At 37.7% G+C, this 115,662-nt stretch overlaps 2 protein-coding genes across 5 annotated transcripts; one reads left to right on the top strand and one right to left on the bottom strand.

Moving 5' to 3' along the window:
• The first annotated feature begins 6,241 nt into the window (after positions 1 to 6,241).
• Positions 6,242 to 94,344, top strand: LOC117411202 (dynein axonemal heavy chain 8-like). The gene is made up of 106 exons (XM_034018494.3): positions 6,242 to 6,702; positions 7,294 to 7,436; positions 8,115 to 8,357; positions 8,534 to 8,685; positions 9,042 to 9,215; positions 9,682 to 9,886; positions 10,386 to 10,591; positions 10,825 to 11,024; positions 11,991 to 12,118; positions 12,265 to 12,382; positions 12,852 to 12,952; positions 13,213 to 13,381; positions 14,137 to 14,272; positions 14,568 to 14,705; positions 15,310 to 15,430; positions 15,788 to 15,880; positions 16,300 to 16,511; positions 16,746 to 16,830; positions 16,989 to 17,200; positions 17,979 to 18,096; positions 23,587 to 23,712; positions 23,958 to 24,123; positions 24,426 to 24,681; positions 25,364 to 25,584; positions 25,703 to 25,881; positions 26,605 to 26,718; positions 27,466 to 27,641; positions 27,890 to 27,980; positions 28,165 to 28,230; positions 28,664 to 28,776; positions 29,950 to 30,049; positions 30,294 to 30,407; positions 30,768 to 30,899; positions 31,475 to 31,584; positions 32,111 to 32,207; positions 32,568 to 32,831; positions 33,244 to 33,336; positions 33,538 to 33,737; positions 34,232 to 34,424; positions 34,806 to 34,919; positions 35,091 to 35,225; positions 35,736 to 35,960; positions 36,594 to 36,702; positions 37,116 to 37,243; positions 37,842 to 37,910; positions 38,054 to 38,152; positions 38,785 to 38,922; positions 39,344 to 39,564; positions 39,844 to 40,040; positions 40,530 to 40,678; positions 41,196 to 41,397; positions 41,591 to 41,853; positions 42,067 to 42,153; positions 42,489 to 42,596; positions 43,081 to 43,167; positions 43,630 to 43,694; positions 44,177 to 44,383; positions 45,353 to 45,503; positions 45,921 to 46,035; positions 46,140 to 46,238; positions 46,897 to 46,982; positions 47,281 to 47,430; positions 47,737 to 47,811; positions 47,904 to 48,074; positions 48,554 to 48,706; positions 49,136 to 49,246; positions 49,529 to 49,695; positions 50,106 to 50,292; positions 51,994 to 52,101; positions 52,489 to 52,628; positions 54,286 to 54,417; positions 54,813 to 55,014; positions 55,757 to 55,911; positions 57,222 to 57,388; positions 57,968 to 58,054; positions 59,162 to 59,307; positions 59,442 to 59,525; positions 62,431 to 62,602; positions 64,776 to 64,875; positions 65,192 to 65,319; positions 65,812 to 66,059; positions 66,153 to 66,242; positions 66,542 to 66,654; positions 67,343 to 67,468; positions 68,092 to 68,200; positions 69,766 to 69,948; positions 70,519 to 70,674; positions 72,024 to 72,233; positions 75,646 to 75,791; positions 76,385 to 76,570; positions 77,132 to 77,243; positions 77,676 to 77,843; positions 78,419 to 78,535; positions 78,800 to 78,924; positions 80,102 to 80,324; positions 80,746 to 80,931; positions 81,432 to 81,629; positions 82,510 to 82,608; positions 83,019 to 83,130; positions 84,536 to 84,666; positions 84,754 to 84,853; positions 84,963 to 85,114; positions 85,757 to 85,873; positions 86,698 to 86,907; positions 89,548 to 89,709; positions 93,275 to 94,344. The coding sequence occupies exons 1-106, from the start codon at positions 6,567 to 6,569 to the stop codon at positions 93,599 to 93,601; spliced, it is 15,696 nt and encodes a 5,231-aa protein (XP_033874385.3). The 5' UTR covers positions 6,242 to 6,566; the 3' UTR covers positions 93,602 to 94,344.
• On the bottom strand, positions 94,338 to 113,851 carry LOC117411167 (elongation of very long chain fatty acids protein 4-like). Of its 4 annotated transcripts, none has more exons than XM_059025640.1 (7): positions 113,391 to 113,851; positions 109,804 to 109,905; positions 107,723 to 107,910; positions 106,625 to 106,705; positions 99,628 to 99,799; positions 98,615 to 98,742; positions 94,338 to 98,081 (listed from the first exon to the last, which is right to left on the bottom strand). In XM_059025640.1, the coding sequence occupies exons 2-7, from the start codon at positions 109,868 to 109,870 to the stop codon at positions 97,794 to 97,796; spliced, it is 924 nt and encodes a 307-aa protein (XP_058881623.1). In that variant the 5' UTR covers positions 109,871 to 109,905; positions 113,391 to 113,851; the 3' UTR covers positions 94,338 to 97,793. The 4 variants fall into 4 exon arrangements, with proteins under 4 accessions (XP_058881623.1, XP_058881622.1, XP_058881624.1 ...); XM_059025639.1 differs by lacking the exon at positions 113,391 to 113,851 and adding an exon at positions 113,259 to 113,298; XM_059025641.1 differs by lacking the exon at positions 113,391 to 113,851 and adding an exon at positions 113,024 to 113,251.
• Between the last annotated feature and the right edge of the window lie 1,811 nt (positions 113,852 to 115,662).

Below are 115,662 nucleotides of genomic sequence, written 5' to 3'. Positions count from 1 at the left end.
GACTACCTGTATAAAAGAGGAGCTGGGAGACAGCACCCTAGTTAGTTAGATTTGGAAAGGACTGGGAGCAGCATTTTATCGGGAACTCAATTCCAAAACCTACTAGAGACTTCTGTACAATACATCAAAATTAACTAAATAATTATTTTTTCAGTTTGGCCTCTGCAACTCTGCATTTTAATGTTACAGTAGAGGTTTGTATTTATTTTTTACTGTAATTACTGTAGTTACATTTTTATATGTGCTTTGAGCGATCGACATAAAAAGCACTTTAAGTGAAAATATTTTGTTGTCTACTCCCAGCTCATGCTTTGCCTCATCTATGGGCAGCAGTGTGGAGTAGTGGTTAGGGCTCTGGACTCTTGACCAGAGAGTTGTGGTGTCACGAAATCTGCGTGTTCAGATTTCTTTACGTACTCTTTGTATTTGCTCAGCACACACTCTTATCTCAGGGGAGACGTTAGGAGGACAGAGATGTAATTACTCCTAGTGGGATATAGTTCGTGCTCTGGACCCGCAGTATATTCGGATGACCAATATAGTACCCAAGAAATTGACAGACTCATGTATCTAAAGTGCTTTTACGAATCAGAGTATGATCAGTACTCCTTCGGTTTATTAACAGTTAAATATTGGATTGAGTAGCTACAGGCTACTTCATATCCCCAGCTGACAGACGTTCTGGGCAGTCCAGTGTCTTAACAGATATTAACGTTAACACTTTAATACATCTTTATGTATTCGTGCAGCCGGCAGGCCTGGCCACGACCACGACACTAAATACACCCAGTAGCCTCTTTTCAGCACATTCAACAAATGTTCTCCTATCTTCTAAACATAGCGTGAGTCCCTTATAGCAATACATGCAATACATGTGAGATAAAATAATAATTGATTAATGCTTACCCTTTAATATAGATCGTAAAAGGATATGACTGTCTTCACCAGGCAAATTAAACTGAGTTAAATCAGTTCAATTGTGTTTTTGGTTTGCAGAAGATGGACCACCTTACCGTCTGGGATGAGTGTGGTACTCCATTGAAATTACTCTGGAGTTTTATAGGTTTTTCGTCTCATTGGAATACATGGGACGCCTCAATTAAATCCAATCATTAATCAGGTGGGACAGTTCTTATACATTTTACAAATAATAGTTTTCAAAAGATCCGGACTAACTTTTCAGAATTAATAGGTGTCATGGACTTCAATAAATTCAAAACTTCACATTTGTTTCAACTCTTATGATCTCATTTCTTTGCTTTCCTCCGAGCCCCTCCTTTATCTGAAACGTTAAGTAAACCAAGGTTCCCAGGATCTTGGTTTATAATATAATATAAAAACACTACTGCATGCAAAACACTAATTTTATATGTGTTATATATGAGAGATGTTCTTAATATGTGACATCATCTTCTAAGTGATTATATTATGCTAAATTAAAGGAATGTGTTTCTTTTAACTTCATATTGTTTCATCATTTTGTCAATGAGTCAGTTTTGATTCCATATACCATTGTCTAACAGAGTATTTGACAAAAGTTTGTCTCATACAATATTCAAGTCATTTAGTTTCACTAAGTTTAAGTGGTAATAGTTTTCATTACAATTATTTATCCATTAAGAGATGCACTGACCAGGCTCTGACCTGTACCTCTCTGGGAATATGTTACTGCTAGCAGTTTCCACAGTCTCTTGTTTTTTTCCAAGGTCAGAGTCTGTGCAAAGCACTTTATTAGATATATGACCTGTCCATTAAGCCATGATTTGTGCATATTATTTCAAGACATTTACTTATCAGTACTAAACCACTAACTCCATAAACCTTAACACTACATCTGTATGAGGCTTGCAGCTCTGCTGAAGTGGAACCCAAGGACATTCCTTCTTTCTAGATAAGAAGAGAGGCCCTGGTTTCACTGTAGCAGTTTCAAATCACCACATTATAAGGAATCCATCTAACATCATTAGACAATAGTATAGTGGATTAATAACAAGGTACATTATAGTATATTATTACAAACTTAAAACAAAAACATAACACAACACCTTTTAACTTCTATACTTCAATGGATATCATAATGTCTAGAAGTCTTATTGTTCAATAGAAAGAAGAATAAACTTGTACCATTTTCCCATTTAAGTAAATCAAATACTGCTCCAGGTTTTAATCTTCTTATCACTACAGCAAAGTCGTGAACAAGCAATAATACTTGTCAGTTTTAAACAATATGTTTTCTCATTATAGCAAATACTTAAAACATATTATTAATCTTATGAAATAACTGTTATGAACTATAAACAGTTTCAATTAGCACTGAACCTGTTTTATTATAAGATAATCTTTCAATTAATTTACCTCTGTTTATCAATTGCTATAATATTATTTTGGTGAATCCCTTTTAGAATTTAAATCCAAATATATGCCAGTATAACTGCATTCAACTAGGCGTGACCCTTTGTTCATACAAAATCCAGCCGAGACACGATTTTTTCTTAAGACCTCTGGATTGTTAGTTAATCTTTTGGTCATAAAGAGTCTCTTCTTATCTTGTGTTTTTCTTGACATAAATGTGTAGATTAACGTTCACTTTTAGCCGGAATGGTGCTTTTTATCAAGCGTCATGCTTTCTGAAGATATACTAGTGGTAAATCGTTCATTATATATATTTTCTTAGGGATTCTCAGACCACTAAGTACTTAATTGAATACATGTGTAATTCCAAACAAGAGAGGACTGACCTATTTCATGCAGCAAGAGAGCCACCTACTAGTGGTACAAGGATACTCTTTCTTTATCCTTCCTAATATCTTTGACACTTCATTTTATAATACATTCCATATTTGAAATTGCCTAGTACATATTCAGCATATCCATATGTTCTCAGCAGGATTCAGCTTCTGTACCAGGTTTCACTCTTAGTTGTTTCCACAAGAAGTCCCTTGATCCAATGTTTCTCCATCACAGGTGTGGATTTCCATGGCCTGACTTCATTCCTATAAGATACTTGGACACGTTTAGCTGTAAATATTATTTCTTTATATTTCTTTTTGTTCGCACAGTCACTTTGCGAGGTACGCCTTCCATCCAGAACACTGAAGGAGGCCAAAACTCACTGTTATTCATATTTTCTGGTATCCAATTACTGTTCTGCCTCACATCATCAGTTGGCAGACACAATACAACTGAATCTGAATCAATGATCTCTGTATAGTGTATAATTTTGTAACAATTGTAAGTCGCCCTGGATAAGGGCATCTCCTAAGAAATAAATAATAATAAGTCTTCCAATTCTCTGATTATCCACCAGTGTGTCATGACCCCCTAATACCACATCACACAATGGTCAAACCATGGATCTTTGCATCTAATCTCCACCACCCCCTTCCTTTACTCTGCAGCAAGATTTGGATTTCAGACCTTTCCTTTTTCATACATCTATTGAATTTTGTACCCTTTGTGCTTCAGCGTATCTACTACAAAGCTCTAGAATTCTCTATAGGAAGTTCCAGAAGGTTCAAAACTACACTTTCCTATTTGATAGAACATTGAGCTGCCTGCTGTAAATAATTGGGAGATCCTCAGCGAGTTCCTTCCCTGCATTGAGTCTGAGATGAGAAAAGCACAGTGATTCTTCTGATAAATTTAGTGTCACACAGTGCGTGCATTAAGGAATGGGTGGCCCGTCTCTATAGAGAAGCTGCCAAGATGAACTAATGCCTGTGAATGGTGTTTATTATGCATTGTGTCTTAAAACATTCAGCTGGGGCAAAAGATAGGAAACATTCCACATAAAGAAAATCAGCCTAAGCGTCTTTATATTACCAGCCCCATCCAGTGCAAAGAGCTGCATAGCCAGGAAAAACTTCAGTATGTTTGTGCTCATTAAACATGTGCCAAGTTTAAACGCAATATTCATTTATTTGTATTTTCACTATAATTGCTTATTCCAAAGACTACTGAGTCTTATCAAGCCTTGAATAGGCTACTTCATGTCTAAATCAACCATAATGTCTTACACCAACTACATTTTCATATATTTCTTTTTTTTTTCTATATCCTAGTATTTGTGTTTTGCATGTATCTTTATTGCCTTTTCTACTTAAATTATTATTTGTCTGGCTAAAAATGCTTCTGAAACCACATTTCTGAAGTTGGTTTTAGAAATAACCGCTAGGGGCGTGCAACTATAATGTCTGTCCCCTCTGAGACTATGGCAACTGTGAGTTACTAAATGGAAAATCAGAGGGGATAGAATTAAGCCACTGTAGTCAGGTGAAAAAATGGGTACAATTTACATAATGTTGGCGGAATAACTATGCAGTATTTAAATGAGAAACATGTAAATGTATATTCTGTATTACTGAAATAGTTGCATGTACCCGGTTATGGTTGATATTTTATGCCAAAATAAAAAATAAATGAAAAATAAATTAATACATAAATAAATATATATACATTTATTTATTTATTTATTTATTTTGCATGTTGGCTTAAAATATCCTCCATACCCAGTTGCACTTTCTGAAAATTAATAACATGTGCGTGTATAATAAGATATCATACAGTGAGTGATACTGGCAATGCATGACCCCTCAGTGTGCTTGACTCTAAATCCTCTTTAGGTTCATCACATAAATACAATATTGTAGCTTTATCCATTCAATATCTCCATACCACTTGCTCTTCTGTAAGGCTCTTTGACGATACACCTGTGGAGTATACTTTGGAAAACATGGAAACAAAGCTGAAATCCAAAGTCCCATCAGTGGTAATCCAAAAATACCATAATGTGTTATTTATGGTACCAGTTAGGGCCTTTAAGTGGTACATCATCAGAATGTGGTACGTGTACAAAAACGTGACCAGTGTAATGTCAGAAAGTGGTACACTGTCAGATTTTGGTACAGGCGCTATTAATTGCTATAGTTATACTGTTTGTAGCTAATGCTAATATTAGTTATACACCACCCACTCGGTATATCGCGGGTGTCTGGGTCCAATATAAATCTGCTACATATCGAGGGCTGCGATATAGCGTGAGACCCACAGAAAAACAAATAGGTTAATAAATACAACCACGCCCTGGTTTTATCGGGGGCGTCAGGGTCCAGTATAAATCCTCTGCGCCACTGGTTCAATTAAGGGTTCAATTAAATAATTGAGAGCTCGGTTGGAGCAAAAACTAGCAGGACAGTGGGTCCCCATGACCAGGGTTGAGAACCACTGCTCTACGCAACCTGCTTTTTCTCATTTTTTGTATAAAAAGCTGCACACCGTTTTAATTCGTACAGCGGAGGGTAATTTCTTCTCATCAACTTGAGTTCAATTAATTCCATGAGTCTTCCTCTCCTTTCTCAGTCGCACAAACCCGCTTCATTGAAAGAATCCATTCACAACATAGGAGGCTTGTGGCTAGGGAGCTGACGTCACTGTCTCATGACTTTAGCAAGTGCATTGCTGCCCACGTGAACACCTCGTTGGCTAAAATAAAAACACATTTCAGCAATTAGATTTTTTAATATGCTTTATGTTATTGTGCAATACGTGTGTCTATGATAACGGTACGATATTACTGCTTTGTATTTATTTGTTTTTGTTGTAAATTGTTGTTTGTGATGTGCAGTACGAAATATAACGAACAGTAATTCTAAGTGCCTATGTGTATATTGCAGCTAAGTCATACGCAGTTAGACAGTAAAAATGGGGGGTACTTGTTTTCAGCTCTTAAACAGTTCCAGATTTATAATATTTTATAAGTAACTTGAAATTTCAACTTTTTAGAAGCTGAAAACAATGAAAAAGGTCTAATTAAGCAAATGATTAGTTCAATTAAGGGTCTCGTTAAGTAACTGAGAGCTCAGTTGGAATGAAAACCAGCACGGGGTCCCCAGGACCAGGGTTAGGAATCACTGCGGTAAAGGGCAGCATAGCAGAAGCAGTGCAATACAGACTCTCATCAGCAGGGATATTTGTTTGTGTTGAATTCTGTTGAGCATGTTACCAAGAGTTTGGTTACCACATGCATTGATTCATTTCACTACAGTACTGTATACCATTTTACTGCTGCAGCTTTTACATTTTTTTTTTTTTCTTTAACGAACAGACCACCATGTTTGGTATTCTTAACCCCATACCCAAACTATATATATATATATATAGAGAGAGAGAGAGAGAGAGAGAGAGAGAGAGATATTTTCAGATTGTAACTGCTATAGTTCCAGAGCTGTTAAAATGTCATCAATTAACTGATACAAAAACGCACTAATTACATTTTATATCTTAGCACAATTGTTTGATAATGTATGATAACATTTACTGTACATATGGAGTCATTAAATGGGTAATGTGAACTGAATACCTGAACACAATAGCATGGTATAACTCTTGAGATAACAAGGGCAAGCACTCTCCACACAGCCCCCGTGAGTTAATGTTAGGAAGTTGTTGTTTACCGTTGGCCTTGACAACCACAAGCTGCTGCTCTGTAACATGGCTTAGCAGAACAAACAACCACATTGAATGGTTTTGATTCAACATTTAAATTATTTTAACATATTGTTGATGAAATGGACGAGAGACATTGGTGGATTGCGACTAAAGTGCAGGAAACTTTTCGAGTCGGAGGGAACGACAGCCTAACAGAACTGGAAGAGTTATTTTTACAAGCAGATAACCTGCAACTCATCGATACATTTCTCAAAGGTTAGTCTGTTAGCGGATTTCAGAATTAAAAACACAGTGTAACGTAACACAAAGATTGAAACATGGCTGGGAATTGGATGGAAAGTCTTTACATGTTCTAGGAGGTATTTATTGAGATTTTGCAAACCACATGATAACATACAATATCAGAGCAACATACATGCTCTGATATTGTATGTTATTATCTTTAAAAAAAAAAAAAGGTCTGCCATTAGTTATATCCCAAACAAGTGTGTTTGCATCTTCAGTTTACACATGCACTTTTTTTTTACACTGGTTTCGTTTTCGTCTGTTGTCTTATGCGATATTTACTATTTTATATTTTTTTCGGCGCGTAGTAATATATTTTTATACAGTATATTTAAAATGCATATCTTACACAGATAAAATGCATACTCTATTTAGCTCATGTGTATATGTTAACAGTATTACCATTTTTTTTTACAATTCCTTACAATACTTACCATGTCGTCCTACATTCTGCTTTGCTTTTACTGTTGTATACCATAATCAACCATAAAGATTCGTTTTTATTGGAGATGTAAATTGCAATTATTTAACGTGTCATTTTTACCTTCGTTTTTTATTTAGCTGAAGGGCTCGCCAAATTGTTTTTCTTTGCAAATACTGAAAGCCAGGAAGAACTGCAACCATGCGACCTAAACATTGGAGAAAACCTGGATAATGTAATTGATTCCAGAAACACAGCCATTCTGTATTTTCTTCGACACAAGGTAAGTTCCACAAAATGCATTTCTGCCCTTACAGAGTTTATTTTTAATTGCAAACTCTTTTCTGTAGGTGGTGGTAGATCTGTATATTTTTAGGCAGATGTTAGCAGCAGTAGGTTTTAACTTAATGGCAGTTGCTTTTGTTGCTGACAATGCACAAAACAAATTCTATGAGTCCAATAAAGTCCAATAGAATAATATGACTCTTTTTTCAGCCCTGATGTTTAAACCTACTCAAACCAGGCTTCTTTGGGTTTCTAATTTGTACAGGTAGTAAGAAACTCCTAAAAATCTTCTGAACAATTGCCTGTGTTTTACCATGTTATCGTTAGTTTTACAATACTTTTCTTTGCTGTAACCATGTTCTCTACAGTAAACATTTATAAGGGGAAGTTCTGCAAATTGCAGTACTGTAGTTTACTAGAAGTATAGCAAAGTTAATGGTGGACGGTTCAATCATGGTATTTTCTGGTATTAATAATAGCATATAATACTACACTACTGTATCAAAAAGCGGCAAAGCTGTTTTCAACGGAAGTTGGCATTTGAATCTTCTGGTGTTTACCTACAATGACAGCGGAATTTGCAGAGTGTGAGAACTGTTGTGCAACCAAAAAGCTACTATATACTATCAATATTAGAATTTATAACATTTCCATTTAATTTGTATTCATTTTTTAGACTGACAGAGATGTGGATCCTATTCGGATGGAACAAGATATTTTCTGTGGAGAAATTAAGCACAACCTTGTCGACAGTTTGATATCCCAGCTGTCCGAGATCTACATTCCTCTGTTTAGAGCTCAAGAGGATTGGGGCAGCTGCACTCAGGACGATGTCAGGCACTTTCTGTTAGGACTGGACCGATATGTGTCTGCCCTGCAGGATTCAGCTGGGGCTGCAGTCAGATCAGAAAAGCAACAGGTAACATTAAAGTTGTTGGCTGGAAATGATAAATGCAATGCCCATGCAGCCTTTTTAATGTTAAGCAAAAACAAAATAAAGCTGCTTATTATAAAATAAACGTAGTTTCTTATGATGAGGGAGATGTATTGTGTGTGTATATATATATATATATATTATCATTTTTTTTTTTGTAGATTTTGAAGAGACCAGCGCAAATAGTGAGCTCAGACATCATGCAGCAGCGGTCAGTCCCAGTTGATTCAGATGTTGTTAGTGAAAACGAGGCCCTTGTTTCTGATTGGATGAAAACCATCGAGCAGGTCCTTAATGAAGGAGGTGATGACAGGTCAGTTACAGAGGTTGTAGTGAGTGTTAGTAGGTCTTTGAACAGAAAGGAGGCCCTTTATACCGTGGAACCGGTTGTAAGACAGTATGCTCATGGCTTCCTTCAGCCCTCACATTCTCTTCATAAGGATACAAAAATAACATGGTCTCTTAACTACTATGGCTACTGCAGCTGATTGAGTTCTCTAAACAGGAAAGAGTTTCAGGGCTGATCACAGGTAAGAGGAACTGTGTTAAGGAGATGCTTTATACAATAGTTAAAACACATGTTTGGAGACTGGCAGGTGATTAGTAAAGCTATAGAAAAGCAATTGTGATGAATGAGGCCCATGTTTGTTTTTTTGTTCTGGGTTGCAGGGTTCTGGATATAAACACTACCCCCCTGACTGAGCTTGATCGCTGGCAGAGGAGACAGAGGAGCCTGGAATCCATCACAGAGCAGCTGAAAGGGAAGGAGTGTAGAAATGTCATTGGGCTGCTCATCTCCACCAAGTCACGCCTCCTGAAAAAGTGGAAAGCTGTGGATATAAGGTGACTTCTTTAGAAGTACTCAGAAATTACCCCAGTTCTGATGTTTGATTTGCATTGAATGTTGCTATTTTCCTTCTATATCCATCATCATTGACTGTATAATCCCATTGTGGTAAACTATAACGAACATTTCTGCTGAAGCCTATTTTCACTCAAGCACTAGGTGATCTGGTAGCCCTTGGTCTCTATCGAAACAGGCACGTATTGTAAGACTTGTATTATTCAATTGTTCTTCTTGAAAAGGTAATTTTACCATCTACAGATATAGCTCCATCTCGGGACATATTCTTATTCTTTCTATTAATACAGGATTAAATATTAAAGATATCAAGATCAAGTAGTGGGGTTCTGAAAATTATAGCGATATACGTCCCCACGTGTTGCTACAATTGTTTAAATAATGTACCTATAATTTTTCTTTTCATTGTTAATATCCTGACAACTTTTTACACTTAAAATGCTTTAGCATTACAGATGTTGCGAACGACACAAAGAGCCGAGTGAAGTATCTTGAAGCTCTTCATCGCCACTTTGATGCCCTGGCCAGTGAGAACAATCCAGTGAACCTGATGAACACAGTTCTACCTGGGATAGTTAACACCATTAAACAGATTGATGCAATGTCCCGTTTCTTCTCCCGGAATGCATATCTGGGTCTTCTGCTTACCAAGGTATCTCAACAGTTATTGTCCACGCTTCAAATAGCATTATCAGCCATTATTAAATTAGATTTTTCTTTCCTCATTGCTTTATATGATCGGTTTCATTTTAATAATATTTTAATTTCTTTTTGATTTCCTGTTTAATTATGTGTGTTCTGTATCATGCTATGGTGTTGTTTCTGCTTAGATCATTACATCCCAAGCTTACTAACCAATTCAGCAAATAATCCTCAAGGTCTAGCATGGAGAAGTGATTTTGTGCAGGCTTGAGAGTGCATTATTTACCTATGGGATTCAGTGCACAGTGCAATTCTAATATGCTTACCTATCTCACTTCCTCACAGCCTTTAAGTCTCTTTTCAGATGCAATTTTTTTGGAGGCTGGTCATAATTCTTGGGACGAGGGACAGCCTGCTAGATTAACCGCTACATTAAGTCTTTCTCCCCCATCACCTTTACTCTCTGGTGTAGATTGGAAGGACAACTTTTCCACTATTTTCTTCCACAGGTAGGTAACCAGCTGACTCTGGCCTGCCGAGAGTTTCTCAAGGAGGGGCTTGTGTTGGGTAACTCTGAGGACAGGCTGTGGGACAGGATAAGAGAAGAGATGGAGAGAGGGTATTTATTGCCACTGCAAGCTGTTTCACACCCCAAGAACAAGGGAAAGGAGAGGAAACCTGAGCAGACAATAAATACAAACACGCTGTATGACAGGTGACTCTTTTTATTGCCTTTTATTGAAGAGTGGGATATCTGACTGGGAGTACTAAATCATGAATCCACGGTATGATACCAAGTGGTATGAGTGGTGCTGTTTCTATAATTTATTTTATTTGAAACAAGTTACTCACTGGGATAGCCACATTGAGATGCACCGTCCTGTGTAGAAATGAATGCCGTGTGTCTTACCTGTGTTAGTCATTTCTGTTTGACTTCTGTCTTTCTAGAGTACAAGCTTGCTTGATGCTGCAGGCCTGTTTCTTGGACACTGTGCGTCAGCTGCGGGAGGCTCTGGGCGGCTCTCATGGGCTCCCTCTTTTTTCCTCCTCAAGCTCCCTGTCTACCATGCAAGGAAAACTGACGTCGTTTTCCACAGGGCGGGTGACCAAAGCCAGTCTCAGAAAGACATCCCTGACATCGAGCTGCTGTAAGCTGATACTAGTGTACATGTGTATTCTTTCCTTATGTAATATATTTCTATGTTTGTTAGAATGTGTATCATTTATTTGTATAAATAATTATATAAATAAACCAAATATATGGATCCCCAGTGGTTTGCCTACTAAAGGCACTTCCATTTGGAGTGCAGGGTGAGTCATTTAAACGTGGCTCAAATCCTGAGTTGGCCATCTTCGTTGGGGGCCCACAGGGAGCGCTGCATTGGCACTTTGCGTTTGGAAGGAAAACTAGCTTTAGCAATGCCTACTGGTCTGGCACCCCAGGCTGAGACTACTTAAAGGGTATTAAAGAACCTTTTTATTTTATTGTGTTACATATTCCCATGTGTTGCTTCAACTGTTTAAGTAAGGTGAGTGCATTGTTTTTGTTTTGTTTTTTTACATTTTGACCACTTTTTTTAAACTTTTAAATTGCATTCCACTGCCTCCAAGATGGCTTCACATGGACCACTCAAACTACATTTCCCATCATCTTCCTGCTCACATATGTAACTGAGATGGATTTACCAGTGAGCAGGAGGATGATGGGAAATGTAGTTCTGAGAAATACATGAGCAGCCATCTTGGAGCTATAATAGAAGCAGCCAGAGAGCACGGCAATTTAAAAGTGAAAAAAAGTGGTCAAGATGTAAAAGAAATAATAATTAAAACAATACACACACCTTACTTAAACAGTTGTAGCAGCACATGGGAACATGTAACACAATAAAATAAAAAAGGTCCTTATATACCCTTTAAAATATAAGTTAAACTCAAATACAATGGTTTATCTGTTTACTAAAATGTATTACCCCTTTGTAATTGACAAAGTTTAAGTTATTTGGTGTGTTTGACAGATCCAGTTTAAGCTAAATCATAGAATTAATTAGGACAACGTATTAGAAATATTTATATTTCACTGAATGCCCTAACAGATACAATTTTTACCCATGCAGTAGATCACAGTCATGATTATCAAGGCTTAGGTGTACCTCTCACAGATGAAGAGACCATTATGCACAACTTGGATCTTCTTTGCTGCAAACTAAGACAGTTTTCTAATGTCATTGTCGCCCTGCAACAGGTAAGCTAACAACCAATCCATTTTACTTTTGTTTGCCAAATGTCAAAGAGTCTTCAATTTTTCAGATTTATTTGTTTGTTTAACCTTTTTATTGCTTTTTAAACATAATTTAAAATGGTTTTGTCTTGTAATTTGTATTTCTGCAGTATAAAACATTATTGGATCAGACCAGAGGTTTACAGAAGCCAAGCTATGAGGATCTCAGTGTGAATGACTTGGGTGATGGAGAGAGTATCCATGAGCTGACAGTGGAGGACCATATAGGTAAACATCTTATGCACCTACCCCTATCTAATATTTTAACTAGTGTATGGCTATAGAGTGCAGCATTGTGAATGTCCACAAGAGTACTTGGTACAGAGGTTTGACTTTACCCTTAAAAGCAGTGCATTTCACAACACTGCCCTTTACACTTCTCCCCTGTTAACCTCGACTTGTTTGCTTGTGCAGTTATAGTTTTCAACCTGTATCACACTCAGCACTGACCATTGCACTAACCCTGGCCTTTAGGTTTGAAAGCAGGGCATGTACATGAGAACTTGGTAAGCAGTAATCGGACAGTGTAATTCTGTTATTAAAGAGGTGTTACAAAAAGGTAGACTAACAGGATAATTTCCTGAAAAAAGCTCTCAAGACCTGATTGAAGAAGATGGTAAAGATTATTACTTTTATTATTAACAAATGCAGTTTTCAGTGATTTTGTTCTGAAAGATTGTCAATGCTTTGATTGCAGACTCTTTAAGGGCTGAGATAAAGCTATACTCAACAGAGCCCTGCCGCACAGGATTGTCTGTAGCTCCGCTCCAAACACTAATAGAAGAGGATGAGGTCCAGGTGAGTTAATACTTCAGCAATATCTTATATATCTTATCTCTGAAATGAATTGTGTTTTATTTTATTTTCAGGCCATTAGTATTTCCTTTTATGGTTATTGCTGACAATTGCCTTTTATAAATGCCCTAGATTGATGATATTGGACAATGTTTATGTTAAAATGTTAAAAACAATACAAATATCTTCTTTGTTATCATTATCACGCCAGGTAATGGGCTGCTTCACAGTGTAAGTTATTCCCTGCTTTTGTGCTACCTCAGAGTGCAACTGGGCTGCCCATACTTGCTCTTCACCATCAGTCTGAGTCCAAAAGACTAGTGCCCCTGGAGGAAACCTCAGATCCTCAGCAGCTAAGGAGCGAAGAGGAAGAAGAGGAGGAAGAGGAGGAGGCAGTAAACACACTGTCTTATGAGGAAAAGCTGATGTTACGTGAGTACTGAACACATATTTGTTTACAGCAATGAACACTCAGAACTTCAGACAGTAAGAAGTCAATTGTACAGCTCATATTGACTCATATTGGGTATCCATATCACATATCTTGCATTACGTCATTACTTGGTGAATTGCACCTAAAGGGTGGTCCCTTAAAAGAAAAAAATGAGGACGTATACTGAAATGGTATTGAGACAAAGCTTACATTTTCATGTAAAATACTGTCGAAGAAAACATGTTTACTTCTGCCTTCAATGCTGTTAACATCCTGACAACTTGTTACACTTATAACTTAAAAGTCTTTTTCAAAGCTCTCTTCTGGGGTTTGAGATCTGTCCTCTAAATCTCTGCAGTAAGAACAATAAAAAATAAATTAAAAAAACATAACAAGTGCTCTGGCTTTTCTGTTCCGTACCACATCATGGATCGTCATTGCTGTTTGACAATGTGGGCAATAATCCTTACACTATCAGTACACTAGAGTGGCCATTTTGAAAAGAGCTTTGAAACATACTTTAAAGTTATAAGTGTAAAAAGTTAACAATGAAAAGACAAATTACAGGTATGTTATTTAAACAGTTGTAGCAACACGTGATGATGCTACATTTCATTTGAGGGATGTCCAGTTCACTTTCTAGAGAAGGAGAACTCTACTAAGTTGAAGAATTAGCCAGGCCACAGTTATATTAATCATTACAGTATTTGTATTTGGCTTAGCCAGGAATTGTTGAACATTGATTTTTTTTCAGGAAATCTCTATAACTGGAATGATCCAGAAGATGAAGGTTGCTCCCTCTCATCCATCATCAGCGACTACCTGAATAATATGATAAACACCATGGCATCAGCTGTCAGGACTGAGGTGCTCTTAGGTGTAGAGAAAAGGTAAGAGGTAAAACCAAGTCAGGTAGACAGACATTTTGGCTAATGCCTTTATCACACAAAAAAATTAATTCACATTATCCAATTCCATTTGGAAGTAAACTGTGTTTAACATGAATGGAGAGAATGGAGTGTATGTGTTTGTGTTAGTTGATCCAAGAAATAGGATATTTTCTCCAAAACATCTTTTCATATTAATGAAAGGATGCAGTAAGTACAATTTGTGTGTTTATGCCAACACAAAATCAATTTGCATGCTATAAGAATATTATCTTTACACTTTTTTGCATTTCCACAGGGATCTAGACACATTTGAAGATGTTTATTCTGAATTTCTTGTGATGAACCAGCAGCTGGAGAGATACCTCTCAATCTACATCCAGGCTCTGTTTCTGAGAAGGATGCATACTCAGGAAGCTCTCTCCATTCTCAAAAGGTGCCCTCCCTTTGCTATTCAGTCAATGTAAATATGGCTTCCTAAAAGCCAGTTTCCCATAAGGACAGGAATATCACACAGTTATTAGCATTGGCACTAATTAATTTTGTAACAGCTCGTAACTTAAATATAAAAGTTAGGGTTTACAACTTTAGATATATTATCCGCCTACCCTCCATTTGCTGTTGGTGCCCCGCTTGTTCAGTGTTAGGAGTAACCCTACAGTGCAGCCCTCTACACGTTAGTCCACAAATACATTACTAAGTCTACACCCATACTTTACTTTGCAGGACTTCCCTTTGCATTTATAATTCACTGAACACATGCTAACCTGTCCTGCTTTACTGAAACTGTGGGGCAGATGAAAGCTGCGGCATTACATCTGAAAAAAGGGACAAAGCTTTTATTTGATTAGACTGTCAAAATGTTCTGCAAATAATGACACCTTTTTATTTCATGCACTTGAACTTAAAGCACTCTAAAAGTAATTTTTTTTATTAGTTATTGTTATTTCGCTAAGGAAATTGACTTGTTGGTGGCAGAATAAAACAAACTGAGATGTTTTGCTCAGCTGCTCAGATGGTTTATGTATCCCTGTTAATAGGTTCTCAGTGGTTGGTCAACGTCAGGGTATTCAGCCTGTGATCAATGAATGCTACGTGGAAGCCTTGGAATGGTTCTATGAAGAAATTAAAGAGGTTCAGGAAACATATGAAGAACAGAAGGTGAGGCTGGTGTTGTGGCTAAGGTCATTCATTACTGCCTTACAGCTTGTTTTACTGCAACTCTGCCTAATCATTTGATCTTTCTTGCATCAAAGTTATTAGTGCAAAATGTTTGGAAAGTTGGGATACCATTACTATACTATCATATAACCCCGAAGGGGTTAGCAGAACCATTAAAAGTCCATATAAAAAAAATATTGCTCATAGCACTTTGGAACTGATGTTGTACATGGAACCATGTGGATTACTAGGGCATATTGCTAATTCCATTGTTATACAATTAGAATGTCAAAAAATGTATCTGTGTTAGGTTACAGGTATCTGTACACCATGTTGTTTTTCTTTCTTTGGCTGCAGGATGACCCGGTCTTGCCTAGGAACTTACCTCCAGCTGCTGGTGCTATCTACTGGTCCAGACAACTGCTGTCAAAAATAGAGGAACCAATGAAAGTATGTTTCCATTTACACAGACTGAATTTCAATGTGAGCTTTGAGCTTTAAGCTTTGACTTACATTCCTGCACAAAGGATTTATTCCAAAAGTTTTGATATAAATGTAAAGTACCTTGTGGGGGTGGAGGGATAGAGAAAGGACTGTAGGATGTGCCTTTGGTTAGAAAATGGTTTTGACTCCACCCTCTTTGATCCTTCCCCACCCCACCCCACCCCAATACTAACCTGGAATCCATGTGTTTTGCAATCAACAAAGATTTTTTTAACCAAACCAACAGTGACTTGTCTCGAATGTCTGAAGTTCTTAACCTGGTGGTCTATCTCATATCTAAACTATACACGTACAAAGTTTGATATAAAGTACCCTCTCTTGTAGGAAATGAAGACGTTAATTGCCACTGTATCTTTTCTTGTAAGATCTTCCGAGAAGTAAGAGTCATAACAACATCCAACAGCTATATTCAGACTGTGAGGTTGTACAACAGAATTGCTGCTGCGCTGGTGGCTTATGAAACCTTGTGGTACCAGGAGTGGAGGTCTCAAGCAGATAGATGTCTTGATGGGCTCAATGCCACACTGCTAATACGGGACCCCGATACACAGGAGCTGATGGTGAATTGTGATCCAAGGTAAAAAAATATATATATATATCATAATAGTCTTTTTTCTTTGGGTTTTCTATATTCTAACTTTGACAGGTGAAACCCATGTTGTTTGATGGAAGCCCTTCTCGCTGTTCACTTCCTGTGTTATTTATTTGTGTTCACCAATGACTCTCTTTATTTACCCTCTTGTATTCTCTTATCATTAATGCTGCAGTAAAACAACATAATACGTTTTTTTGTATTGTATTACACAAACAGAATAATCCAGCTTTTTGAAGAAACCAAATGGATGGTCAGATTTAAGCTGCAAGTTCCACAAGCAGTCATGTTGGCTTTAAAGCAGGTAATCACAAATGTCAGGGTTGAAGAAAAAACTTGCAAAATGTACATCTCCATTATATATGTATTGATGTATGATGCAAATAATACTGGGCACTGCTTTAGTAACACCAAGAGAACAAATGTTGAATCTGGAAAATGATAAATGAATGTTTATTACAGGAGAAGAAGTTCAAGATGTATAAGAGTCGCTTGCAGGGTATTCTGCAGGAGTACCAGTGTGTTAAGAAGACAGTTCCAGAGTGTCTGGCTGTGCAGTTTGCAGCCCAGTTGGAATATGTGAACCGTCACTTTCAGCCAGGTCTCTCCCTATTAGCCTGGAACAGTGTTGACATCGAGGCTTTCCTGCATCACGTCTACAAAGATATCACCAGGTTCGTTCTATGTTTCCAGTGTAGTTTTGTTCAATGTAACAGGCTGGGTGATGTCAGCCTGGCCTGACGCCTATGAGTTTACATAGAAAGTCCGGGCACTTATTGTGATTGTATAATGCTGCAGTCTTGCTGGGTCTCCTTGTCAATGAGATGTAGATGTCAATGGTTTCTTATCCTGATTAAATAATAAATAATTTCATTTCATTGAGTTGAGTTGTTGTGGGTAAAAACAGAAGTGGAGAACACTTTGATGGTCCAAAGCTTCAGACCATACAGCACATACTGTCGCCTAGTTCTAGACTTCACTTTTAAAAAGTAAAACCTCTGTGACGTTCACATTCATTGGGATTCCAAATTCTATTATCCTGCGATAAAACGATACAGTACTATTTGAATAAACAAACGTCATAAAGAGTCTGTTCACAGTATAGTAACAGCAGCCTGCTGCTGAGCATAATCACTGATTTGGTTGATGTCAAAGTCAGAGCAGAAGCAGAACTTAACTGAGCCTTTTAATTAAAAATCAGGAGCTAGAAACAAGGAAATACCACTGCACTTGTCATACAATTTCTAATACTTGAGGGTGTATTGAGTTTATTCCGTTTCCCTTGCCAGTATAACACCCTCAACTGTTATCGCTTTTGCAGACAACAAATAAAAAATATTAAGATTAAAATAGTAACTCATTACTGGTTAAACTCACAGTAATTTTAACTACTGTATATGCTTTGTGTTTATACTACAGTCCCTTTTATTGTTAATTTTCTTTTCTCCAAAGGCTGAGGGCTGTTGTTGAAAAAGCTGCACAAATTAAAGAAACAGTCATAGACAAAGCTCTTGAAGCTATCCAGAATCTGGAGCTGTTCAGTGCAGACAAGGTTCTTTCTGAATCAAGGGTAAGTGACCGCACAAAAGTGCTAAGGGTTAAGTGCTATATTCATGTTTTTAACAACTGTAAGGATCCTGTTTCCATTGTACTGCAAATCTTTAAGAGTTTTGTGTTACGGAAATGACATTATACTCAAGGAACAGCTGTCAGCACTGGCGACTCGTGGCTTGAAAAACTGGAGGGGCACAGCCCCTTCCCCCCCCCCCCCCCCCCCCAAAAAAAAAACTGTGCTCAAACCCGATGCCCGATTTTAACCATTTTTATGTAAACATTAAGCTATCTTTCATCACAAACAGTTCTACGCCAGATTGTCGCAATCAAGAGAGCTGCAAACAACACTTTACAGGCAAGGGTCTTTTATCGACAGACAGCTGCACCTGCACTAACCTGAGCGTTTGACATGGAAGTATCGTCACACTCTCGTGCTGTTAATAACATTCTGAACTACAGAACCGTCAGGTTCGGTTTCTATTGATGTCTCTGGTGTTGGTGGTTTAGCTTTTTTGTTGTAGAAAAACTCCAAACGTAGCTGTCTTTTTGCCATTTTAACAGGTCTCAAATTCACTCCGTTTTTAGCACATATTTTCGCTGACTGAAAGTGAAAGTCTCACACGAGAACAAATATAACAATGAAGGGTCTTAGACACTCTTTGTTTATGTTATTAAGTTTTGAAAGTTTGAAATAAACTGCGCACTTACATATTTTTAAATAATAAACCCTGGCAACAGTGGCGTAGCCAGGATTTTTTTTCTGGAGAGGGTGGAAATGGTAACTTTTTTAAGGTGAGTACCTGGTGCAATTGGCAACCTGATTTCTTATTCGTGCATTGACGTTTTATTTTCGAAAAATAAAGAACAATCTTTTTTAAAAAACAAAAAAGGAAATACAAATCAAAGGACTTGAACTTTTAACATGCGCATCAGATTTCAATTTCACATTATGATAATAAATAAAAATAACTATATATAATTTAATTTGTACTTATGGTTGTTCATTTTTGTTAACTAACATTTGGTGTTCAAAGCAAAGCAAACCATTTTATTTAATTTCACAAATCCTGACTAATTTAATTACCGTTTGACTGACACACGACTGCCAGTTCGGGGGAGGAGGGACTTGTGCACACAGTTGCATTAACTACATTGTATAACTACAGCATCTTAAAAAAGAAAAATGTACGAACAGCTGATCCAACAAAAAATGTGGTTGATTGACAGCAAATCCAGCCACTCATTTTTATGGTATCACACTGCACTGACATTTGCTAGCCTATCAGCCTTTGTTGAGCTGACAGACGCGCTGTAGCCTAAACAAATAATCAGAATAAAAACTAATATGTAACCGAACTCAGGAATTGAAACAGTTTTGCCGTTTCTCTCTCAGTAGCGTCCAGAACTGTTTTCATTCTGATTTATTTCTTTAGTTATTCAATTAACAAAGTCAGAAGGAGGGACTCAATCTCTTACAAAAGGTCATAAAAGACAACATTGCGCAGAGCTGAGCGCCTACGGAAACGCTACAAAAAGATGGAGCATGCGAGAACTAACTTTTATAAAGACCCATTCAAATTTGTAAAGAAGTTATTCACCAGTGAGAAGAATGGCACACTAAAAGCATCTAAGTTTGAGCTGGAGAGATATTTGGAGGAAACACATACAGATTCAAAAAGGCAGGAGTCAATTATGTCAGACATCCCACCTATCAATCCACCAGAATACCAAATGGAGGACTGTGCACCTAAGTGGAAAGAAGTAGAGCAAGCTGTGAAAAAAACAAGGGCTTCATCATCTCCAGGGCCTAATGGAGTTCCGTACAGAGTGTACAAGAGTGCTTCAGGAGTTCTACGAATTCTGTGGAAATTGATGAAAGTGGCATGGGAAAAACAGGTTGTACCAAGAGCATGGCGCCGAGCAGATGGAGTCTTTATACCTAAAGAAAAAGATTCTACAAGCATCAGTCAGTTTCGTCCTATTTCCCTATTAAGCGTAGAAGGCAAGATTTTCTTCAGCATTATTGCTCAGAGATTGTCAACTTACCTATTAAAGAACTGCTTCATTGACACTTCAATACAAAAAGCGGGGATTCCAGGTTTCCCAGGCTGCTTAGAACACATCAATGTGATCTGGCAACAAATTCAATCAGCTAAAAAGGAGAGGAAGGAGCTCCATGTGACATTCCTGGATTTGGCTAATGCATATGGTTCAGTACCACATGAACTTCTTTTTTCAGTGTACTGATGACAATAAGAAATTTAGTGAAAGCCTACTTTGGAGATTTGCAATTTAGTTTTTCAACTTCAGAATTCAGCATGACATGGCAATGCCTAGAGGTTGGAATAATGGCAGGATGCACCATTTCTCCACTGGCTTTTACCATGGCAATGGAAGTAATCATTAGGGCATCAAAATGGGTAGTGGGAGGAGAGCGCTTGGCTTCTGGAATGCGACTCCCACCAATTCAAGCATACATGGATGACATGACAACCATGACGACAACAGTAGCCTGCACTAATTGGTTATTGGGCAAATTAACCAATAACATTGAATGGGCACAAATGCAATTCAAGCCCACTAAATCAAGGAGCATCTCTATAATTAAAGGTAAAGTAGTAGATAAAACATTCTTCATTAATGGTGAGGCAATACCAACAGTGTCTGAGAAGCCAGTGAAGAGTCTTGGGAGATGGTACAACGGGGATCTAAAGGACACAGTTCGTGTGGGAGAAGTTAGACAACAAGCAGTGGAAGGGTTGAAGAGCATAGACAGCAGCGCTTTACCAGGCAAACTAAAACTCTGGTGCTTTCAGTTTGGTCTACTGCCGAGGTTGCTGTGGCCACTGACTGTGTACGAGGTTTCTTTGACAACAGTAGAGAAGCTGGAAACTTTAATCAGTTCATACATCAGGAAATGGTTGGGAGTTCCACGCTGCCTCAGTAGAGTGGGACTTTATGGTAAAGGAATACTGCAGCTACAAGTCTCTGCTCGAACAGAGGAGTTTAAGTGTGCCAAGCTCAGACTGGAAATGACATTAGTAGAGTCACGCGACAAATGCGTAAGGGAGGCAGCACCTGTGTTGAAAACTGGAAGAAAGTGGGCAGCAAAGAAAGCTGTGGAAGATGCAAAGGCTGTCCTTCGAATTGGTGATATCATGGGGCAAGTTCAGCATGGAAGAGGGGGTCTTGGTCTCAGTTCAGCTCCTGCTACATGGCACAAGGCAGCCCCAGCTCAAAGGAGGAAGCTAGTAGTCAACGAGGTGCAAAAGCAGGAGGAGAGGATGAGGTGTATAAAGGCCATTTCCCAGGCCAAGCAGGGAGAATGGATGAGATGGGAGAGTGTGGAACAATGCAAGATTGGCTGGCAAGACCTATGGTCAATGGAACAGAGCAGAATCAGTTTCCTCATCAGGTCAACATATGATGTTCTCCCATCACCACAGAACCTAAACCTCTGGGTAGGAGAGGATCCCTCATGTCCTTTGTGTTCATCACCTGCAACATTAAGGCACATTTTGACAGGATGTAAGGTGGCTCTTAGCCAAGGATGGTTTACTTGGCACCATGACCAGGTGCTGCGATGTTTGGCCTTAGCATTGGAAGACAAGCGTAACATGACCAATAAGTTGCCACCTGTTCCATCAAAACATTACACACAAAAGACAACATTCCTCCACCCAGGAGAGCAACCACCAAGAAAAGGTGTTAAAACCAATCCTCGCCTGTTAAAAGCTGCTAGAGACTGGAAAATGCTGGCAGATGTTGGTCAACGGCTTATTTTTCCACCTGAGATTGCCACCACTAACCTTCGACCAGATACTGTCTTGTGGTCTGGATCAGCACGCCTTGTTCACCTGGTAGAGTTAACAGTGCCATGGGAGGATGCTGTAGATGAGGCGTACGAGAGGAAGAAACTGCAGTATGCTCAACTAGCCACTGAAGCGGAACAGCGAGGATGGAGAGTCCGGGTTTACCCAGTGGAGGTGGGTTGTCGAGGATTTGTGGCACACTCTACAACCCGGTTTCTCAGAGACGTCGGATTCAGTGGCCAAGAGTTGCGTCGCACAGTGAAGAACTTATCTGAAGCAGCAGAGAGGAGCAGCAACTGGCTGTGGTTGAGACAGAAATATTCTGGCTGGGGATCTCAAGCACAATAGAAAGAAAGAAACGCTGATGTACAGGTAAGTAAGCTGGGCTGAGTTGAGTGGGGGACGGAGGGGGGTGATGCTGGGACGCCAGAATCACCGTCGAGTTCTCTTGAGGTGTCGTGGGCTAGTCGACGAAACACTGAGGATGGAAGGTGCCCACTTGAAGACCCCAGAGATGTACCCTACTTAGCTCATTCCAGACGGTTGTCATGCTGATGTGCTGGGGAGACCGCACTGTGGTTGATCCCTGGAGCCAGCATCGCAGCCATTGTGTGTGCTGATGCGCCAGGGAGGCAAAATAAGCTGATCCCTGGAGCCAGCATTACACTTCAGCAATTAACACCAGACAGAAGGATATCTACATTCTACGTAAATACATAGTGCATAGTGCATTCTACGTAAATACATAGGTTACTAATACATAGTAGATGTCCTCTACCCCATCTATGTGTGTAGTACCTAGGCTGTGTGTCGGGTTGAGCGAGTGCAGTCTGCTTATGTATTCTCATTGGTAAAAGGTTCGCTCCGTGAGCGATAAGAAAAATCAGCGCCGCCCGTGCCACGTCCGCCCCGCGTCCTGTGTGAACACACAGGTAGACTATAATTGGAAAATATAACAATATTGCAATTTCTTTATTTCTTGCATGTTTCAGTGTGAATGATCCTAACACAGTGGCTAAGCCACTGCCTGGCAGAAATCTGGGGGGGGGGGGGGGCACGTGACCAGGCGTGCCCCCCCTACGCGTTGCCTAATTATTTGATTAGACCTTTTTCACGCTTCCTGCCCTCTGGGGTCTCTGATGCTGCATTACATGAGTGAAATGTAGTTGGATTGACAAGTGCAACACATGCTTTCTTATCTCAGAAAGCTGTGGAACGGATTGAGAACTTGTTACAAGAACCAAGTCAGAGAGGATTTTCATTTCTTATTACAAAACAGTAGTATCACTAGATTTACAGAACCTATCTAAGAAAAACAATATATTATTGCACCATTTAAATACCTGCATAAATACTTTAAACATTAAATGTGTAGAGGCATGGTAAAATAAACAAAAATCTCCATCAGGTCATTTCCATGTAATTACACACTTATTCCTTCAGTTGTTATCATGAAATAGCTGAAACCATTGGTAGTTAACCAGACATCACCATGTTATCAACAGATAGTTAATGGCAGGCAATCTAAAGTGATTTAGTCGTTGTGCATTTCCTGTGTGGTGAGGCCTGTAAAACATATTACCAATATGCATAATGTATATCTAATGCTTAACAACTTATATAGTTTAGATTGTTGTGGGTTTTTTGCTAATGGATAGCATGACTGATGTTAATGTATTTTTTTTTTCTTTCAGAGTCCAACTGAATTTCTACAGCTGATAAGATCTTCTCTGCAGAAAAACCAGGCAGAATTGGAACAAATAGTGAAAACCATAAAGACAGCCATTTCTGATTTAAGGTTTTCCATAAAGAACGCAAAGGTAAGGAGCTAAATGATACAGCAATATTTTCACTACCATAAAAGGGAAGACAAGACCAGCAATTTAATGTAAAGGTGTTTAAAGTCTTTCCCATGTTTATTAAAAGTAGAAGAGTTAACAGGATAATGTTAGGTAATAAAATCATGCTGCTAGTCATTTAATGCTCTGCATTAAACCTCTACATGGCAGTTAACATTGTTATTATTTATATATGTGTTAACCATCACGCCAATTCTAATCACCAGGATGGTTCTTTAGGAGTCAGCCAGGACTCTGCCCCACTGAAGCCTTTGAACAAACACTCCCATTCCCGCCTGAGACAGGCTTTATCACAGGCAAGACAGCACGCATCTCTGTCTATAGCAGCTGGTGGCAGTAACAGTTATGAGGAGAGTGACAGTCAGGTTCTTGGTATGTATCTCTTCAGCGTGCTTGAACACCAGAGTCTCACAAGGGTCATTGGGTCAAAAGATACAGTAGCACAAGGGTCAGTAGGCTTGATACAGTTGCCCACCAGTGTTTGTATTTATAAGATGGTATCATAGCTATCCTTGTTCTGCCATTGTCCTTTTATACAAAACATTTGCATTATCATTATAGATCATTTTGTGAGGGAATCTCTAAGGGATTGATTGTGACTATAGTATACATTGCCCACCCCTCGCTAACTCTTGATCATGACCCATACAGTCTGTTTTTATCTTTCTCTTTAGAGTACTTCTGCAGTCAGACTGGTAAGGCTGTGTTTGCCTGTGTCTGTCGTTCTCTGTTGGTACTTGCACAAGTGACAGGTTGCGATATGGAGAGGATTATTGCAGAGGTGAGTCTGAATCACCAAGAGGAGGTTCACACTGGTTCCTCTGCTACAGCCAGTGACACTGGCACCAACACAGCGAGTGAAGTCAGTAGCTCCAGCATCATCAGATCCACCATTTCAGAAGTCATGATGGACCAAAAGAGCCACCTTAGGTCAGTAAGACACAATATAATTCAGCAGAAACAGTGGTCTTAAAGAGCATTTCATGTAATAAAAAATTGTTGGCTCCCTCTTGTGTACCTTTTAACTGCTCTATTGTAAAATATGTAATGTGAGTAAAGGTCTTCGTAGTAATTTTGTAGTAAGTGTGCTTTTACCAATCATCATGTGTTCAGCAAGCTTTATTGTGAATGTTTTTATATGCTATACCATACTTTTATATAATGTGGTTTCCTTTACTATGATTTGTTTGATTTTACCATGGTATATTGCATTAAACTTTAATAAGAGTTGATTGAAGGATATCTATATAGTATAAGGCATGGCCCCGAATCAAAGGGACAGTGAAAAACAAACTTTATTTACAGTAGAAATTACACCAGAACAATAAAACATTAAACACCATAAGATTCACCCACCACTTTATTTTGCTGTGCTTGCTTTGCTGATAGTAACTTCAACTTGAACTCTTATAATAAATTCCAAAAACAGAAGCCAAATGGAGAAAATGGAAGATATTTCAAGTATGGTATGGTACAGTATATGGTACCCTACTGGTATTGCGTGCACTGTATTAGCAGGGTGTATTGATTTATATGTGTTGGTTGTTTTTCTATGTTATATCCCTGAAGTGTCCCTGAAATTACTTGAAATATGTGTGTGATCTTCGCATAGGTGCAGCCTAAAACTGAGACTGACCATCCCCACCATTGTGATCGATCCCACATGTGAAGTTGCTCAAGATGCTGTAAATGAAGCTGCTTCAGCTGTGCTGGACCTCACTGACTGTGTGAACTGGGGGCCAGGAGAGACCCAGGAAGGGACTCTCATTTCAACTATAAGAGAAGACAAGACCATTCAACACATCCTCAGACACATCAACCATGTCATAATCAGTAAGTGGGGATTTAGAAAATGAAACATACTGACAGAGATCTTAATAGTTCAACATATATTAGTTTACTTCACCAAAAAAGACCAATATGATTTTTTGTCATTTGTTTCTCTGTTTAGGTCTGAAACCTACTATCGAAAAACACATTTTTCACTACAGCTACTACGACTTTCTGTGGAAAGATGACATGAATTGCCAGTACACCGAACTTACATCAGTCAATTGTGAGCTGCTTGTAATAAATAAAGTGGTTGAACGTATACACAAGATTGAACAGAAGATACAAGATTTCTCACCGGTATATACAGTGTTTTTTCTGGTTTATAAAAAAATTAAATATCCACCTGCCATAGCACTGTGAGTGGGTAGGACCGTCTTTGGCAGACAGAACGGCACTGTATTCAACATGATGAATGCAAGGTGGTTAAATTGTCCTCCATGGAGACTAGCTCTAATTCCTTTAAGGAAGTTAGGGATGGAAATATGCAACAAAGTCTTCTCCAGAGTGGCCCTGTAGTCTCCACTTTTTAGATTGTTCTTATCAAACTTGTGCAGTCTTTTATATGGAAGCACATGCCAACCAAGTAGTGGCAAGTAGGTTTAAATATAAATAAAAAACTGATTTTGAACAAATGCAACTAGACAAATGCTTCAGCATCACCGAAAAAGTATGTACAACATCTATTGCATTTGTTTGTAAGTTGTTCTGGTTTTTTTAAATCTTTGCATTTACCTGTATTGTGCAGTGTATTCTTGGAATGTATTGTACTGACTAACTTTCATTTATTTAGCTGATTATCCTTTCTCTGAAACAGAATCTGTGATCAACAAGAGAATACTTTTTATTGGCCATTTCTAGTTTGCTGTCAAATTAATTACTTAGTGTTCATTTCACAGCCATAATAATAATAAATAAAATAATATTTGCAAATATTGTTTTCTGCACAATTTTTTTTCTGTGTTCATTCTACATCCTTCAGTAATAACACATGTTATAAACAAATAATGTATGTTTATACAGGTGTTTCAGGTCGGATGCCTTTGGTTAGACTCCTCTGTCATTAGAGACACTCTGAAGGGGTTTGCTGGAGTGTGGAAGTTTAAGTATTCTTCAGTTCTGCACCAAGATGTCAAGGTAAGAAATCTCAGACATTTGGTTCAAAGTGATCAGCAGTCAATTGTTTTTAGTTAGATTACACTTACTGATGATTAAGGAGGCTAGATGGAGACCCTCATAAAATGTTCCCATAGTAGAAGCATAGCAAAGTGTAAATAGTGAAAGCATGGTGAAGCATAAGTAATCATTGTAAAGCCCAGGCATGTATGGTAAAGCATATTCAAATTATTTAGAATTTTAGTTGTTTTAAAGGGTACATAAGGACCTTTTTATTTTATTGTGTTACATGTTCCCACATGTTCCTACAACTGGTTACTTAAGGTGTGTTTTTTTTACATTTTGACCACTTTTTAAAACTTTTAAATTGTATTCCCTGCCTCAAGATGGCTTCCCATGTACCTGCATGGACCTCTCAGAACTACCTTTCCCGTCATCCTCCTGCTCACATATGTAACTGAGATGGATTTACCAGTGAGCAAGAGGATGATGGGAAATGTAGTTCTGCGAGGTCCATGCAGGTACATGGGAAGCCATCTTGAGGCAGGGAATGCAATTTAAAAGTTAAAACAAGTGCTCAAATGTAAAAAAAAATAAATAAATTAAAACAATACACACACCTTACGTAAACAGTTGTAGCAACACATGGGAATATGTAACACAGTAAAATAAAAAGGTCCTCATGTACCCTTTAAGATGGTGTCTAGTGTGCTAGTTATGGAAAGTGAAGGTGCATGCACAGATTACATTTTTCCTTTTTTATTCCAGAAAAGGCTGGATACAGTTGTTCAGTACAGGGATGCGTGTTACCAGCAGTTAACAATTCAAGTTCAGTCACTTGAGCAATTAAACAAAGCACTCTGCCTCCTGGAAGAGATAGAAGATATGGAGAATAAAATTCATGGGATCTACCAACCTATTGAGAGCACCTATACACAACTCAGGTGGGCGGAAATATGTTCCCTTTTAATTGTGGTTTTTAGATATTCAATATAAGCTTACAGAGAGTCCAATATGGCGAACAATGCCTAATCCAGGGTATAGACAGATGTAGTTATGTTGATGTATAACATAAAGTTTGATATTCATGACTGTTCTCAACTGACTTTTGTGTGTCACTTTAAGAATTAGATCATTTTCATGTGTACAAAACTGCCACTAATGCACATGATTACTAAAATGCATTTCGCAGATCATACCATCTAAGGATCCCAAGAGAAGAAGCAACAGAAGTAGATAATCTGTGGGAAAACTGGACAGAGCTAATTGTTTTGGCAGAAAATGTATGTTTTTTACAATATTGATTTTTGCTAAATTAAATGTTATGTACTGGTATGTAATATCCATGTTAATGACAAGCCTGATTTTGAGATTGCCTGAAAAATGGTAGATTTTGATTTATTTTCATTCTTGCAAAAGCAAATTAAGTCCCTTTAAAAAATAATTTAACATTTCTCGCACTGTTAGGTTAAGAGGCATTTATTGAAGGACAAGAAAGATGTGTTTGAACAGGAACTTGATAAGCAAGTAAAGGTAAGAGATATGTTTAAATACCATGACTACCACTGCTAAATAACTGATGCAACAAAAACTGATTTGCTACTCCAATATAAATGTGGAACCATATAAACAGTTAATGTATAATTCTAATATTAATATTACTATTTTTATCTCACATGCAGGATGATTACTTCTCCAGACAGATACTTTATAAAGGCTACCACACCTATTTGTATATCATGAGAACTATTCTTCCTAGTGTGGTAGAACTTGGTATAGGACAGGATTTTAAGGGTATTTAGGGTACAATTATTTATTTATACCTGTCAACTTGCATTTTCAACCTCTAACTCCTTGGCTGTAGAACCCCTCAAATAAGAAAAATACATTTTAGCATAGACATGTTACAATAAATTTTTCCACACGGGGGTACGTATGTAATCTGACACATGTTCACTATTGGCAGAGCTTCGGAGTGGATGTGATTCAGTTTAGAAACAGCTTTGACACTCAGGGCCCAGCAGCCCCGGGTCTCAAGCCAGAGGAAGCAGTGCATCAGCTACAGGAGTTCCAGGAGAAGTGAGTCTCTTTCATTCATTATTAAATCAGATCATACAATGTGCTTTATATAGGGTAGTTTAATTTTTTTTTAGATTTCAACAAACAAAATAGATTATTACATTTTGTTTTTAACTAACATATCTGGAATCAGTTTTAATGCTACATATTTAGCTACCTTTTCTTCCCGATGGATTTGAGTTTCGACCTCTACTGGCTTTGAGCCTTCATAATTAAAAATATATATATACTGCAGATCTATGTGCAGATTGTATTTCTGCCCACATATCTAAAATGCCAAACATGATAGGCTCATGGTTTAAATTACAATACATTATAGAAACATTCAACAGCAAATAGTGTAAATCTTACTTCAGCCCTGATTGGTTCAGGTTTTTAAATCTCTATAAAAAACTGCAAAGTTAGTGAGCAACACCGAGCAGAACTCTCCATAGAGGCAGAATCGCCAGATGCCTGCTTCACGCACCCTACTTTATATGGTGTGGATAATTAGCATTCAATTCAATTCAATTCAATTCAATTCAATTCAATTCAATTCAAAGGTGCTTTATTGGCATGACTAACATCGGCAGTATTGTCAAAGCATTTACAAAGTACAACAGTTAATAATAATAATAATAATAATAATAATAATAATAATACAGCATTTATAAACATTTTGAACATATTTAAATACAAATAGTAATAGAACAAGACAAAGACAGTGAATTAAACATTTAAACACTAAATACTAAATAACCCCCATCTCTCCCCCTGTGCAGAGTGCTCACTGTGTGTCCCTCAGGCTGTGACAGGTGGCTACATACAGGGCAGCCAGTGGGGCTATGTGTCCCTCTCCCAGTATGACTGCCAGTTTTTCTGGGTCCGTCATGTGTTTGAGATGTGGGAGAGGAGTAGTTATCTTTTTAAAGAATATGTCCCTTGTTTTGGCGTATTTATCGCAGTGTAGGAGAAAGTGCGTCTCGACCTCTCCTGTCTCACAGTGACCACAGAGCCTGTTCTCTCTGTATTCACTTCCTACAATATGATTTATGTGGTGTGGCTTTTGTTTAGGATATCTGTGTCAGCATGATTGAAAGTTGCCACTTGTGGGGTATGTAAATTAACTTCCACTATGTGAATTAAAATGAGGCTTGATTTAACTTTGTTTCTGAATTTTTTTCTTTTCTGCAGGTTCAAAGTTTACGATGCCAAAAAGAAGACTCTTAATTCCTTACAGAGACTGTTTGGTATCACTCCAAAAGCATTCCTAGAACTAGACAGAACTGGAAAGGTAATAAAAATGGTCATGGAAAATACACTAGAAGCCATACTATATTGATTAAGTCAGCTGTCTGAGTTTTACTTCCTTATTGAGTGCATCATGTATTTATAATTGAGATGTTAAGATGTTTTACAGAAAGATATTTTGATGCATTTAGACTGCATATGTATGTTTGTTTTTATTTTCATTTCATTCTCAGACATTATACAGGTTTCTCATAATCTTTTTTATTTTTTTTTATTTGCTTGGTCAGGATTTACAACTCCTTGGTACATTGTATGAGCTCTTCCAGAAGTTTCTCAGCTTTGACCAGCGCTTCCGAGATACCCTGTGGGCCGAAGTGAATTTAAAACAAAGCAATGCAGAGGTGGGACTTTTTGCCATAACTGTGATATTATGTTGACTGTTGACGCGTTAAAATGAATTAATGTGTTACGGTTACTGCTTCAGATAAACATGATAAAAAAAAAATTCTACATACACACTAATCAGATTCACTTCTGAACCTTTTTTTTTAATAAGCTGTCTAAGATGTACACAAGGAAAACAACCTACATGTTGCCTCTTGTATTGGTCTATTGCTATGCTATGCAAGCAAAGAACAGAGCAGCACTGGCCTGCTGTTTTGTTACATAGAAAATTTTTCAATAGCTGCAGTCAAACCCCAGAAGTATTTCCTGGAACAGAACCAAACTCCTCATTCATGATGTGTTCTTTTTAAATACAGGTCATGGATTATTGGTCTCAATGCCAGTCTTGGAATGACAGACTAACAAACTGGGATGCCTACGATAAAATGGCCTGGAATTTTAAGTTCTATGTCGACTGCTTTCCCATTTTACACAGCCTTGCTGCCAAGGTATGAACGGAAAGACACATTCTATAACTTTTTGGAATGTTTAAAGGTTTTTAAATCCACGTTCACACACAAACGCCAGATAAGTTCTCCTTATCAGTGTTTAGTTAACTTTTTATTTCTAATAAGTTATATTGACTTAGACACATCTCTATAGGGTTGTATCCCCACTTAAAATACAATTATAAACCTGACGAATTGTCTTAACAAATCAGATTCAGAGTAGAGAGGTCATTATCCTATGGGAGATGCCTTTTAAAACTAAGAAGACTTTAGACTCTTGAACTTCATTTTAAACAGCAACACATTTTTTAAGCAGCCACGTTGATCTACTGATTAAAAAAATGTCTACATACACAGAACATTGTATTGGTTTGTTGTCACATTACTATCTTCAGCAGATTGGGAACAAATACAGATATGCCTGCTTGGTTGAAATGATAAGTATGCCTTTTGAATGAATTAAAAAAAACATATTTTTTAAGAATAATTGTTTAAATTTATTGCTACCATTTTCATGATGCTATTGAAGTTTTGATGAAGGTTTTATCAAGGTGTTTTTATCTTGTTTTCCACAGGAAATCCGTAATCGCCACTGGCTTCAAGTGATGACAGTCACAGGCAGTTCATTTCCACTGGAAGCCACAGTTTTCAAGCTTCATCATCTTTTAGGGATTGAGTTATTAAAGTAGGTGCTTGTGGTTTATAAATTCATAGATCCATGTGTGTAGAACAAATTAAATGTAAAAAATGGCAGTTAAGCAGAAATGAATTAAAAACACTTTCATATGAGTAAACTTTGTCTGGAATTGTATTGTAAACTCTAACCCCTACATGTTCAGTTTTTATATTCTGTTATGTTGCATTTATGCTATAGCTTCATGAAAAGCTACTTTTAAGTATATTTGCTATTTTACTTATTTCCCGAATACAGCAACATAAGTTTCACTTGAACAGGTCATTTTAATTATTCTCATCAGTCTTGAAAAGTTCATTTTAATTCCTTTACAGAAAGCCACTACTATATATTGTGTATAAATGCAATATAAAAGGTATACATGTTAAATGTGGTCAATATAGCTGTATTAAAATAGGAAGACACACCACACCATCACTGGTCAGTTTTATTGGAAGCTTGGATTATTGTCATACAATGGCCAAGTGGCATACATGAAGTGTTTACCAGAAGCCTTTGTTTGTCTGTTTTTTTGCAGACACCAGAAGGAAATTAATTCTATAGCCACGGCGGCTAGCGAGGAGTTAAAGTTGGAGGTGAAGATGAGGACTATTGAGGAAGAATGGACAGAGCAGGTAGGCAACTAGATCAAGAATCCCTTTGTTGTATCATTTACTGTAGGTTTTGAACAGGGGTTGTAGGGGTTCCCCACTCCACAGATGTTTATGGTCCATAACCAGTATGGAAAGTTCTGAGGTGACCATATTCCTCTTCAAAAAGGAAAGACAATTGAACTCCATAAACTCCATTGCATTCCTACAACTTGTCGAAGTCTTCCCCGAAATACAATAAAGTGGGTTGGTCCACAAAGGAGCATGTTGGTTGTTACATAAAGGGGCATACATTACTTTTGTAAAGAGAACATTTCTGCTGAATCCTCTAGCCAGTGCCCAGTGTTGGTTATTCATTATGTGTGAAATTTCTGCCTTTTGAAGGTTCTCAGTTTTGAAGCGCACAGGAACCGGGGGCCTCTGCTCCTGGTGAAGGAGGACTCTGTGCACATGCTGGAGCAGGTCGAGGATGCCAGGCTGTTGTTGGCCCACATGTTGACTTCAAAGCACATTGGACCTCTGAGAGAGGAGGCAGCGTCCTGGTCTGAGAAGCTGAAGGAAGTAGGAGCCGTGTTGGAACTGTGGCTGGAAGTGCAGGATCTGTGGCAGAACCTAGAATCTGTATTTAGTGACCCAAACATTGCCAAGGTTAGACCTCCATTTTCTGTTCTTAAACTCTTAAAGCTCTTAAACTTTCTTTTCAACAATGGCTTTGGGCTGATAAATAATTAAACACAGTGGGCATTACCTGGTAGAAAATATCACTGATTGCTGCTGCAGGGGCAGAAAAGAGAGGCCGAAAGAAGGGGGCTTATCAAAGGATAAAGAAATTTAGCATTTATAGGGCATCTGCTGTAGGATAAGGATGGCTGCATTTGGAACCCAATTGGATGAGATCGTCCTATAATTTGTAATATTGATTAAAGACAGCTCTGGAGTACATGGATATATGTTTTAATTATTTAACTGAAGCTGGTGTCCTATTCAGGTCTGTAGCCTACTATAATATCCAGGAAGTCACTCAACTATACTAACATATCAATTGCTGTATATTGTCTAGGAACTGCCCCAGGATGCTAAGCGTTTTGCCAAAGTTGAGAGAAACTGGATTAAAATGATGCGCTCGGCCAATAACACCAAGAACGTATTGCAGGTATGTTCTAAATTTTGTATTCAGCTTTATTTAAAGTTCCAGGTCAATGCCTAAACATCAGCTTTGATTTATGTGATAATGACGCAGACAAAGGCGCTTTCATATTTGCACTTGTAACCAGAAACAGAGCAATGCATATTTATGAAAGGCTGCAGGAACTGCAGCAACACAGCAAATGATCAGCTTTGCTCCTCTCTATAGTGCTGCTGTGCGGAGGAGCTCCCCAAAGAAGTGGTTCTGAGGAACATGTATAAAGAGCTGGAGATCTGCTGCCAGTCTCTCACCTCATTCCTGGACAGGAGACGACAAGCCTTCCCTCGATTCTACTTCTTGCCAGACCTGGTTCTTCTTTCCTTTCTCAGCCATCCAACAGACATTGGTTCTCTTCAAAAGCATTTTGGGTAACTACTCATCTGTTTTTGCTGAAAATAGAATCCTGTTTGTTGAAACTGATACGTTTCACAGTTTATACAGTAGTACACTGATGGAGCTTCAGGTAACTTTTGAACTACAAAAATAAATTGAGTGTGAAAACACACCACGAAATAATACATTAACGTAGCATCCAAAGTAGCGCTATAGCATTAAAATGCTAAATACAAAAAAAGCCTGAGTTACAAGCTCTTGTAGTGTCTATATATATGAGTTGTAGCGTAACAACAGGAAAGCGTAATCAATCAGATTGCGGAGTCTGTATCATCTGATCATTCAAACCGGGGCATTGACTCGGCAGAATCCGATATATATATATATATATGTTTTTAGAATATACATGGAACGACTTCCAGGAACAGGGACTTAGGGTTCCCTCTAAGAAACTGTAACCGACACCTGAGAGGTAAAGCCTAAATAACAGAACTGAGTATGTCTTGTGGGATCTTTGCTTTGATTGCAGCCTGATATTCGGTGGTGTTCATAATGTGGAGCTGGAGAGGATGGACGGCTGGGAGGGTAGCAACAGCTGTGTGAGCGAGCTTGTGGAGACACTGCAGATTCCTGGAGTTACTGACAGACTGGGATCCTCAAGCCAGCAAAGTTTTACACACATGACCGACACAGACAGCATCTTGCCTAAATCCATCAGATCTGTAAGACACACCTCTTGTTATGGGCCTCACTTTAAGATTTAATCAAGTTATTACCTTTAGGTCTTAGTGGAAATGTATTTGAGTGTATTTGTTTGTTCTGAAAATCTTCTACTTAAAGCGCTCTAAACAAGCTTTCTGTCATTTGAGAGTATGTATACAGTTCAAATCACAGACTATAAATGCAGTGGCAAACCAAATGTTATTCATTTTTTGCAACTGTCAAGACCTGTACAACATTCAAGTTTTGTGGATTGGCCCCATAGACTGCTAACACATGTAAAATGAGAAATGTAGCTCCAAAAATTCTTGATGGCTAAAAACTAAAGTTTGTCTTGCTGAAACTGAATAGGTTTTTTCTTTCTTTCTGTATTTCTTTCTCAGGCTGGTGTTTCAATGGGAAGTCCTCTACCAGCTAGTGGCCGGGAGCCAAATAGAGCTATGCAAGCTGTGTCGGTGATCGCAGAAGATGGCGAACATCTTCAGTTAGATGAAGAGGTACAGTGAATTTAGTGGTGATTGACAGATATACAATTATATATAAAAAAGAAACATGTATGCACAGTACAGAGCCAAATGGGTACTGGCATTGATCTGTAATTAAATAAATAAAAACAAAATCATTTTAGGTTTTAGTTATCATTTTTATTTTGTTTTTCATTTGTTCAGGTTCCCATTTCTTTGGCAGTGGAGGAGTGGCTCACTGACTTGCAGTGTGCAATTTTCAGGACCCTGGAGAGCTGCATTAATAAGGCAGCCATGGACATCAGTCAGGGAGTTAGCATTGATGAGTGGACATACAGGGTAGGAACAGGAAGCGTGTGCATTTATTTTTATTCACTCCCATTATATTGATTAATCATTGTCCTATTAGATAATTTTTTTCTGGGCTGAACAATTTAAAATAAACTCATACAGTAATAAGTTCATTCAAAAAGGGAAGCAAAATGCCTGATAGTGATTTAATTTACAGAATTTACTAGTAAGAAATTATCACAAGAAGCAGACAGAGCACATATAGAGGGGTTGGAACAAAAATCAGAAACACCTGCCATGACATTGTGAATGGGATGTCGGGCCACGTAGACATCCTTTTATATATTATACAGGATAGCTTTACTTCATGAATTAACCAAATACGAGAATTCCCGTTTACACAAAAGTGTGTTCTACACATTGTGGGTGTTTCTAGTTTTATTGTTCAACCACTTGTATAATAAACAGGGTTGAAATGAAATCCCCTTCACAAAGAGCTGTGCAATGTTGCATCCTAGGGAAGTATTGTCTGTGATATTGCACAATTGTTCTTTCCAGAATCCCTTTCAAATAGCAAGACTGGGCTTGCTGTACTGCTGGACCAGGGACTGTGAGGCTGCTATTACTGATTTCAAGTCTGACCGCAAGGCTCTTCCAGGAGCTTTGAAGAAATACGCAGGAATGATTTTCAGGCTTTCTACCATCATCTCCAAGGGCACATGGAGACATAATGATGAATCTGTGACTTACAGCCAGAAACTAAAACTGGAAAACATGGTCATGGTATGTGGCATTAATTTTTAAACTCACTATTAGCCTAGATAACCCAGACTGGTAGAATGCATTACTTCAGCTCCAGCCTGTGAAAGGGTAGTGTCACGGCCAAGACTGGTTACTGGCAAGAAGTAAACCCAGAGACAGAAAGCTGCAGTTTTACGCACAAAGCACACTTTAATGAACACAGCACAAAGTAAACACATCACAGGGGCCAAAATAAAAGGTTCAAACTAAATAATAAGCACTGGTAGGCTGGGCATTCACCTTCACTACACATTTCAAAAGCACAGTACAAACACAATTCACAAACTCACCCTAAACTCCTCCATCAAACAAAGGATTTACCGTCTTTTATATACATGTGTCCACTCCCCAATTAGCACTCAATTACCTAATTAGGGAATGGCGACATTCCCCATGTGATTCAAAATAAATCACTCTTTTCTTAACTCCCCCCCCCACACGCACACATGCACACACACACGCACACACACACACACACACTGTTTAGCCATGCAGGGCTTCCATCCTGCCACACAGCCATTTAAAGAATTTAGCTCCAACCATTTAATAATGTCGTGCTTCTTTTCTGATTGGTGGAAAGATGTTTTCTAATTTTATTTGATTTTTTCCAAACAGTTTGCAGTTTATTTACGGGAGGTGATGGAAAGTCTAAATGCTCACAAAGTCCGGGAGGTCACAGATTTTGAATGGAGAAGAGCATTGCGGTTTTACTGGCATGAAACAGGTGAACAACATTTACCTTTAAATTGATCCTCCACCTCAGAGTCTTGCATTGTCATTTGTAAATTGCCTGTGTGTCCACACAATTCAGTAAAATAACACTTCTTAATGTTGTTTGGAAATTTGTCACAGCATATTACTGTTAGCAACAATATTACTGTAAACATTTTTTATAGTTTGCGTTGTTCTTTGCTGTGCTTGCCAATGCTTTACCATGCTTTCATTATGCTTCTGCCATGGTAAACCACAGTAAACCTTTATAAATGGACCTGTTATCAAGTAGCATGTAAAAAATCAGGCTGCCACATTCCCATTGCTGACCCTAATTGTTTTCACAAGGCCTCAATGAATATTTGACCACTTTGGTTTGACCCCTGTTTTGAGAACCATGCTAATTGTTCATGTTTGGTTTAACAGATGGAAGTAACAGCCACAATTTATGTATACATGATGCCCAGTATGAGTCTGGCCACGAGTTCTATGGTGCTGCAGTCCCTGTCACAATGAATCCAATAACCGAGAAGTCTTTTCTTTCTCTGTCCCATGTAAGCATGCAAACGTATCTGTCTCATTTAAGTCTACCATACATATGATTTTAGCAGCATAACTGAAGCCAACTCTTTAATCTAGTACCCCTACTCTTCTTTAGACCTCTTTCAAACAACAGTACCCAACACCAAATAAATTATCAACTTGCCGCAGTTATTGGTCAACTGGTCTGTTGAGGGTATTAGTGTGATTATATGTCTATAAAGATATGCAATGTTAATTGTTAATGTTTTTAATTTTGATGAATTTTTAGGTTTTGTATACTTGACTGGGGGAAAGTAGTTAAATAAAACAAAATACATTTGTCGTTTGTGCTTGCGAAGCATAGCGATGTTACTTTCAGCTTCAGGCGATGAGGCCTCAGAAAGGTTATAAATATTTACAGTTCAGATTTTAGCCTTTAGTGAGGCTTTAGTAATGTTAATAAGTGGTCAGTTTATAACTCTTCAAGGACAACACCAACATGAGCAAAGTGATTTTCATTTGTAACCGGATTACACAATTAATCACTGACATAGCTGCGATTCAGTACTATTATCCTCTCCCTCAGTTCCTAATATTGATGAAGGCATCCTTTCTCACCTTGTGTTTTAGATAATACAGAAAACAAGTGGTGCAGTTGTTCTAGGAGACCATGGGACTGGCAAGACTGAGACTGTTAAGGCAAGCAGGGATCATAAAACCTTCTGAATCCGCTTAAATCTGCTAAATATTTCTGTTGTCATTGCCTGAAATACAGCATTCTTACATTATGATGTTTCCATGTTTAGTCTCCTAGAAGCTGTAATCTGTTTGATTTTAAACAGGGTTTTGCCCATCTTTTGGGGAAGTTCCTTCTTCTGTTCAACTGCTCTTCATATACAGATCCAGCCACGATCACAGCGGTGCAACACGGGGCAGCAAGGGTAAGCACGCTATCATTTTAATATTAGATAAAAGTGTGTGGATACGGAGCTAACAGAATGCCATAAGGAATATGGTAGTCTGATTTTTCCAGAAAGGATTCATTTAAAAATATATTCAAAAGACCCTTCTCATGAAAAAGAGCTGTTTTTAAAGAGCAAATACATCTTGAGTTAAAGATCAATTTGGTTGTTTAGATTCACACTGTATCATTTTTTTGTTTTAGTTACATCCTGGCGACTTTTTAAAGCTCAGAAGTTTAAAGTATCCATGTGGCCTCAATATTGTTCACAGAATTATGCCTAACAAACCTTGCAACCATTAACCTGTCCCCCTGCAACACCAAAATGGATGTGTGAAATACCACATTTGTTCTATGTGGTATTTCTTACTGATGTGTTTCTTACATCCACTGGTGGCAGAATATTGCAAGGGGACAGATTAATGGTCACACACTGTACTTGGAAGTCAGGCCACACTAAAACCAGGATGTAATGAGTGAAACAGAATATAATACAAAACAAGAAGAATATATTAGTTAATTGTAACACTCAAATTGATTGCAGGGGAAAAGCCAGTTAGATAATGATTTTGTTTCATAAACCTGACAAACGTCCTTATTCTGATGCTGCAGGATGGATGTTGGGTGGGTTTCGATGACTTCCACTTGCTGACAAAGCAGTCAGTCTCTACATTTATGTTCGGTGCACAGACTCTGTATGACAATCTGAAAGCAAAGCTCAACACGTGCATTTTGGGAGATGGAAAAGAGGTCAGTTTTTTCTTACACCACTTGACTCCAGATTTTGGGTTCATGATTTTAAGAAAGTGAATTAACCCTGGAACCCTAAATAAATGAACATGGGGTTGATTTGATCACCTTGAACCCTGCCAGGATATCCCACCCCTGGATTTTATTTGAGCATTTTACAGAACTGGGGAATACCCTTGGATTTCAGCAATCACCTGTTTTTAGGGGCAATCCCAGGATAACCACTTATAGCTGGTTGATTCAATCCAGGAGATCCCCCCATTAGTTTAACTAGTTACAGATATTCTACATGATCTATACTAAAATTCATACAAAGGACACACTTTTGGTTGGCCAGAAACCAACTACAATATACCTAATTTTTAACCTTAATAACCTTTTTATCACACCACTTAAAATATAATATTCTCTTGGTCCCCAGATTACTTTGAACAGAAATGTTGCGCTGCTCCTGACTGTCCACTGCAAGTCTGAGTATAAGAAGCTTCCGAGCGATGTCCTCGCTTTGTTCCGGACTGTCTCCCTGACAGCACCAGACCAAAATGTCATTCTCAGAGCAAACCTCACTGCTTTTGGATTCAAAAGCCCCAAAATGCTAGCGCACCGGCTTCAACTTGTTACTGAACTGGTGAAAGACCAACTGTTAGTACACACAATGAAACATCTCTACCTTGATTAATACATCCGTTTTTATTCTGTAGTCTGTTATAGTTGTAGACAGCAAACTCAGTTTGGGAGCTGTGAATACATTGATTATTCTGCCACTATCTTTATAGCATCTTTTAAAGAAGTACCTAAAACAAAACCTGTGATAATGATAATTGCAGAATGCTGTTAGATGTCTAAGCATAACAATTTTTAGTTGGGTTATTTGTCATTTTATAATCTAGTCTTTTGTGTATTTTAATTATTTTATTTCAGCCCAGAGAAAGTGCACCATCACCTGAGTCTGTCCTCGCTGGTGCCCGTGCTCAAGCGAGCTGCTCAGAAGAAGGAGGCCGGCAGGGAGGAGAGAGCAGACGGCAGACACGACAGGCTGGAGATCAGGAATGAGGGGGAAAGGACTTCCAGGTCCAGTAGCATCACCTCCACTCAGCCCTTCAGTGGTTCTGCAATGAGTAAGAACCTTTCATAGGAACTGTATGCAGTGCTCCCTCATCGTTCTATGTGAATACAAGTCCCGGGGAAATGGCATATTGAGAAAAACTGAGAGCCATGGTCATACAAACGTTACCAGTTCGGCGATTTGTAGGGAATCACATGTATATTTAGTATGTGTGTATGGACGAGCTTAGATTAAACCGAATGAGCTTAGAAGGGGAAATGGCCACCTCTCGTTTGTAAATGTTCTTATACAGAACAGCTTTGTTATAATGAGGTAGCTCTGTATATTATAATATGTTGTATATTAATTTAGAGTTTCTGTTAGTCTCTTAAGTTGGTGTACAGTATGCTACATGTTGTTATTTCTTTATCTTGTCTTCTACTTTGTCAGTGTTTTTTTTTTAATATGTAATTTAAAGCAACATTAATGATATAAAAAAACATGGTATGTAGACAGATGTAAATTGTACAGGAGCCAACTGTTTTAAATTGCGTTTTTGTAGGTCTGTCACCAAGTCTGAAGACAGTGCCTAGCACTGATAGAAAAACAAGGGCGGTGAGCAACAACGCTATGACAACTGCCGCTAGACTAGACCATGCATTGGTAGGAGAGACTCTGCTGGAATGCATTGCGCCCAGGATGGAAGGAGATGTAAGTCTTAATGGGCTTCTGTTCGCTATGGCCTCCACGCAACCCCTGTACTAGTTTACTGTGGTATACCATTGTGAAATTACAGCAAAGTGTCATAAAGCCAAGCAATAGCATGATACAGCTTTGTAAAAGAGCAAGAGGAGACCGCTTAAATTTTTTTATAAATTGTCAAAGTGGTAAATAAAGTCACTATTTCAAACGTATCACAGAAATCAGGACCAGAGGACCCATTTGAAAGTTGAATGGAGTTGGCATGGGTGTCTTGAGTGGGTTAACAAGCCATGCTGTTGCTGCTCAATTAGCTATTTTTAAGCAGACAAGCATCACTGGTAAATTTAATATTTAGGCCTAGAAAAGGCTGATGGTGGTTGAGAAAACTTGCATATATTTTAACAAAGCTTGTGAACTTAACCATCAGCCTTGAGATCTGAACATATTTTCTTTTTGTGTCAGAATTTCGAAGGACATGGAATTGTGTCTATAACAAATGCATCGCTGAATAATCCTTTTTTTACAGGATCTTTCAGTTTTTAATCAAATTGTGAGGGACATATTTGGAGTACTGCTGGACTTGTCAAGCCCAAATGGATACCTCCAGTCTCCTCAGAATTGCATAGACAATGCTATTTTAACATCGGCCAAGGATAAGAATCTAATTCCTCATGCTCCATGGGTGAACAAAGTCAAGCAGCTCTACAGTTTATCCCAAGTGCATCACGGTAAGACAGATTCGGTATCAAGCCCTGAAGGTGAAAGTACAGTACTGAAGAGGACGCCAGCTGAAACTTTGTCTACTTGACTTAGTTTCTTATAGTTATACCTTAGAATTCTGATTGAGAGTTTTGATGTTATGGATGCTATCACAATAATGAATTGAAATGTCATTGAACAACTCCTGCATCTCTCCTGCAGGCATTATTGTGGCTGGTCCTCCTGGGGCTGGTAAAAGCTCCTGTATCTCCACTCTGGTTCAGGCCCTGAGCCTCCTTCCAGCAGGCCGCCAACAGCAGCAAGCTGGGAGCCCTGTGGTTATGAGGAATGAGCCAATCCGTCACAGACTTGTCAAATTCAACCCGCTTGCTGTGGATGAATTCACACTGCTCTTTGGCTCACAGCTTCCTTCTCAGAACTGGGAGGATGGTATCATCACCAGTGCCTGGAGAAAGGCTATAAGGGTAAATATGTGTTTTACGTTACGTGACTGTTAGGGATGAGGACACTAGAGTTAAACCTCCTTATAATGGCCACTCAATTGACCACGTAAAACTGATCTTATACCGTTACAATTGTTTTAGTCCTCTACAATTTATTTTTGTCTTGTGTCGTATTCAGCTGTAAGTGGTTTAATGTGCAGTAGAACTCTTATTCCACATGTCTTTCCTTAAAAGAATTGTAGCAACACTTGGCTCTGCTTTGATGGACCGCTAACTTCAAGCTGGGTGGACAACTTCAATAGCGTTCTGGGACAAGAAAAGGTACTGTTTAAAGACTTCTCTTCCCTTTGTTTGCAACAGATGTTATCACTGCAGATAAAATACTGAAGTTTATTAAAAAAAAAAAAAAAGGAAAAAAGGATTTAAATTATGTACAGTATCTGGCAGGCTGTATTGTATTGCCTGCTGTTTAAGATGTTTACTGTACTTTCAAGACTTTGATTATTTCAGATGACTTGTACAGACAGCAATATTTAGGTTGTGCTTGTGGTAACGATATCAGAAACGGCTTATATATCCTACAGGGTTGCACAGCAAATGAATGCACTCTGTTGTGACACGTGGATGCTTTGTTTTTGTTCATCTTTTTTCTCTAGGTTTTGCAGTTGAGCAATGGAGAACACCTGAAAATAACAAGCAACATGCAGCTTCTTTTTGAGACATCGGAACTCGAGCTGGCTTCCCCAGCATCTATTTCCAGAGCAGTGAGTGAAGCAAGAGCCTAACAAACACATGCCACATAAAATAATACCTCACTCAATAGTTGAAATGATAATGCTTAAACAGGAACTTTCTACCCCTGTTAAACATTTCTCAAAGCTTCCAAAGATTTGGTTTGAAGACATTGGAATTAAAGTAATCTGTAGTGGATCGCCTGTTCTTCATTAAGAAAGGCAAGTTATTAACAAACAGCTTATCCTTTGATCATTCAAAGATGTGCCATTGGTAGACAGCAAAGACCTGCATTAAAACAAGTCTGCAACCCCATTCGAGTTTTTGGAGCCAAAGAAAAAAATAAAAGGGCACAAATCAGATGTATTCCTTGAAGCCTGGAAATGTGACCCAACTACTCATCCTCTTGAATGAGGTGCTTGTGGGAGGCAGTGGTGGCTCAGGGCTATGCACAGTGGATGGTTTGACATACATTGTAAACCTTCCATTTCTTAGCAGTTTGTTCTGTTTCCACAGGGCATATTGTATATCGACAGCAAAATAACTGGCTGGAGACCATTGGCCAAAGCCTGGTTAGCAGGAAGAAATGAACAAGAAAATATTGTAAGTAGAAATGTACTACTAGATTGTAGAAAAATAACCATTTCATTAAAAAAAATCCTACCCTTGATTAGCTTTAGATAAATGTACAGCTTCTCAAAAGATACAACTCTTCAGAACAGCCCTCTCCTCCATGCTGGTTCCCAACGTGCTGTCTGTGCTGGATCGATATATTTAACTAAAGTGCCATTTACCTGTTAAAAGGCTTCAGTAAAGCAGGATGGCACAACATTTTTTTTATTTTATTTGTTCTAACTCAAAATGAACTGCCCAGCAAAGATAGCAGACATGACATTGAGGAGAGGGCTACTGTGTAGTTATGTATATATTTATTTCACTTTTCAAAGTAAAATAAATGATAAACAAGAGCATCAATAAAAGTGGTACTGGATATAGGTATAGTGTTTTTAAGATAGGTGTTTAAAAGTTTTGGGTTAACCATGTTTTTTCACTTTTGTATTCTAGGTTTTGTCTGAGGCTTTTAATACAGCTTTGGACCCTGTTTTTAATTACATTCTTCGTGATATCAAGTAAGAAACCAAACATATGTCACATAAAATAATACTGGAATATCTGAACATCAACTTTATAGACATCTGTGTTATCCTAACAACCCCTTGATAATTAGTCCTGTTGTCAAAGAAAATGTACTAATCGTCTACAGTATCTATGATATTTACTGTACAGCACATTTGATTGGGAGTACCATATTAACAATTTTGCAGTAATAATTTGATTATGTATACAAATTGTTAATACACTCCCTTGTCCCAGCTGGTTTGGGTAATAATTTGTAAAAGGAAAAAACAACTGCTAACGTTACAGAACAAAAAACAAACCAAAAATAAATAAATAAATAAGTAAATAACTTACTGGAAGCTTTTTTTAATTTTTAATTTTATTTTTAGAAAACCTTTCAATATGGCCCTAAAGGTTTACTGCATTTCAAGTTTTTATTTCTCTTTCATAACAGCTGTTTTTCAAATTTCCTTGTGTGATGTGTGGTGTTTAGGTCTCCAGTTCCTTTGACTGAAGTTGGCCTTTTTCAAACAATCACCAACCTGCTAGGAGCCATGTTGCATGAGAAGGCCCAAAGCCTGGGAGGCCCGCTACACATCGAGAGGCTCTTCCTGTTTTGCCTCATCTGGACTGTTGGAGGACTGCTGGGAAGATCTGATAAAAAAAGGTTTAGTGACATCCTGAAATCCCACACTTCAACGTAAGTTAAAATTGTTACCAAAATAACATTTTAGTCTATAAGTAGGCTTGCTACTTTTCGATTTTAATCGATAAAGCTTGTTAAACGTTGAATTCCCCAAAAATATGAGTTTGACGGAAATAAATTTACATAGGATAAATGTCCCTATTTATTTTCTTACCAAAAATAATCAGTTAGAAATCATCTCTAGTTTGTGTAGTTTCTATACTTGTCCCGTCTCTGTTCCATTCTGAATGGCTATTGGTCGCTGTCAGCTTTTGCTATAGGTATATGGTGAAAGTTATAGTTTGATTTGAAAATTGGGTGCAAGAGGAAAACACTTAATGAGTATTGTGCACAATACCCTGACCGACAGCTGAAATCTCCGCGGCAGGACGAAGCAAGCCCGTCGGCGTTGCCTTCCAGTGAGCCCAGCTTTGCTTAAGCAGGAGAGGGGCGGAGCTCAGACTCTGAATAATAAGTGCAAGTTTTGTTGCATGTTGAATATGATAAAGGGGTTTTGCTAAATGACACGTTTCTCAATGGCATAAAAAGTCAGGTTTTTTTAAAGCATAAAAGTAAATTTCACCCATTCTCTGCTTGAATTGAAAAATAAAGATTGAAAAAAACCCATAAATTCTTTCTAAAATAAACATCGATATTAATCATCGATTTCGCAAAAAAATAAATATTGAATAGTAGCAAGCCTATCTATAAGGCTACCTGTAGTTTCCTGTGTTGAATGATCTTTCAGTGGCAAAGCTGTGCCACTACAATGACAATTCTCTATCACAAGGGTAGCTACAAAGTTATGAGGAAGAAGTTGAATAGTACCACAGTACCATTGTACCATGTCAGTACCACTGTGCAATATGAGCAGTGCTTACCATGTATAAACATTCCTGTGTGTGTTTTGTTTGACCATTAGGAATATCTTTTTAATTCTAGTCAACCTGATGCCAGTCTTGTTTTTTCTTTCATATTGTCTAGCTTGCCAGACTATGATGATGAGGTCTCTGTGTTTAATTACTACGTGGACGAGTCAGGGGAGTGGGACCTCTGGCAGTCTCGGATCTCAGAGCACAATCGCACAAGGCAGACAGACATTCTGGGGGAAGTCTTTGTGGAGACCGTAGACACGGTAGGTGCCTCAACTGTGGAAACCTTCACATTCCATAAAAAGGCTTGCTGCAGACCTTAAGCAGAAGGATATAGGTTAACAGTTAATGGGAAGTTCATATGAATCAGTGTGGTATTTACCGTAAATGAATGATTACTTGATTTAAATTGAGGCTTCCTTTCTCCACCCTCTTTCCCACTTCGAGCCACACTCAAGGCAATCCGGAGCTGTGGGCCACGTGTAACTTTATTGAAAACAGGAATTTGGAATGTTGCTCCAATGTGAACTGTTTACAGCTCTCGTCCAGTTTCAGTTTTAATAACATTTTAAAAAGTACTGCATTAATTTGTATAATTACATTGATAATGATGTTTTTTTTTCTCTCTCAAGTGCAGTACAATGTTATTCTTTTATGTACTATGAACTTTGCTTCACCAGCTTGCAGTTCGCACATTCATGGAATACGCAGACATGGCCTCTCAGAATGTGCTGCTGGTGGGATCCCCGGGTTCTGGGAAGACAGCACTGATAAATGACTTTATTTATGCACAGGGTATGTTTTTGTTACAAATAAAAATATATGTATTTTATATCATTCGTTGAAAATTCTCACCACTTGTGACTTACCTCAGACCTTTTTTCTAAATCTCTCTCTAGATAAATCCCACACTTTAGTTAAGAGAATGGTGTTCTCGGGAGCGTCGAAAGCTAAAAACCTGCAGAAAATGTTTGAGGAGAGCACTATTCACAGACAAGGTAAGAGCCAGCATGAACATTAATATAATGAAGAGTAAACTGAATAGAGTGATTAACCCAGAAATCAAATATAGAAACATTTGGCATGTTTAAAAAAAAAAAAAAAAAAAAATTATAATCCTAGATAAATCATTTTCCATTTGTGCTGTGTAAAAGGTTACATGCATTATCAGCATTATCTAAACGAACAGAGTGGTATCATACATTAGCCATGCTAATTTTCAGCATACACATTCAGGTATTTCATATAATACTGTATATATTCTGTTGGAGATAATAAGCCTTATTAGCTTTTTTTATTAACATCACTGGTCTCCATTTTATTGTCCTTCTTTTGTATGTTAGTTTTCTTTAACAGTAAGTATGGATTTGCAAATATAACCTTATAGATAAATGACTGCCTCCTAATACCTTGCTGTAGATTACAAGATCAGATTGCTGCTATACCATTGGAGTGAGTCTAAACTACAACACATTCATTCATTAGGTACCAGGAAGCAGCAGCAAACTTTTCATTGACAGAGTGGTCTTTGAAATAGTAGCATATGCCAAAACTTTAGAACTATAATAATGATTTAAACCCTGAATTGGAACTCCTGCTCAGAATAGTATGACCGAATGTCAGGCTCTGATATGTGTTTATTTATATTCCTGGTAGGTTTTGTGTATGGTGCAAGAGAAGGGAAAACTTTGCAGATTTTCATCGATGATATCAGTCTTCCAGAGTCTCAGTGCTGTGGTGAGGTACAGTAACATTCTTCCATCTTTATAACTGTGCAGCAGCATATTCTCTAAACAGGAGAAAGACCATACCTCCTGTGTTTTAATCCAAAACAACAAGATGGGGCTCTGGGATGGCCTGTATATTCTGTGAAAAATCGAATTTATCTTCTTTTTTTTTAACAAAATGTAGGTAAAAAAAATATAAACTATTTGTTAAATGTTATTAATAGTGTTTTCTTAAGCACATCGGATAAATGTACAAACTGTATATATTTATAATTATGTTCTGTTATAATTAGATTCTGTTTTCTTGTATTAGCTGTTGCGGCAGGTCCTGGATGATAAAGTGTTAGTGAAACATAGCAAACCATTCGAATGGCGCCAAATTGAAGCGCTTGTAGTACAGGCTGCCATGTCATTGCCTGAGTACCCGAGTGACAGCACACACAGTATTTCACAGAGACTTTTGGTGAGTACCTGCTTTGGTATTGTGAGAAATTCTCTTTTTTCTGTATCTCAAGTAAAAGTTGAGAAATGCATCTGAGAGTAAAAATATAAAAACAATCTGCATTATTTTCAACTGCTGCAATACGTACAACACAGGATACAGCAAAGGTAAAGTAATGTGTATCTTCTAAAAAGTCTAACCCTATAAGAACCAAAAGTGATATATGAACAGAAGTGATTCAATAAAAAAAAAAAAAAAAAAATCAGCTTTGTATTAGTGCATGAATAATATTGTAAATTAATGTAACTTCTAAAATGTTGATTTCAGCGGCACTTTGCAGTGCTAAACCTCCCATTTCCTGAGGGATCTAAACTCAGCCAAGTTATCTTCTCCATTCTCCAGGTATGGATTTTCAACATGCTACATTAACTAAAAATAATTAATAGAATCATGTTCTTGTACTATTCCGTCATTTTGTTTGTGTACATATCCAGGCCAACATGATGAAAAATGATGGGCAACAATTGGAGGGCAACTTACATAATGTACTAGTCTCAGCCTCATGCAGTATATTGGAATCCATTAAGAGATCCCTGCGCCCTTCCGCAGACCAAGGAAGGCAACATTACCTGTTCTCTTTAAGAGAAATTGCCCGGGTTTTCCAGGTAAGTTTACTTTATTTAGTTATTGGTTTTTAATTCTAGTGTCCAATCATTTTGTCCCACATTTATATATGCCAAAATTGAGTGTCATGTCAATACTGTAACCCAATACAGACTCCGCCCCTGTGTCTAGCCAATAGCCTATTTTCACCATCTAAGATGTTCTGTAGATTCTCTCTAAACAACCTACAAACTGATCATCCCAGTTATACTCTATACTGGGATGACCCTGCTAACTATGGCTATCCCGAACTAGGGCTTTGCAACCAAGGTGATAGGAACTCCCTGTCAGAACCCATTGAATTCCATCACTATTCCCCCACTGATGAGGACACCACACTTAGCAGTAGATTTTAAAAACAACTGCACCTAACATCTAATGCAGAACCTGCATTATTACATGCAGAGAATCTTCAGTTTTGCCAAGTATTTCCCATAGATATGCTAACACTATTTTAACTATACTTGTATCTGTTTCCCAGTGTCTCTGCAACTTATCTTATGAACGTCGAGAGGATACATTCATGGTACTTTGTTTCTGGAAGCATGAAATGCGACATGTCGTTGGAGACAGACTGTGTCAATATGCTGATCTTAACTGGTTTCATGATCAGCTGGAGAACATCATTGAACAGGTATGCTTTTTTCTTTTCAAACATATTTTCAAAGCATCATTAATTAGCTCCTATTCTTTTAAGAAAAATGTATTAAAAATATGAAATAAACAATTTGGAAGTGATTAAGAGCCCTTCAAACTACCGTATGCTACTCAGATGACTGGTTCTAGTTTTGGAAAATGAACCGGTGTGTTTTTGCCTTTCAAAAGATATTTGTAGTTATTTAAAGACTGGAGTAAACAGGAATTTGTCGCAGCAGATGCAGGTACAGATGAAACTGGTGGTGTTAAATTGAATAAAACAAGAAATAAAAAAGAACTATAAAAACAAACTGAACTGAAATTAGGATTGTGTCATGTGTACTGTATATGCAAAGTGTCATGTGTACTGTATATATCTATATATAGTAATATTTATTTATTTTTTCTTTTTTTCTTTTTTTTGCAGCATGTCCCTGGTTCCCATCATGATTCTTCGCATGAGCACATTGTGACTTTTCCGATAGATGAGAAAATAACCAAACAGCAGTCAGCCTGGAATTCAGATAAGGGAGTGCAGGTATAATTTCACTTTCATCAAATAATCTTGAAAACCAGCCACAGTATAAGGAGGGAACTATTAATAAAACACCTGAACTCAGGTCAAATCACCAACACATCAAAAAGCTAATTAAATAAATAGTACTAAAAAAAAAAAAATCAGTAATGCAAAAAGAACCACCCAGAATGATTGCAAATCTCATACAGAACTTAAAGGGTCAGTAAATAGAATATTAAAGTGTAAGTTTTGTAATCTTGTGCAGAAAAGTTGAAATGTGCGTGCTGTCCTTCCCTCTTCAAGGTTCAGTTACAGACAGTGAGAGGAATAGATGCAGTGCATGGCTGTCTTCAGGCCTACCTGAAGCAATACAACGGAGAGCTTGGGAATCAACCACTGGATATTAAACTGTCTGAAAACACTCTGACTCACGTAGTGCGAATCCATCGGGTCCTTGCCTATCGGCACAGGTAAAGTCTTTTAGAAATGTATTGCTTCTGTTACAATTACACTTTAGTTATCTACTTTACATTTTACACTTAAATAGTCTTTGCATCTGCTTGAATTCATACCACAGCGCAGTCTTTTGAAACTAAAATGCCACTCTAATTCAAAGTGAATTGGGTGAATTGAGTAAATGTCTGTCTCTCCAAAACCGATAGTTTTTCCACAACAGCATTGGACATTGGGATAAAGCACTGCTTTTTGCTTCCATTTCTGGTTCAGCCGAGGACTGTTCCAGGTACAAAATTGGTGGAACTAGAAGTGTTAACCTGGTATGTGCTTAAACTGGGTTCCTTTTCTGCAACATGCTGCCCTGTACATTGCATAAACACCATAAACAGTCATGAACCTACTGCTTCTCCTTTGAATTAAACAGCGGCAACCTCGTGATAGTGAATTCTCCAGGCAGCCACCTGCGGACACTGCTGAAGCTTGCACTCTACATCGCTGACATACCTCTTCAACGAGTCGACACCTCACAAAAGGCTCACTTCTTCAACAGTCTGAAATCAGCAGTGCGACATGCAGCTACAGACAGAAAGGTGGCAGCTTTGTTGCTGACAGTAAGTTTGTTTAATTTCATCTTGCACATAATTTTAATATGGAGGTGTTACTACAATTTTTGGTCGGGGAATTTGATGCATGACTAGTAGGAATAAAGGATTTTCTACATTTAAGCAATTGAGAAAAAAGCAAATTTATGACTTAACACTAAATTAAAGTTTGCAGAAGTATTCACTGCCTATCAATAATGTCACATTTTGTTGAATTACAAATAATGTGTGCACAGTTTTTCAAACAAACTTTTTTTTATTCAAAGCTGTAGGGGTTAAACTGAACACTGTTATATGAGGAGGAGGTTAAATGTCAGCAAAACTTGCAAAGAAAATGTACAAAATGAAATTTACTGGTTGCATAAGTATTCAACCCCTTAAGTCAGTACTTGGTAGAAGCACCTCACATCTCACCATACATTTTCGATTGGATTCAAGTCAGGACTTTGACTGGACCACTCAAGAACATGAATTATGTTCTTGTTCAACCACTCCAGTGTGGCTTTGGCTCTGGGTCATTGTCCTGCTGAAATGTAAATTTCCTCCCCAGTTTCAGAGTCTTGGCTGACTCAAACAGGTTTTCCTCAAGGATTCGCCTGTACTTTGCACCATCTATTCTCCCCTCTATCCTGACAAGCTTCCCAGCCCTTGCTGAAGAGAAGCATCCCCATAACATGCTGCCACCACCATGCTTGACAGCTGGGATGGTGCTGACTGGGTAATGTGCAGTATTGGGCTTGCGCCAGACGTAACGCTTGGAATTTAGACCAAAAAGTTCAATTTTTGTCTCGTCTGACCACAAAACCTTTTTCCACATGCATGCAGTATCATCTACATGCTTTTTCGCAAACTCCATACGTGCTTTAAGATGAGGCTTTTTGAGTAATGGCTTCTTTCTTGCCACCCTTCCATACAGGCCAGCTTTGTGTAGGGACCGGCTTATTGTTGATGTGTGAACACTGACTCCCATCTCAGACACAGTGCCAACAAAAATGTGAAAACTTTGCAGGGGGGTGAATACTTCTGCAAACCACTGTATATACGTATATTGTAACGATCTGTGCATTTGTGTTGTACTGTACTTCTGTGTATGCGTGTTTACGTGCTGTGTGTGTCTATGTATTTCCCATTGTTTGTAAATGTGTTCCCTTCCCCCTCTGTATTTCCCACCGTTGTTTAACTCTGTTTCTGTTGCTGTGTGACCCTAGCCTGCGCGGGGGCATGTTCTTTGACTCCCCTGTGATTGGCCCTTCCCGGTGTATCAGTCGTGTAATGCTTGGTCTGTGTCTCCCCTGTGATTGGTCCCGTCTGTAAGTCACTGTGTGTTCACGTGTTCAGTGTGTTCCCATTGGCCCAAAGTGTGTGGCTGAGGACCAATGGGATGTGTAAGATTTGAATAGAGTAGTGGGGGGGGCTGGGGTTATAAAAGGCGCTGCGACGCTCTGTTGTTGTGGTTGTGTCGTGGTTGCCATGGTTCCGGAGCAGCTGACAGGGAGCTGTGTGTGTGACTGAGTGCTGAATAAAGCTTTTGGAACGAGAAACCAACGTGTCTGTCTCTCCTGTTTTCTAGCTGTCTGTGAAACACTACAATATACACAATTTAAAGTAGAAATATATTGCTTGGTTGTTAACACAATTTAAATACGCAAACAAACAGTAAGTATTTCAGAGCAGCATTTTGTTATTGCCGTATCCTCCTTTCTTTAAAAGGCCAGGGAGCTTGGGGACGATTCTTACCTGGACGCTATCAACAGCATTTTGATCAGTGGAGAGTATGCTCCCCTCTTCTCCAGGGAAGAAATGCATGATCTTTTACAGGTGATGTACCAGTGATGCAGTACTGTCTGTGTGTGATACATTATTTTGGTTTTCTCTTTAGTACAGTTTTTTTTTTCTTTTAAATCTTTGTTTCCTTGTCGGACATTGTAAAGAGAATGTGAAAAAATAAGGTTGTTAACATCTGTGGTACAAGTTGCAGAAAGAAAAAACAATTCTGAAAGTGACAGGTAGCTAAAAACTTACAAAATGACCATACATACACTATCATAGCACCCTTAATGAACAGGCATCCCAGGACGCTGTACAAAAGTCACCATACAAACAATACAGTCCTAAAAATATATACTGTCTCTACATGTCTGATTATACTGGGGAAAGAACTCCACCATTATGTCAGTTGTTTGATTTGCCTATTGTTCTATCTAGATTATAAACCCTGCCCTTCAGAAGGAACACCCCCATCTTGCTCATGACCCAGTCAGCTACATTGCTTCCAGAGTGAAGTCCAGTTTACGGGTGATCGTGTGCCTGCCTCCAAACCATGTGCTGCTGAAAACTGACTCTGTGTGAGTACAAGAACGGCCATCCCTGGTTAAAAGATCTGTTATGAACAGTCAATGATGCAACATTAATGTGTTATAAAGAATGTTATAAACAATGTTAATAATACAGTTATCTTACATTTACATGTATTTATCGAGAAATTGTTTCAATCTCCTGGAGATATTCCACACACTTTCATACAAAATATATAATCATACGTTCAATTTTGGCAATTTTACCAACTATCTTTAAGATTTACTGGAATCCTTTACATCTTCAGTGAATCTTGAAGTACTTTCATAAAACAAATGTACAATGTTCGTAAAATTTAGGAGTTCACAAGAATATTCGTGATTTTTAATAAGTTAAACACCTTTTCAAGCATAAAACTAGTGGTGGGCAACAATATGAAAATGGTATATCGATATCGCGCACATATTCCGATATCGATAATATCAAAGTCTTCCAAAACACAGAAAAATATAATAACACAGTTGAAATATCAAACATATATACATATATAGACTTTAACAAATATTTACATAAGAAAAGCAATAACTTACTTTAACTTAGTGGTGTTTTGCTTCACAATATCCATGGAGAGAAACAAGGTCTTGTTATATTGTTATATTGTTTTACTATTCTATCATCAGCCACCTCAAAACTATTTCTATACTTCACTGCGAACAGTCAATCCAGAAGTAGTTGAATCTTCAGCTGCTCTGAGTATGAATCCTGACTCATGACACCTCTAAAGTTGTTAAGTACGATGTCATGCAGAATTTTGCATTATTTTCTAGATATGTTTTGATGTTTTAAAAGTACATCTAATTTATAAAACCGGAAGTTCACATTTAAAAAATACATTCATAATAGCGTAAGTAATCAGACGGACAAAATGCAATGAACCGCTGACGCATGCACATATCTCAAAATAAATAATGCAGCATGCAAATAGCGTTTGGTACCTAAACGGCAATCAATGGAATAAAATGGTTAAATAATACTTTGTGTGGTGTTTGCCTGCGAGACTGACAATGCTTGGTATGCATGGGGGGTTTGTTGTATCTTAATATAAAATGAACTTCATTATACTGTGTTTGTATTTTTAGGAGTATTAGCAATAAAAATTATGTCTCTGCAAACGTACGTGAATTCATTTTTTTAATCCCATATAAAACTACCACCACTAGAGAGTGCTGGTACTCCTTATTTGAATGGCAAAGGTTCACAATTCACATGTCTTTTGAAATCCTACCATTGTCGAATCAAGATACTGTTTCTTATCAATGAAAACCAGAAAAGCAGGTTTTTAGTCTGTAGAGATCTGTTTTTTTCTCTTTGAAGCTCTTTCTCTCGCTGGGGGTTCTTGTAAACAAATTGTTCTTTGTTCGAATTGAGATTTTTGACCACTGTGTTTTCCAGCCTCATAGTATAACAGAGTATAATCCTGAGAGAGAATGCATTAGATTTGTCATATATAAATCCTTATGTGCTAGAGATTATATATATATATATATATATATATATATATATATATATATATATATATATATACTGTATATAGACGGTATATTTTGAATATATTATAAATGGTAATTTCCTCTCCGTAAGTATACTTCATTGTATTGGGCTAAAGACATAAACTTTCTAGTAGTAAGTTTTGTTTTGTTATTTTAGAAAATATCCTGGATTCCTTTCGTGTTGTCACATCATTTGGATTTGTGACTGGACTCAAGAGGCAGTTTTTCATGAAACAGCACACTATCTTAGTGAATGCAATATTCTGGAGAAGCACTCTGAAGAAATAAGGTAAAGAGAAAAAACAGAAAAGACTTGTCTTAAATAAATAGGGGGTATAACATATTGCGCCCACAGTAAAACATATAGTAGAACACTTTGCTACCTCTTTTCTATGTTTTAAAGCATGGTAAAGCAATGCAAACGTGACGTATGCAGAATGATTAAACACCCTTTAAATTTCGAAGTAATGACATGTGTATACAGTAGATTATAAACACAGTTTAAACATTGTAAATCACATGGTAAAATGTATACAAACCGTGATGAATAATGTGCTAAACTAGAATGTTTAAACTGAAAAGCTGCAGTGCAAATTTACTACGGCTACTTTAATAAAGGAATGATTTTATTTTGGTTGCTTTTTAAAGCTAAATACACTTTGTCTATGCTTGTGTTTGCCACAGGAAGCAGGTTGCAGGTACAATGGCATCAATTCATTGTCAGATGTTAAAAGAATGCCAGCAGGTTCCCTGGGCTGGAAGCTGTGACCCAACCCTGACCCTCAACACTGTCACGTTACAGAAAACTGAGAATGATGGCAAAGAGACAGTGAGAACAGAACCAGTCACGGTGCCAAACATGCCATATTCAAAAGCCATTGTCAAGGTAGAAATGTTTGTGCAACAGGCAGCTCACTTACCCTATGATTAAATGCTGGTGCTGCTATCCTTAGAGCTTCCAATTAACAAAACCTATGATAACTGTTCAATCATTCAATGTTGTCATGAATCAAATGCCAAAAAAACACCAGTTTTCTATCAGTTTTGTGTTTTAAGTTATTTTGTATTCTTTAAGGATAGAGGCACTTTAGTTGAAATTCACTGTAATCTTACGGTTAGCATGTGGATTTGTATCAAACATAAACATGCATAATCTCAGCCACGATACTGTATATCCCCAAAAGTAGTTGAGGCTCCCATACATACTGTAGGACAGTGAGTCACACTTTACAATTGTATTTATATCTAAGAACAGCTTCTCTAATTGTGAAGCAACTTGAATAGGGCATTCTTCACATGAGAGCATCATAATCTAGGAACCTAATCATCAGTCTGTCTGTATGTCACGCTTCCATTTTTACATGTGCATAGTTTTTCATGATACTGCTCGATCAAATGTTGTATTTACATGGCAAGGGATGTATGTTATCAACATACTAGTTATTTATTTCATTTGAAACAATGAAAAAGTTGCTTTTAGGGTTTTCTTTTTCTATAGCTCTGAAATGTATTTTTGTTTTACCAGGCATTTTTTTGTTGGAAATTGTATTCAGTCATAGTTTTGTTAAAAGCTATGGAGATAAGGGTCAGGATCACAATCGCTCACATCTGTTCGTTTTCCTTTCCAGGAAAGAATTGAACTGATGGATAATAACGGTCTTGCACCAGCAGTGTACAGTAAGGTGTTCTGTGGACAGAGTACATTGAGGCAATACCTGGACACTTTCAAACACATATACATTTGTAAGTGCACAGAGCAGGAGAAGACAGAAGCTCTGCTCGGGTAAGATCAAAAGGAGTATTTTTTACTCTTCCATGCAAAAACATTTTGCTTCAGCATTTTACAGTTAAGGTTACTGCAGCATGTGTTCCCTAATACCAGACATATCTTGTCCAGCTATCATAACATTGTGAGGGCATTGTCAAAATGCTCCTGTCATCTTTTTGCCTGGCAAGCTTCATTTATGAAATAAAGAAGCTGTGAATAGATGTTTGTAAGACTTCCAAAACCTGCAATATCTTAAGGCCGCTGGAGTAACAGTTTTGTAAACGGGACATTGGGCCTGCATTTCTAGACTGAACTCTCATGACCGACTGTGGCAAAGTGGTAACGACGTGCAGGTGAGTGCAGTGCAGAGTAATCACACAGACAACGTTGGTACAGGTGCAAGGGTGTTTATTTAATTCAATAAATGTCCAGAGCCTTAAGGCAAACCTGCAAATAATAATAGTGTTGGAAGTGATACAGCGGCGTGTATCACTTCTGATTTGTAATCCACGGGTTTGACCCGTAACCCCAAAGTCCCGTTCAGTCACCCACACAAAACACAAAACACAGACACAGTTTTGACAGTGCGTGATTATAGTGCTAGTGGTGAAAACAAAGACAGTTCGGATAGTGCAAATCGTGAATGGTGAAGTCCGGTTTTATCGCTGGCCTGCGGCTGCAGCTCCGGATCGTGCTCAGTATCCTTCAGTGGCTAAACAATACACAAGACACACAGAGGTTAGACACAGACACGAAAACACTCACAGTACTTCACGCTACGGGCTCCTTCTCGGTTAGTTTGTTTAACCATATACAAAGGAACAGATCACTCAAGCCATGCCCCCTATTTATACCCTCGCCCATGACCCCTAGGTTAACGAGCGCATCCGCTCCTCCAGTCCTCGGATACCACGCCGCTTACCGTCCGGGTCACTGAGCTCGGGTGCCATGGCTCCGCCCCCTTCCGAAATGACCGACTTCCATCTACCCTACGGAATAAATTGTCGTGCCATTTCATTAAGGGTACTCTGTTCCTCGTGCCCCGTGCCCTCACAGGTCGAGAGGGAGATCGAACACCAAGACTCATTCGATCTCTGTCACACCAACCTAAAAACGATGGAAAAAATTCCCATCTTCAGCTCATAGTTGTTGCAGTGTTATAGCGCTTCTTGCATCATACATCAGGACTTTTAACAATTTTCTAAATAAAAATGTACTGGGGTATAAAAATGTGGATGTACAGTACAACAAACTTCCCGAACCATGAAAGTATTGCAATACTGTATGTTGTGTCTGCAGTTTCACTGATTCATTTGTTTTAACAGAAAATCATTGGAAACACTAGCCCAGACGAGGGCTGATGCAAGAACCACCCAGGACTCAATCAGAAATTTGACTGAACAGTTTGAAGAGGCCAAAACTACAGCATCAGACTTATTAGAGAGACTGACTTCAAGAACATCAGCACTGGAGAGCCTCAAGGGACAGCTAGGTAAACTTTAGCAAATAGGTGCTTAAGAAGCAATAGCCAGTCCTGCTTTTTTATGAAAAGGAAGATCAATTAGAGACAAGTTATCATTACCGTGGTATACTGTAATACCCAGAAAAACCCTGGCAGAATGATCAGCACACCACAGTATTACCAGCAGTGGAGCAGATATTGCATAGTGGTCATGGTGCACCCTGTATGAAAGTGATCTGGTACCATGGCACTGCAGTGGATTACTAGTGTGTATTGTATCCTGTTATTGTTATAACATTGTTATGTCAATATATGAAAATGTTACTACTTGTACCATTCTATCAATGGTTCATACCATTGCAGCTGTACTTGTACTACTAAAACTCCTTAGTACAGACGCACTGCATTTCCATTGTAGTGACATTGAAGATCATACCTACTGACAAGTATAAATGAATTGATGTACATTATTGGATATAGGAAGAGGGGTAATGCCTTGTTTAATAATACAATACTGCAGTGACTGTTTTCATAGGGTAATATGCATTTTGTAGATATAATCGACAGTGGCATGTAAAAGTCATAGGATCTGTCAATGCTTTTCTTTAGGTATAGGTGCAGCAAGTCTGCAGGCATTTTTGGCACAGATAGAGTCGGAGTCGGAGGAAATAGAACTCGATGCTCTGCTGAAAGACGGTATGGCTTTATTAAAATAGTTCATGGAAAATGCATTACTATGTTTTATAATTGGACAATACGTTTTCAAATGTCTAAACAGTTTCATAGTGTCACCAATGGCGTTTTTAACAAGTCAAGAAACACTTTCCACTATAACATATAGACAGAACACCTCCCCCTTTTTGTTAGCCTATTTTGTTGTATAAATGACCCTACATTTTCGTTATAAGCATTCTTGGGATTCTGTAATGTCTTTAATCTTTTTAACTGGCACATTCCCCTGAGGATACATATTGTTCTATATTTTTTTTTACTATACTATTTGTTTTACATCCCCCAGACAAACCTTTTTTCACAGTATAGAATTTACACAAAAGCATTGAAAAGGTAAATACGATGTTTTCACCATTATATATGATTTTTACACATTACAAAAAATATAAACTATTAAATATTCTAATCTGGCTCCCGAGTGGCACATCCAGTAAAAGCACTTGCGTAGAGTGCAGGATGCGCCCTATAGTCTGGACATCGCGAGTTCGAGTCGAGGCTATTCCTTTGCCGTCGTAGGACGGGAGCTCCTAGGGGGCGGCGCTCAATTGGCCGAACGCCACCCGGGGGAAGGGAGGGTTAGGTCGGCCCCTGTAGTCTGGCCGGGTGACTGCGGGCTTGCCTGTAAGCTGCCCGAGAGCTGCGTTGTTCTCCGACGCTGTAGCTCTTGGGTGGCTGCATGGTGAGTCCGCAGTGTGAAGAAAAGCGGTCGGCTGACGGCACACGCTTCGTAGCACAGTGTGTGTTCGTCTTCGCCCTCCCGAGTCAGCGCAGGGGTGGTAGCGGTGAGCTGAGCATAATAAAATAATTGGCCATTCCATATAATTGCCAACGACTAAATTTATAAAAAATACATATATATATATATATATATATATATATATATATATATATATATATATATATATATATATATATAATTTATTCTAAATAAAAAAAAAAAGCTGTGTATTTTTATTTAATGAGAAGGTATTTATATTTAAAATGCTCTATTGCATTTTAGATGGGATAGGTCTGTACAGAAACATGAATAATTGAATATAAAGTATATTTTTTAACACTTTGCCTTTGCAGATGACTATGATGAGTATGATAAAGCATTTTACGAAATGAAGGAGCTCAGAAGTAAATCACATGTTAATAAACTAACTGAAGACCTAGAAAAAGCAAAGAATGAATTGGAGGAAGCAAGAAATAGCCTTTCACATGCAAAGAATCAGGTGAAAAATGCTAATAATAAGCTGCAGTTTGAGTTTGTTTGAAAAATGTACTTTGTTTTGCATTTGTGTTCAATAAATAAGTATATAGCTTGCAAATGCAATGTTTTATTGCAATGTTGTCATTGTTTTTGCAGGTGATGCACTGGTGCAATAAAGTTGATAAAAGCTGCATTGAGAGAATTAGTCGTTGTCAGAATCCACCATTTCTTCTTGCTCAGGTATAAACATTTGTCCTTAAGTTTGCTAAATTAGACTGTGTACTTACTGAAACTCATTTAAAACAGATGCGTTCCAAGCACCGTAGGGGCAATAAGAGTGTGATTTAGGGTTTCCTGTTACACAGGAACATTTTATCAAACACAAGCAATAAAGAGTTTTAATTTCGGGGACTTTTCAAGGTGAAGAAAATGTATTAGGAATTCATATGCACCATATGATGGAACCGATGCACATTTTTTTCTGTTTATATTATTAACATTGACATAGTTTTCAATCATGTTTTGCAATTTCACATTAATATTATTTATGTACTGTTTATTTAAAATGTATTGCATTTTTTTGATGGAGGGATCTGGATTAATTGTTGTTTTACAGCTAAAAAGCTTTAAAATATATATGTTCAAGTCTTTACTGATATGCAGCATGTGACAGACTAAGCTACAAAGATCTTGAGTAAACTAATATGAGTAAACTAGTATGTCCAAGTCGTGGAAATATTGAAATAAGATACCTACTAAATCCTAAATCCTGGGAACTCTGTCTTTAACTCCAGCAGTGTATATGACAGGGGCAGCCGGTTAACACTGGGTGTGTTCATGAAGATCATTCTGCGTAGTTTGTGTGCAGAATCTGACTTATTTAGCCAATGATCTTCTAAGAATAATCTCCGTGAATGCACCCATTGGCTAAATTGGTCAAATTCTGCACAGAATCTGTGCAGAATGATCTCCTTGAACGCACCAATTGTTCGCTTGCTCGCCGAACCCCCGGTCTCTTATTAATGAATCATTTCCCCCTCTCATGTGACACTGGCACATCAACAATGCCATTCATCCAATCTGTTTAATGGGCTGAAGCCGGGCTGTGTTCGCTCAGAAATGCGAGCGCCCAAATCCACCGTGCACATGCAGAGTTGCAGCCAGCTGTCAGCCAGGACTGGCTATGATTGCTTTAAAAATGTCTGGCTGGAGGGCAGCCTGTTAGCGAAAAATGGTGGTCAGACGATCAGCGCGCATGTGCCAAGACAACAAAGGCTATATATGAGCAGCACGACTCTTCTCAGTCTTGCGTGGTGTGATACTTTGTGGAAAGAAAGGGAAAGTTTAAGCTGTTAAATATTAAAATGTAGTTCACAAGTCTAATTATTTTTGTTTAACTTCGCCTGACTTTAAATTAATGTTCATGAATACTCTTATTTGTTCAACTTCGTTCTTTTCACAGTTTTTTAATCTGCCTTTATTTTGCGCCGTCTGTCCCTTTTTCACCCAAGGCTACAGGTCTTCAGCAGTGCTTTAACTTAATCTCAGTAATATATTGCTGTGTTCGGCAAGTTTTTTTTTTTTTTTTTTTGTTAATTTACCGACTACTGTCTGTTTGGGGTAATCGGTTATTAAATATACAGTATAGTATATTTGAATTTTAATATTATTCATATAATAGTTTATGTTACGTTTTTTAATCTTGTTGATAGCCGCGTCAGGCTTTTATTTTCTAGGTGTTTTCAAATTCCTATGTGTGTATCTGATCAGTCTTGTATTAGGTCTATGTAAATTATCTGCGGTTTCCTGAAATTCAAAAAAAAAAAAATCTATTTCATTGTTAATTACAGTGTTGTTATTTTTTTGTTTTTCCTTTGGCCTTAATTGTGACTTCCAATTAAGGTCTTATTTTTTCTTGTTCTTGGTCTTTGAACATGGGATTGATTTAGATTCAGGGGCAACTTAAATTTAAATAAAAACACACACACACACATACACATATATATATATATATATATAGAGAGAGAGAGAGAGAGAGAGAGAGAGAGAGAGAGAGAGAGAGAGAGAGAGAGAGAGAGAGAGAGAGAGAGAGAGAGAGAGAGAGAGAGAGAGAGAGAGAGAGAGAGAGAGAGAGAGAGAGAGAGAGAGAGAGAGCATCAAAAGAAACTTATCACTTATATTTAGATAAAATTCACTAGATGTGATCGAAAAATGACACTTTTTTAGAGCAGCTGTAGTGACTTTTTATTGTGCTGATTAACAATTGATGTCATGAAGATGCTGCAAAATGATTTGTCGATCTTAGGCAGGTGTTGTGACTCTTGGTCCCCCAGTTCGTCACATGTCAAGCTTGCAATTCAACAGCTGAAATCACTCCATATCCAGTGTCCAATCAACTGTCTCACTAATTAGGTGATTAAGTGCATATGCTTCAGTCATAGTCACTCAAATGTGTCATGGTCAAGATGAATGATCGAGTGATTAAAAAGAAACCAAAAACATTTTGTCAATATCCTTCATATATACCTTATTTTTTTTCGAAAATAAATGTGTTACAGTAGTGATATATATATATATATATATATATATATATATATATATATATATATATATATATATATATATATATATATTATTATTTTATTATTATTTATTTCTTAGCAGACACCCTTATCCAGGGCGACTTACAATTGTTACAAGATATCACATTATTCTTACATACAATTACCCATTTATACAGTTGGGTTTTTACTGGAGCAATCTAGGTAAAGTACCTTGCTCAAGGGTACAACAGCAGTGTCCCCTACTGGGGATTGAACCCACGACCCTCCGGTCAAGAGTCCAGAGCCCTAACCACTACTCCACACTGCTGCCCTATATATATATGAAAACTGAACGATTATATAAATTGAAAAAGACATGATGGCTGACATTCCTGACTAATAATAAAGCAATCGAAAAATTTGCCACGATAAGACATTGCAGAACAAACTTTTTGTATCACTTCCAACAAGAAACAGATCCACTGTGCTTCTACCACTGAGGTTGCCCCCCCCCCCCCCCCCCCGATCCCATCCCCTCACCTGCATCAGAGGTGTTGGTTCATATACCACTGGTATATGAACCAGCTGTTTCTTGTTAACAGGTGCTGGAGATGGTTCTGGTAATGATGGACCTCATACCCAATCCAAGTGACACTGACCTGGAGACATCCAGAACCAATAGACATTCTAATGACCTGTCAGAGGGAAGACACTACCAGAAGTCTGTGACTTCACGTTCTGCACGGAACTCGAAAATGTGGTCAACAAGAGGAGGTAAAAATGATAACTCTTATCAAACTAAAGTTAAAATAAACCCGAAATGCAAATAAAATAAGTATTGCACATTACCTTAAAACAAATCCATATATTATAGACTAGCTTGGGTATTTATTTTGTTATACAGGCATGTGTTTCTGCAAAACTTAGTTTCCAGAAAGCACCATTTAGTACTGACTTTGGGATTACTGTTGATCTAAATGGTGGTTGATCTAAGTACACCATTACATAGTTCAAAGAAAGGTTTTTTGAGAAAACCAACAGTGTGTTAGGGGTGTTTCTGATAGTCATTGATTGATCTAAACATTGGTGGATCTAAAAACTGTTTTAATTAAATAAGGACCATACATTTTACCTACTTTCAAAGATAAAAAACCCACTTACTACCAAATACACTTATTCACATCCACACCCTAGGGGTGTGCTGATAGTCGTACTCTTAATTACCTTAAAGAAGTATTTCTATGTAGGTATTAAATAAATCCATTCATTAATGCATTGATTTCAAAACAAGAAAATATGTCCTTCCCTCACCTTTACAATTGAATACCAAACAATGACAGTTAACTTCCAGATTAAGTTTTCATTGTCAGTTTACAGCCTCGGTATAGCAGTACGGCAGTGGAAATGTCAGTGACTCAGATGAGAGGAAAATTCACTTCCAATTGGCATTTAAAACACTCAATGTGGAAGTTAATTGCTATTTATTGATACTCAAGTTGTAAAGGTGAGAGAAGGACAGCTTTTCTTGTTTTAAAATCAACACATTAATTCATGGATTTATTTAATGCCTGTTGAGAAATATTTCTTTGTGTGAGTAAGTGTATGTGGGAGTAAGTGTATTTTTTATCTTTTAAAGTATGTAAAATGTGTGGTCCTTATTTAATTGAAATGTTTTTTACATCCACCAATGTTTAGATCAATTGTCTTCACTACAAAATCATTTGAGACGATGCACAATATTACTGTGATTAGAGGGTGAATTAGGAGAAGATGTTTTAATTTTTTTTTTTCTAAGTGGTGATTTTTGTTGTTATGTAAATTCACCAGAACAGTACTAGGGTACTAGGATTTAATAATATTGACAGTGGCATTTAGTTTATTTTAGTCTATACTAGGGTTTTAAATTATCAGTAACTCTGGGTTTTCTTTGGTTTGAAAGTTGTGTATAAAAGAAAGGTGCATTTCATGTTGTCCATAGGTAATACCTAGGCAACAACAGCACACACACACAAACCTGATGGTTCAGATTACTCTCATGTGACTCTGCTCAATTCATCATGCAATCCTTCTCTAGCTCTAATCATTTGTAAATGTTTTTTTTTTTTAAATACCAGCAGGTGTGTCCCAAATAAAAGAATGCAAAGTAAACACCAGGAAGCAATTCCCACAGGAAACTGAATTATATTTATTCTATTGCAGTTAAAAATGACTGAGCCTTTCTTCAACAGAAAACATAACAAACCCACAAGGCTTTTGTTAACCACAGCCTTGCAACCTCATTCAGTAACGTTGATAACTGCTCTTGCAGTACCATGGTAAAAGCAGTAGTGAAAGCATGGTAAAACACAGATATGAATTGTAAAATGTAGTAATGCAAAGTATTCATACCCATTTCAAATACTTTACATTTCTCTGAAGATCAGAATCAGAGCCACCATACCAACAACGAGTTAGTGCAATTTATTGTGCAATTCAGCAGTTGCTGTTACACAAATGCTATTTCCAGTCCGTGGTGCATATAAAAATAAAATAACTCAGAAACTAATCTCAGGACTCAAAAGTGTGTTTCATACCATTTATAGTTTATTTTCCCTTTCACTTACAGAAAAGTTTGATACTTGTATAATGACCAGTGTATTTCCCTGAAGAAGTCTTAGCAGAACTACATCTTAACCAACAATAGTGGCACTGTAGTAGCAAACTGGTTCTGATATGTCCAAATATCTATATAAAAAAAAAAAAAACAGTGTACAATACCAAAGGTTCATACCCTTGTACCTGTCTTTGTGCTAGCATTGCCCTTTATAACAGAACCAACTAATTGCTGTTGCTGTGCCACTCCAATGCCATTACAAATTGTTTGGCATGGGTTCACGTGAGTACTTTGGTTTAAAAAAAAACATTGATGAATTTGGTCCATTTAGGCTAATACTTTTCTAATAATCAGGAACTGGAAAAGATGGAAAGGATAAGGTGGACAAAACATGGTGGAAAACACTACAAAACTATGTTGGTGATATCGGCAAGTTTGTAGACATGATTCACAAGTAAGTACTGAAACTTCACCATACCAGATATTTAACTAGAGTATGCATGTGTATATATGTAAATCGAAAAAGAAAATAGGGAGAGCTAATCTTGAGAGAAACTACTTACTTTATAATTTTGTGACAAGATAAATGGGCTTCACTGCGTGAAAGTTAAGTCTGGAAAACAAAAGCAAGCCTAAGGAAATTGTGAGAGTAATTCTAATTCATGAGAAGAATTATTTTTAAGGTCTTGGTTTTTACCTCTTTAATAATATTCTGTAAATGCCAAAATGACGTCAGTGGTTCTTGCCTGACTGTCAATGCGTTTTTGCAGTGTGGCTAGACTGGAGGATGGTCTACCAGGGGAAGTCCTGAAGCTGGTGGAATCCTACCTGGGAAAGACCAAAGAGGGAAGCCTGGGGGTCACAGGTGAAGGGTCATTGCTGGAAAACGCTGCTCCACGTAAGACCTTGTTTTAGAAATTATGAATGTTCTACTACTGCTATTGGCAACATCACCCAATATGACTGGCGTATCTGTAATAGGAATAATGTCTCAAAGTGGCAGCAGGCTTGTGTCACTGAAATATCTGGGAAAATGTAAACAAACTGCATAGCAACGATTTTCTGATAAAGCAGAGTGCACAGAAGGCAAATCCACTAATGTAGTGAATGTTATTATTGATATCTGTATCTTGGAAATCCCTGCATCTGCATTTACTGTACTTTTAATGACGTGGCCCGCCTTGCCTGATATTTAAATCCGATATCCATTCAACATCCCTAACTGTCCATGCTTATCACTTTCTGTTCTTGTCTCATGAGGTGGGGCATTCCATTTGTAATTGGATGGGTAAATTGAAAAGCTGGAAGATTTTGTTTTGTGTTGTGGTGCCAGAGGCCATCAAAAAGATGCACTTTTATGTTCTTTACTGTCTATTGCTTGTTCTTCCAGATGCTACTCCTCAGAGCATCACTCCTGCCAAGAAGTTCACTGTGGTGGACAGCAGTGTCAGGAAAGGAGGGATCACCATTGCTGCTGCGAGATACTGCTCGGAGGAGGCGGCCACTCTGGTGGCATTTGTGGTGGCCCTGGTGGAGTACACCCGCCTCTGTGGACCCTTGAGGGCCTGTCTCAGCAGAGTGCAGGAGCTGGAGGTGGAGAAAGAGGACAATGAGTGGAAGGATCAAGAAATACAAAAGGTGGGAGCCTTTCTTTGTAATATCTCACACAACGTTAAAGTTAATTGTCAGCTTGTGCATGTAATGCTGTTCATTCTCCATGTGCATTCTCAGTCTGGAGAAAGTGAGGAGAAAGACTTGCTAGATGCTGAACCAGAGAAGCCTGTGTTCACTGCAGATGAGCTACCGATACTGCAGTCTGAGGTGGGTTGAGATAAGCAGTACAAATTAATGCACATTTATCTAGTTCTATTAGGCAACCTAATATCTGATGTGGTCATAAAATGTACTACATGGTATGATATTGTTCAGTGCACAGTAGGATTTACCTTAAATAATTTAATTTGAAAAGTTGTGTCCTTACAGCTCTGAAACTAAAAGTCCCAGTAAAATCAAAATATATAGTCACCTAATTGTCTACCTAATTTCTTTCATGATAATTTACAACAGCACCTCCCCCAGCATCATTCTTCCACATATTAAATTGCATTTCTCTTGTACAGGTTCAACAGCTTCAGTCTGAGTATGATGTAGCTGTAGCTAACAAGCACAAAATAGAAACTGAGCTGCACTCCAACAAGGAGAGACTCAGAGCAGCCCAAGATGTGTTGAAGAGGTTAGTTCTGCGGACACATGTGAAGATACTTTTCTGAGTGTTGCATATGGTACAACACAGACCTGCAGTTCTAAAAGTTAACCACAGAAAATATGCACAGTATATGCAGTTTCTCATGCTTTTCCTGTTGCATGTACCATAGTTTACCATAGTTTGCCATGTTTATCAATAAACTTTATCATACCTCTCAAGGTATTACAATGCTCACCTATGCTTTACTATGTTTCACTATGCTCTATACCGGGGCTGTATTTTTTTCACAGCACATCAGTCTAAAAATAGATATTCCCTGATTTAAGCATTTAAATGTGCCAGCTTACGTCATGCCTCATTCATTTTGGGCCAGTTAATACATTCGGGATGGGTAGAATTTGAGTCGCGGCAGAGCGCTACTTTACACTCTGCTAATTTAGTGCTGCGTCAGTCTCACAATATTTATTAAACCAGAAAAAATAGCATTATCACATTCTAAATTAATTTTTCTCTACAGTTATTAGCCAACAAATTTCACAAAAATTCAGAAATCTGATAACCGTGAACAAAATACAGCCTTGTATATTAGACTTTGCTATGCTTTTACTATGGTAAACTTTTATAAGTGTGCGATAGGCTTACCTTTTTATTCAGTCTCTAAAATCCCCTTCAGGGCTAGATTTATTAAATACGTTTTTTTGGTTTTTTTCTTTAGTTTAAGTACTCTGGAGCAGCAGTGGAAAGAAGCTTTGGAACTCTGTGTTGTGTCTGAACTGCTCACAAACTGTTTGCTCGCCGCAGCCTTCCTCACCTACTGTGGACCCTTTAATGCAGGTGGCAGGTAAAAGCATTCTCTCTCTCTGTCTCTCTCTCTCTCTCTCTCTCTCTCTCTCTCTCTCTCTCTCTCTCTCTCTCTCTTTCTTTCTTTCTTTCTCTCTCTCTCTGTCTCTCTCTCTCTGTCTCTCTCTCTGTCTCTCTCTCTCTCTTTCTCTCTCTCTCTTTCTCTCTCTCTCTCTTTCTCTGTCTCTCGCTGTCTCTCTGTCTCTCTCTCTCTCTCTCTCTCTCTCTCTCTCTCTCTCTCTATGAGAGCATCTTCACCAGCTTTTGGTAAGTTTGAGAATACAACAAATATATTTTTTGTTTATACTTTTCATAGGTATTTAAGTCCCTATTTTTAGTAATTTCTTTTAAAAATCTTGACAGTGTCAAGTGAAGCAAATAAGTCAAGGTCAGCTGTTTAAAAGAGTCATGAATTTAAAGCCCAGTTTTTCAACCCAGTTTATAAAAACAATTAGGAAACCTAATAATGTTCATAATAAGTGTAGCGGTTTCTAAGATTGTTTTGCAGTTTTATGCTATGGATCTTGGTAATTTACCAGCTCTGTACATGTATACAAATAACTATATAGAAGAAGAAAAATCAATCTAGAGTTGAATTAATTGTGATTTCTAATGTGCTTTAAGGCTCATGGGATGTGAGCTTTTCTTGCTAAAGTGTGAGGAAGGGGGGCTGCCTCTCCCGCAGAAGGTGCTGTTTAGACAAATGACTCTGATGCAGTTTATGCACAATCCAGTAAGTACTTACCCTTTTCATTTAAGGCAGTATCTATCACAGTATGGTACTATACATGCTGTCTTTTTATTTGACAGCTGTATTGAGATCACATGCATTTACTGGCATGCTAATGTACTTCTCTCCTCGTCATTGGTGGAGGAAGACAAAGATGGGCCCCTTGCAGGACCTTATTGTGGGCTCACTAAACTTTAATTTAGTACTTGTTTATACATTAAAACATGCAAAGTCAAGTGTACAATATTTAATTCTCAGAATGTTAGAATGTATGAAACAGTATATGACTACACATAATGATAACGTTTTCTACTCACCTACCTGAATTGCATTTTGCATGTTTCTTTACATCCAACACTATACTGTTTGGAATCGAAAGCTAACAAGTCCCTCACCAGTCCCTCCAGGATTCTGCAACTCTACAATCACATGCAAAAATCACTACGGAATTCAATACAGAATTCACACAATGACAAATAATTCTGTGCAGAAATATGCAGAAACATAGAAAAACGTTTTTTCAATCAGCAATACAGGCATGCTAATTTGCTTTAGCTTATTTTGGTAGCCAGCAGCACATACATTAAGCTTTCGCTTAAATTACAGGATGAGTCATGCACACAGAATATAATTGCAAAAGACTGTGCTGAACAGTACCCTAGTACCTTCCATGAAGACAGTGGGAAACTGTGTTGAACTGAAACAATATTGTGCGACCACTAAAAGGTCACAGTTCGAAAAAGAGATGCAGACGAAACATAAAACAGTGCCTAGTGCCACCCGCCATGCAAAGAAAAAAGTTAGGAAGCTCATTTTTAATTTAACTTTTTTTTTTTTTTTTTTTTTTTTTTACATCATAATTAGGGTCGGAGCTATTTTCACCTGTTTATTTTTACTGTTAGATTTGTGGCTATAACTAACTATAAAGGTTACAGGTACATACATGAAATGAAGGTGCACACACTAGGCTTTCATAAAACAAAAGTGAAATAGTCTGAAACTCACCCTGTCCAATACAGATAACAAAAACCACAGAAAAAGAGAGCTGCTTTTTAGAAAAAAAAACATTATTTATTGTTTGTAAAATATTTTATGGCCAGCTCAAATCTGACAGTGCACAATGAGGGGAACATGTATGGAACATGGACTTTTTTTTTTTTTTTTTTTTTTAACAAATTGAATAAAAAATAAAGGAATTATGGCCATATATACAAAAGGACCAAAAGCAACCAAAAAAACCCCAAAAACTGATTAATTCAAAATGTGCAAAAGAAAACAAAAGTAATTAAGAGAATAGCGGAATTACTGGCAGCGCTAGCTACAATGAAACAAATATGAGGGTTGTACATCTGCAAATATAAATGTAAAGGATATTATCACTTACAGCTTTCGTACTCCTCTGGGGCCCTCTCTGAGTGTGTAGGCCCCTGTGCAGTTGCACCTGCTGCACTGGCTATTCCTTCACCACTGCTCCTCTCTATGATCATACTAAAACACAATATTTAAATTGATTAAGGATTATATTTCTCGGTTTAACATATCGATAATTTTGTATTTCTTTTTTTTAGATAGAAATCCAGAAGCTGCAAATGAAGGGCCCTGCTCTGAATAAGAATACCCAGACAATTTCCTGTATCTTTAAACGTAAAGGTTGTATTGGCACTTGGGTGCTTCTCTGTGACCCAACAGCTCAGTCAATTGAGTGGGTAAAGAACCACTTTCTGCCAGACTGCATGGAAGTCAAGTATCATGTAAGTGACTTTGTGTCTGCACTTCCCCTTCCATCATAAATTTATTTTTGATACCTTCAATGATTACTGGCACTAGTTTGAAGCTGTAAAAAATCAACAGTCTTGGATACGGAAACACCTGCAAATCAAGTGCAGAAGTATGGCGGCTTGTTGAGGCCATCACTAATCACTTCTGTTTTCTCAAAATCCTGAGAAATTATCTTGTGATCACGAGATAACGGCAGGGTTTTCTCGATTACAAGACAAATTCTCGTGATTGACAGAACAAAGGTTGTGTTGTTTTTTTGATGGCCTCAACGAGACGCCTTACAAAAGTGTGTGGTACACATGTTGTTGTTTAATAACTGTATATATACCTGATAAAGCCGGCATCTGCTAGATGATTCACTGCACTAAAGTTAGGTGTCCGGAGCTATAGAGGGTAGTATTGACTTACGAATTTATGTCTGTGTTCTGGATAGCATTATAGTATGTCCAACAAAGTCACAATGAATATGAGATCAAGCAGCTACTTTTTATACATTTTATGCATTGTTTGTGATTTTATTTAAAGTGTATGTTTGTTTTTAGGAGCTTCAGTCTCAACTGGACTGCTGTCTGACGGAAGGGATCCCTCTGTTGCTAACCTACTGCGACCTTCAGAGCCTGACTACTGACCAGAGGTTTGCCCAGGTCCTCCGCTCCCAGCTAGAGTTTGAGAGAAACACATCGCCTTTTAAAATAACAGTAAGGACAATGCCTTTTATGTTTTAAGCTGTGAGTGAGTAGCATTAAACTCAGGAACAGCATCCATTTATTTTATGTGTTTTGCATATTATTTCAAATGGCCTTTAGTACTTACATGGAAAGCAGTGAGGGTGAAAACTGTCTTACAATACCTACCAATGTGCCATTTGCTGTATTGGGTATCTGAAAATGATCAAACACAGCGGGTTGTGTCAAAATGTAAGAGTCATGGGAAATTTGCACATACATTCCAGATGTTATAGGATGCATCACAGATCACCTGCACTTTTAGGAAATTGAACTCTTCCTGTTCACATTATGTATATGCATGGTGCTGCAGTGATTTTAGTGGAATGTTTCTGCAATCAATGTCTGCCATTACTCTGGGAAATCCAGCAATGTCATAAAATTCCCTTTTAATATTTTGCAGCTACTCCTGATTAAGTGGGATACTGATATAATCATTAACCCTCTTTATCAAGTCACCCGTGGCCCTTTGAAATGACCCAGAGACATAGAAGGACAATGCTGCCAAGCCAACACCTTCATATGTGGGGGTATGACACTGGCCCTTTTCGTAGGAAATTCAAGGTCCTCCCGCAGAGTCTGACAGAGGTCGATAAAATGCCGTATCATGACTGAATCGAGTTTTTAGATCGTCGTCTGGTAAATCTAAGAAATGAACCCCCGTCCTGTACACCCTCTCTGTGTATCATCGGTGCCGCGGCCGGGGTCTGCCAATCTCAGGCTTGCACTCAAGCTCAAAAATTACATTTGCTGAAACTGCTGCTGCAACTGCTGCCACTCCCAACAAATCCATACTGTAGTTTTGTTTATTTATTTATTTATCTATTTATTTATTTATTTATTTTAATACCAAAAAACTTAAATACTGTTTCAAGGTGAATTATAGACTTTTTCATAAATGAAAACCCTCCTTTTCGATGTGCAAATTAACTCCTGATAAATTATGGCAATTAACACGGATTTCCTTTTAAATTCCCACACAAACAAAAGAAATAGTCGCAAGAAGCACTGCTTGTTAAGATATTAACATTATTTCGTAAATCAACATAATTTCGGAAATCACATTAGCACGATTATTTAATTACGAAATAGGTGTAACGACCGCTTGAAAATGTCAAAATCAATGATACATACCGATTTGTTGATTAACACGAGTTGTCATTTACGACCTTTTGAATGAATATGACTGATGAATATGATGATTCCACTGGAAGATTTGTGAATTGTACCAATAGGAGGATCAGCCATGATATTGTTGTTGTTGTTGATCCCTTTTCTTTCTATGAATTGACAATCCCATAACAGACTGGTCTTGCTTCTAGGTTGCAGACCATGAAGTGGAGTGCCACCCCGGTTTCAGGCTTGTTCTGCACACCCCTGGCCTCCCAGAGGAGGTCCCTCCGGAGGTGGCAGCTTTCTGCAGCACAGCATATTTCTACCAGGACCGGGAGGGGTTGGCGGAACAGCTGCTGGACAGGTTTGTGCAGCTGGAGAAGACGAGGCTGGGGGAGGAATACACCACTCTGCAGCAGGTGGGTCCAGAGTAGCCTTACATACATTTCACATTACCAAAGAGCACTGCTAAATAACCAGCATACTATATCCTACTTAACCACTTCAACTCCAGATGTGAAAATGAAACCCCTTCCCAGGTACCAGATTTTGAAAATAATAATAATTTTTTCAAACCTGTAATTGCTATAAAATGTTAACATATGATGAATAAAACACAAATAAATGACCTAAACTGTGTTTTTCATTAACCCTTTATGCTCCTGTGTAATCATTACCCATGTTCAATATAGAGATAAAAACATGTTTTTTTTATTTTTTGTTTGAACAATGAAAACAAAAACGCTGCTAATAACGCTAACAATAATAATCAGTAAACAGAAATTATCAAAAGAAAATCAACATCAAAACGTGTGCCATTATCGACTTGCTCTCTGCCATTTATTGAAATTTTCAATACAACAGAACCCGGGGTTTCCTTCGCAACCACTGCACATTTTTCTTGTGTCCTTTCTTTTGTTTTCATTATCGTAGCAGACCCTGCACCTTTTTTGCGGTTTCTGCTTCCCTTGTGTTGGAGGGATAGTCACAAATGCGTGTACAGGGCTACTTTGCGCAGGCATTGTGATGGATCTGGCTGCCACAGACACCTGCTTTATTGCTTTGTATCCAGTACAGTGTTTTGATAGTATTTTGTCACAGCACTGCCATTTAAACCAAACAGCTTCCCGTTTGCAGCTGGCTTACCTGTAAAGTAGCTGCGTCCCCTTTTGTTTGTACAATCACAAAGGTAAGTGATTAGCTTTTCAGGAACAAAAGCCAAAAAGCACTCCAATGGAGAACACAAACTCTCAAGTTCCATGGCGGGGTGCTCATCTGTGTAAATATGTGCAAAATCAAATGATGGAGGACTGGCATCATGGTAGGGATCAGTAATAAACACCCAGTCCCCTGCTGTTCTTGGCTCCACATCCTCTTCATCATCATCACTGAGTGATAAGTCAGCTTCACTGTCGCTTGTATCGAAATCCTCGGAACCAACTTCGAAATCTTCATCACTTCCGTTGTTGCTCTCCACGTACATTGCCACGTTTAGCTTTCGCTAAAAACTATATAAAACTACAACTAAACAAGTAAAACTAATAATAAAACAAAAAATTATAATTTAAAACACTTGTAAAAGTTGAATGGTTTCCCGAAATATATCAGTCTTCTAAACGCCCACAGGTAGATTGGAATCGCTTCATGACACGCAATTGGATACAAATGTCACCTGACCCTCCCCTGACTTTCATTGCACATTCCGCAGTACTAGCACTGCCTTAGAGAATGAAACCTGAAACGCTAGACTGAGAAACCGATCATAGAATAGAATGGGAAACTTGACCTACGCAGGTACGGCATGGTACTGTACGTGGGTTTTCATTTGTCATGGTGTTGAAGTGGTTAAAGGAATACTGCATAATATTTTTTCATCTGTTTATTATCCCATGATCTGTGTTCTTAATCATCATTTATTATGGTTTCTGCACTCATAAAACTTTTAGCATATGCAGTAAAGTCACCAGCTTATTTCACCTTAGAAATGAATTCCAATAATATACAACCATGCCACTATGATCGTGTTTTAAAAGTACACTGGGATAACTAAGATTTCTGTTGTGTGAAGATATATGTTTGAGACGAACAGAGAGACAGCTTTATTGCTTAGATTGGATTTCCTGCTCTAAATCTTGAGTTCTGATCCTTCTACTGTATGTAAATCACAGATAGGTAAAACACAAGTGCTGTTCTGTAATTAGATATATCCCAACCTGGTCCGATTTATTTTCAAATTATACATTTCTGGCATCTCCAACCTCCAGAGTGAAAACTAGTCAAATGTGTACTCACATAAATATACACATACATTAAATGATCTCTTTTAACCTTGTAGGGGCAGGATTGTCTGGTGGGCAGGTGGTAGTCACTTTGGATAGATCCCAGGTTAACTCAGTGCTTGCTGTGCTAAAACAGCCAGGCTCCATGAACAAAGTCTGAGAAGCACAGGGGCCCCTTTGAGAATGAGCTTCAGTCACCCATGGTTGTAATTAGTTTAGAGATTACACTTTCTTTCCCTGCGTCAACTGTTTGAATGTATTAGTGGCTATCAGCATGACATTCAGATAAGCGCATTTACCCAGAAGCCAATTTGGAAGAGGTCAGGTTAAAATCTGAGGAAGCCTCACACTATGCAAAGCCAATTAAATATGAGAGTAAAGTTGAAAAAAATACAAAAAGCCTTAATCAGTACATTAAAGAACAAGCAAAAGGCTTTGACTGCTTTTGAGAAGCATTGCATTTATTCATGTTTTAAAAGCCCATGGTTTATTTGCATTCATAGTCATCTTCATATTGAAGCCCTGTACTAGATTTTATTGGGGGGAAATTATACAGCTTTTGTTATGTAAGACATTACTGACATGCTGCAAGGAGATGCAGATTTGATATACAGTGCTCCCTCACTATAACGCGGGTCTTGGGATACACACACAATATGAGCGTTACAACCGAAGAGCGTTATAAACAGGGGGAGGGGGGGCCACGGGACACATAACAACACGCATCTGACTAAAATACAAAATAAAATAACTCACTTTCTATAATGCACATATAGTGAACAAAAATGTAACTTTCTGTGAATTAACCATGCGTAAAGCACCATGTAATCAATGCTATATTTTTTACAAAATAAATAAATAAATAAAATAAATAAAAGGTAACATTCCCACTTGTGGATCATTTTAATTAGCAGTTTTTAAACTACAAATAGCCTGGCTAAACGATGATTGGGAGTTCAGTTCAAAGCGACAGACAAGCAAACCATGTGCGTGAATCAGAGCAGGTTGGGAGAGGGGAAGAGGGAATGGGCTCGCCCCAGGTTCGGCTGTCTGAGCAGGGCTGAAGCGTCTCGTCTCCCGGAGAAAGCCGCAGCTCCTCTTGCAGCAAAAAAAGGAAATGCATTAGGAAAATAACCACGTAATAGGCCTAATATTTATTTAATTGTAAAACGAGTGCTGAATAAGATGTCTGTGTTACTAAGTGCCAGCGCAGCTTTTCTTCAGTTCAGATACTGTATCAAAAGGGAGAGACAGAAATGGAAGTTAGACTGAGAAGTTGTTTACAGTTTGAACAACACCGGTACTGTACTTACTGAAGAAATATTGCATGAATCACTAGTATAGGGAATTGGGGGACATGCAGTAGGAATGTTACATCCGAAGCACGTTATAACCAAGAGCCTTATAGCGAGGGAGCACTGTACTTCAGAATACTTTCTATTTGCATAACACATTCAACAGTAATGTGCCAGCCCATTTACACCATCTTGTTGTCCAATGGAACATTAACACTAGAATGTCATTTTCGGTTCTCTTTCGTTGTTCTCTATAGGAATGCCTTGAAAACATGGAGGACCTTCGGGACGTGGAAATGAAGATAGCTCAGACCTTGTCCAGTGATTGCACTCTTCTGAGCAGCCTGGCTATCAACAAAAAACTGAGCGACTTAAAGCAGCACTACGATGAAGCCAGAGAAACGTAATCTCTTTTCACAATGTTGTCAACCTCACCCCAAGAAATAAATAACTAAATAAATACCCAGTCTGGTGAATATAGCTGCCAGGTAGTCTAGGTAGTTGCAATGGCTATGATGGGCAGTTTCTTTTAGCCAATCAGCTTGCGAGCTTTCTGGCTTTTGATGTTTACAGTTGCATTGTTAGTTTATGCAACACTAACAAGAAGTACAAAGCTTTTATTTATTTTTTGGTAATACCTTTTAATAGGATCTTCTCTATGTATATAAAATACACATGTTTTTTTTTTTCAGGTGAAAAGTGGAAATAGTAGTTAAAGAGTTTCTCTTACAAGTCAGCTCAGCTTGTGAAAAAGATCAACGAAACTGCTATGTCCCTTATTGCAAAACTTGAACTAAATGGGGATAAATAGACATGTAAAAAAATACTGAGTACAACACTGATAACGGGATAAAAATCTAGCAGTAAAGAATTTCTTACTGCAGGATTCTCCTAGGTGCATACACATTGTGAAAACATGACAAAAATTGTTCATACATTATATGGAACAGGTGGAGGCACTGGTATTGTTACAGCTATTTTTTTTTTCTTTTACAGAAGAGCAAGGCTTTCTTTATCAGAGAAGACTGCACTGACTGCTAGAGAAGGGTTCAGAGACATAGCCCTGAGGGGGGGGATCATGTTTGATACAGCCAACGCACTGAGACAGCTCAACAGCACATATCACATTAGTTATAATCAGCTCCTGGAGGTGTTCGATGCTTCTGTGGCTCACTCAGAGAGGTACACATAACTGTGAAATCTCCCTTCATTTCTTAGCCTTCCTTTAGAAATAAATACTGACATTTTTTTGCAGTGTTCTACAGTAAATGCTACCATTCTAAATCAGTAAATACTTGTACAATTGAGTTAACAGTGCATACGTTTCACATACATTTTGCCCAAATTTCAGCGAGTTACAACAAGCTGCTCCCTGCTAAAACATGTCAGTGGTTTAAATATACTTGAGGCACAAGCACTGTACTGGTGAACTACTGTGTTTGAGTTGCTGAGTTTGAATGCCAGCTTTGTTCTAGATCAGTTTTACATGCAAAGCACTTTAAGTAAACAATACAATGAAATACAAGGATAGAGTAGGTCGTGAATGGGGTGTGTATTGAACAAAACTTAAAAATGACTTTAACTGGTGCAACTACTATATTTGACCACCTGAGGGAACTGTGTACTAAGCTGAAGAAACAATCGAAGAAACAGCAAGAGGATTTGACCTCTGGTTTGCTATGGAAAATAACATTCAAAATGCAGCTGTAAAGAAAGTTTACAGGTGTTATTTTCCTACCACAGGCATACAATTAAGGCTATTGTGGATCGGTTGACATATAATATATTCTGCTATGTTGGCACATACTTGCTGGAGAGAGACAGGATGGTATATAGCCTGCTGTTGGCATTTGAGGTAAGTCAGCTTACACTGGGTGCCTTCTAAATCGGGGCTTTGCAACCAAAACTTATTTGGGCAATAAAAGTCTGTTTTTAACTTTTCAGCATCTTTACTAAATCAGCTAGACAGTAAGAAGCAACAAGGAGAGAAGCAGTTTCATGAATGAGAATGCAAGCCAACCAAACCACAAGAACAGCTATGAAATGAGCTAAATGAAAGATGCACTGCAGTCAACTTTACCACTTCTGCACCAAATTACCTAAATTACATTGACATATCTGAGAGGGCACACACGTTTCAATTATATTTGTATGTCTGAATGAGTAAATGCTGTTACGCTAGAGGTTTGCTAAAGCTTTACCTTAATCTGAACATTGCAATGTTGTCTGTAGTCTTTATTACCCTAATATGCAAGGAATAGATTTTAAAATGACTTTGTTTGTACAGATTGAAGGCTGTCTGGGCCGCATTGACCCTGGTGAAATGGAGTTCATCCTCTCTCCAGAGCTGTGTGCTGTGGTGATGCAGGGAATGGGGGCTGAAGGTTCAGGGGCACGGCACCACTCCAAGAACCCTTTTGACTGGATGACTGAGGACCAGTTTAAAAATGTGCAGGTAATCCTGAAAAAGCTATAGCCAGTCATTGTATTTATAAGTATTTATTATACTTGATTTAATTGTCAAAATGATAAATCTGCATCTGAAACCTATTACTTAAACCATGTTTTTTTTTTACAGTGCTTTACCATGCTGTGGTCTATAACTTGCCTTGTTTATCATTATTTTGCTTTGCTTTACTACACGTTTCTATGCTTTTACCATGATATACTGCAGAAACAAATAGTAGTTATGTTTTCAAGGGAATGGGCCAGTACAAAATACTGTATTTACTAAACCTATAGCAAATTAGACCTCTACACTGCCTCATGTATACTTAAACAGAACTGCAGTTTAGTTCTGTAAATATATGATGTTCAGATGGAAAACAAAATAATTAATTAAAAATCAACCAGCCAATGAAATATTGAACTATCAGCCAGCTCCTTATCAACATTTGACCTTCATATGATGTGATTTAAAAGCTACCCCCCCTCCCCTCCCCCACGAAACGTATCAATCTGCACTTAAGAACTGATCGATATGTGTAATAAAATAATTAAAATGTATATGATTTGCTACCTGTCGTTTAGATCCTGGCTATGTATTATAGCTGGTTCTGGGATCTGTTTGATCGGATGTACAAGGATGGCAAAGAAATGACTTGGAAGGCATTGTGCGACAGTGACCAACCAGAGACCCCCACAAAGGTGAAACAGCCCTGCTGCTGCAGAGTTTATTGGCATTAGCTCCATGTGTCACCTTATTTGTTTGTAATGGGTAACGTTCCCTTACATGGAGCTCATATTATGCTGGTTTTGCTTGCCATATGGAAGGTGTTTCTGTATGACATTGTTCTTCAGTGTTCTTCAATCATTTTCAGATAAATAGATACCTTTGGAGCTGCATAATATAATTTATTTATTTTGTTTTATCGATAGCCTTCAATAAATAACGTTTGTGTCTGTCTGCAGGGGAAGTGTCCTGAAGGGCTGGATGAACTGAGTCCTCTGCAGCGTCTTCTTGTAGTAAGGGCCGTGCGCAGTGACAGGCTCACGCACGCAGCATCTATCTTTATCAGCAGTGCTCTTGGAAAGAGGTGAACACTGAAAGCATACTAATGTTTTAGACAACACCTTCATCAGTTCTCTGGAGAAAGAAAAATGTTGTTCTGTATTATACAAGATCCGGGCACTGCTCTCCTCTTGTATTCAATAGAGGAAAAGATGACACTAACGACACCTGTTCTAAAGCCACAGCTCACTAGCCCTGCTCTCAGAAAGTGAACTCTTTCAGTGGACTACAATGATTATTTCAATCAAACATATGCAAATAAGTACCTTTTAAAAGTTGTAGTATAATAGTGATTATAACATTGCTGTGGCATGTTCTTCGGTAATAATGAAACTCCCATGTTTAAATATATTATTTAATCTACTGGAGTTACATTACTACCTTGCAACACACCACAGAAATGCCATTATCCCTTAAATTCACAACTGGTAAGGTAATGCACAACTGGTGACATTTACAAAGCTGATCATTTGTAGTGGTGGGTAATGTGATATCACTTTGGAAAAGTGGACAGAGATTTGCTAAAAGAGGATTGATTGGAAGTGCAGTGCATAAAAACAGCAAACAAGAACAGTGAGAGCGATTGCACCTACCATAAATTGTTGCTTTCCAAACATCGTGGTGTCTCTGCTGTTCCAGCCCATAGCACACAGAGGATGTAGGTAGACAACACTTAGGGTTTTATCTTCCTATGCAACTTTGGCCACACATAGAACCCAGACATTTATTCTAAAGTCAGTGAGTGGTAGACAGTATCCCGCATAATGTGATGAATCTGTCTATAAGAGTCTGCTTGTCAGCTGCCTTCCCACTAACATTTCTACCCCCGCCTCTCAAGAGAGGATAGACCTTCTGGCAAGCAGGTCCCTACCTAGTTATAGGGGATTGTTTTCCTTCTGCTAGTATCTGAAGTAATTATATTAGTTTATTATCTAAAAGTGACCACTGGGTGAATTACTAGCTGTTTGAACAGTGTGTTATAAAATAGTGAAACCAAATTTTATTAAATGCAGCCTCTAAATGAACTATAAGTGAATCATTGTTTTACTTTCCTGTCTGTCTGGAATTCAGCATTCACAGCACAATCTGGAATAGCATTCATTTTAATATTCAAACAACATACATTTTGCAGTTATATCACAGTGATTTATTTTAGTTCTGTAATCTAAATACACTGCATTGGATGACTGTTTTCTTCCTAGATACACAGCAGAGATCCCGTTCGATCTTCAAAACTGTTTGCAGCAGTCCAAGCCCCAGAGCCTAATTTTACTGCAGTTCAGCGCTGAGGGCGACGCCCCCCGCAGGCTGGTCTTGGAGTTGGCTCACAGAAGGAGCTGCAGGACTCAGGTGCTCTCTGTCATCAACTGTAGTGTCAATGAGGGGAGAAGGATTAAGCATCTGATTGAGCAAGGCATGGCTGAGGTAACTTAAGGCTGCATGGCCCCACATTCTTCCAGGACATTCAAAGCTGCATTTTCACATAATTCCATCAGAAGGCAGACCTTTTACCCTGCTGGGGAAGCGTGTCACATGCCACACTTAAATCTAGAGAACTACTTATCCAATTGTGATTAAACTAGGTTAAGACTTTCTGTGCACAAGTTATTAAGAGCATCTGATTCTGGGGAAATAAGGAGATCCCCGCTCCACCTTGCTATACAATCATGCATCTGTAATGCACACATTTCTACTTATATTTGGACAGCATGCCCATCCAAACTTACTATAAATAAGTCACACTTTTACATGTAAATATGGTGGATACACTGAAAGTTGTGGTTCATTTCCCCTCTGCAACAGGACTGTATCAGTGTTTAATGTGGTTTGTTCTTTGTGAAACCAGGGGAACTGGGTTTTACTGGAGAACATCCACAATTCTGCACATTTGATGACATCATTGGAAGGCATCCTGAATGTGAATAAGAGCCCTGATCGAAATTTCCGGCTCTGGGTTTCTGCCTCAACAAGCTCCAACTTGCCAGTGAGACTGCTTCATATATCACACCGGATTATTGTTGACCAGCCAAAGGTAACAATGTTAATATAATCTCTGTTTAGTAAATCAGCCACATATTGTAATTGAAAACTGCATTTCCAGTTTGGAGGAATTGCTGTTGAACCAAACAAAACACACCACTTTATTGAATCATATTACTAGAAAACGGTGTCAGCGAAGGAACGAGTGGGCCTCATAGCTGGATCTTCAAAGTTATAGACCACAGTATGGTAAAGCACTGTAAAAACCCTGAAAAAATTGCACAAAATACACGTTTAAGAAAGTTAACAAAAACCTTTATTGAGTAAGATCTCTTAGGACAGGGACTGGCCACCCCTGAGAAGTAACTATTTGTAACTGTAACTAAGTAATTAAGTTTCTCAAAGTAATCATTTACTGTAGTTACAATTTTGTTCAAGTAACCTGTATCGGATTACTTTTTAAAAGTAACTTCCCCACACTGGTGCTAACATTGTCCCTAAGCACACAACCATTGTACTTCCATAAGACTTCTGTTTGCCACATTGTTATAGAACATGAAGGACGGCATGCTGAGATGCCTGCAGGGCGTTGACTCGGAAGCCTTGAAGACCAGCAGTCGTCCTGAGTGGCCAGCAGTGGTGCACAACCTCTGCTTCCTGCACAGTGCTGTGAGGCTGCGTGCTGCCTCCGGGGGCGCTATGGGCTGGAACAGCAGAGACACCATGATGTTTGGAAATCAACAATTTATGGTAGGTGCAGACGGTCTCACTGTTCTTGTTTGCTGTTTTTTTTGTTGTTGAATTTAGTGCTTCTGAAACACAGCAGGTAACTATGCACAGCTCAACCCATGAATCCAAAATTACTAAATACAAAAAAACTATATAGAATACAAATGTGACATTTAAAACTCCACTTGACAAAGGTGCTTTAAATTAAAAACATGTTGACGGATGCAAATTGTAATAATGTATTCTAAAATAAAAATATAGTTTTAATCCTGTTAAAATACTGCATAGTTTGCAAAAGTTTTATTTAAATGTGTTGTGAGAAAATTGATGTCTTGGGTATCAGTGTTTACCTTTTGAAAAGGAGAAAAAAAATGATTCACTCTCCATCAATCTCTGCTCCTACAGTTCTTGGTGTCACACACTGTTACTGTAGCTACCATAGCAGCTTCCAATACAGCCTTAGAACTCCACTAGTCAATACGGAATTAAACGGCAACAAATCGCTTTCTTAAGAAATAGCAGGAAATATTGATATTGATAAGAAAGCAACAAGAGATATTAATGAAGTAAGGAACTTGCTTGTATGGGCAAGCCTTTATTAAAGTTGCCCATAGTTAAAGCATAGCAAGTGTGTAACATGCTTTCACATTTGCTAAGCTTGTACTATGGGAAAGCAATGGTAAACATATTAATAAATATGGCAAACTGTGGTAAACTATTGTAAATGTATGGTATAAATTTACAGTGGTTACCTTTTACGAGGGAGGTCAGCTTTAATTTTAAAGAGACACTATTAAAATAATATGAATATCTATAGTTAGAACATTCTGCTAAATGTCCCATTTTAAATAACAAAAACATCGATCAGCATAAGTCAGTTGTATTTGTTTTAATTCTCCAGGATGCCTTGCAAGTCCTGACAGAGGAATTTAGAGACAGGGACCCTGAGGCTGAGGGGAGGGGTGTGTCCTGGACCGGGATTAGATATCTTCTATCAGAAGTAAGACACCACACATTTGACATTTTGCTTTGAATATTTATTATACATTATGTTTTTTTTTTTCTTCTGGTCACCAGCTATATTTACCTGGCAACAATGAACAGTATTGCAGAGTAATTAATGTGTTAATTACCTGTAAATTTCTCTGTCACAGGGTATTAGCTGTAAATAAGTATTAGGGTTAAGGTTAGGGTTGAGGATAGTATAGCTGGTTTAGAGTAATAAAATACAATAATATTGTAATTACTTTGTAATATCTTGTAACTATAGTATTTACAGGCCTGTTTAGTATAAAGCGACCAATGCTATCCTAAATGATTTCTTATTTATACTGTGTTTGAATTAAAAATGTGTTGTTTGTTTTTTTAATACAAATTCCTTCTCTGACAAGAACCAAAATGTGTTTGCAGGTGATCTATGGGAGTAACATAATCGATGAGAGTGATCGGATCAGTTTGGCATCTTTGGTTGATTTATGGATTAGTTCTACTGCTACAAAGAAGGACTGTGACCTGACGAAATGTAAGTGTCTCGCCAAACCAGTGCATTATTTGAATGTGGAGTATCTTGCCAAACCTGTGCATTATTTGATTGTGGAGTATCTCACCAAACCTGTACATTGTTTGAATGTGGAGCATCTCACCAAACTTGTGCATTATTTGAATGTGGAGTATCTCGACCAAGCCAGTGCATTATTTGAATGTGGAGTATCTCGCCAAGCCAGTGCATTATTTGAATGTGGAGTATCTCACCAAACCTGTACATTATTTGAATGTGGAGTATCTCACCAAGCCAGTGCATTATTTGAATGTGAAGTATCTCGCCAAGCCAGTGCATTATTTGAATGTGGAGTATCTCGCCAAGCCAGTGCATTATTTGAATGTGGAGTATCTCGCCAAGCCAGTGCATTATTTGAATGTGGAGTATCTTACCAAGCCAGTACATTATTTGAATGTGGAGTATCTCGCCAAGCCAGTGCATTATTTGAATGTGGAGTATCTCGCCAAGCCAGTGCATTATTCGAATGCTGTTATCTCTCAAAACAGAATAGTTCAATGTTGGGGTCTATATAATTTTAATCATCTAGAAAGCAGAAGGCCTACGCCATGAACCTGTTCTAGCACTGACCTTTCTAATATATATTTTGTTATTATATTTAGTGATGATAAGTAAGCTACAGGTGTCAGTCAAGTTTACTAGTACTAAACGCTTAGCTATTCACTAATCATCTTAACATAACTCCGAGATCACACCCGCTAAATGAACTTAGCATGTTATTAATTTACTTTGTTGCTTGAATAGTTTACTTTTGTACATTTGGCAATATAGTTTAATTATGCAATTCCAGAAAGTTATTTTTACTTTTGCACTGTGCAAGTTGGTCCCTAGAAAGTTGGTCCCTTTGTGAATTTGACATACTCAGTATGTGTCTAAGTGTAAGTATAGTAGGTACAGTTTAGTTTGTGTGCACATACGAACATAATAGCATAAGAAAATGTACAAACAAGAGGCCATTCAGCCCGTCCCATGCTCATCCGGTTTCCAGTTGCTGGTTGATCTAAAAAATGTTTCAAGTCAGGTCTTAAAGGATCCAAATGATTCAGCATCAACCTACATGGATAGGTAACTCATTCCTACCCTCTGTTCTAAGTCTACTTAATTTCCAAATGTGTCCTCTGGTCCTGGTTTCTGTGCTGCGCTTAAAGTACTGGCTAGTGAAACTTTGTCAATGATTTTAAAGCCTTCAATCAAAGCCCCCTAATAATAACTATTTGTTATCATAGAGGCCTTAAGAATACTGTAAGTGGGTTAATACATCAAGCATGGGCGAAGACCCCAGCATGATATAGAGTTGAAAGACAAATGCATTTAGATCCACTGCTGTCTGGATCAATAAATAAAACCTATTGTGTTTTATTTCTTGCAGTGAAGTACAGAGTCCCGGCAGCTTTCTTTATTCCTGGCACCCAGCTGAGCTCCCTGTTGCAGGCTCTCGATTCTGTTCCAAGGAATTCCCTGGATGTGCCTGAAGCAGTCAGCATGCACTCTGCCTCAGAAGTAAGCAGCTAATATGCATCTCAATTTTCTATTATGGCTCTTGTAAAACTGAACTCAACTTACTATTTCTTTTTTTTCTGTTTCCAGCTCCACTTCGGTGATGAAGAGTATGTGTGCAGTTGGTTGTATTCCCTCAACCAATCTTTGTTACCATCTGACCATCAGCAACACTCTCTTACACCACAATGCAAGTCAATCTTTATTACTACTGTGCCAAGGAAATGTTTTGTGCTCATGAGTTGTAACATCAGGCATTTGCTATATTTGTCTCATGCAGATTTCTTTGAATTATTTAGATTCCCCATCAAACACAGCAATTAACATCAATCTCCCTCTAGTGGCGACTCAAGGAAATCACAGCTTGATCCAGTTGAAACCAAGCAAAGAACCAGAGCTCTGGGAGATCTGTTACAATATTTTAGCCAAACTTCCCAAAGGATGGACCAAGGTAACTGTGTTTGAATAATATTACATTTCTTCAGTAAATCATTATGTATTCAATTAATGGGTAGCTTTCAAGTAATTTTAATATTTATAATTACCATTAAAAAAACCGAACCTAGGGCGGCACGGTGGTGTAGTGGTTAGCACTGCTGCCTCACAGCGCCAGGGTCCTGGGTTCGAATCCGGCCTAGGGTACTGCCTGCGTGGAGTTTGCATGTTCTCCCCGTGTTCACGTGGGTTTTCTCCGGGTACTCCGGTTTCCTCCCACAGTCCAAAGACATGCTGTTCAGGTTGATTGGTCACTTTAAATTGCCCTCTGTGTGAGTGTGTGTGTGGTGCCCTGCGATGGACTGGCGTCCCGTCCAGGGTGTCGTCTCGCCTTGTGCCCTGTGTATGCCGAGTTAGGCTCCGGCTCACCGTGACCCTGTAAAGGAGTAAGTGGTTAATGATAACGGATGGATGGATGGAAAACCTAACCTGGGAAATTAATGCCGAAAGCATATATAATGTCATCAAATTTGCATAATTACTATTTACTGTATTTGTTCTCCTGTATGAAGTATGATGCCCCTTGATGCATTTTATTACCAGGTCGCAGTCCCCATTGTTTTATTGTATGTCTTTTGTTTGCAAACAAATGGGTTAGGATTTCATCTCTGAGCGACTGAAGAAAATAGGTGGAAATACTCCATTCAACCTGTTTATAAAGAAAGAGCTGAACCATCTAATGGGAGTCTTGTCAGAAGTCAGGAGAAATTTGCAGGTAAAAAATCAGCATTTCTCCTGTAAAATATTTATTGGGTAACATTTCTGCTAGCCTACTATGAAAATGCCAGTTCTGATTTATGACATGATTTGTATCTTCTGTATGTAAAGATGATGTGGGGAATATTTTCTGTTGGCTTCTTGAAAAAGAGATTCATGAAATATGTATAAGTATGTTAGGTGTTTTGCTATAGATAGATAGATAGATAGATAGATAGATAGATAGATAGATAGATTGATTATTTTTTTGCTTAAAATATTTGTACATAATTTTATATTTGAGAAGTGCACCCTGCTTGACAGTGGAATTGGCTGAACAATGAACTGATGTTGATTGCCAGCTGTTATCCACACACCAAAAGATGTCCCCAGCTGTTTGTTTGTAGGAGCGTTATATGTACATACTCCATTAAACTTTAAAACACGTTTTGGACTTTTTCATAATGTACTTAAACTGTGCAGGTAAGAAAATATTCCACAAGAAAAAAAGAATGTTAATGCAATTAACCAGAAATAATTATTTTTACACGTATTGATAGTCCCTTTTGCTGTGGGGCCATGCATTGTGTAATATATACATTTTATTATCATTAACCTCATGCATAGCATTACAAAAGAGCAGTGAAAAGGTTAATCATGGCAGATCTGCCACCGTATTTTTACCACAACATAAAAACAAACTATAAGAAATGTAAAAAGGAATACAAAAACACTTTTTTTTAATTTCAGAATTAGTAATTGATATAAAGGGGGTTCATACAGTATATACGTAGCAAAGTTACTGGTACATTTTCACAAGTGGCACACCTCCGTCTGTAACAGGCAATCAAGAGCAGCACAGAGTCCCTGAGCATGTTTGGAGGGCGCCTCTCTGAGATGGAGCTGTGTGTGGCCAGGGACCTGTACCAGCAGAGAGCCCCCCAGCACTGGAGCTGCCTGGCAGGGAGGGCTTTTCCTCTCACACAGGGACACACCGCCTGGATCAGCGACCTGCAGCTACGGGTCTCGCACTTTGAAAAGATTCTGCTGCTGGTAAGTTAGTCGAGGAAAACATACCCAAGAACAAGAATGATCCAAGCACATTTCATTATCTCTCGAGTGAATGCAAGTCAAATTCTATCAAGGTCAAGTATTGATTAATTGCAGGCAGAACCATTTGCTTTTAAAAGACAATTTTGCTCAATTCAGGTTCGCATTCAAAACAACAAATATCTGTTTGCCATGCTGATTTAAGAGAAAACATTTCTGAAGTATTAAGGACATTAGCTAAGTGAGAAAGGATCACTTGGTAAACATGTGTTCACTAATTTGCTAGGAAAAAACATTCAATAATCAAATGCCTTTCATTTGAATATTCTGTTTTTGTTTTGTTTTTTATACTAGTTTTTAACTTAAAGAAAAATCACATGACCCGGTGCCAGATTGCACAGTCCGATTTGCACATTAACTGTAGGCATAAGAGACTTAAATCATGCCAGATTGTAGAAGGAATCACACCATTCATTTCAATAGGGATTTGGTCGGGACCCAAAAATCATGCCGATTTACACAGAATGCTGGTATGCAGATAAGTTGTATTAGACTGGTTTTACTGTACATTAGAATATATTTTCTATATATTGTCAGCTCCACAGTTTGTCCTTTTTTGTTATCAAATGTTTATTGGGGAGAATACAAAAACATGTAATTTTAAATACAATATAATAATTCCCCAAATTTTACATTTTCAACCACAAAAACCACCCCCCCCCCACAAAGGACCTCCCTAACCAATATAAGTCAGATAAAAATTGAAGGAAGATTAATCAAAGATGTAATGGAGTCTGCAGCCGATCTCCAGGCCTACACAGTCCTCTCCCCAACGCCATGGACCCGAGCAGTAGAACGTTCCATATAAATTATATCATGAAAGGCAAGGGTCCATTGACGGTAGGGGAGGGAATGCAGAGGTTGACAATGAAGAGCTATCATTTTTTTAGCTGCTGTGAGACCAGCCAACCAGATCCGTTTCTGCTGCACTGATAGATCGAGGGATGAGCCATCATTCAGTAATAACGTCTTAGCAGAGCAAGGTATATTCTTCTCAAGAACAGTGGAGCTGAAGAGACCCGATCCCAAAACAGCCACAACAGGACACTCCCAAACCATATGTAAAAAGGAGCCAACGGTATCTAGGGGACAGTATGCACATGCAGGGGTAGGGATGAGTTTCATTTGGTAGTGTCTGCGAGGATTTAATTAAGTTCTATGAAGATAATTAAAAAAATTTTTGAAGCAGAGCTTAGATTATCACAAATAGTTTCCCAGCAGATTTCTTCATTTTCAATAGATCAGTTCCAGATAGTGTTAACCACCAAAGGTTTATATGATGAAATGAACATAAAGTGAGGAAACCAGCCCTTTAGTTTTTCCCCCTGTGTCTAACATGTCATGTAGTACATGTGAAGGCAAGTCTGTCCCCCCGGGAACCCCATAGGCACGCATTGCAGAACGGAGTCGATGGTAAAAGAAGAAAGAGGTACCTGGCAAGTCGGATTGCAATTGTAAATCTTGGAATGTGTGAAGCTGTTTATCTTTGCAAATATCTGCAAAAGTATGTATCCCTGTCTCTCCATTGGAAATGAAAAGTGGGAACTGCCTGACAAGAGAGCAAAATTATGGAAAATAGGAGTATGAGGAACCATTTGGATTGGTGTTTAATATGCTTTTCCACTAAGCGCCAAATTGTAATTAAATGAGAGATTATAGGGGTAAGAGATTATAGGGCCAAAACAAAGTTTACATCGCTTGAGAGGAACAGCACAGTAAAGTAAGTCTTGGAGTCTATGTGTTTATACTAGGTTTTTCTCTAATGGTCACCATGAAACAGGAGCATTAGGATCAAGCCAAACAGTAATTGGGCGAAGCACAAATGACCAAAAATAGTACTTAAAGTTTGGTAAAGACAATCCCCCAGTGGATTTCTTACGCTGCAAAGTAGACCACTTGAGACGTGGACGCTTCCGTGGTAGTAAATTCATTTTTATTGTGGAGGTGCGGGCTTGAGGTGAGATAGGGAGATGCAGCCATCTATTTAAATCAGCTTCCACCTGTTTAAATATCTTATTAAAATGAGTTTGTGAGGTGGACTGCAAGGAGGGGAGAATGTCTACCCCAAGATATTTAAAATGTTTAACCACCGGAATGTCTAAAGGTAAAACTATATCCTTCATTGCAGCATTCAAGGGCATTAGAGCGGGCTTAGACCAATTTTGTATCCCGAAAACAAACTGAAATCATCAAAAATAGACAAAAGGTGGGAGAGTGATTGGGGAACATTATTAACAAATAGCAATACATTATTGGCATAAAGTGAAATATGGTGCTGTGTGTGTATTGAGAGTAATAGGGGAATGAGTGGTAGATTGGTGGATAGCCTGAGCTAATGGTTCAAGTGACAGGGCAAACAGCAGAGGGGATAGCGGGCAGCCCTGACGAGTACCCCTGGAGATAGCGAACTGGGATGAGCATTTGCTACCTGTGAGCACCATTGCAGTGGGATTGGCATATAGAGTTTTAACCATATTTACAGTTTGTAGTTTGTACTTTTAAAAACAGAATGATATCATTTATCCGGTGCGGATTGTGTGGTTACATTTCTGTTCTAAATACAATTCCCTTTTCCAATGCCAGGGTCAAGAAAAGATGCCCACATATTGGCTCGGTGCCTTTAGGAATCCCAAAGGGCTGCTGGGGGTCTTCAGGCAGCAGAGTGCAAAACAGCATGCAGAACGAACAGGCAGCATTGAGCCCATGGTGTTCCAGACTGTCATCACTCAAAGAGACAAGGAGCATGTAAGTTCAGATTTGTAAAATGCACAGGGACTGTCCTGTCACATGACCGGTTAGTTTGTCATGCAAATGGAATCCCTGACAATATAGTGATATGAATTAACAATTTTCCACGTGTTACTTTTTCCCTGTGTACGTGAGCCACTGTAACTAGCCCCATTCACACAATAGCAGGGTTCATGTCTAATACAGGAGGCTGTGTGGTCCAGTGGTTAAAGAAAAGGGCTTGTAACCAGGAGGTCCCCGGTTCAAATCCCACCTCAGCCACTGACTCATTGTGTGACCCTGAGTAAGTCACTTAACCTCCTTGTGCTCCGTCTTTCGGGTGAGACGTAGTTGTAAGTGACTCTGCAGCTGATGCATAGTTCACACACCCTAGTCTCTGTAAGTCGCCTTGGATAAAGGCGTCTGCTAAATAAACAAATAATAACAAATAATAATAGTAATACATGCAAAATCCCCATAGACACATTTCTCTTGGTGGGACCATTAAGACCTCTTTCACCCAGTAATATAAGAATATGAATCAATATATTGAAAAAGACTAAGGGGTACCATCTGTCACAATCGTTGCAAACCAGTCAGAAGTGTAGCGTGCAATGTACTAAACAAACAGAGCGCTGTTAGCATCATTTTAACAAATGCTTTGCAGCCGCAGTTCTTATTTGCACTTTAGTCTTAAATTAAAATGTAATTCTGGACGTTTCTGCAGAAATTCGCAAAAACAGGGTGGAGACAGTGCAAATGAGGGATCAAAAATATTGTAATGAGATATACGAAAGCTGCGGGCAATTGCAACACTTACAATTGCATCAATTTGTTAAGAATGTTTAAAAGCATGTTTTAAACAGTCGCAATTGTTGCTGGCATTTCCCAGTCCGCTTTTTCTTGTGTGTTGCCAGTTGTGCTGAATGTATTTTTGAGACGAACACCCAAGTACCTAATTTTCACTAAAGTCAGGGTGTACTTACAAGTCTTGAAAATACATTTCTATGACATTTCTGGTTTTCCCAGCGTGTTGGGAACAATAGACTGCACACATGTGCCACTAACCCCTCCAGCTCATTCTGAGCATCTGTATAGGATCATGATCTATTGTGTGTTAATTGTCTAGGCTACTAAGTAGACCAAGTTAAAAATATTAATAATTCACGGGGCATGAGCTGGGGTGTAAGGATAGGGCAGAAGAAGCAGAAAGGAGCGGTTAGAAAGGACTGGACTTAGGATAGAGGAGTGGGCTGAAGCCCTGACTAGTTGCAGACTGGCGTGTCCGGACTTGGAAATTAGAATAGAAAGTGGTTGCTGACTGAGGGCGATGATGCCGACACATCCCAGGGGCAAAGGACCCAGCAACCGAAAACATATACAAGGGTTAGGACTCGAGGATCTGCCCCTCGGGAGGAAGCCAGTCCCGGTAGACCAGGACATGAAAGTAATAGAGAGAGGTACCTAGCATCTGAGACTTCTGTAAAGGGGCGCCCGTTAACCCCTGATTGGCAGAGACTTCAGACTGCCTGGGACTTGAAATAAGGACAAAGCATGGAGGTTAGTATGGGACTCGAGCACTGAGAGCGGCCACATCCCGAAAGAAAGGCAGAATATAGAACAGAGCCTCGAGGTGAGTTGCCTAGCTCTGAGGTTGGGGAAGTAAGATCAAAGGATGGCCCCCCGGCTCCTCACGAAATCACCCACACCGGACAAACAAAGACAGCACATGCCAACGCATAACATAGACACAAGATCAGAAAGACAAACGAGACAAACAGAGGGATGGTTAGTGATTTAGTAGGATGTGACTGTGTATACCTGCCACTCAGTGGAGAGGAAAAAAACCCTTGAGGCTGATGAGGGGAAAACCTCTGGTGGCCCCGGCAGACAGGAAGCCCCCACTCCGGGTTTCCTGCTGGGGAGATAGATACCTTGACGTTGAAAAGAAAGGGCAGATAGGGGACTTGATACTTGACGGCTGAATGAACTGACCAAGCTGAAATTGATCCGTCTTGGAGGTATGCAGCCGAATGATGAAGTAAGCATCTGAAATAGAAGAAAAGGTCACAGAAACGAATACCCACCATGGGGAAACTAGAAGAGTAGAAATGAGCAAATGGAGAATGTCCATTGATAGAGACAGACGGGAAGGTGAGGCAGAGGGAAAGCTCTTAAGAATCCCACGGAGGGTCAGGTGAACTGCTGATATGGAGAGAATGGAGGGAGATGGAGAGAATCACTAGTGTGGATGAGGAAAGACAGTATCCGGTTTTGAGTGAAGGAATAGGATGAATCCATCCGATTTTGGGTGCAGAAGGTTGAAAACACTGACCAGGCTGTAGAATAGGAAGCTCTTGAAGAAGGGGCGAGGGCAGCAGACATGTAATGCTGAGCAGATTGAAGGATGTTACTGAGAGTAGGATTCAGTTGAATATCAGCTGGAGAAGCTGGGGAGTCTGGAGGGGGTTGGGGAAGCAGATGGGACCAGCTGACAGAACTTCGATACCGAAAATAGAAGCAGAAGGAGAGCTGGAACTGAGGTCTGAGGTGGCAGCTGGAGCTGAACAAACATATGAATCGACTGCTGGGGAAGCTCAGTGCCCTTTGCACCCCATATTCTGGAAACAAGTGCAGAGAGGTGAGATGCTGACTATCCTATGTGTTCGTTAATACAGGATCGAACTGCACAAGCTAACATTTAAAATAAAAAACCCTAAAATAATTTAGTTTCAGTTTAAAATAATCTTTTATTTGCATTGTACACCAGTGTGTACAATGCAGCAGCATAATTTATTTTGTGTTACCAGTAGGCTACAGTACAAAAAATTGTGCTTGGTATGCATTTGATTTTACTACTGTACTGTATAGACCTACTGTACAGATTTATATTTTTACATAATATAATGTAATATAATATAATCAGCACAGTGATTTATATTTAAAATACATTGAGCACTGTAAATGTATGTGTGTGCGATTTTATTGTATTGTTTTTAAACCCAACACCTCCTTATGTCGGACAAAAATGTCCAGTTTAGCGAGGGGCTACTGTATGACTATGAAAAGCTTTTTGGGGGTGAAGTTTGGGGCCCCACTAAAGAGTGTCCTTGGCTCACTGCGTACCAGCGACCCCTGTAGTACCTCAGGAGGCGGGTGCTTCTGTATCCAAGTCTGTACATGCTATTTTTAATTCTTTGTTCAATCTTGTATAGATAAAGCTTATTACTACAATGCACACCCTTTATAATGCTGTACTAGGGAACCATAGGTAAGAAACTTATAATGAGAACACAAGTGCTAGTGTAATGGCATTATGGGGCAAATGGTAGCCATGACCAAAGCACCTTATAACTTGTTCTGCGGTTTAAAGGGCTGCCTTATAACGAGGAAGCACTGTAATTACATTTTCTGATTAATACAATACCCATTAATGCAATAATTGACAAATATGTGAGTGAACTCAGCTGTCAAATCACAGTCCCACAAATCAGCCCAATCAGGACTTGGCGTAGCGGTGCCGCTTCAGTGTTTCAGAATGCCTTCATGACCTCCTGTGCGGCATGCTTCCTCTCCCCTCCAGATGCGGGATCCTCCACAGGAGGGGATGTTTGTGTATGGAATCTACTTGTGGGGCGTGTCCTGGCATAAGACTGAGGCAGAGCTCCTGGATGCCCCTCCTAGAAGGGGCCCGGTCCCTTTGCCAGTCATTCATCTCCACTGTATGCCCAGGGCAGAGAAAGCCAGCCTTGCCGAAGCCATCCGAACCACTGACACATACCAGTGCCCTGTGTACACCTCGTCCAAGGGACCACGGGAGCCAGTCCTTCACCTCGACATTCACAAGGAGAGTGTTCCAGCGACAAGGTGGGCCCTAAGAGGAATGAAGGCAACGCTGCAGCCATTTTAACTCAGTGGTGCCGACTTCATTGAGAGGTTTCCAGAACTACGTTTATTTTGATTGGTTTGCGTGGTCCCAAAGCCTGAAAAAACGTGGAAAGCGGTTGTTGAAATTGGCCCGGCTTCTACAAAATCAGAGTATGTTCTGAACAAAGGGGAAATGACACTGCTAATAAATAAACTGTGACAAAGCAGTGTCTTTGTATTGAAAGTTAACTTTAAGTGGTAGATTAATTAAATCTCCTTTCTATTTATTCAACGGTTTATCAATAGTGAAGAGATTTAATTTTAAAAGAAGTTTTATATTTGTGTACTTTGTATGGGAATTAAAAAAAAAAATTAAAGGTAGGTTTTTGTTTTGTTAAATCCATATATATTTGTGCAAATTGCAGGTAAAAAAAATCAGTTTTGCAATAAAACATTAACATATAATTTTATGTTTGGTGATTTAAAAGTATTTCATTACAAGTCACCACAATGGTTTGTTCACCAATGGTCCTGTAATATGCATTATTAATCAAATAAAAAAAGCTCATAGGTCATTTTGACTCCACCCTAGCACTTTATGGTTTCTTTAAATAGATGTTTTTATTATTATTATTATTATTATTATTATTATTATTATTATTATTATTATTATTATTATTATTATTTTTATTTTTTTTTAAACACTTAATAATAAACAAATGTAGTACTTGTGATATTTGAAGTATGAGACACAGGCAAGAAATGAAACAACGAAGACGTGAAGCAAACAGATTGGCATTCTGTTTATTTACATTGTAGTTGCAGCAATGAGACAATTTTTACAGATTGATGGTCATCAGTATTTAAAAAAAAATACTTCTGGTTTCTAACTGCTCTTCATAATGCTGAACAGCATTGTTTAAGAGAGTTTTACATTTTTGTACATTTCTGAAATGTACAATCCTCTCAATTACACAGCAAATACAAGACTTATTTTTGTTATTATAAACAGAAACAACACAATTCCGAACAGCATCATTCAATATATTTGCCTTGTCAAACTGATATGCATCAATTGCAAAAAAACAAAACCAACAACGTCTGATATGACACATTCAGAAAGTACAGGGAGACTATAAAATGACATTTACATCTATAGACATTAAGTATTAAAACACATTATTTAAAATCAGTAAAATCAGGGTTTCCAAATTAGAGGACCAGCAAAAAAATTAATGATATGCCTTTAACAAATCATATTACTGATTCTAAGTTCCTTATTTAACCTATTCATATATATATATCATGGTCATACCATACCTAAGGACTGAGTTTAGAAGATCATGACAATGGAGCTAAAACTACACAGCAGAGAATAAAGAAAATCGCAAGCATTCCAAATGGTTCCAAGTCCTGTTTCTCCAATATTGTTTGTCATTCTTCTCTGTGGATCAATCTAAACTGTGTTTTGTAATTGCTTTCCCATTCATAATGACCGAAAACATCATCAGAAGGTAAAAACTATTAATGGCGTCTGTAGCTATGTTCTTAGAAATGCACAAGTATATATGTATATGTATATGTATATGTATATATATATATATATATATATATATATATATATATATATATATAATAGCATACATTAAAGTATGTTAATGCAAGTTTTATAAACTTGTATGGATATAGCTGTTCTGGTAAGTTTAAACAAAAATGAGTAACAGATACAAATTTGAAAACTATGTCTAAAACAGTATATTTAAATATTTGGTAATATTGTAAGGGCATTGAGGGTGGCATTCTATTGTGCACGATGAAGCTGGCACTGCCTGCTGAAAGGGAGAACATGAATCCAAAACAGCATTCTTAAATCATTCAGATGAATTTGCTATCGAGATCACTATCTGTAACTGTTTTAGGTATTCATTAACTTGTGGTAATAGAGACCTGGATGTAGACAGTTTTCTTTGATATAATGAAGTGTGCAATAAGCTTGTTCAGTTTGAACTATCATTATATATATATAGACAGTGCCTAGTACTTGCTGAAGAAGTGTACCGTCTGCATATAGGCTTTTCCATCATGCTTTGGTCACATGAGAAATGATCTAAAATGAATAAACTTGCTTTCAAATGTTTACAATCCCTTTAGAATACCGCTCTGTGAATTGTGTTTCAACAACAATGCTCAAAATGTACATGCAAAATGCTGCACTGCATTCACAATACACCCCGATGAGTCTGTCCAGTAATTACTGCATGCATAACAATTAAGTTGGAAATGACATTGATTTACATGTTTATAGTATAAAAAGCAAAACAGCAGTAGACCCTCAATGTTTAAAATGTTGTAGTTTCCGAGCACAGCGTATATGTCAGCTTTTTCTTTGAACAAAAAGGTACAATTCTGCTGTTCAATGAGGACAATTATATTTTTTTGCAGTTGTCTGAAAAGTAACATTTTCCAATAAATACCTTTTTTTTTTTTTTAACTGGTTCATCAAAACAATGTACCAGTTACATAATCGACTGTTGTGCTGTTTAGTTACTAAAATAGTGTTAAGGGAATTAAGGGTATTAACATTTGCCCTATATTTGGAAATACATATGCAGATGTAAGATTGTCCCATATTTTCTAGTACAGTTCCAAATAGGTAAGCTGCTGTTAAAAGCACCAGACATTCTACTTCGCATTGGTGCATACGCAACTTTAACTAGGCTTGGGTAACGTGGTAATGATCTCCCTTCAAGCTTGCTCTCGTCAACACAGAGGGCCCTGTTTCAAATGTAATCTATAATCTTTTTTTTCTTTTTTAGTCTTTTCCGCAAGCTTCAAACAAAAGTATTGTAATTATGTTGATTAATATGTTACTCACAAGATTTTTTATATACACACAAAACATAAAACTGGAAAAAGGATTAGCAATCTATAATATATCTCTCCCTCCTCTTGACAAATGGGACTGAAATTGGAAAGGTGCCTCCTTGCTTAATGGAGATCAGATCCAGCCCCGTTGACACACAGATCTGTGGACTGGCTTCAGCATAACAGTGATTAAAAAAAAGAATAATAAACACATAGGAATGCTTGTTAATGTGGCTAAGAAGTTACACCTAACATCTAATCCAGGCTGCCTCCAGCTGCAAGCAGGCCAGCCTAACAAAGTCATACTTTATACTCTGAATGTGCATACATATTTTGTATTTATTTCTTATCCCATGATACGGTTTATGATCATGATATATTACTGTTTCTGCATCCATGTGTATTTGGCATGTTTAATAAAGTCACTGGTATATTTCTAACAAACTCACTATTTCAAGTGGAAAGAAATTACAAAGTGGTTCTGTTTTATATTGACATTATTAGAGATGTGGCTTTCAAAGTAACAGTACCAACAGAAAAATATGTTGGTGACTTTTTTTTAAATGTCGCAAATATTTATGGGGCATTTATAAATAATGATTAATGACACCTACATATACTGGGGTAATAAACTGATTACAACAGTATGCAAATTCAGGGTATTCCTTCACATATTTAAACAAATATAGAAAACAAAAACCCTTTAAGATCTTGGTGCCCCATTCTCTTCAATAAGGTTTGGAGTTGTATTACTTTATTCTTAAAGGGTACATAAGGACCTTTTTATTTTATTGTGTTACATGTTCCCATGTCTTGCTACAACTGTTTATGTAAGGTGTATGTATTGTTTTATTTGTATTGTTTTTTTACATCTCATCTGTAGTTCTGAGAGGTCCAATGCGGGTACATGGGAAGCCATCTTGAGGCAGGAAATGCAATTTAAAAGTTAAAAAAGTGGTCAAAATGTAAAAAAAAAATAATAATAAAAAAAAATAAAACAATACACACACCTTACGTAAACAGTTGGGAACATGTAACACAATAAAATAAAAAGGTCCTTATGTACCCTTTAATGTATGCCAGCTTAAAGAAACAGTACACTGTGTCAGGACAGATATTTGACTCTTTCCTCTGTTTTTATAAATGTATTTATTTATTTATTTTAATTTTGGGATATTTGTATTTATGGACTTTTGAACCACAGACACGTGTCAGATTACAAACACATAACCTCCGTTTAACACCTTTGCAACATGTTAAAGAACAATCTCTGCAGACAGCTTGGTTAAAGCTTTTGTCATTCACTTCTCAAAATTGGAGGTTTCCTCATTTCTAAAGCCACTTGTTTCGATAAGGCCTGCTTACTCGTCTCATTCCCGCTTTGCTTTTCCCTTTTTCTTCTTCCTCCCATTCTCCACCAGTTTGCTCTCTGGCTTGCTCACCCCGTTTGTCACGGACACGGCCCCATTCACAGCCATCTTTCCTGCTTTGGAGGACGTCTCCTTCCTTGGGTACCGGTAGGTCTGGTAGTAGAAGTTAGCGAATAGGACAATGAAGGTGACAGCGTAGGCAATCAGGGCCCAGTGCATCCACTTGGGGAAATGGCAGTCTATGTAGAGAGACAGGGCTGTGTGGCCAATGGTGACGTGGAATTGAATCTGAAAAAGGAAGAAAAAAAGCTCTTCAAGAACTTAGGCTCCATCTACTTTCTGATGCTATCCTGCTACATGTGGTGTTAGTGGTGGGATAGCGCCCCCTAGAGACTTGGAGTCAAGAAAGCTGCAGTTTAAGCGACAGTGCGCAAGTTTATTAACACAAATACTCAAGACAAACAGAGCACGAGGGCCAAAATAAAAGGTTTAAACAAGATTTAACTGTGTTCACCACACTATTTGTCAACGGTCCAACGCAAACTCACTCCCAAACGCCTCCACCAGACAAAGGATTTCTCCCCTTTTATACATGTGGCCACTCCACAATTAGCACTCAATTACCTAATTGGGGAATGGCCACACCTGTGATTGTAGGCAGGGACAGAGTTAACCCCACCCCTGCCAACCTTGCATTCCCACATACTATTTACATTAAGGGCTTTTGCCCTGTCACATATACAAATACAGTAGAAACAACTTAATTACAAACAGTCCAACAGGGGGGATACAATTGTAAGATGTATGAATGCTTCACTTACCATTTGTATTATAGTTAGGTATTTCTTCCACCATAGGTATTTCTGGATTTGTGGGCCAAATGCTGCCAGTCCATAGTATAAATACATGATGATGTGGATAGAAGCATTCATGTGGGCTCCAAAGAAAGCTGTAAGAAAAGGCATTTCAGGTTTTTAAATATTTTACAGGAAAGAATACCCGACTGTAAAGGGTATTATTGTGATTATCACGTCAATGGAGATATGGGATGTGCATTTTATTTCTGTTTTACTTTTTATTTTGATTACGTTTTTTTTTATTCTTCCTCTGGGGGAAAGTAGTTCCTTAAAAATAAAGTTGTATTTCCCCTTAGTTTTTATTGTGTTGTGCATAGGGGTATTACTACAGCTTTTGGTGGTGAATTCTCAAGAAGGTTATTTGGGTTTACAGAGCTTGTGAGATTTCTTACCAATAACATATAGTCTGTTTAATAATAGTAAATACTAAAATAACTAGTGTAAAACTAACAGCAGTACCTGGATTTTTGCTATACTAAGCTTTGAAAGCAAACAATAATAGGCAAGGCACATAAGTACTTAAAGACTAGGTTTGGGTCTGTTTTATTGCTGCACATTAAAAACGACTTGACTACAGTATTTGAACAGAAGCTACAGTAAACTATTCCAAAAGCAACTGTTGTAAATCTGATACCGACATCTTACACTGCACCTAGTGATCCTGTAGTTACAGTGATCTCAAATTGCACTTGCAAATTATTACAGTATACTTTAATTAACTAAATAACCATTTGGTATTTGCAGAGATTTGAATTTGCTAATATTTGGGGTTCATCTGGATCTGGATTTAAAAAAAAAAAAAAAAAAAAAAAATGTTGTGCTGCTTCAGGCTGTGCCTGACTGATTTTGTTTGAAGTTGACCCACCTCCCATTTTAATCAGGGGCACAACCTCAATAACCCCTGGAGAATCCCCCTCCCCCATGCCTGCCTGCCATCTGTGTGCCCTGTACAGTCAGTGGCTGCTCTCTGTACTCACATTGTCCTCCAGCCACCCACTTGATTCCAATCCACCAGAGAGTGAACATTGTGCAATGGTGATAGACGTGGAGGAAGCTGACCTGGTTAAATTTCTTTCGCAGGATGAAAAACACAGTGTCCAAATACTCAATTCCCTTTGAGACATAGTACCACCACAGGGCACCCGCTATCTGTGAAGCAGGCATAATGGATCAGTCAGACATGTTCACAGTACTATACATACAGCAGAATAGAATGAAATAAAAGGTTATCAAACATAATGGCATAAACGTGTACTCTGTAATTTCACAGACGTTTAATATCATCTGTGTTCTCTCTCATTGTCAGTTCTTGTTTCTGTTTCGCTGTTCAATAATATGCTTATTTCCAGCAAAAAAATAAATGATCATCAGTGGTGTGCAATTGTAATTCTGACCATCCCTACAACTAGAAAATTGCACTCCCCAAGTCGTAACTACAGAAATGCACTCCACTTTTTAGAAACGTCTGAAAGGGTGTTTTTGCTGGAATAGTTAGTAAGTCTGGTAAATAATGATCTAATCAAAAACAACAATAAAGAATGACTGAGAACACACATAACAGAATCGTGAAAAGATATGAAAAAAAATGTCAACGACCAATAAGTGATATCAAATCAGCAGGCAGGAGAGAAACCAGTGAACAATCATGCTACTTAGTAAAACAATGCCAGTAAACTGATTGGATAACAAACCTTGACTCCACAAGTTTTGCAACCCAGGTTGGTTTTACCTACTAGAGATATGCAAGTAGATTTTATTTTTATTTCATTATATTGTAATGTTTCAAAATGTGTTTCAATTTATTTGTAAACTACATTATGGTCTATTATTTTATGTAGCCTACACCTTATGCTGGACAAATATTTATCCTACTTTTTCACTCCCTCCTGTAAATGAATATATCCAGTTACGGTCCTCAATGAATAAAATTACTTGTAACCAGAGGATCCTCATAAATCGCAAAAGTAAGAACATGAAAGAGTGCATGTACTGGTTAAAATATTTGTATAAATGTAACAGATTGTATCCAAATCAATTTGAAGCATCTATATAAGGCTAAGAGTGTATGATGAAAGTTTGGTGAAGATTTGTGCATTGAAGCCAGTTATCCTATTCACCATGTAGAATTTAACAGACAGACACAATTAGGCAAAATTGTGAAAGGGAAAGGCTGACGTGACAATGCCAATACAGGTCTTGTTTTAGTAAAAACAAAAATGTCATGTGTTGTCACTGTAACATAGGGAAACATATACAAATTATAATATTGTATAAGAGCAACTTCCTGCATAGTCAAACCTTTTTTCCTTCTTAATCCCCATACATCTGAAAAAGCTAAGTGGAAATGTTTGTAATTCTGTATGGTAATTGCAATCACATCCTCCAACATTGAAATGACCTTACAACTATTTAAATTTTTTTTCAAACTGTCAGAGGTAATTGGTGCTGGCCCAAGCCCAGTCCTCCAAGGTTCTGAGGCTGAAAATTACTTTGCAAGAGCAGGGTGATGTATTATCATTTTAATGTTTAAACTGCATCCAAAAAGCAGTGCAATTCATCTGTGTAAGGGAGACCTTGCACACAATAATGGTCATTTTTGTTTTTGTTAAACTATAAGACCTATAAATATTTATTTTCTGTAGGCTATTGCAAGAGGTGATTGGTACCATTTTTAATGCATGTAAGTGAACTGTGTTTAGCGACTGTGACAGCGTGACTGGTGGTCTCACATCAGGCAGAAGCAGGAAGGGAAAATAAACTGACACCAGGGAGTACTGCAGGTAAAAGAAAGAATCGGCTGGCTGCCGTTTTTATTAATAACAAAAATAAATAAAATATTTAAACAAAAACACTTGCGCTCACAGAGCAAAATAAAAGGGTTAACAAAAACAAATCTCGCACACCAAATAATAAATAAACCATACAGGTCAGGCTGGGCAGTCGCCGTCACTGTTCCTGTATTGTTTTATCGTTCACGTTTCTTTCTCTCTGTTCTCGTTCACTCTCCTTCCAACACCACCCTCCTCGAGCTGCTAATCTCCCGATTAGCAACAAAATGAATCACTTAATTAATTCGGGAGATGGCCACCTTCTGCACGAGTTTAATTATGTTGTGGATGGGACTACCCATCCACGCTAAACAAAACAATCGGCTATGCCATCCTAATACAAAACAATAACGTACGGCGCTTCGCCGACATAAAAATAAACAAACACAAAACAATCTGCACAGGGGCGGAGAGGGAGACCCCGATCTAAAAGTAAATAAACAAAACAATGTACAGGGCACCTCGCCCTGTTACAGCGACATTATATTAGCTAAAAGACAGCATTACCTGCTCATCTTTTTATGGATATATTTTTTTTGTTTATAAAGACTAGAAACTGGCGCTTGAAGGAGAAATATTTTATAAAAAAGGGGGTTGTATTGTCTCTCCATTTGTTTCTAACCTCAAATCCCACCTTTTGATAATACCGTCTTCCACCTATCCTTTCTTCTGAAGCAGGTCAGGTGCACACGTCTAAATGTCTACAACAGACAGAATACACCACTTCCTGTTAATTTGCCTACAATAAAATAACAAGTATGTAGCTTAGATAGGGGGAGGACTACAGCTCTTATTTTTAGACATCTAAATCCAATTGTAACCTTATGCAGGGATTTAGACGTCTCTGTGCACCAAAAGCAGCTTTAGACGTGTTAAACCACCCTCATCCTCATGTCACTGTTTAAAACCCTAAGCCTGTCTAAATAAAATGTAACTACATGTCATCAACATAATTTGTTCCAAAGAAACGTGGAATAAATACAGGTAATTAAATCCACATGAATTAACAGGGCTACATGAATGACTTCAGAACTCAGAGGAACTGCATATGATATTCAGGTGTTATTCCTGTAGCATTCAGCCAGAATTCATTATGAATTTGTGGGCGACATATTTAATAATGCCTACTTCAAACAGAATATAGTAAGCATAATCGTACAAAATATGTATTATCCTCGAAGATTACTTAAGGATTTAATAATCTAGTTTCCTTCAGCGAGTGAAATTATAATTTAGTATTTGCTACTACACTGTGTTAGTACTTGTTGGCATCACTCTATAAATAATTTCCAAAATAAGGCTGCAGATTTACGTTGAATAAAATACCCTTTGTTTAGGTTTACTGCTTAAACTTTCATGTACTTTTTCAGTGCATGAAAAGTAGTATTTACAGTATGGTCATCTTTACATTATACTTTTGTATTTATTCAAAATGTTACATAGATTGTCACCTACAGCACAGAATTCAATTACAGTTATAATAATATGACATGATATTTTCGGTTGTATCGTTTAGTAAAATGTATGGTACAGTATCTATCTATTGTGCTGTCCACAACATAAGTAATGCCGAGATGCAGTTACAGCCTTTTGTGTACAGTTTTTTTTTTTTTTTTTTTTTTTTTTTTTAATATAAAATGCAGGGGTAAACTGTAGAATCAGTAATGTTTTCGTAAGTAGTACAATTAAGATATTTATTATAATGGTTCAGTATTGACTTATAAATATTACACTTTGCAGTTGATAATAATATCAAAGTTTAGAGTGTTATCCTGTAATACCTATATAGTTATAGTGCATCTGTACTGAAAACACATCCGGTATTCATATTGAAGGATTATTTTGCTAGGTAAACTTCCAAACAACTGGAAAATATGTACAAATTCCTTTAACAGTTCCATTTTTCATCAGCATAGTTCCAGATTTATAAGGACAGGGTCTGGCCGACAGTGAAAGGACACTGGGATAGACAAGCCTGCCACAGGATCCTCTGAAGGACACAATTGGCTGAACGTTCCAAATTAGATTTTACTGAAAGGAAAAACATACCAAATAAAGAAATGAACTACTTATTCAATTTAAGGGGCTTGTCAGTAGTCTTAAGTTATTTAATGTCCAATTTAGAATCATTAATGGTTTTCCTTTCAAAACATAATTTTTTGGTGTAAATAGCTTTTTAGTATCCAGCCCAGTACTTTATCACATGTTCTGCGAAGCAATTTAAGGAAGGTCGATACAGCGTGCTCTATAAAATGCATTGTGTAACCCTCAGGCTGATAGTATTGTATGCATTAGCGACCTTCAAAGCCCTAAGCATGGCTCCACTGCATTGTTTTTTTGGTTAACTGTAACAGTAACAAAAATGTCTATTAACGAACATAAATCATATCCGTTAATATTAACTATAACTGAAAAATAATGTAAAATGATAACGAAATAGTAAAACAAAACCAAAAAAAATCATTTTGTTATAGTTAGATTTGCTACTTTTCGATTGTAATCGGTTAAACATCGAATTCCCCCAAAAATATGAGTTTGACTGAAATTTATATAGGATAAACGTCGGTAAAACCACTGGCTATTTTTTATTTTCTTGCCAAAAATAGTCATTTAGAAATCATCTCTAGTTTGTGTAGTTTTTATACTCGCTGTCTGTCCCGTCTCCGTTCAGCTCTGAATGGCTAGGGGTCGCTGTCAGTCTTCTCAGTGGTCCCTTAGTAGGCTACTGTAGTTTCACTGTCAGTCATTTCATCCTGTTATGACAGATCTCGTTGACTGAAGCAGCACTAGAATGCTCTCATTTGTTTAAATAACTGTCAGTCATCAAGACCTGCACCCTGTGCACTTTAATTTGTCAGCTACAGCGCCTGTCATTCAAAGTGCCTACTTTGAAATTAGCAGTTTAAGGTGTAGGTAAGCTTTTGCTATAGGTATACGGTGACAGTTACTAGTTTGATTTGAAAATGGGGCAAGAGGAAAACACTTAATGAATATTGTGCACAACAATACCCGGACCGACGGCAGGATGAAGCAGGCCCATCGGCCTTGCCTTCGAGTTACTCTGAGTCCAGCTGTGCTGAAGCAGGAGAGAGGCGGACCTCAGACTCCGAATAAGTGCAAATTAGTTCTGTTCAACTATCTCTAGTTTTGTTCTGTGCATATTATTTTTACCTGTAAATTTATGCTATAAAAGTCTGTGTAATACACTTTTATATGCTGTGTAGGATCTTTATCTATACGTATAGCTCCGCTGTGACCAAACATTATTTCAATTAGAATGTTGGTAACCATGGTTTTGTTGCATGTTGAATATGATAAAGGGGTTTCACTAAATGAGATGTTTCTCAATGACATAAAAAGTCTTTTTTTTTTAAAGCATAAAGGTCAATTTCACCCTTGAATGGAAAAATAAAGATTGAAAAATACTGGTAAATTCTTTAGTCAAAGTTAATCAAACAAAACTAGTGCTATATTACATGTATGGAATGAATGTATCTTGCGACAAAGCTGTTATCTGACTATGGAATGGTAATGTAAGCCTATAGAAAATGTACATTTTAATACGAGTTTTTGTTTCAATATGGTCCATATTCATAAAGAATTTTCAACCAAAATCAAAAATAAACATCTGAACTGCCTATAGGGACTGTTAAATTAGCACATGAAAGAAGTATCTGACACTACAAGTTATTTGTGTTGTTTTCTAATAAGGAAAAAAAAAGGTAAATGCTTTATAAATACGACCCTACAGTATGTTTTCTCCAGACCTCCTGGAAAGCCTGTGAGTCAGGGACATTTTATATTGTAAAGAAAAGGCAAATGTTTTATTTTTCTTCATGAGTATCATTGATTCAGGCGAGTTGTATATATTTAACCCTTCTATATGCCTTGTTTTCATCAGACATTGAGGTTCTACTTAAACATTTACAACTGCAAATTTAAATGGTTTAACTATTTTTCCTCAAGTTAGTTTAATGTAAAAAAACTAAATATAGCTTTTGTAAATTGTTAAGTAAAAATCAAGCTGAAATAAACAGCCTACTTTTTACTACTTGTTTCCAGCACACATAATCTATTTGACTAGTATTAACGTGTGTGGAGGGCTGTACAGCAAGACTTGGCTAGTAAATGGTAATCTCTGATCAATACATTTTTGTAGTTGGCTATCCTAAGGAGTGTACTGTGAAGAGGTGTAGAGCCTGGCATTACCCAAGATATTTTTACCTGGACAGATTTCATGGTAATCACCACTCTGTTAAATGTAATAACTACATAATAACTACAATGATATTTAGTTAACTGTAATAACTATAACTAAAATTAAACTAAACTATAACTAAAATTTAAAAAAAATCATAATTATACCAACTTAAAAAATAAATAAATAAATAAAACACTGCTCCACTGTACGTCACAGACTTTCTAATAAGGTTATGTGATCACATATTATACTGAGCAGCAAAAGAAACTTAGCACTATAACACATTTATTAAAAAAAAAAAATCATTCATCCTTGCCCATGACACGCTTGAGTGACTATGACTGAAGCATATGCACTTAATCACTTAATTAGTGAGACAGCTGATTGGACACTGGATATGGAGTGATTTCAGCTGTTGAATTGCAAGCTTGAATAAAAGCAATAAAGAAAATAAACAATATGCCGCATTTGTCAAGAGAGCAGCGCCTTCGTGCAATCGGCATGTTGGAGGCTGAACTAGGGCAGCGTACTGTGGCTCGCCATCTTGGGTGCTCACAGCCAGCAATTTCAAACCTGGCGAGATGATATAATCAGATACACTCTGTCAATGACAGGCCACGAACTGGGAGACCAAGAGTCACAACACCTGCCCAAGATCGACAGATAATTTTGCAGCATCTTTGTGATGTCAATTGTTAATCAGCGCAATAAAAAGTCACTGAATCTGCTCTAAAACAGTGTCATTTTTTGATCACATCTAGTGACTTTTATCCAAATATAAGTGATTCTTGATGCTCAAATATAAAGCGATAAGTTTCTTTTGATATTCCGTACACAAGAGGTTTCAATATGCTGGGTTGCAGATCTTTAATTCTTAAGACTGATATTAGTAATGTTGTTCAGGACATTGGACAGCAACTGCTTATAGACCAAAAGAATACTTACCCTAACTTCATTAACATCTTCAGAGTAACTCACTGGCTGGCAAATGTAGCTGTATCCAGCTGCTCTTGCAGCAAGAAAGAGCTAAAACAAAAACAGAACACCTTTTACCTGTGAAATATTTTCTGCACATACAGTATGTAAATAGCACACATGGATGGATCATGAGGCAAGTCTGGGCAGGGCAGTATGCTTAACCTACTTGCACTTGGCTCAGAAGCACATGTTAGAATAACCTTTTGATTCCTAGTAAAATGAACCCAATTTCTTGTATCCTTGCATTGTTATAAAAAAAAACAAAAAAACTTGACTGTCAAAATTGTCATTCTAGTAGTCAAATAGTTACTTCTACCACTGCAGCAATTACAAAATGTGTTAACACTCAGGAAGCAAAACAAAAATAGGAAACAGGGACCAACTTTTCACCCGAGTGGTCTGGGTTTAGAATGAACACAAATAAAACACTAGCAGACTATGCCAATTATTCTTTTTTATTTTATTTAAAGTTCCAGGTTTAGCAGCCTAAGGGATTCTTCAGTTACCCGAGACTGAGCTAAAGCATCCAAGTGGATATCCTCCCCAAAGTGTGCGTCACTGTTCACAACTGGATTACACCTTAAACCAGTTTGTGAACGGCTTGCAGGATCCAACACTAAACATTTTAAATACATAGCACTGTGTTCTGTTGGGTTGTTTATACTTCCGGTGTGCATCCCCCATTGGAAATACTGTATTTCTAAATACATTTGTTGAAGAGATGCTGGTGTGGCACAATTTAAGAAGAGCCGTCAAACTGTGTTCCACTGATGCGAATGAGAACATATGGAGGCTGTGGGTGCCACGATATTGTATTGAATGCTTAGCCACACTTTAAGAGCAATATTTCAATACAAGATTCTTATAAGAAACCCTCATTGACCTACTGTTTTTCATTATAAGCCTTTTCAAAAGGTAAGTTCCTTTGTAATCATTAATAATTAAAATCATCTCTGATAATAATAATAATAATAATAATAATAATAATAATAATAATAATAATAATAATAATAATAATAATGCAATACTTTGACTTCCTAGTGTACAATGAAGAAGTAATCCTACCTCTTTAAAGATGAATAAATTAAGTATCACCATCCCAAAGTTATAGATGATGAGCGTGGAGCGCAGCTGGAATGGCTCCCTGTTCTGCATATACTTTGGACCCAGCCAGACGAAGAGAAGGTATAGAGAGCTTATTGCTAGTGTGGGTAGAGGGGACTGCATTAGGGGCCACTTCTCCACCCGCTTGTCTGGGAAACAGAAAAATACAAAAAGAGAAGTAAACCCTTCCAAATGTCAAGAAAAGAAACCGTTAGCTATTTTATAAAATGTATATACAGTAAATAATATCTTGCTTATTATTTTAGCCTTCATATCCATTGCAATGCTGTCAGATGTTTTAGTGAATATCAGTTTATCACACAGCAAGATGGCACGAGACGTGGTTCAGAAACTTGAGCAATTAAAGTGAAATAAAGTGAAATGTGAGCTGCACATATGAAACGAACAAGATGAAAGAGAGAAACATTACATTCTTCACCCGCTAATACATACCTTATGAAAGTAAATATTCCACAAACCACAGAAAAAATGCACATATTTATTTATCTAAAGATACCCCCATAATAAATTGTGTCTTGGGAAATGAACCTAAATGCCTGTTTTGCCACAACAAAATGCCTCGTTTGTCCTTTTCTCAAACTTAAATGTAGAACAGTAAACAAACTAATGATGGCTTTCCATTACAATGCTCAGACCTTGCTGAAGTGACAAGCACAAGTAATATAAAAAATGAGCATATAAATAATGGCTCTCAGTTACATAGCTTTAGAGTCGGGTCTAAATGTTACATTCAAAACACTTGGCACAAAACTGCAGAGATGCAAGGAAAGCCAAATAGGAACTGCAGGCTCCAGAACAACAATAATGTTTCCTTTATGAGAGGTGAAACAGTAACACTAGTATAAAAATTATGTATATGTGTGGTTTGCACAGTGATAAAAGATCAAAAGCACAACATAGTGGTTCCTGAATGAAGAATAAGGGTGTTTACAGTTTGCACAAATACATACTCTCCCAAACTCATAATTGTTTTTGTCTTTTAACAAAATAGTCTATCATTAAATGATGTTATTATGCATCATACTAGTAACCAATCAGGGCCATCACAAGTATTGGGATGCATATCGTGTCACAACCTGTATATTGCCATATGTATCATATTGTGACATTAGTTATTACATCCCTAGTGTAAACAATTCATTCCTGTTCAGAAAATTACTTGCATGTACATTTTCAAAAGTGACATTAAGAGGGGTGGAAATCGGATGCATGGCTGGTAATTGATATTATCCACAGTTTGATTTATATATATATATATATATATATATATATATATATATATATATATATATATATATATATAGTAAAAGAGACGCTCGCCACACAGGCTCGCTCGGGTTCTTTTCCCTTCCAAAACACTGATTTGAAAGTACAAGCGCTTATGCGCACTTTTAATAATACAAAAAAAAAAAAAAAAAAAAAAAAACACCTCTTACTAAACATTTGTACGTTCCCTGACCCACTCGCAGGACAGCTAAGTCTTTTACCTGACAAATCATAGAAAAACACACAGTTTTTCATGACCAGACTGCTCTCCTTTTATACTCTGCACCTGGATCGAACTTACAATAATATTATTATTATTTATTTCTTAGCAGACGCCCTTATCCAGGGCGACTTACAATTGTTACAAAATATCACATTATTTTTACATACAATTACATTATTTTTTACACATTATTTTTACATACAATTACCCATTTATACAGTTGGGATTTTATTGGAGCAATCTAGGTAAAGTACCTTGCTCAAGGGTACAGCAGCAGTGTCCCCACCTGGGATTGAACCCACAACCCTCCGGTCAAGAGTCCAGAGCCCTAACCACTACTCCACACTGCTGCCCTAATAATAGTATCAGCAGCTTGTCCTTATTGACTCACATTATATTCTGTCTGGGGAATTTTCGTTTGAAACATTTAAGCTTTTGTTTGCATTTAACCAACACGTAGATACTGTAACTTTATTAGATGAACACTCAACTGCATCAAATCTTTAACAAACCCAAGAACATTTAGAATTACCTGCTATGGTAAGGCCCCATGTGTAGAACTGAATTGTATCATTAATGAAATGAGTAACGATCTCCATGATGTTAACTCCTCCTTGGTTATTCCAGTTAAGACCTATATATATAGATATAGAGAGAGAGAGAGAAAAAAACATTGTTAATCAATTGCTGACATTTTCAAAATTTTAAATCCCTAAAACAATATGCGTGTCAAAGGATTTTTCAGATTCATTTAAATGGATAAAAATGGGTTGCTTGACAGTTTAATTCAGTTACTTTAGTCGATTGCTATATTTGGTTGGAAATTCCTGAAACAAAATTTCAAATTATACTTCAATTATCTGTCGTTTATCCCCCACACAGATGAAAACGAGGTTAAAGGTCATGAAACCCCTGACCTGGAAACTTCTTTTCCATTGCCATTTTATAGCAACATGTGCAGTTGTTTATCTATTGAAAATAGTCTATTTTAACAAGAATAAGGGATTAATTGTCAACTGCCAATACATCTAGCTAATTATCAATCAGGTTAATGAAATAGATTCATTTAGGTATGGCTCAATTAATAATGAAAAAAAAAACAAAAAACATCTTGGTCTTTAAACATCTGTGTTATCTGTGAAAGATTTTGTAGTTATTACACCACAATTGTCCTGTTTCCAGCATCTGATTAATCTTCAGTAGAATTTCTATCCTTGGACTTAGGCTAATGCAGAATTGTGACATATGTAGCATTGTTGCATGGGCATCTGTCCATGGGGCAGAGGGGGGAAGGGAATTGGTGTTTTCTGCTAAGGCCCTGTCCCCACTATGCCTTTAAACCATAGCTGTTGCATTTAAAACAGCTTAAAAGTGCTAAATATGGTTGGCGTCCAGACTACGCAGCGTTTAATACCGCACTCGAGAACCAGACTCGAGACCACCTCAGGGGGTAGTCTTGAGTCCTGTTCTAAATTAGATCGCATCAGGTAGTGCGGTTTGTCAGAAGTGTGGACGCTGTAATACCGAACCACATTTTTTGTGTATCCTCCAATATCCCAAAATGCTTTTATGATATGTTTGGCTAAATACTCATAACAGGTTCCAGAAGGACTTGCTGTCAGTCTACACTCTGCACCGGGTATTCATTTTTTATGCTTAAAAAAAAAAAAAAAAAATCTGTTTTGTAATCAACAGTTTTTTCTGAGTTTAATTACGAAACAGAATCAGCTCAATTTGTTTAAAAAGGGACGTCACGTGATTAAAAATAAAACCCCAAAACTTCAAACCCTACTTGTCTGTGTGTGTTCGCATTTATGTTTTTGCAAAATACTAATTTTATTACTTTTTTTGCAATATGGACCTCCAATATGGGGCATAACACATTATTTTAAAACCAGATACAGTGCATGGTGGGATACCATCGTATTAATTTCCACTGTTCATTGCGCTGCAAGGAACTGTAACACAACTATTTTGTGCGTGCCCGCGTGCCCGCGCATTAAGCCCGAAAAAAACTGTAGAACGCTGTCTTGCACAGCTCTCGAGATCGGTTATGTTATGTAGTGTGGATAGGGAGTGTCGACGCTTTGAGCTGGATTATGAATACGTTTTTGAGTACGGTTCTCGAGATCGGTTATGCAGTCGGTTATATCACAATCTACCAGTTATTAAATAAATTGCCGCACAAACTTCTAAATTTGAGCTATGGTGAACAATTACAGTTTTTAAAAAAAAAAAATTATTATTATTATTTTAATAATAAATTCAACTGCCAGTAAGTGGTTGGTCTTAAGAACTATTTAAATTTTACATTAAGTGAAATTGGTAGTTATATATTTGTACAGCCACTAAGTCAAAGTAGCTCCCTTTGTGCCAGTAAAAATCCTGCTGGTAGTTGTTACATCTGCCTTATTAAGGGTTTCTTAATATTTCCTTTGTAGGACGAAGTGTAAATATATCTGATTTCTTGCGCAAACCTCTCAAATTACAAATCGGGTGTTTTACTTGGAATGTGACAAGTTTTTTTTTCTTTTTTACTGTTAGAATTCAAATAAATACATGCAGACCTGCACCTCAGTGATACAATATAGACAGACGAATGGTTTCTTAATTATTCTATGCAGTACTGTTTGGATTGCCGATTAAACCCACCGAGCTATCTTCATACAGTAGCACAAAACTGCATTATCTTATTAATGTCAGCAGTAAGATCACATTGCATCCGGTGGCTTTAGAAGAACATTTTCATCATTATAAAATCAATGCAATAACTTGCCAAATTTAAGACATCAGATTTACATTTAAAAAGAAAAAAAAGAGCTTGCCCAGGCGAAATAGATACCGTCAGCTCTGTGAAACACAAAAGCAGTCTGAATGTGTCAGCAGGTTTTTCATAGCACAGTCAGCGGCTTAATTCCAAACACTACAGTACAAGCAGCACTACAGGCGATCTTTTCTAATTACAACAGAATTACAAATGTAACAGTGCGCAAAACGTTCCGAGTTGCATTGTTTATGATAAATGATTCACCTAATTATTATTATTTATTTTTATTTTTTTTCTACATAACTGCACATGCACGCACCAGGGATATTATAAGACGGAAAAAAGATGCCTATTATCCTGCGTGCAGAGGCTGATTTCCAGTATGGAGACCTAGAGGATAAACAAACAGTATGTACTGGTGCACATTAAAGCTCTTTGGCCTGACTAAAATAAATATTTTGGAAAACTACTATTACTAATAACAATATTAATAGTAATGCTAATTATAATTATAATAATACATTCCAGGTTTCTGAATGATCCAGTAAAATAACGTACTCAGTAGATAAACGCGTTTCTAATCTAGTTGCAATGTTTTATAATAGAACAAATATAAACCATTTAAATAAAGATGTATTGCTAAAACAGTTAATACATGATCAGATATTACCAGATACTGTAAACCTCGCCGACTGCACCATAATGATATTAAAGAACTAAATACAAAAGAACAATTTCACAAAATAATTAAATCAAGACAGTCGATGAACCTTGCAATGCATACCAATGTTATTTATATATATATACACACACACACACACACACACACACACATATATATATATATATATATATATATATATATATATATATATATATATATATATATATATATATATATATTTAACTCCGTTGTTTAAATGTAAAGCCGAAATCATGTCCACTACTGTCCTATCATAGTGGTAATAGTACACCGACATCTTACCGTACCAAATATTAACTCGATCCTCCAAATGACATTCAGCACAAGGTCAGCGTCTTGAAAAAACGTAGCAATAACTACCCTCCTTATTACAAAACTGCAATGATGTAAAAGCAATTTATTTATTCTGAATATATGCCATGGGTTTGGCAAAAAAACAAAGTAAAAAATGGTCTATATTGAGCTTCTACATGAGCTATTTGCAATGCACTGGTGCTGTTGCCAACAGCCTAGTTACCAGAGAAGGGAGGAACACTGCGCATGCGGGTAACACACACGCGCCAACTCTGAGAGACAGCTGTTCTGCTCCAAGGATCCACTGAGAATGAAGATGCGGTCAGTATTGTGTGCGCTCACTGTATTTACTCACCACATATGCCACTTGGTTTGCAGATTTGTACGCCAGTTTGTTCCTTGTGTTTTTAGCAAATACAGGGTTTGGTAAACAAACAAAAAAAGTTCAGTCTTTAGTTTCTCACGTAACTCATTAATTTATTGTGTCAGTGGCTGTATCCAATAATATTACATAACTTTCACAAGAACATGTTTCACAGACTTCCTTGCAGGAATTCAAGGAGGTAATCACTGAGGAACGGGCAAGTATCCATCCAGAACATGGCACGTTGCATGCTTGGGTTCCATTTGCTGTTCAACCCCAGTATTTTACATGAAAAGACTAAATAGTATTTCAAGTATTATTACCCTGTAGTTTTGTAGAATTAGTATTCATTAAACTCTGGAATGTATTTTTGAGTTTCAACACACTCTAAATATTGAATAAAATGTACGAACATAACGGTTATGTGTGTGTGTGTGTGTGTGTGTGTGTGTGTGTGTGTGTGTGTGTGTGTGTGTGTGTGTGTATAAAAGCGAATAAAAGTAGAGTTTCAGAAGCAATTTTGCAGTTTACGGTATTAAGCTCGTGAGTTACTTCCCATGTGATTGGTCACCTACAAGCTCATTAATTATTAGCTATTCCCGAAGTGATCAAATTAACAGAAATTGAGAGGTGGAGCCTGCGTATATTATCATGATTCTTATTGGAAAATGCAAAACAACCAATGAGCTGGCGAATAGAGCAGAAGTGGCGAAATTTGAAAGTGAGTGCTGTTATTAGTGAATTTAAAAGAAGAAAACAAAACAAAAAATCGCCATTTGACAGTAAGTATGTCTCATTGAATATATTTTGGCATCAGTATAATATTGCCTGTATTTAACTTATGTCGTTAAAGTGTTCATTTCATCAAGGCCATGCCTGTTAGTAATACTGTTGTAGTAAACGACATAATTTAATTGTTCTCTGTGGCAAGTCTAGATTTATGGATAAAATGTCATTTTAATACAACTGTATTGTTATTTCGTTTTCTTATTGTAAAATGGTAGGGAGACTGCACGTCGCTTCTTGTTTGTTGTCAGATCCTTGCTTTGCTTGACACACAAAGCAAGGATCTGACAACAAACTTCTTTTTTGATGTCGATAGTATGAACAGTAAATTGCATTTTTTCGGATCAATTTATTATTTGACATGTGCAATTTTTGCAGTTAGATTATTATCTATGGCAGTTGTGAATGGGGAAAAGGTAGTAATGAGTTGAATGGCAATACCAAACAGTGAGGTTTTTTCTTCTGTTTTCTAAAATACCTCTCTTTCATAGCGAGGGCTGTACTGTAGGTGGTCATTTTCCCTCAGTGTTGTGTCCTCAAAATAGAAGCAACAGCTTGGGTAAAATCTAGCCATCTAGTCTGTGTTTTGTATACAGTTATATTAAAAAATACATCCCATTCACCATATATTCTGATTTATTTTTTTTTAATGTAGAAATGAGTGATGAAGTCACTGACAGACGGATGCAATTTGCCCTGATTTCTCAAAAGCTTAAGAACATTAAAACACGATTCCATTTTGAAGATAATTCTACTGGTGAATTGAATCTGATGAAAAGTTCTGCCTCTGGTAAATTCTATATTCTACATAAGACAGGCAAAACCATGTTTGGTTTAATAATAACATGTACATCATTCTACTAGGACCCACAGTCCTATCATACCCATTGCCAGGTTTTGAATAGAGAAATGTCACTGGTGTCAGTGCACCCTACCTTTTCCTATAGCCCCTTTACAATAGCGGTACTTAAGATCTGGATCAAACTGGTTATGCCAGTCCAATGTTTCTTCAAGCCTTTAACCTAACACCTTTTTGCTACATCATTCAACTTTTATATTAAAACAGTGGTTTATGTATCTATGCTACTTATTCATAAATTACAATTTTTCAGAATAAGCAGTCACCTGCTGAACAGGCTAATCCACAGCAAAGCCAAGACAGGTTACCTGCATCAAACAGAGAGGTTCCAGGTTTTGTATATGAGTCGCCGAACGCCACAATGTCCTGTATTACCAGGTTAGCCAGCATGGCCACTTCTTTTTATAACTGTCTGAACACCTGTTGGTTTTTTTATTGCTATTCTAAACTGGTTTTCAGTTGTTTGCCTAATGTATTTTCTGAGTGTACATTGTAATTTAAATTAATACTACTTGATTCTAAGGTTCATTGAGGTAATTATGGCAAGCCAAATTATCATTTAGAGCTATCTCTAATTCATTTATAGATATCTCTAAATATTTGAAGATATCTCTAAAT

Source organism: Acipenser ruthenus, chromosome 6 (assembly GCF_902713425.1).
Source record: "Acipenser ruthenus chromosome 6, fAciRut3.2 maternal haplotype, whole genome shotgun sequence".
Classification (NCBI taxonomy): domain Eukaryota; kingdom Metazoa; phylum Chordata; class Actinopteri; order Acipenseriformes; family Acipenseridae; genus Acipenser; species Acipenser ruthenus.
The sequence above is the reverse complement of the archived record's forward strand: the minus strand, read 5'-3'. Positions and strand labels throughout refer to the sequence as shown.

Bases quoted from the DNA above. Each gene is read 5' to 3' on its own strand.
- LOC117411202 (XM_034018494.3), top strand. From the start codon at position 6,567: ATGGACGAGAGACATTGGTGGATTGCGACTAAAGTGCAGGAAACTTTT. The intron at 23,713-23,957 runs GTAAGGAGCTAA...TCTAATCACCAG, and splicing joins TTTCCATAAAGAACGCAAAG to GATGGTTCTTTAGGAGTCAG. The intron at 52,102-52,488 runs GTGATGTACCAG...TGTTCTATCTAG, and splicing joins AAATGCATGATCTTTTACAG to ATTATAAACCCTGCCCTTCA.
- LOC117411167 (XM_059025639.1), bottom strand. From the start codon at position 113,283: ATGCGCAGTGTTCCTCCCTTCTCTG. The intron at 106,706-107,722 runs GTAGGATTACTT...TTTTTGTTTTAG, and splicing joins ATTTATTCATCTTTAAAGAG to CTCTTTCTTGCTGCAAGAGC. The intron at 99,800-106,624 runs GTAAGTATTCTT...CCTGCTTCACAG, and splicing joins AAGATGTTAATGAAGTTAGG to ATAGCGGGTGCCCTGTGGTG.